At 44.7% G+C, this 142,776-nt stretch overlaps 4 protein-coding genes across 6 annotated transcripts in view; 2 read left to right on the top strand and 2 right to left on the bottom strand.

The window, feature by feature from the left end:
• The window catches only part of NHSL2 (NHS like 2), a 99,707-nt gene extending 86,773 nt beyond the window's left edge, over nucleotides 1-12,934 (top strand). Inside the window, 8 exon segments of the mRNA XM_070951933.1 lie at nucleotides 1,917-2,063; nucleotides 3,532-3,668; nucleotides 3,768-3,963; nucleotides 4,935-5,066; nucleotides 6,205-8,439; nucleotides 9,885-10,017; nucleotides 10,295-10,396; nucleotides 12,631-12,934. Coding sequence (XP_070808034.1) covers nucleotides 1,917-2,063; nucleotides 3,532-3,668; nucleotides 3,768-3,963; nucleotides 4,935-5,066; nucleotides 6,205-8,439; nucleotides 9,885-10,017; nucleotides 10,295-10,396; nucleotides 12,631-12,934 — 3,386 coding nt within the window.
• Nucleotides 12,935-37,479: 24,545 nt separating this feature from the next.
• LOC139322803 (protein eva-1 homolog C-like) lies at nucleotides 37,480-56,569 on the bottom strand. The gene is made up of 8 exons (XM_070952041.1): nucleotides 56,424-56,569; nucleotides 52,245-52,444; nucleotides 48,317-48,440; nucleotides 46,597-46,749; nucleotides 44,802-44,945; nucleotides 43,096-43,170; nucleotides 40,439-40,531; nucleotides 37,480-38,418 (listed from the first exon to the last, which is right to left on the bottom strand). Exons 1-8 carry the CDS (start codon nucleotides 56,521-56,523, stop codon nucleotides 38,036-38,038), a joined length of 1,272 nt encoding a protein of 423 aa, XP_070808142.1. The 5' UTR covers nucleotides 56,524-56,569; the 3' UTR covers nucleotides 37,480-38,035.
• Nucleotides 56,570-62,628: 6,059 nt separating this feature from the next.
• CLIC2 (chloride intracellular channel 2) lies at nucleotides 62,629-85,443 on the top strand. The gene is made up of 6 exons (XM_070952042.1): nucleotides 62,629-62,919; nucleotides 70,139-70,248; nucleotides 75,166-75,291; nucleotides 80,031-80,137; nucleotides 82,454-82,635; nucleotides 83,833-85,443. Exons 1-6 carry the CDS (start codon nucleotides 62,863-62,865, stop codon nucleotides 83,992-83,994), a joined length of 744 nt encoding a protein of 247 aa, XP_070808143.1. The 5' UTR covers nucleotides 62,629-62,862; the 3' UTR covers nucleotides 83,995-85,443.
• A 10,912-nt stretch (nucleotides 85,444-96,355) lies between these two features.
• Nucleotides 96,356-141,133, bottom strand: FAAH2 (fatty acid amide hydrolase 2). 3 transcript variants are annotated; one of them, XR_011600879.1, is made up of 12 exons: nucleotides 140,677-141,133; nucleotides 131,827-131,909; nucleotides 127,424-127,560; nucleotides 124,253-124,462; nucleotides 121,216-121,335; nucleotides 119,211-119,346; nucleotides 116,612-116,729; nucleotides 114,377-114,496; nucleotides 112,011-112,122; nucleotides 111,351-111,545; nucleotides 96,824-97,011; nucleotides 96,356-96,382 (listed from the first exon to the last, which is right to left on the bottom strand). XR_011600879.1 is itself a non-coding variant. In XM_070952114.1 (11 exons), the coding sequence occupies exons 1-11, from the start codon at nucleotides 140,899-140,901 to the stop codon at nucleotides 99,040-99,042; spliced, it is 1,485 nt and encodes a 494-aa protein (XP_070808215.1). In that variant the 5' UTR covers nucleotides 140,902-141,133; the 3' UTR covers nucleotides 98,144-99,039. The 3 variants fall into 3 exon arrangements, 2 of the variants coding, with proteins under 2 accessions (XP_070808215.1, XP_070808214.1); XM_070952114.1 differs by lacking the exons at nucleotides 96,356-96,382; nucleotides 96,824-97,011 and adding an exon at nucleotides 98,144-99,068; XM_070952113.1 differs by lacking the exons at nucleotides 96,356-96,382; nucleotides 96,824-97,011 and adding an exon at nucleotides 106,196-107,377.
• Nucleotides 141,134-142,776: the final 1,643 nt, after the last annotated feature.

The following is a 142,776-nucleotide window of genomic DNA, read 5'->3' as shown; positions in this document are numbered from 1 at the left end:
ACCTGCAGTAATTGCAGGCAGCTGGTCTTAATAACAGGGTGCTTTAGACCACTGTACTACCAAGGCTCTACAAGTACTACATTCACATGGACAGTTCCAATCAAAGATAGATACGGTGTTTTCCAAATAACATTTATTTATTATTTTATTTATTAATTCAATTTATATGCCGCCCCTCTCCGGAGACTCAGGGCGGCTTACAATGCATTTAAAAAAAAAAAACCATTATAAAAACACTTAAAACATTAAAACCCATTCACACCATTCATGGCTGGATCTCACCAGATCGCAAAGCAAGATCAACGGCCCCAGGCCTGCCGGAAAAGCCAGGTCTTCACCGCTTTCCGGAAGGCCAATAGGGTGGGGGCGGTCCGGACCTCAGGAGGTAACTGGTTCCAGAGAGCTGGGGCAGCCACAGAGAAGGCCCTCCCCCACGGGCCCGCCAGCCGACATTGTTTAGCTGACGGGACCCGGAGGAGACCAACTCTGTGGGATCTTACCGGTCTCTGGGAGCTATGCGGTAGAAGGTGGTCTCAAAGATAACCTGGCCCTGAGCCATGTAGGGCTTTAAAGGTAATAACCAACACCTTGAATTGTGACCGGAGACCAATCGGGAGCCAGTGCAGCTCGCGGAGAATTGGTGTAATGTGGATGTACCTAGGTGCACCCACGACAGCTCGCGCGGCTGCATTCTGGACCAACTGTAGTCTCCGAACACTTTTCAAGGGTAGCCCCATGTAGAGCGAATCATCAAATATTACCAAATAACATTTTTTTTAAAAAAAAAACAACATGTTTTATTGGTTTTTTTTATTTTCTTCTCTCCCACCTTCACCCACTTCTTTCTTTCTTTCTTTCTTTCTTTCTTTCTTTCTTTCTTTCTTTCTTTCTTTCTTTCTTTCTTTCTTTCTTTCTTTCTTTGAACAGAGTCTTGGTCGTTTCTTATCTTATACAATTAGTCAAATTCAAATACATTTTTCTCAATTACAATTTTTGTCAATATCGTCTTCCCCCCTTTCCTTTTTTTTTTTTGAATATACCTCAGTATTTCCATACTTGCATATATAAACACCTTTTTCATTTATCCCTAAATTCTAACTTTGCTAGTTGTACATATTTGTCCTCTTTTATTCTTTAACAATTCATTCTTTTTCCTAATATAGTTATATTTGTTTGTTCAGAGCTGCCTTTCTTCTACTTCTTCTTCTTCTTCTTTTTTTTTATTGTACAGCAATCTTTCTCCTCAAATAACATTTGATGGATAGCGAATCAGATTCATCGAATCGGTTTGAATGGTTAAGTTCCAAGCCAGATCAATGGTTTCAATTTCCAGGGTTTAATCAGCTTGGATTTTGCTGGATTAGGCTTAATATTTCACTCTCCTGCTAAACAAATATTGCAAATGACAAGAGCGAAGTACAGAAAGTCCTCATCTTTTGAAATTCTGATCCGTTGGGATCAGAATTTCCATTGCTAAGTAAGGGGGTTATTAAGTGAGTGATGTCTGATTTTACAAACCTTTTTTGACATGGTTATTAACCAGATCAGTGCAGTTGTTACATGAATCACTTGTCATTAAGTGAATCCAGCTTCCCCATTGACTTTGCTTGTGGGAAACCAGCTAGGAAAGTCACAGATGGCGATCGCATGACCCTGCAACCATTGTACATACATGCTGGTTGCCAAATGACTATGGGGATATTGCGATGGTCATTAGCGCGAGGATCAGTCACTTTTTCCAGTACCAACTTTGAACAGCCGATAAATGCATGATTGCAAATCGAGACTTTCCTGTAGTTCGAAAGTAGATTTCGAGTTTGGTTGTGCAATCATATCCGGAAATATTTCTCTGTGTCTCTTGAATCCTAATGCGAACTTTGTTCTCTTTTCTTCCTCTCTGTTTTTTTCCTCTCCAGCTACTTCCAACTTAGACCTAGATGTGAAGAAGCCTACCCCACCAAAGCTGTTATGGCATCAACCTGTCAACATATTTTTGGCTCGACCGGTTGGTGTGGAGGATTTACACCATGAAGCTGAGCTCAATCTCCAAAGTTTGCTGCAAGGTACTGAATGTCTGTCTGTCTGTCTCACTCTCTCTCTTGCGGTATCTATCATCTATCTATTTATCATCTATCCATCATCATCTATCTATCTATCTATCTATCTATCTATCTATCTATCTATCTATCTATATATCTATATCTATATATCTATATATCTATCTATATATATATATCTTATTTATCATCTATTTTTCATCTGTCTGTGTCGGTCTGTCTATCATCCATGCATCCATTCATCAATCCATCCATCCATCCATCCATCCATCCATCCATCATCTATCATTTATCATCTATCTATTTTTGTCTGTCTGTCTTCTATTTATCTATCATCTATCTATCATCATTTATCATCTACCAATTTTTCATCTGTCTGTCTGTGTCTGTCTACTATCCATCTATCTATCTATCATCTATCTATCTATCTATCATTTATCATCTATTTTTGTCTGTCTTCTATGTATATATCTATCTATCATCTATTTATCTATCATCATTTATCATCTACTATTTTTCATCAGTCTCTCTGTGTCTGTCTGTCTGTCTATCTATCTATCTATCTATCTATCTATCTATCATCTATCTATCTATCTATCTATCTATCTATCTATCTATTATCTATCCTCTATTTAATATATATGTTGGGGTGTGGTTTTTTTCCCCCATTCCTTTCTTCATCAAGCAAATTCCACTCTTCCATGAACCAGTGTTTTGGGAAGGAGGTTTTTTTTAAAAAAAAGCTAGTCACCCCTTTACAAAACCCAAACAAAATAACATGAAGAATTCCAGCTTCCAAATTTTTTCAGAGCTCCTCAACAGATAAGCAGTTATTGCTTTGAAAGAGAAGACGTGGGGAAGAAGGCAAGGCCATTTTGACTCAACATTGCAGGTTGAAAAACATTTAAAGAGGAAATGAAAGTGACCTTGCCCAGGGATAGGTGAAGAATGGATTGTGTACAAATTATCCTAAATTCTGTTCTTCCTTCCTTCCTTCCTTCCTTCCTCCCTCCCTCCCTCCCTCCCTTTCTTTTCTCCTTCCACTTCCCTCCTCCCTCCCTCCCTCCCTTCCCTCCCATCTTCCTACCTCCCTTTTCCTTCCTCCCTGCTCTTCCCTCCCTCCCTCCCTCCTTCCTTTCTTCCCTCCCTCCCTCCCTTCTATCTCCTTCCTCTCCCTCCCTCCCTCCCTTCCATCTCCCTTCCTTCCTTCCTTCCTCCCTCCCTCCCTTCCTTTCTTTTCTTTCCTCCTTCCACTTCCCTCCTCCCTCCCTCCCTTCACTCCCATCTTCCTACCTCCCTTTTCCTTCCTCCCTGCTCTTCCTTCCCTCCCTCCCTTCCTCCTTCCTTTCTTCCCTCCCTCCCTCCCTTCTATCTCCTTCCTTTCCCTCCCTCCCTCCCTTCCATCTCCCTCCCTCCTTCCTTCCTTCCTTCCTTCCTTCCTTCCTTCCTTCCTTCCTTCCTTCCTTCCTTCCAGAAGAGTACGAGGAGCCATATTCGGACGCCAAGATCAGTGGCCAAACTTTCCGCTATGCCAGCTCCCCTTCGGTGGACAGGCATCTGGAGTGCAGTCCTCGCCCTGCCCCCAACAAACGCATGGAGTTCATCTACATGGTGAGTCTGGTGCTTTGTAGCTTCTTAAGGGAAATATTGGGGGACCAACCCCCGTGGACCTGGCTGATTCTTTTCCCCATCAATGCCACTTTCCGACAGCCTGCAAGCCAGCAAGTGAAGGAGCATGAAACCACATCCTTGGGGGTAAGAGTGCTGGAGCCTTCGCTTAGCTTGCCTGCTACCCCAGACAAACACACAGTCTGGACCCAGGGATCCCCACTGCCCGCTCTGGAGGAAAAGAGATTACAACAGCCCTGTTCCACCCAAGCCAACATCGTCCCCATCAACGTCTCAGGTAGAGTAGATCGTGGGTGTGTACGTGAGTGTTTGTTTGTTTGTTTGTTTTATTAGATTTATATACCGCCCTACTCCCGAAGGACTCAGGGCAGTGAACCGGCACAAAATAAAATACATAGATACAAAAGTTAAGAACATAATTAAAACCAGATTAAATAATTTAGCCCGAGACAATTAAAACTCCCAATAATTTAAAACAAATTAAAATTTCGATTTAAAAGAATTTTAAAACAGGGGAGAAAATTAGGCCAGGCCGGCTTGCTGGAATAGGAGAGTCTTAAGAGCACAGCGGAAAGTGCGCAGATCCGGGATCCTCCGTATCTCTGGGGGGAGCTTGTTCCAGATAGTAGGTGCCCCCACAGACCCCCTGGGGGCCGCCAGTCAACATTGTTTAGCTGACATCACCCGGAGGAGCCCCTCTCTATGGGAGCATACTGGTCGGTGGGAGGCTATTGGTGGTAGCAGGCGGTCCCGTAAATAACCAGGTCCTAACCCATGGAGCGCTCTAAAGGTGATAACCAAAACCTTGAAGTGCACCCAGAAGACCACCGGGAGCCAATGCAGCTCGCACAGGAGAGGTGTTACATGGGAACGCCACGTCGCTCCCATAACCACCCGCGCGGCCGCACTCTGCACCAGTTGGAGCCTCCAAGTGCTCCTCAAGGGGAGTCCCATGTAGAGAGCATTACAATAGTCCAGATGGGAGGTGACGAGGGCATGAGTTCGGAGAACCCCCCAAATCCCACTCCTGGCTGGCCCCAGTCTCTATGTGTACTTCAGGTTTTTCTTGCCTAAGTGTAAGACTTTACTTTTCTCTACATTGAATTTCATTTTGTTAAATAGGGCCCATCTGTCAAGCTGAGATTGAGAAACATTGAGTTAAGGTCATCTGCCTTCCTTGTCTGCTGTCATCTTCTGGGCTTCCTTGTCTCCTCTTGGACCATTGAATCTCTTTTGTCTCGGCTATAGGGCAGCCATTCGCTCGACACGCCAGTGCACGACACTCCCTGTTCAATACCGAGACGGCCATGAATCCCAAGTCTTTGCTACGCCGAAGACGGACCGTGATTGGTTTTCCCCACCTCTCTCTCCGTGATCCAGGTGACCAACTGGTGGGGCAGCTGCTCCATTGCTCTTTTAAATTATATATATAATTTGTGGATTTAAAATGTATGTTTTAGGCTACGTTACATCCATGGCTGAATAGAAGGGTCTTGCTTTTTTTTTTTTTAAGTGAATGCTATTTATTTATTTATTGGTTCGATTTATATGCCGCCCTTTTCCGGAGACTCAGGCGGCTTACAATGCGTTAAGCAATAGCCTTCATACTTTTGTATATACCTGCTTAGTAGGGCTTTTGCCCCCCCCCCAGCGGTGTTCTTTTCTATAAAAAGTCAGCTTATTGCCCCCACAAACCAGGTCCTCACTTTACCTACCTCGAAAGGATGGAAGGCTGAGTCAACCTATGTTGTGTTCTTGTGGCCCGCCAGCGGCTCTGCAGTGGGTTGGGGAGGAACATGGACCAGTCCTGGAGTCTGAGGAAGGCTCTGATGAGGGCTCTGTGTCGGAGGCAGAGAGGGGGCCAGGGCCGCATGACAGTTATCAGCTACCTTCGGAGTCAGATATCAGTGAGGCAGACAAACAGCTGGAGCCTGTTCCCAGTTGCCAGATGAAGGGAACAGCTAAAGAACAAGGGTCGACTCAGGAGTAAAGCCACAGGTGGACGATCAATGGCCCCTCCCTGGGGGAATAAAAGAGGAACGAAAGGGGAGGGGAGATTGCAGGAGACAATTAGTTCGCTTAATTGGTTCGTGACTCTCAGAGACTTCTTGCCAAGTTTTGAAAATATCGGCCTGGCAGCTCTCCAAGCCAGATAAGGTCTGTGACTGTAAATACACACTTGAAAGACTTTGCTGGATGTGAATGAGAGGAATTCACAGTAACTTAATAAGAAGGGGTTTTTGTTGGGACAAGGAGTTCTGCTACATGGTCTTGGGAAGCTGAGGTCAGAACATGTGCATCTAAATAAGAAGTATCCAACCTTGGCAACTTTAAGGCCTGTGGACTTCAATTCCCAGAATTCCCCAGCTGGCTTGAACAGACAGAATTCTGGGAGTTGAAGTCCACCACAGGTCTTAAAGTCGTCCAGGTTGGACACCCCTGATCTAAGTCAGGAGACGTACAAGAGGCAGAGCTTCTCTACTCTGTTTTCATCCTTGCCTTTCTAACTCTTCTCTAGGAAGTAGCAATGGGCCCATCCTCAACCCACCGGCCACCATAGCTGAGTCCATCTCTTGCAATTTTGTCCCTGACGTGGTCAATGGGAGGAGCTCCACTCGCCAAGCCCGTTCTCCTCATTCCCGGCCACAGCTGAGAAAGACCTTCAGTGATCTTGGGGGGGTCCTACAGGGACGTGGTTGTCAAATCCAAGCAGGCCGTGCTGAGAACTCCAAGGTGATGTATGCCAGTCCATTGTGCAACGGCCCCAAAGAAGACTCCATCTTCTCCCCTGGTTGCGGCACATCCTCCTTCTGCTACTCCAACTCTTCTGTGAGCCAAAACGAGGTGGCAGCAGAGAGCCCATCTCAGATGTCTCCTTGCACACCCAGGGACACGCCAGAGGCAGATCAACCCTCTTCCTTCTTCATTAGCCAAGACAATATGGCTGGGACCAATGAGTGTGGGACGTTTTGCGCTTCTCCAGAGTCCCCCTTAGAGGCTGAAGGAAGCTTGCGGTGCGGAAGAAGAGACCTCAAAGTCCCCACAGCCCTTGTCCACTCAAGCGAAGAGGAATCTTCCCAACTGGAGAGGGAGCGAATCATGTGCAGATTCCGTGAGAGGTCGCTCTCCGTCCCTACGGACACTGCCTCCCTATGCTCAGTGGACATTGGGGGCAGTGAGACCTGTGGCCTTAGCTATCCCAGCGCTAGCTCGGAAGGGAGCACGAGCACAGATAACATCTCCCTGGCTGTGGAGCAGGAGGCCCGAAAACAGCGCCGGCAACGAACCAAGAGCATCTCCCTCAAGAAGGCCAAGAAGAAGCCTTGTCCACCCACCCGCAGCGTCTCTTTGATCAAGGAAGGCGAAGCAGAAGAGAGCGGTGAGGCGCTTTCCCAGGACCAGAGGCCCAAAAGTCTTTATTTGCTGCCTGATGCACAAGTCCACAACAAAGTCCAAGGTGATCCAGCGAGAGAATTGGAGAGCAGGTCGTATGTCCAGCAGGGTTTTGTTCCTGAATGGAATTCCGGTGATCCTTATTGCTCTTTGTCTGGATCCAGCACTGCTACTGGGACTACTGTAATTGAACTGTCAAAGGTACGGGGTAGTTCTGAGTCCCTCCCTTCTCCTTCGGTCTCTCGGGCCACCACCCCGTCTCACCTCTGTGCCGACATGAGTTTGAAAACCTCTTCCCCGGGGAGGTTGACAGGGGTAATGTCTCCTTCCAGCGGCTACTCCAGTCAATCCGAAACACCAACCCCAACGGTTCCAACCTCCATGGTTCTGGGTCATGTTCCTCACCAGAGCGGGCGGCCGAGGCCCCTTGTGCCAGAGAGGAAGTCCTCCTTACCCCCAGTTTCTCCAATGGAACGAAGCCCCAGGTCTCGCCTCTCATTCGACCTGCCGTTTGCCCCGCCGACACATCTGGACCTCTCGGGCTTGAAGATCTCGCACAAGAGCAAAGCCAAAGTAAGCCGACACCACTCGGAGTCGACCTTTGGAGCCAAGTTGGGCCCCAAACTGAGCCCGGTACAGCCAGTTATGCCGATGGTGACCCAGTTAGACCTGCGTTCGGTCCGTTTGCGGTCTATCAGCCGATCGGAGACCGAGGATAACCTGGACAGTCCTGAGCTACTTGAGGAACCTGGCAAGAAGATCCGGCCCCCGGTGGCGGAAAAGCCACCCCTGTCCCGAAGGCCACCAATGCTGTTGCATAAAACACCACCGGTCCAGGAGGAGTCCCCGGTGAGCTCTCCGACTTCTCCAGCGACACCCCAGGAGTTGGTCCCTGCAGAGAACATTTATATGATGGCCAGGAGGCCAGACCACTTGTGGGATGCCAGCACATGGAGCCCCACACAATCCCCTTCTGCTGAGGGGGCAGCGTCTCCTACACAAGGCACCCCAGGGACGTTCTTCTCCGCTTCACGGAGGCTCTCGGAGGATAGCCTGGAGGAGGATGAGCAGACGAAGGCCAAGGTTTTCGATGAGGCGTTGCTTGGTGGAGAGAGCCGTAAAACGAAAGTCCCGCCTCCTGTCCCAAAGAAGCCTAGTGTGCTTTACTTGCCATTGGTGACTTCCCCACTCCATCCAGGGCCTTGCCCTGGGGATCAGAGGTTACCTCCTAGCCCAGTCATCATGCTAGATGAGGATTCTGCCTACTCAGAACTGACCACTTACAAAGTGCCGTCCCCAGTTGCCAATGAGGTGAATGTAAGTCCAATTCCTGCAGACCTATCATGGGGAGACATTCCAGGTAAGTCTTCTTGTTTTTTGTACTTCAGGGCAGAGGTGGGATTCACTTACCTTCCCTACCAGTTCGCAGACGTGAGTGCATGCACGCATACGCAGTAGTCGCACATTGCATCCAGGCAGGTGGGCGGAGCCTCCCTCAGTCGCCACTACCGGTTCGCACGAACTGGACAGAACCGGCTGAATCGCACCACTGCTTCAGGGTGATTGAAGGAAGGCCTTAGCTCCAGTTAAGGTGTAAATGCAAACTAAGGAAAAATTTCCTGACTATGAGAACACCTTGCCTCTAGAAGTTGTGGGTACTCCATATGGGAGTTTTTCAAGAAGAGTTTGGATGGTCATTTGTCCAGAATGGTATAGGGCAGTGATGGATAACCTTTTTGCCATCTGTACCAGGGGGGGGCGGGGGCAGGTCGCACGTGCATGTGCCCACTCCCATAATTTTATGCACCCTGCCCTGTGCATGCACATGCAATCCCCCCTCACTCCCGCTCCTGGCACATGATGGCCCAGTAGGCCCGTTTCTCACCTGGCTCCAGATCCTCTCTATGCATCTGGGGAGGGCAAAAACAGCCTTTCCCACCCACCCCCAGGCACTCCGGAGGAAGGAAACAGCCTGTTTCCCTACTTCTGGTGGGCCCAGAAGGCCCGAAAATCAGCTGGCCGGCGCGCGCATGTGTGCCAGAGCTGTGCTGGCATGCCCACTGATATGGCTACGTGTGCCATAGGTTCACCATCACGGGTATAGTGCCTCATGCTTGAGGAGGCGTTGGATTAGAAGGCCTTCAATGTCCCTTCCAACCTGATTATTCTATGTCTGATGATTGTCCTTCCTTGGGACTTCATAGAAGTTCAATATCTGGAACCACGTGTGCTCTCCACAGATGACAATGCATCTTACAGGATTTGGCAGGCTACACTTGCGAGGCTCTCGCAATACTTTAAGGCGAAACAAAACACCCAACAACTAAACACAGCCTTCCCCAACGTGCCTTACATATGGGCTTCAACTCCCAGGATTCTCCGCAGTGGTCTTGTTGCTGTGGAATTCCAGGCACTGGTCAAAAATATCTGCAGAATGCGTAGGATGGGACACTCGGTTAATGAATGGGATTGTGGACTAATCTGATATGTATGGTGCAGGTCTTGCAGATTAGGGATGCAAAAATCCAGCCAACCACTAGATAGCAGCAGAGAGAGAAGGAACACTGTTTTAGCCATTCTGTGGCCAACTGGATGGGTTTCCTGAAGAGGGTGGGAAAACTCAAACCAATATCTTTCAAACAAAGTACTCTACCTTATTTTATTGCCCTTCCTTCATGAGCAGATGCTGCCTGTCGCTGTTTGAGGGATGCCCTGTTTCTTTTTTGTGTCCTACTTGCTGTCTGAATCCCACTTGTAGGAAGCAACCTATTTTTTCCCCCAAGGTTCTCGTTTTCTTTTCCGTAGGGAATTCTGTGGGTTTGAGGACCAAGGAGAAACGCTTCGTAAATGACAAAACAGCCGAGTCCATAACCGAGGAAGATGACGATGTCTTTGTAACAACCCGAACCACAGAAGATTTATTCACCGTCATTCACAGGTGAGAGTTTATCCAGGGGACGATTCTTGAAGGACCATTCTGGGCTGCTTGCCCAACCCCGCATCCCTGGGGCTACCTCCCCTCCCACCACTCTGTCTGCTTTGAGTGAGAAAAAGACCTAAGTTTAGTTTAGGGGTCAGCAATCTGCGGCTCTGGAGCCGTATGTGGCTCTTTCACCCCTCTGCTGCGGCTCCCTGTCACTCAAAATATAAGTCACAACTGCCAATGTGTGACACCTGCCGGCACGTAATTTATTGAGCTTTTCAACCCCCGGTAGGCCAACCATGGATAAATCCAAGAAAAGAAAAGCTTCAGAAGAGAACAGAACGTTTAATTCAACTACATATGCTAGTTTTGTGGCCGCTCAAGAAAGAGTCAGGTACGGGAAGGGTTTTGTGGCTCCCGGTGTTTTCTTTTCTGTGGGAAACGGGTCCAAATGGAATGTTTAAGGTTGCAGACCCCTGGTTTAGTTCATCTTTCTTTGTCGTGTCCCTGTTGCTCCTTGAGTTTACCCGGCATAGGTGCAGAAGATTCCTTTGGCAGATCTTCTAAACCAGGAGTATCAAACTCAATTTCATTGAGGGCCATATCAAGGTTGTGTTTGACCTCGGGAGGGGGGCGTGGCCAGGGGGGGCATGGCCAACTTGACATCACTCGTGTCAGGAGCACTTGTGGTGGCCTGAGCACTCGGTCAGTGAAAACAGGCTCCTGAGTTCCGTTTCAGCTGCGACGGCCTCCTGCAACCCTCTGCTAGTGAAAACGGAGCTCGGGAGGCCCGTACACAGCTCTCCCAAGCTCTGTTTTCACTGGCAGAAGCACCGTCGGCCAGTCCTTTGCTGTTCCTAGGGCGGCCCCATGGGCCAGATCTAAGCACCCCACAGGCTGGATCCGGCCCGCAGGCCTTGAGTTTGACACCGCTGTTCTAAACATTCTCAATCAACAGCCTTTGAGCCACATGCCCCAGCCTTCCTCCTGTTTATTTTCTTACAAAACCCTCCCCCTCAACCCCACGTGTGAAAATTGATGACAAACTGCCAGATTAGAACAATTTTCCTCTTAGCAAAGTAGAGAAGTTACATAAACGTGGCAGGCCTCCTACGTTACTTTTTTGAAAGCTTACCCAAAGTGGCTTACCCAAAGTTGGGGGGGGAAGGAATTGACCACTCCAGCCCCACCAGTTTAATTACCCAACCTCAAATAGTGATGATGTTACCTAGTCAGGTAACATGAAATGTCTGCAAGAAAACAGCCAAGCTCAGAGAGCAGCAAGGACCCCACAGTTCAACCCCGAGCTACAAATGTTCTTTTCTACTTAGAGTTCTTGCAGATGATGGATGGATGGATGGATGGATGGATGGATGGATGGATGGATGATGGATGATGGACGGATGGGTGGGTGGGTGGATGGATGGATGGATGGATGGATGGATGGATGGATGATGGATGATGGACGGATGGGTGGGTGGGTGGGTGGGTGGATGGATGGACGGATGGATGAGTGGATGGATGGATGAGTGGGTGGGTGGGTGGGTGGATGGATGGATGGATGGATGATGGATGGATGGATGAGTGGGTTGGTGAGTGGGTGGGTGGGTGGAGGATGGATGGATGGATGGATGGATGGATGGATGGACGGACGGGTGGCTGGCTGGGTGGATGGATGGATAGAGGATGGATGAGTGGGTGGATGGGTGGATGGATGGATGGATGGAGGATGGATGGATGGGTGGGTGGGTGGGTGGGTGGATGGATGGATGGACGGATGGATGAGTGGATGGATGGATGGATGAGTGGGTGGGTGGGTGGGTGGATGGATGATGGATGGATAGATGGATGGATGAGTGGGTTGGTGAGTGGGTGGGTGGGTGGAGGATGGATGGATGGGTGGCTGGCTGGCTGGGTGGATGGAGGATGGATGAGTGGGTGGGTGAGTGGATGGATGGGTGGAGGATGGATGGATGGATGGATGGGTGAGTGGGTGGATGGATGGATGGATGGATGGGTGAGTGGGTGGATGGATGGAGGATGGATGGATGGATGGATGGATGAGTGGGTGGGTGAGTGGATGGATGGAGGATGGATGGATGGATGAGTGGGTGGGTGGTGAGTGGATGGATGGAGGATGGATGGATGGATGGATGGGTGGATGGATGGATGGATGGATGAGTGGGTGGGTGAATGGGTGGGTGGGTGGGTGGAGGATGGATGGATGGGTGGATGGATGGATGGATGAGTGGTTGGGTGGATGGATGGGTGGGGGGTGGGTGGAGGATGGATGGATGGGTGGGTGAGTGGGTGGGTGGATGGGTGGATAAATGGATGAGTGGGTGGATGGATGGATGGATGGATGGATGAGTGGGTGGGTGGATGGATGGATGGATGGATGGATAGATGGATGAGTGGGTGGGTGGGTGGATAGATGGATGGATGGATGGATAGATGGGGTGGATGGGTGGAGGATGGATGGATGGACAGACGATTTGTAGCTTGTGTACCATTAGAAATATTTCCCTAGCTTCTAGATGGCTCCCAATCTATCAAGTATTGGTTGTGATAGTGGCCATCGCTCCATTTCTCCCTCATAGTTCTTCTCATCATCCCTTTTGTTCACAGATCCAAGCGGAAGTTACTGGGCTGGAAGGAACCCAGCGACTCCTTTGCCAACCGACCAAATTCCCAGATGCCCACCAAGAACATCGCAGGGCTGGTGATCCACGAATGCCCTTCCAGCACAAGCAGAACCTCGAGCAAAAATGAGGATTTCAAGGCTCTCCTTCAGAAGAAAGGTGGCAAAGGGGCCTCGGGCATCCGAACATCTGCAGCTGAACTTCTCAAGACCACCAATCCCTTGGCTCGGAGGGTCATGACTGAGTTTGCCGTGGATGGGACAATCCCAAGCTCCAAAATTCAGCCCTGAGTTTCTTTCAAGAACTCCTCTTTGCAGTATATGCCCCTTTATCCTTCTGATCCTCTTCCAAGTTGACCTTAGGAGTGAGTCTGTTTCCCCCTTGAAGCTTCAGCATCTGGGTTGAATTGTTTCCCTGCAGCCAAAACTTTTTCCAGGTTTTTACTGGGTGGAATGGGACTTTTAGTCTCCTACCCTTGGCTGCGCCTCCTTCTCCCCCAGCGTTACTACTCAGGTGATTCTCCTTGGATGTTTCTCCTAGACATGACCCTAGCTGTTTGCCCTGGCCAATGGGCCATGGCCCCTCCATCGCACACACTTCAATGCAGCCAATTTGTAGAAGAAGGGTTCATCCTGGTTTTTCACTGTCTGGGACAGTTAGCCGCTGGCAGCTATAAGCCAAACTTGTATAACCTTGTTAGGAGAAGGAACGGGAGGGGGTGTAAAGTAACAAAGAGCAGGTTCTTGTTTCCCTTCCCTTTGGATGAAGCTGGGTACTTACCATCCCTCCCCTCGATCTTCCCTTCCTGTACTTTGTTACTTTCTACCCCTTCCCGTTCCTTCTCCTAATGGCAGCTAACTGTCCCGGGCGGCGAAAAACCCATGATGAACCCTCCTTCTGCGAATTGGCCACGCTGAAGCATGTGGGACGAAGGGGCCGTGGCCCATTGGCTAGGGCGAACTGCTAGGGGTGTGTCAGCCGAGGAGAAACGTCAGAGGAGAATCAGTGGTGGGTTCCTCCCAGTTCGGCCCGGTTCCGCTGAGCTGGTAGCGGTGGCGAAATGACGTCACCAAACCAGTTCTGCCTCACCCCCACCCACCCCCGCATTATTCTTACCTTTTATTTGGCCCCACCCCCAATCTATTGCTGCCTCCTGAGTCCCAGCTGATGGGCTATAAGGAAAAACTGTTTAAACTCTTGCCGCAGGCTTCAAAGGGCCGCCGTACAGCTGATCAGTGGTAAAAGGCAGTTTGGTGGTAGACTGGTGCCTCCAAAAACAAATGAGTAGACCGGTGCCTGCAAAAATAAATGAGTAGACCAGTGCCTGCAAAAATACATGAGCAGACCAGTGCCTGCAAAAATAAATGGGTAGACCAGTGCCTGCAAAAATATATGAGTAGACCAGTGCCTGCAAAAATAAATGGATAGACCAGTGCCTGCAAAAATATATGAGTAGACCAGTACAGCTCTGCAAGCAGTTAAAAGCCTGGTAGACCAGTACCTCTGCTAAATCCTAAAGAATTGTCACATGACCATCAAACCACGCCCACAAAATAAGCCATGCCCACAGAACCGGTAGTAAAAAAATTTAGAACCCACCCCTGAGGAGAATCGCCCGAGGAATAACGCTGGGGGAGAAGGAGGCATGGCCAAGGGTAGGAAACTAAAAGTCCTAGACCCTTACTGGGAGGGAGGGTGGTTAGGTGAGTGAGTGAGTGAGGAAGAGGATGAGGAGATGACTCTGTAGATTCAAGAAAAGTGTCTTAAATGAAGAGCACACCCATCATCCCTTGTGGAATTTGCCCCACACTTTTCCTCTTTAAGAGACAGAAATTTTCTTTTTCTTTCCTGGGTTAGACAAAGAGACTTGCACAAATGGATGTTCCTAGAAAAGGGCTATCACAGGTGGGTGTCAAGAGAGTTATACTTAACACTTTCCTCCCTGATTGCATGAGGAACAAAATCTCTCTCTCTCTCTCTCCTTCTCCTTCTCTCCTTCTCTCTTCCCTTCTTTCTCTCGTCCCTTCTTTCTCACTGTCCTCCTTTCCCTCTCTTTCTCTTTTTCTTTTCCAGGTGTACAAATTTGGGAGCTCCTCATTTTGATTTCTTCTCCGCAACAAAGCTAACTTGGAACTGTCCAGTTTCTTTGGCATGTGGTACTTTTAAGTGCTTGTAGGATTATAATATGCAGCTGTTGTGGCTTTTCTTCTTCTTTTTAAACACACACACAAACACACAAACACACATACAGACACACAAACTCTGATCTTCTATTTTTTTTTTTTTTTAACTTTAGGTTGCAAAAACTTTTTAGGAGTTTTGACCAACGAGTCACTTTAGAGAGATGAGGCTGAAAACAGAGTTGTCTTTTGGGTACAAATGGCTTTTGTCCAGTTGATGAAATGCTGTCAAACACAGGTACAGATGGGGTTAGAGCCTGCGTCACAACGATACAACACTGCTGTTGTCGCTTGCTCCCCCCTTGTTGGCCCCACACAGAGGATGAAAAGTGCTTAACAGGATATCCCTAGTGAGATCAATCTAATTTGAAGAGAAGAATGGAAAAAGAAAAGATGGAGATAAATATTGGTAGGATTCCCCCCCCCCCTCGGCAAAGCAACATTGGAAGAATTTCCAGATTTTCTTAAAAGTGAGTTAGTGGCATTTTTGTATTTCTGGTCATGCAGAGGCTGTCATTTTTCCATACTTTTGTCTTAGTTCATGGTTTCTCCATGAGAAAACACCTTGTATTTTGGAGAAACTGCATCGATCAATACTGGCAAAGAATTCATTTCCTCATTCCCCTCCCCAACTGTCTTAAAAGAATACTCCCTGCCAACAGATTGGTGCACTTTGCATATATCAATATATGGATTTATGAAAAACGGACCTGCCCAGAGGTGGGCTGCTGGGGGTTCGCAGGGGTTCGGTAGAACCTCTAGCTAAGATTCTGTGCAGTTTGGAGAACCCCCAAATCTCACTCCTGGCTGGCCCTACCTGCCCCGCCCCTCCCAGGAGTCCCCCACGTGGCCCGTTTTGGATGCAGGTAAATGCAGGGCACGCACGGAGTCTCGGGGAGGGCGAAAATGCCTACCGGAAGTTTGAGAAGGCCATAAATGGGCCTGTTTCCAGCCTCCAGAGGGCCTCTGGAGCCTGGGGAGGCTGTTTTCGCCCTCCCAGATGCTCGAGGAAAGCCTCCGGAGCCCGGGGAGGGCAAAAACGCCCCCCCATGGTGCAGGAGGCTGACTAGGCCATGCCCACCATGGCCACGCCCACCCAGCAACTGGGCAGAGAACCCCTTGCTAAAATTTTTGAAGGCCACCCCAGGACCTGCCCTATTTTCAAGGTTCATTTGTTGCAAACACAAAGCTTTGAAATACAAAATGAATCTCTCTGTTTGGAGGCATTAAACTCTTTTTTAAAAAAATGGCCAGCTGTGTTTCAAAAACCACTTTGTCACCGCATTAGAATAGCCTACACTCATCCCCCCCAAACTTGTCTGGGCTGTACAACCTTTCTTTTATTAGATTTATATACCGCCGTACTCCCGAAGGACTCAGGGCGGTGAACAGGCACAAAATAAAATACATAAATACCAAAAGTTAAAAGATATAATTAAAACCAGATTAAATAATTTAGCCCAAGACAATTAAAAAATCCCAATAATTTAAAACAAATTAAAATTTCGATGTAAAAGAATTTTAAAACAGGGGAGAAAATTAGGCCAGGCCAGCTTGCTGGAATAGAAGTATCTTAAGAGCACGGCGGAAAGTGCGTAGATCCAGGATCCTCCGTATCTCTGGGGGGAGCTCGTTCCAGATAGTGGGTGCCCCCACAGAGAAGGCCCTCCCCCTGGGGGCCGCCAGTCGACATTGTTTAGCTGACAGCACCCGGAGGAGCCCCTCTCTATGAGAGCATACCGGCCGGTGGGAGGCTGCTTGTGGTAGTAGGCGGTCCCGTAAATAACCAGGTCCTAAGCCATGGAGCGCTGTAAAGGTGGTAACCAAAACCTTGAAGCGCACCCGGAAGACCACCGGGAGCCAGTGCAGCTCGCGCAGGAGAGGTGTCACACGGGAGCGCCATGTTGCTGCCATAACCACCCGCACGGCCACACTCTGCGCCAGTTGGAGCTTCCGGGTGCTCCTCAAGGGGAGCCCCATGTAGAGAGAATCATACCTAGAATCTAGAACCTAGAATCATAGGACAAGGAAAGGACCACAGAGATCTTCTAGTCCAGGCAGGGGCCTTGTATAACAGTTGTCAGCGTCTTTTTTTGAAAACCTCCAGTGATGGAGCAACCAGAACTCACAATATAATGGTTGTTGAAAAACAAAACCTCTCAAGCCGTTAGTAGTTGCATCCAACCTAGTTGGATGAAGTAGATTGGTTGAACATTCATTGAACTTGTTCCCTTGTTTTCTGTGGGTGTGCCCCAACCAATTTTGGATTCTAGCCAGTTTCCCACAGCTCCTTCGAAATAACAAGGAGGTTAATTAAGCATCAGCTGCCCTTAACTAGTCCATTGAATCTGATGCCTACAAAAACAAGTAGGTTAACTCAAACCCCTCAGCCTACCTGTTCAGCTATGATCTCCTCTGTGGTGCCCTGACTTGCATGTCTTATTTTTTATTTATTTTCTTGCTTATGGCCTCATTTTCTACTCCCTCGGCGAATGCGTTAGACAGAAACCAAGCTGAGGATGATAGGTTTAGATGCAAAGACAATCATTAGAATTACCCAGCATGCTTGCTATTCAATGACGTAGCCTTTCCTGCTTTCTGAGCTGCCCTCCGGTGAACAGCGCTGTTAGCCTCTAGCAGCGTTTCTCAACCTTGAAAAAATATTGGACTTCAACTCCCAGAATTCCACCAGAGTTGGCTGTGGAATTCTGGGAGTTGGAAGTCCACACCTCTTCAAGAGGCCAAGGTTGAAGAACAATGCTACACACACAAACATATATATACATACAAACAGCAATCCGTGCATTAATGCCTTTCTATGGTCCTATTTCTTCATAGCTTCTATGCGTGTAGCATAACCTGGAGGATTAGGGCAAAACATACAACATTTCCAATGTGTGTTTTGAACAAACCCAGCATCCGATGTTCTGAACCAATTGACAGATATATATATATATATATGTAGGTCTTTGGTTATTCGGGTCTTCTCCCACGTAAAATTGGAAGTGTCTTGGCGACATTTCGACGAAGTCTCATCGCCAACGTCGCCAAGACACTTCCAATTTTACGTAGGAGAAGACCCAAATAACCAAAGACCTACATACAAACACCCGCGAAAACCTGAGAAAACAAATATATATATATATATATGGTTACTAATGCCAAGTTATTTCTCCCGGATGCTATTTTGTGTAACAAATACCAAAACGGGTTCAGTAGTTTAAAAACAATAGCTTAAAAAAATTGGGCGGAAGGATATTGTTTCGATCGTTTCCCCAACAGTTAAATTTAAAGGGGTTTTGTAGCATCACACAAAGATCATTGAGTGATTATAAAACCTGTCCTAATTACTGTTATTTTGGCACAACCATGACTGAATGACTCTCGAAGAAATTGAAAATCAAGAGTAGGGACATGGCTATCGTCAGAGGCATCCAACTGTTCTATCTTTCTCATTTTAACACAAGATGACTCTTCCGCATTTGAAGAAATCATAGTCCCATTGCCCCCAGCAGAAAAAACAAAAATTAGAACAAAATTCAGGACTCTTGAATTTTGTACGGTCATACTGGACAAAAATGATTTGCCAAAGGATTTTATTTTATTTCATTTTTTTTATTCTGGGGAGTGGCAAGTTTCAGAATGGCAAATTTGAGACGACTTGAAATGAATGTTAAATTCCTGATACAACCCTAGAAACTGTCGTTGCGGGAGACTGCAGGTGATCCTTGACCCACAACTGAAATATTTCCGCTGCTCAGCAAGACAGTTGTGAAGTGAGCCACGCCCCAATCGTATTGCCTTTTTGCCACAGTCGTTCAATCAATCAACGCTGTGGCTAAGTGGTCCTTAAGCGAAGCGCGATTTCCCCCATTGACTTTGCTGGTTGGGAAGTGATCACATGACCCCCAGGATAGGGCAACTGTCATAAGTCCATGCCAGTTGTCGAGCGCCCAAATTTTAATCATCACATGACCAAGAGGATGCTGCTGCATTGGTCGCAAGTGAGAAAACCTATCATAAATCAACTTTTTTTTCCCGTTGTCGGCGTAACTTTGGAACTAAACGAAGGGTTGTAAGTCAAGGATGGCCTACCGCAACAAAACGCACCATTTCTCCTCCCTTAATCCTGAACATTGTTTACAAAATGTCATTTCTAAAGTTCTTTGATTCTTTGGTTTGGAGCCATGATAGTGAAATGAACATGACACTCGTTTTAGTTCGAGATAACGTTGATGTATAGCTTGCAGGCTTTAGCATTCGTTCCGCCTAAAAATAATCATCTTTCTAAATGCGTTGCTCTTTATAAGAGTTGTTCTACAAATTGCAGATGTAGAGTTAGACAACAGCTGGTACCTAACGCTATCCTCACTGCAAACATTAATTTTATTAATGCTTTATCACAGCTTTCCCCCAAGAACTTGAAGTGTTGCTTGCTGAGATCCTCCGTTCATTTGATTCCCAAAACTCCAGTCGACTTTCCTGCTTGGGTTCAATACGACCACGATTGAACCCAACATTTCCATTGCTAAGCCAGACAGCAATTAAGTGAGTCTCACCCCATTTTACGACCTTCCTTGCCAGAGTCGTTAAATGGATCACTGCAGTTGTTAAATTAGTAACCCAGTTGTTCAGTGAATCTGGCTTCCCCATTGCGGTCAGGAGGTCACAAAAGTGGATCATGTGACATCACCACCACCATCCCAGGACACTGGAACCGTCATAAATACGAGCCGGAGTTCCCCAAGTTTCTGAATTTTGATCACAATGCTGCAACGGTCGTAAAGGTGGAACATGGTCATCGCAACTCTCCTTTTTTTCAGCGCCATTGTAACTTCGGAACGGTCGCTAAGCAGACTGTTGTAAGTTGAGGATTACCTGAGCTTTTATCCCGCTGAACAGTGTCAAAAAAAAAAAAAAGTCCTAGTGGCTGCAGTCACCTAACGTGCTGAGCTTGGTTTGTGTTAACCTCGGTTAAGTGTGTGTGGTGGGGGAGGTTGATGTGGCTTTATGTGGTGCGAACCCCGTTTAGTTAACGGTGCCGTGTATTTTGCAGACCCAAAGAATGGGTTATTTCCCGTAACTCAGTTAAGCATGGTTGTGTGGATGCAGCCTCTGACTTCCTTGTTACCAAAAAGTGCCCCTAACAATACAGGGTAGGAGCCTTAGCAATTTGCTACCAGGAGCCAACAGCAATTTGTCACATATGCAGACTGAAACAGGGTGACTTTGTTTAATAGAGATGTATATAAAAATATATGTATTCAAAGCTTAGTTTTCTATGAATCCTGCTGTATCTTACCTGCCTGTATGAAATTCAACATATCCTGCCTGAGCATATTCAATTTATTGCTGGATTGTATCAGGATTTAATTTTCTCTGTCTGGATTGTGGTTTCTTTTTTTTTCTTTTTTTTGGCGGCGAAGGGGGGAGTTTGGGGGAACGGGAGGAAGCGGTTATCTGCATAAAAAGCGAGCCAAGGTTTAAATTCTTCCCCAGTGGAATAGACTTCCAAGCCTCTGCTATGCATCAATAGACTTGCTGTCCCTACAGAACTGCCCCAGTGAGGTTCCGCTATTAAGGGATGGAGAGAAAGAGATAGAATATATATTATGATTTATTATTATTATTTAGAAGCTGATGGCTAACGCTGAACAAAGACCTCTCATCTTCAGGGTCTTGGAAGAATTGGGATGGAAATGTGGTTCCTGCAGGTTTTCCGAGATGTGCATTAGAAAAAGAAACAATGAGATGATAAGACTGAGACGCGTTGAATTTTTCGGATGAATTCAGAAAAGAACGTACTGTAAATCTACGCACAGATACCTGCATTTTGTTATTAGTTGCAAAGTTGTGTCCAACCCATCGCGACCCCATGGACAATGTTCCTCCAGGCCTTCCTGTTCCCTACCATCCTCTCACGCCGACTGATTCAGTGACTGTTGTGACCCAGGCCCAAGTAGGTAGTGATCGATGCAAACAGTTCCAAAACAAACAGACTTTATTAGAACAGCTGAGAATTAACTCATTCTCAGCGTAGTCCAAACTAAATTAAAACAAACTCTTCATAACACAAATTCTTCAGTCTAATCACCAACCTTGGTATAATTAGGCAAACTGCCAAAGGCTTCTCTTGGCAAAAGTTCAAAAGCAGAAGACGCCAACAAGAGATAAGTGCAGCAATACTATCAGTGTTGTTTTCCGACAAAGAGCCCAAGAGCCGTTGCTGGTCTTTTAAACCTTATGGGAGGGGCCAATCATCTCTTGGCCCTACTCCCGAGATGTCCTCTTTGCTTTAGCTGCTCTTGCCTTCTGGCAGCTCTTCTCATACGTGCACTAGGAACAGGCTCCTCCTGTTCCTCTGCCTCTCTACTGTCAGCCTCTGGAGGCTCCGGAGTCCGCACATCACTCCCAGATGGCCCTGGCCCCATCTCTGCCTCCAACGCAGAGCCCTCATCGGGGCCTTCCCCTGCCTCCAGGACTGGCCCATGTTCTTCCTCAGCCTCATCACTGCCAGCTCCGCAGGCTGCTGGCAAACCACAACAGTGACTCCATCCAGCCGCCTCGTTCTCTGTCGTCCCTTTCTTCTTTTGCCCTCAACCTTTCCCAGCATTAGGCTCTTTTCCAGTGAGTCCTTCCTTCTCCCGTATAGAAAACCCAGGAATATCCTCAAGTGCTATAATTCAAGAATGGAAAAAATCATAATTGGGCTTAAGGAGTAATCCATATTGAAAGTAAAGTACAGTATATAACACAGTGATTCAGCCAGTTCACACCACTTCAGGAGAACCAGTTGTTAACTTTCTGAGCAGTTTGGCAAACTGGTTATTGGAATAAATCATTAGGGCAGAGAACCGGTTGTTAAATTACTTGAATCCCATCACTGATATAACATATATACTCCTATGTAAAAAACCCAAGTTTAGTCTACTGACGACTGCAAAGATGGGGTTGCTTATCTACTTCAAAGAAAATTTAGTTTTTATCAAAGAAAGAATTGGGGCTCAACATTTTTCTCTTGGGCTAGCTTGGTCAGGAAGCTGGATTTTAGAAATAATTTGAGCAGGGAGAATAACACGCAAAATCTATCATCTCTGGCTTGAAGTGTGCCGAGATTCTCTCGTTTCCTTTGCTCGGATTAATTTACATCCATAAGATTAGTGTTAGATTCATTGTACAGTTGGAGAGCTGGGAGCAGTTGAGAGGGCTCCCGTTTGGCATTGGGAATATCTGAGCTGCCGATTTTGGCCGTTTCTGTTGAAGTCTTTCCTTGGGTTGCCCCACGGTGGGAGATGTGTTGAGCGCGAGAAGGAAGAGCAGTTTTCTGAAGTTCTGCTATAGTCACATGGAGCCCCAAATCATCAAGCAGAGAGAAATGGGGTTCAGATTAATAGCACACACGTGGTCTCAAAATAAGAGACCAATGTGAGAACACCAAGGCCTGTTGCATCCAACTGATCCTGCTACTCCGTTATTCTTCCTTCTATTTAGTTCTCTCACGAATAACTGGGTGATCCATTTATCAGGGCCGTTCAAAGGAGGCTCAAATTGTTCAAGAGGTTGAGTACTTTTTTTAAAAAAATATTTTTTATTAAACATTTTTTTAATACGAACAAACTAACAAACCTACAAACAACAACAAAACAAACAAACAAACAAACAATCACTGTTCATCACTGTTCTTTTGTTAATAAAAGTAGGATGAGGGAATGGGGTGTGTGTGGAGAGAGAGAGAGAGAGAGAGAGAGAGAGAGAGAGAGAGAGAGAGAGATCAGTGGTGAAATCCAATTTTTTTTCTACCGGTTCTGTGGGCATGGTGTGGCTTGGTGGGTATGGTAGGGGAAGGATACTGCAAAATCTCCATTCCCACCCTACTCCAGGGGAAGGATACTGCAAAATCCCCATTCCCTCCCCACTCCTGCGGGAAGGATATTACAAAATCTTCATTCCTACCCTACTCTGGGGCCAGCCAGAGGTGGTATTTGCCAGTTCTCCGAACTGTTCAAAATTTCCACCACCAGTTCTCCAGAACCTGCTGGATTTCACCCCTGAAATAGATAGATAGATAGATAGATAGATAGATAGATAGATAGATAGATAGATAGATAGATGATACACAGAGATGATACAGGTAGACAGATGATGGATAAAAGATAGATAGATGTAGATAGATACCGTAGATAGATGGATAGATAGATAAATAGATAGACAGACAGATGATACAGATAGACAGATGATGGATAAAAGATAGATGTAGATAGATAGATGATAGGTAGATAGATGATAGATAGATAGATAGATAGATAGATAGATAGATAGATAGATAGATAGATAGATAGATAGATACCGTGGATGGATGGATGGATGGATGGATGGATGGATGGATGGATGGATGGATGGATACCATAGGTAGGTAGGTAGGTAAGTAGATTGAAAGGAAAGGAAAGGAACAGAAGGAAGGAAGAAAGAATGCTTATGTTTGACCAGTTGTATGAGAGAAAAGAAATAACAGCTCCTTTTGCTCTGAAGATCTCGTCAGTAAATAAAAATCTATTGCTCTCAGTTTGGCTATACCTGGTTTGAAATGTACCATTAGGAAGAAGAAAATTGGAGCAAAAGAGCCGTGAAAAAGGAAGTGATGGCTAAGCGATTTAATGCGCAAAGTGTCTCAGGAATGCCTCCTGTAGACTTGAGTAGGCTTTGAATGCCAGCGTAGAGCAGAAGTTGAAGCTGTCATCCAATATTGATAACAAACAAGAGAAGCCTTATTTTCACAAGGTCCATTTTGGGTTTTTCGTGGCAGATCAGTTGCTGTAACAACATGTGTTAAGCACTTCGCTCCCTTCAGTACAAGTTGTCTTCGTTGGGCAGTACGGAGTACAAGTTGTTCTTCAGTAATCTGCTTATCTCTCATTGTGGTCATTCCTTCTGTACCCAAACCATCCCCACAAAGTTTCTTTCTTGTTAAGGATGTTTTGCAATTTTTCTCTGAAAAGGCAAAGGGAGCAAGTACACCACAATTAGCTCTTCTGTCTCTTTGTAGGTTAAACAGATTATTTTATCAAGGAGCGCATTAGATTGCTTCAGCCCTGTGATGCCGGTAAGTTGTGCCTTTTGCTGGGCAACGTCAATTAAATACACACGCACCTTTTTTTAGATATGGAAGTTACATCAAATCATCTATAATATGACCTTGGATGGTCTTTTATTTGTCCTTCCTATTAAAGAGAATAATTGTAATTCCTTTTTGGATCTTCTCAGTCCACTATTTCATCTTCTAGAACCATGAGCCTTGGTGGCACAGCAGACTAAAGTGCTGTTAAGTAGCACCAGCTGCCTGCAATTACTGCAAGTTCAAATCTCACCAGGCTCAAGGTTGACTCAGCCTTCCATCCTTTCGAGGTAGGTAAAATGAGGACTCTGATTGTGGGGGCAATAAGATGACTTTGTATAAAATAGAACACCACTGGGGGGGTGGCAAAAGCCCTACTAAACAGGTATATACAAAAGTATGAAGCTATTGCTTAAAAGCATTGTAAACCGCCCTGAGTCTCCGGAGAAGGGTGGCATATAAATCAAACCAATTAATAAATAAATGATGGGGAACCTATGGCACGTGTGCCACAGGTGGCACGCATAGCCATATCAGTGGGCATGCGAGCTCAGCTCCGGCACACATGCATGCGCCGGCCAGCTGATTTTTGGGCCTTCTGGGCCCACTGGAAGTTGGCAAACAGGCCAGTTCTGGCCTCTGGAGGGCCTCCGGGGGGGTGGGGAAGGCCGTTTTCGTCCTCCCCAGACTCCTAGAAAGGCTCTGGAGGCTGGGGAGAGCAAAAAACAGGCTAACCGTGCCATCATGTGCCAGTAGCGGGGGAAGGGGGGGTCGCACACACATGCGCGGGGCAGGGTGCATAGAATTATGGGTATGGGCACACGCATGCGCCTCCCCCCACTCCTGGCACACGATGGCAAAAAGGTTAGCCATCACTGTTCTAGAAGTTCTCCCTTGCATTATAACGCATGAATGAATCGATGAAGGAATACATTGCAAGAAGATTGTGTTCGGTCCTTGGATTGACTGTTTTCATCCAGGATATAGAAGGAACGCAAGGGAGTCTTGTGTTCCTTCTATATCCAGGGGAAGGATACTGCAAAATCTCCATTCCCACCCCACTCTGGGGCCAGCCAGAGGTAGTATTTGCCGGTTCTCCGAACTACTCAAAATTTCCGCTACCAGTTCTCCAGAACCTGTCAGAACCTGCTGGATTTCACCCCTGGTTCATCTCAGACTCAGTCTGATACTAGAAGTCACATTCCCGTGACTTCACGCTCCGGGATGAAAGTTTCTTGTGATACCTATTAATGAAATGAATCTATTCTGCAGTGCCAAACAACATTACGGTATAAGATTTTTTTTTTCCTTTTATTTTTCTTAATCTCCTACTTCATTCTTTGTGGAGGTACTTCCTCCTCCTTCTACTCTCTGTTAATACGTTTCTAAAAAGGTCTTCGTGAGCTTCACTCACACCAAGGCCGATATAGGGAGATGTTGGTTCTTCTGCATAGCCTCTCGCCTTCTCCTGTGGAACAGTTCTGCACCATTATCATCCTTCAGAAAAAAACACCCTCCTTTCTATTAATACTCCTTTGTATGCAGGACAGAATCATCACCTATCCCTTCTGCTTAGATGAAGCAAAATCTGCTCCGAAAGGCACTTAGCTCTCTGCTTGTTGGGCTTTAATTACACATTCCACAATCCGTTGCCATGGATTTGCACAATCAGAGTTGTAATTAACGTCCCTGGCTCAGAAGTTGAGGGGAAAAAAAAATACATATCATAAAAATGTTGTGCTTTGGAGATCGTGACAAGTTCTCTCAACACTCCCCCTTCTCCTTTGTTTTCTCCTCTCTCTCTCTCTTTTTTTTCTTTTTTGCTACTGTTCTACTCAGGATGGAAAGTGTGGTCCTGATGGAAGAAACTCAACTTTTCATGTATCACATCAGCATGGCTGGCTTTTTTTTTTTTTTTTTACATTCTTTGCTGCAGAGCAGCTGAGCATCAGTATGGAATTTGGTTGAGTAGGTAACAAACTTTTATTAATTATTCCAACTTAGGTGAATTGTCCTTATTGATGTTGTGAAGATAGAATCCCACCATCAAACATTTCTGGTCCAAATGTAATGGTAGAACACCAAGTGGAGCTGAAGCTACTTACTTCTCCAACATGGCCATAGATACAGATTAACAGAATTGGAAGGTACCTTGTAGGTCATCTAGTCCAACCCCCTGCCCAACAGACCCTACACCCGTGATGGTGAACCTATGGCACGCGGAGCCATATCGGTGGGCACACGAGCTCAGCTCTGGCGTGCATGCACGCACTGGCCAGCTGATTTTTGGGCCTTCTGGGTCCACCGGAAGTAGGGAAACAGACTGTTTCCTGCCTCCGGAGGGCCTGGGGTGTGTGTGTGAGGAAGGCCTGTTTTTTGCTCTCCCCAGGCTCCAGAGCCTTTCTAAGACGAAAACGGCCTTCCTCACACACACACACACACACACACACACACACACACACACACACACGAGGCCCTCAGGAGGCTGGAAAAGGCCCATTTGGGGCAGAGCGCATAGAATTATGGGTGTGGGCACACACATGCGCGGCACCCCCCCTCACTCCCCCCGCTTTTGGCACGCAATGGCAAAAAGGTTAGCCATCACTGACCTACACCATTTCTGACAGATGGCCAGTCCAGTCTCTTCTTGAAACCTTCCAGTGATGAAACTCCCACAACATCCGAAAATAAGCTGTTCCATGGGTTGATTGTTCTCACTGTCAGAAAATTTCTCCTGATTTCCAGATTGAATCTCTCCTTGTACAGTTTCCATCCATTATTCCTTGTCTGGCCTTCGGGTGCTTTGGAAAATAACTTGCCCCCCTCCTCTCTGTGGCAGCCCCTAAGAGAACTAGTGAAGGGGGTTTGGGATAGGGCAAGGATCTCCAAACCTGGCAACTTCAAGTCTTGTGGATTTCAACAGGAGACATTGCACGTCTTCATTTCACTGCTTTGTGGATCATACCCCTTTGTTTAGTTTGGAGAATCTCGGCTTTTTGGAAAAGCTACAAGCGTTACAAGGGGAAAAAACATTTACATAATCAGCTCCATCGATCCCACTCAGAATTTTCTGGCTATTGTTTGTGGCTTTGTATTCCCACCTACTCCTAGACAGAATGTAGGAATGGAACAAGTAGGAACCAAGATGCAGATTGTCAACACTTTCCTATTACATCTCAGGGTATTTAGCCACTTTTTATGAAGATGATCCTTCCAACACAATATGTTTGGATTGTGATTGTTGGAGAGAGAAGGCTGGAGAAGAGAAAGGGACTCTTAATTAACCGTACACCAGGGTTCCTGTGATCCAAATGGCATATATCTGGGGGGGGGGGGGGGAGAATCAAATTGAAAATTATTAATTTTATCCTTTCTCATAAGCCAGTGATGTTGAACCAGAGGTGGGTTTCAGCAGGTTCTGACCAGTTCTGGAGAACCAGTAGTGGAAATTTTGAGTAGTTCGGAGAACCGGTAGTAAAAATTCTGACTGGCCCTACTTCCATGTATTCTCTGCCTCCTAAGTCCCAGCTGATTGGGAGGAAATGGGGATTTTGCAGTAACCTTCCCCTGGAGTGGGGTGGGAATGGAGATTTTACAGTATCCTTCCCCTGGAGTGGGGTGGGAATGGAGATTTTACAGTATCCTTCCCCTGGAGTGGGGTGGGAATGGAGATTTTACAGTATCCTTCCCCTGGAGTGGGGTGGGAATGGAGATTTTACAGTATCTTTCCCCTGCCACACCCACCAAGCCATACCCATAGAACCGTAAAAAATTTTGAAACCCACCACTGTTGAACCTTTTCAGCACCGAGTGCCCAAATTAGAACATGCATGCATGCGTGTGCACCAGAGTACTGGAAACCAGAAAACTGGCTGGCGCGTGCATGCCTGGTTTTTTTGGCCATTTTTCGGGTTGTTTTCAGGCTGTTTTTCGGGCTGTTTTCAGGCCTTTTTCCAGCGCTCCGGCAGCCACAAAGACCAGGTGGCCAGCGCACATGTGCGCTCTGGAAACCAGAAAAGCAGCTGATGACGACGTACGTGCCCATGGAGAGGATTCTGTGTGCCACCTCTGGCACACATGCCACAGGTTCACCAACACAGTCAAAAGAGGGCAGAGGGGACAACTAACCAACTGCAAAGGTGATTGTGTTTTTCTTCCTCTTCATTCAGGTATGAGGTAGAAGGAGGGACAAGTGAATTTGGGGATGGGGGGTGTAGTTCAGAAAGTCTACTCCTAGGAGAATTCAGGAACTTGATGGACCAGTGGATTGCAATTTTAAATCTCCCGAATTCTTTCTAGAGCAAATGTATTAGTAAGAGGCTGGTGTAGAAGACTGCAAACACTTCTACGCTCATCATACCTCAGGGGCCAAATTCATTGCCATTCTGTGGCTCTAGATAGATGCCAAAAGGGATGAGCCCAATTGTCAGGTAGAAGCCCAAAGACAACAATGAAATCCGATCGAGTCCAGTTAATTTGCTTACTCCTAATGGACAGAATCTTGCCAGACTAAAGCTATAACCTTCTAACCTACTTGACATATCCTGAGAGGTTCTAGGGTGAGCCTAATTGTCAGGTAGAAGCCCAAAGACAACAATAAAATCCAATTGGATCTAGTTTATTTGCTTACTCTTAATGGACAGAAAAGGACGCATTGGCTCAGTGGCTAAGATGCTGAGCTTGTCAATCGAAAGGTCGGCAGTTCAGCGGTTCGAATCCCTAGTGCTGCGTAAGAGGGTGAGCTCCCGTTACTTGTCCCAGCTTCTGCCAACCTAGCAGTTCAAAAGCAGGTAAAAAATGCAAGGAGAAAAATAGGGACCACCGCCTCTGTGGCAGCCCCTCAAATATTGGAAGACGGCTATCATGTCTCCCCTGGTCCTTCTCTTCACTAGACTAGCCATGCCCAGTTCCTGCAACTGTTCATTGTATGTTTTAGTCTCCAGTCCCCTAATCATCCTGGTTGCTCTTCTCTGCACTTTTTCTAGAGTCTCAGCATCTTTTTTATAGTGTGATGACCAAAACCGGATGCAGTATTTTAGGTGTGGTCTTACTAAGGCTTTATAGAGTGGTATTAGTACCTCCCTTGATCTTCACTGTGTCCCTCTTTTAAACATCTTTTCTCTGAGAAACTTGTGTGCAGCCAAGGTAACCTAAGTCATCTGCCTATATTAAAATCCAACTAGTACTGTCTTTATACTAGTTTGGTCTTGCCATAAGCCAGTTGCAAGATAGACAGAAATTCTATTTTGTTTCATTTTTAAAAAATCCTTGATGCATGGGTGATGAGAAATTGAAATGCAGGGTATACATCATACTTTTGACTTCTAATTCTTTGCCTTGTACAGTATCCAGAAATGCCTAAGAGAGATTTTTTATATTTCTGAATGTTGTACTTTTTACTCCTTGCAAGCTTGGTAAATACACTATCTAAATGTCTTAAAATGGTTGACTAAGTGTGATGAAATCTCCTGGAAACCAGCTGGACATAAAGTGGGAGGGAGAATTGGCAGCCAGCAGTCCCAAGTGTCAAATGGTATTCATAGAAAAGAATAAATAGGAGACGGGGCTGAGGTTTTCAAGCAGACAGAATATTTTGAGATTCGGGCTCGTTCGGATTCATTCCCCTGCAATTGCTTGCAAATGTCTATATTTTGTATAGACATACATTTTGTATGTTGCTCAGTGGTTAAGACACTGAGCTTGTCGATTGAAAGGTTGGCAGTTCAGCGGTTCGAATCCCTAGTGCCGCGTAACGGGACGAGCTCCTGTTACTTGTCCCAGCTTCTGCCAACCTAGCAGTTTGAATGCACATAAAAAATGCAAGTAGAAAAATAGGGATCACCTTTGGTGGGAAGGTAACAGCGTTCCGTGTGCCTTTGGCATTTAGTCATGCCGGCCACATGACCATGGAGACGTGTTCGGAAAGCGCTGGCTTTTCGGCTTTGAAACGGAGATAAGCACCGCCCCCTAGAGTCAGGAACGACTAGCACTTATGTGCAAGGGGAACCTTAAACCTGGAAGTCCCACTCAGTTGGGGAAAGTTGTATTCACTGAACAATTTGTTCAAAAAGGAGAAACCAGTGATTGTCTGATGGCCTCATCAGCGTGTCTTCATGTCAGGAATGCTGGAAGGTACAGGACAGAATAAGGCTAGATGTTCTCCTTGAGGGGGTCCTTGGTGCCCTCTGAGCTGGCTTGTTTCCTTGCAGATGTTTCATTACCCAAACTAGGTAACATCCATGCCAGTGGTGGGTTGCCCCCGGTTTGCAAGAACCGGTAGTAAAACCAGTGGGAGGCCCTGCCCACCGCCCTGGATGTCGTCATCGATCCCGCTGCAAACTGGTAGTAAAGGTAAGTAGAACCCACCCCTGATCCATGCAGCACCATTAATAGCAGTTCAGGTTCGATGGATTATTCCTGTTGTCCACGTTGGCACAGGTGAGGCAGGATGGGGTGGGAAGGGGCATGTAAGGTGATTAATGCTGACCTGCAGTGCAGGAGGGTCAGTCTGGCCTTGAAGGAGACTTTGAGGACAAACCAGGAGACAATTTGAATGCTGAATTGCAGCTCAGTAACCAGTCAGCTGGGCCTTTGATGAAGAGTTCTCTGCATGGTGAGGACAGCAACAACAAAGACATAGGCAGTTCAAGACTGCTTCAGAGTTTTGGGGGTAAAAGCAGTGTCCACCTGCCACATCTCTTTAGGGGCAACAACATTTTAACCATTTGTCTACATATGACACCCCTTCATTTGAAAAAATCACATATGAGTGAACGAGCCGAGGTGGCGCAGTGGTTAGAGTGCAGTACTGCAGCTACTTCAGCTGACTGCTAGTTCGGCAGATCAGCGGATCAAATCTCACCGGCTCAAGGTTGACTCAGCTTTCCATCCTTCCGAGGTGGGTAAAATGAGGACCCAGATTGTTGGGGGGCAACAATCTATTGCTATTTAGTGTACTGTCTTTGGTGTAAGCCGCCCAGAGTCCTCGGAGAGCGGGCGGCATAGAAATATGACAAATAAATAAATAAATAAATAAATAAATAAATAAATAAATAAATAAATATACGCAGACATCCCTAGCGATCTCTTGCTGTACATTGACACTACAAGAGTATACAAATGTAGGGTATACAACTGTATCCTAATCCAGTGTTCTCCAATCTTTGCATCTTGGCAGCTTGCTTGGAGGGGGGGAAGAGGGAACTGGGCCATGTGAGTGGCGGGCCAGCACGGCGCGCAGCTCCACTCACACGCATCGCCCTGTCACTTGTGCGAGTGGAGCTGTGTGCACATGCATACACCAGCCCACCGCTCGCACAAATGGAGCTGCGTGCACAAATGCATGCCAGCCAGCGGTGGGTTTTGGATTATGTTACTACCGGTTCGCTCCATGCATGCGAGCTCGCTTCATGCGTGTGCGTGCCCGGTTCACGCACATGCCTGCCTTCCACACATGCGCCCAGCCTTCTGTGCATGTGCTTTGGTCTCTCATGCGCCTTCAGCGCATGCAACCAGCCTCAAAAACATGCCTAAATAGGATGGCATAGAGCCAGGGCAGGTGGGCGGACCCACCCACGATTTCCGCTACCAGGTTCAGGCAAACTGGTCCAAACCAGCTGAATAACACCTCTGGTGCCGGCCCATCTCTCATGCAGCCTGGTTCTGAATAGGCCACAGCCCACTGGTTGGGGACCCCTGTCCTAGTCAACTGCCCCGAGTCACCCGATAGCGAGATGGGTGGTACATAAATTTAACAAATAGATAAGAGACCTAGGATGGGTTGTTCAAGCAAACCCAGGGGTAAAATGCTCCCGGTTCAGACCGGATCGCCCGATCCGGTAGCGATGGCGGCGGGTGGTTCAGAGAACCGGTAGCAAAAATCCCTGCCCCCTCCCCATGCCCAGCTGAGCCTCACGATCATCAGAGGCTTTTTTTTTTTACTTTTCAAAGCATTTTTTCTACAACCTCTTCCGACGAAAAAATGCTTTTAAAATTTAAAAAAAAAAGCCTCTGATGATCGCGTGGCTCAGCTGGGATCATCAGAGGTTTTTCAAAACATTTTTTGCTGCAACTTCTTGGCTGAAGAGGTGGTTAAAAAAAGATGCTTTGAAAAGTCTCTGACGATCCCAGCTGAGTTGCCTGATCGTCAGAGAGGCTTTTCAAAGCATTAGAAAAAAATGCTTTGAAAAGTTAAAAAAAAAATTGGCCACGCCCACCCAGTCACGTTACCCCCCCCCCCCAAAGCCATGCCCACAGAACGGGTAGTAACAAATTTTTCATTTCACCCCTGAGTAAACCATTCATAGTCATAAGAAGCAAAACCAGGTGGTGAGAAAAGATGCACGTTGATTTTAAGACACACACACACACACACACACACACACACACACCGCTTTCAGCAGATGCAAGAGACCGAATTTCCATCCGAATGTCTCTTCGCGGAAGTGTCAGGCAAGCCCGTTCATTTACATGAATTTTCACATCAATTGCCGCGATTTTTCATTTGCATAATGGCATTAGATGAATGACACCAATAGATCCAAATGACATAAATCACCACCAACACTTTGTAATGTAATAAACATTTGGCAGTAATGGACTCTTCTCTCTTCCCCCCCACCCCCACCCCCAAACTGGTCCATTAAGTAGATTTCACTCCACTGAAATTGAAATGGAAGAGAAACAGTGTGAACGTTATTATATCCTTTGGAAATATTCCTTGGTGTGTGTGTGTGTTTTTTTTTTTAAAGAGATGGGGAAATGTGCTAAACCCTATCAGGATGGTTTTTCTCAAATCATGTCTGGCCCTCCAAATGTCTTTGGATTGAACCTCATCAATCTAAATCACAGGCTATATAAAGCTACGAAGACAGCACCATCTGCTGCTACCCGTTCAGATGTTTTCCTTCTCCATGTTCAAAGGAACAGCAGCGTAGCAATGTTCATCTAGCGACTGAGATATTTTGACAGCTGGTTTTTCTACCTGCTTCTACCGCGACAGTCGGTGACCCAAAAGAAGAGAAAACCAGAAGGAGCCGTCATCTGAGATACTTGGAGAAGACTCAAGATTTGTCTTTGCCTGGTTTTTTTTACATTGCCAATGTCACAAACTGAGGTTAGGTAAAGGAAAAAGTTCCTCTCTGGGATGAAATCCAGCACATTCTGACAGGTTCTGGAGAACCAGTAGTGGAAATTTTGAGCAGTTCGGAGAACCGGCAAAAACCACCTCTGGCTGGCCCCAGAGTGGGATGGGAATGGAGATTTTGCAATATCCTTCTGTCAAGTATTTGCAAGCCATTGGCACATGTGTCATATAGACACCAGTGGAGGCAGAGAGTGTCTCCACCCCTATGTGGAAAGGAGGGGCTTACCCTGAGTATAAAACCCCCTCCAACCTTTTCCACCTTGTGCTCTCTCCATCTCTCTCTTTTCATGTTTGTTCCTCATGAGACTTGATCTCTGTTGTACATAGTTAATATGATTTATCATATGAATAAATACGTTTAAGACATTTATTTATGCATCTGCCTCTGAACTCTTCTATGCTCCTGGGTGTTTCTACGATCCCAATTCCACACCTTCCCCCAGGAGTGGGGTGGAAATGGAGATTTTGCAGTATCCTTCCCCTGGAGTGGGGTGGAAATGGAGATTTTGCAGTATCCTTCCCCTACCATGCCCACCAAGCCACGCTCACCAAGCTACACCACGCCCACCAAGCCACACCCACAGAACTGGTAGTAAAAAAAATTGGATTTCACCACTGTTCCCCTCACACATATGTGCTAGTCGTTCCCGACTCTAGGGGGTGATGCTCATCTCCGTTTCAAAACCAAACAGCCAGCGCTGTCCGAAGATGTCTCCGTGGTCATGTGGACAGCATGACTCAATGCCAAAGGCGCATGGAACTCTGTTACCTTCCCACCAAAGGTGGTCCCTATTTTTCTCCTTGCATTTTTTATGTGCATTCAAACTGCTAGGTTGGCAGAAGCTGGGACAAGTAACGGGAGCTCACCCCGTTATGCGGCACTAGGGATTCGAACCGCTGAACTGCCGACCGTTTGATCGACAAGCTCAGCATCTTAGCCACTGAGCCACCGCTTCCCTTTCTATCCATTAGGAGTAAGCAAATATACTAGATCCAATTGGATTTCATTGTTGTCTTTGAGCTTCTACCTGGCAGTTGGGCTCACCCTAGAACCTCTCAGGATATGTCAAGTAGGTTAGAAGGTTATAGCTTTAATCTGGCAAGATTCTGTCCATTAGGAGTAAGCAAATTAACTGGACTCAATCGGAGTCCACCGCATCCTCTATAATTTGAGGTTACCCAGTTTAATAACCCTGCACACTAAAATCCATATGCAGAATGATGTACCACAAACAACAATGCCTCTTTTTTTAAAACAACAACAACAACAACATGGTGAAAGAATATGATTTTCACACAGCTTAAACATCGATTTGTTATTTTTATGTGAATGCACACATTTAAGGTTTTAGGTCAGGTTATGAATGCGAGAAATGTAATACACACAAACGGCACTAATGGAATATGCAGGGAAAAAGAACCAAGTACTAAAAGATATGCTCAACTCAGCTATCCCTGGGGATATCAGGATAAAGGTTTGAGGCAGACATCCCCTGTTCAGTACATAAAATAAGCAAGAGAAACTGAAAGGATCAGTCTAGATTTCTCCCAACCTTGGTGTCTCCTGATGGATGATAGATCAACTTCCAAGTTGTTTTCATCAGAAGAATTTCAGGCTTTAAATGTTTTTTATCAGGGCAACCTGGTTTACCCAAATATGGGACGGAGCATAAAGGTAAAGGTAAAGGTTCCCCTCAAACATATGTGCTAGTCATTCCCGACTCTAGGGGGCAGTGCTCATCTCCATTTCAAAGCCGAACAGCCAACGCTGTCCGAAGACATCTCCCTGGTCATGTGGCCAGCATGACTAAATGCCGAAGGCGCATGGAACGCTGTTACCTTCCCACCAAAGATGGTCCCTATTTTTCTACTTGCATTTTGTACGTGCTTTCGAATTGCTAGGTTGGCAGAAGCTGGGACAAGTAACGGGAGCTCACCCCATTACGCGGCACCGGGGATTCGAACTGCTGAACTGCCAACCTTTTGATCGACAAGCTCAGCATCTTAGCCACTGAGCCACTGCGTCCCACTGCGTCTGTTTTCGCCTTTCAGCCCCAATCCAAGAACTTTCGCAGGCAGTTGCTTTCGCAACAAACTTGTCGCTAAATATAAATTTAACACAAAAATAGTTTGTCGTGAAAGCAACTGCCTGCGAAGGCTCCTGGATTGGGGCTGAAAAGCGAAAACGGAAGCAGTATGCTCCCTCCCCTATTTGGGTAGACCAGGTTGCCTTGATAAAAAACACTTTAAATCTCTCCCATAGTATAGCCAACAAAGCTAGGAGAGCCTGTGGCTTAGAGGTTAATACATCTACCTAATATGTAAGTAGCCAGGGGTTTGAATCCCAGAAGAGCATGGCTAGCTGATGAGAGCTAAATAGCTTGAAATAGATCCATACTAGTCTCCCTTTATTTCTTTGTCAGTAAATATAAATTCAAGCTTTAAAGACACCCCCAGGTCTGGAAGTTAAGGTTTCCTTACATGGTTGACAACATTTGGAAGGGGAGAATTTACATATTTTCCCCTCCCGACTCCTAGCAACCTAATAACATTGAAAATATGATGATGTTGTTATCCATTCAGTCGTGTCCGACTCTTGATGATTCTCTGGGCCACGTTTCTCCATGTCTTCCAACTTTGCACAACTTCTTTTGAGTTGTTCTATGCTCTGGATGGTGTCCGCTTTGATGATGTCCAACCACCATGTTCTTTGACAGCCTGGTTTCTTTTTATGTCTAATTTTTCCAAACATAATTTCTTTCTCCGGTGAATTTCCCCCGTACGACATTATATTGAAAATTACGTTGAAAATATAACGTTACATGATTAGTGTCATTTCCTGACTCTGCAGGAAATCTTCCAGATACAGCAGGTACCTGTGCCCACTGTATCTCCCCCACCACACACACCCACAATCTTTTTAAGGTGGCTGTTGTAACAAACTGGCCTCCATCCTCACAAACTCTGAAGTTGACGTACAGGTAGTCCTCCACTTAAAACTATTTGTACAGCGATCATTCAAAGTTGCAACCGCATTGGAAAAAAGGGACATACCACAGGTATGAGCCCTGGTGGCGCAGTGGTTAGAGTGCAGTACTGTAGGCTACTTCTGCTGACTGCCGGCTGTCTGCAATTTGGCAGTTCGAATCTCACCAGGCTCAAGGTTGACTCAGCCTTCCATCCTTCCGAGGTCGGTAAAATGAGGACCCAGATTGTTGGGGGCAAGAGGCTGACTCTGTAAACCACTTGGAGAGGGCGGTAAAGCACTGTGAAGCGGTATATAAGTCTAAGAGCTGAAAAAGCTTCTTGGATGAGAAGCGAAACGTCTTCAAAGAAAAACCAGAAAGTTCAGTTGTCTCTTGAAAAAGCACCTTTGGGACAACCATGACCGGGATGACCAAGAGTCTCTGTAGACATCGAAGTGCTATTGCTATTCCTCCTTCCCTCTTACTCCATTTCTCATTTTCCTTCCTGATGGTGCAGTGGTTAGAAGGCAGTATTGCAGGCTAACTCTGCTCACAGCCAGGATGTGACCGGCTCAAGGTTGACTCAGCCTTCCATCCTTCTGAGGTCGGTAAAATGAGGACCCAGATGATTGTGAGGCTTACTCTGTAAACTGCTTAGAGAAGGCTGTAAAGCACTATGAAGTGATATATAAGTAAGTGCTATTGCTAATTTCCTTCCTTCCTTCCTTCCTTCCTCCCTCCCTCCCTCCCTCCCTCCCTCCCAATTAGAAGGCAGTATTGCAGGCTAACTCTGCCCACAGCCAGCAGTTCAATCCTGAGTGGCTCAAGGTTGACTCAGCCTTCCATCCTTCTGAGGTCGGTAAAATGAGGACCCAGATGATTGTGAGGCTTACTCTGTAGACTGCTTAGAGAAGGCTGTAAAGCACTATGAAGTGATATATAAGTAAGTGCTATTGCTATTTTCCTTCCTTCCTTCCTTCCTTCCTTCCTTCCTTCCTTCCTTCCTTCCTTCCTTCCTTCTCTCCCTCCCTCCCTTCTCATTAAGACCCTTCCTTACTTCTCTCCCTCCCTCCCTCCCTCCCAATTAGAAGGCAGTATTGCAGGCTAACTCTGCCCACAGCCAGCAGTTCAATCCTGAGTGGCTCAAGGTTGACTCAGCCTTCCATCCTTCTGAGGTCGGTAAAATGAGGACCCAGATGATTGTGAGGCTTACTCTGTAGACTGCTTAGAGAAGGCTGTAAAGCACTATGAAGTGATATATAAGTAAGTGCTATTGCTATTTTCCTTCCTTCCTTCCTTCCTTCCTTCCTTCCTTCCTTCCTTCCTTCCTTCCCTCCCTCCCTCCCTTCTCATTAAGACCCTTCCTTACTTCTCTCCCTCCCTCCCTCCCTCCCAATTAGAAGGCAGTATTGCAGGCTAACTCTGCCCACAGCCAGCAGTTCAATCCTGAGTGGCTCAAGTTTGACTCAGCCTTCCATCCTTCTGAGGTCGGTAAAATGAGGACCCAGATTGTTGGGGTTTGCAATAGGCTGACTTTGTTAAACGGCTTAGAGAGGGCTGTAAAGCACTGCAAAGCAGTATATAAGTCTTAAGGGCTATTGCAATTGCTACTCATAACCATTGCAGCATCCCTACAGTCACAAGGTCAAAATTCAGGTGCTTGGCAGTTGGCATGATGGATGATGGTTGCAGCATCTCGGGAGGGTCATGTGGTCACCACTTGCCACTTTCCCAGCTTGCCAGTTTCCGACAAAACAAAAGTCAATGAAGGAAGCCGGATTTTGCTTTTAATGACTGCGATTCCCTTAAATGAAGCGCTTTTCCTAACAGCCATGTCGAAAAGCTCGTAAAATCGGGTAGGACACACTTAACAACTGCTTTGCTTAACAACAGAAATGCTGGTCCCAATTGTGATCAATAAATGAAGGACTACCTATATTCACCCAGCGCTGCTCACTCTGCCCAACTACTTCCAATGTTGGTCCTTCTCATTTGGTGGCCGCCTTAATTTTGTGGATGGCGTATGGGCTGGATTCCTTGGGGATCCAAATTTCATTGCCTTCGTGGCTTCTTTGATCAGCTGCCCCTTCCAAGGCCGCGGTCAGTTCCGGCCCAAAGATGTTGGTGTTCCGGTAATTGGAGGTAAGGTGGCTGAAAGAAGATTCTGAAGAGCTTCCCTCCCGGTTTTCTTCATCTTGATCGTTGTGTAGCTTGGTTGTCTCCAGCTGCAAGGAGTCAGTCACGTCTGCCTTTTTGAAGGCCCCTTTGAGGTCTTGCAAGAAGGTTGTTTTGGGGGCAAAGAAGAGGAGGAGAAACAGCAGCCCTCCGGATACCCCGCAGAGGAAATAAAAGCCCACCTTCTCGGGAACACCTGCAAAGAGAGAGAAGACGATGTTCAATACATATAGTCTGAATTCACAAACCTCAACAAGCCATGGCTTGTTCAACCCTTGTTTATTGAACCCATCACAGTTCCCCTGGAATGTGCAGTGTTTGTCCAGGTAGAGGACTGTACTTGGCTTCGTAGTAGCCTCATGGGTCCTACAATCCAAAAATTAACTGGTGAGGCCAGGAGAAAAAATAAATTTAATTTCTCTTACGTTTAATGAAAAAAATAAGTACAATTAGCTTGTTTCTTCTCTACCAATGTTCAACCAACATATAACGTGGCTTTGCATGTGATGTGAACCACATCCTCTATTTCCTCAGTCCTAAAGATGAAAAGTTAAAATAGCTTTCTGGTCTCGAGGCTGGATATAAACTTGCCCTAAATTCTCAGTGAAATGAAAGAGTCACAGGGCTAGCTGAATCCCAAAGGATTGTGAAAAATCTATCTATATACTATTAAAATTCTTGTGTCTGTAACCTTTAACTAGGCAAAATGGTCCATAAAAAGCTAAAGATAAAGGTTCCCCTCGCACATATGTGCTAGTCATTCCTGACTCTAGGGGGTGGTTCTCATCTCCATTTCAAAGCCGAAGAGCCAGCACTGTCTGAAGACGTCTCCGTGGTCATGTGGCCGGCATGACTCAACGCCAAAGGCACACGGAACACTGTTACCTTCCCACCAAAGCTGGTCCCTATTTTTCTACTTGCATTTTTTACGTGCTTTTGAACTGCTAGGTAGGCAGAAGCTGGGACAAGTAACGGGAAGTCCATTACGCGGCACTAGGGATTCGAACCGCTGAACTGTCGACCTTTCGATCGACAAGCTCAGCATTTTAGCCACTGAGCCACCGCGTCCCAATAAAATGGTGCATATGGTAGGGCAAAATCTTTTTCAGTTAAGGTACTTTAAATTGGCTAACTTAGAGAATCCATCCAAAATCTGGGAAGCATGACTCCCGCGGAGTTAGAATTTGAGAAATTTTATAAAACACTTTGCAACATAAAATGATCATAAAACATGTTATAACAGAATGCAAAACACCATGGAACAATTCCTATGGTCAACGGTTGATGTTTGACTGTGCTGTACAGTTCAACATGTGATGCTTTCAACATGTGATAGAACCTTTGAATAAATGGAGCATTTTGAAAATCTTCTCAAGTACCGTATTTTTTGGAGTATAAGACGCACCTTTTTACCCCAAAAAAGAGGGTGAAAATCTGGGTGCTTCTTATAGTCTGAAGGTAGCCCTGCCCATTCTCTGAAATGGAGGTTTCAGAGGCTGAAAAAAGCTTCTGAAACCTCCATTTGAGAGGCTGAAAAAAAGCCTCTGAAACTGAGGTTTGAGAAGCTGAAAAAAAGCCTCTGAAACTGAGGTTTGAGAGGCTGAAAAAAGCCTCTGAAACCTCCTTTTGGGAGGCTGAAAAAAAGCCTCTGAAACCTCTGTTTGAGAGGCTGGAAAAAAAGCCTCTGAAACTGAGGTTTGAGAGGCTGGAAAAAGCCTCTGAAACTGAGGTTTGAGAGGCTGAAAAAAACCTCTCAAACCTCCTTTTGGGAGGCTGAAAAAAAGCCTCTGAAACTGAGGATTGAGAGGCTGAAAAAAGCCTCTGAAACCTCTGTTTGAGAGGCTGGAAAAAAAGCCTCTGAAACAGAGGTTTCAGAGGCTGAAAAAAAAGCAAGGCGCAGAGCTCACAACCAACAAACCTGTTGCTAAAGTTCACCTCTGGGAACAGCTGATTGGGGGTATTCTGGAAGGCCAATCCACCCCCAATCAGCTTTTTTCTTATTTTCCTCCCCAAAAACTAAGGTGCGTCTTATACTCCGGTGCATCTTATAGTCCGAAAAAAATGGGTACATTAAAAGCTGTGCCATGGTTGAAGGCATGGAGGAATCTGGTAAGGAAACGATGACCTTTGAGAAGGTCAAAGATTGTGTCTCTTGTAGGATGAAAATCCCGTGTCACGCCATGCACTCCTTGACAGCCAAGAAGGATCGCACGTACCCCAAATATGGGCTATTGTTTCCAGAGAGTTAGTAAATATCATCAGATTTTCTTGGAACCGCTTGGACAGCCTCGGCCCGGTGTACCAGCCACCTGTAGCAAATAAGGGGACAGGATGGTCTTACTAAGGATGCCTCCAGTAGCAAGAGAACAAAGTTCCTCTTCTTAGTCTAGATCACTTAAGGGACAAACACAAACTCACTGTCATATTTTGAAGGCCACACCTTCCAGATAGGGGATGGATGACTTTTTGACAACATAAACCTATGGCTTCCTCTGTGCCACCAGTTTTGGTGCTCAGGAGCTCCAGAAGGAGCAGGAATGACATCAGACGAGGAAGTGGGAGTGACTCACTGATGACATCATCAAGCAAAATGGCACCGGTGATGCAGTTTTCATGATGATGTTCTCTTGATATGATCTCACAGGAGGTTTTCAACATCCATGTGGCCAAGAATACGTAACGTTGGCCGGTTGAAGCTATGAGAAGGACCATGCTTCAAAAAGTGGGGCTTGGAGAACCGGTAGCAAAAATCCCTGCCCCCTCCCCCCCCACATGCCCAGCTGATCCACGCAATCATCAGAGGCTTTTTTTTTTTTAATTTTTAAAAATATTTTTCTACAACCTCTCCGGCTGAAAAAATGCTTTTAAAAGAAAAAAAAAGCCTCTGATGATTGCGCGGATCAGCTGGGATCGTCAGAGGCTTTTAAAAGCATTTTTTTACAACCTTTTTTGACCGAGGTTTTAAAAGTAAAAAAAAAAAAAAAAGTTGGCCACACCCACTCAGTCACATTATCCCCCCACCAAGCTACGCCCACAGAACCGGTAGTAACAAATTTTACATTTCACCACTGAATCAGTTCCTATTGAGGGAGCAAGAAAAGTTTAAGGCAGCCATTTTGTTCCTTTACCCATCCATCTCAATGTTCTAAATCAGGGGTGTCAAACTCGATTTCATTGAGGGCTGCATCAAGGTTGTGTTTCACTTTGGTGTGTGGCCAGGGTGGGAGTGGCCAGCTCGATGTCACTCATTGAGGCTCCGTTTTCGGCCAAAACAACCCTTCCGGGTTCCGTATTTGGCCACGATGGCCTCCTGCAGCCCTCTGCCAACATAAATGGAGCTCGGGGAGGCCGCCTCGAGCTCCCTTTTTACTGGCAGATGCACCGCCTGCCTCACTGGCAGAGGCACCGTGGTCCTTCGCTGTTCCTAGGGTGGTCCTGCAAGCCAGATCTAAGCACCCTGTGGGCCAGATCCCTGAGTCTTGAGTTTGATACCCCTGTTCTAAACTGTGCAAAAATGGAAGAGGTATTTATGACTATTTCCACAGATTGACTGCAGGCGAGCTCAGGCAAGACACTCTGCTAGGTCTGTTCGCGGTTCTAACAGCTCCGTTGGCACAATGTGGTTACCAGATTAAGGCATTTCTGGCTTGCCACACGGCGGAGAACCTAATAGTCTGTTATGTACAACATGCTATGCTATCAACAACAAAAGCGCCAAACAACCCTTTAACCAAGCTTATTATGCGGTGGGAATTCACAATCGTTTCATTTCTCATCAGAAGCCAGCAGGAAATCATCCTTGCTATTATTTGGCAACGTGCTCCCATGTTCCAGTAGCAAGATCCCGGGAAGGGATTATGTTCTAATAGAAGGGAATTATGTCAGTCCTACAGGCTGCTACAAGTTTATCATCTCTAGAAATACAACAGGGCTCTTGAGGGAATGCAGTTTTCCCGTGGAGAGCCCAACTGAAATCCGGTACCGTGGGGAAATGAGAAAAGAGCCACCGAGAGGGGAGCAGAGTCCCATTGGGAATTCTGTTCTCTTCAGGGCAGAGGTACCCAGCGCAACTGAGGCGAAAGAGATGCCGGATTCAAAAGCTGGAGAATGGATTTGAGTGAGGGAGAACACAATACATTGCTTGCATTTCTCAGGCAGTTCCTACTGCCATGGAGGAAAGTCTCCCCTCCAGGGGTGGGCTTCAAAATTTTTAGCAAGGGGTTCTCTGCCCGGTTGCTGGGTGGGTGTGGCCATGGTGGGCGTGGCCTAGTCAGCCTCCTGAACCACAGCGGGAGTGGGGGGGCTTTTTGCCCTCCCTGGGCTCCGAAGGCTTTTCTCAAGCCTCCGGGAGGGTGAAAATGGCCTCCCCAGGCTCTGGAGGCCCTCTGGAGGCCGGAAATGGGCCCATTTCCAGCCTTCCTGAACTTCCAGTAGGCCTGCTTTTCACCCTCCCTGAGCCTATGTGCATGCCCTGCACTTACCTGCATCCAAAACAGGCTGCGTGGGGACTCCTGGGAGGGGCGGGGTGGGCAGGGCGGGGCCAGCCAGGAATGGGATTTGGGGGTTCTCTGAACTGCACAGAATCTTAGCTAGAGCTTCCCCTGAATCCCTGCGAACCCCCAGCATCCCAACGCTGCTCCCCTCCATCTTGCAGACTGAGGGTGGAGATCGTTCAGACCCAGGATGTCTCACACCGGGTTCAAGCCAACTGGTGTTGAGGGATGTATCACGGCAACATCTGGAGGATGTCACGGGTTCTTTATATAGGATGTGACAATAGAAAAGAAGCCCGTGGAAGAGGCACAAGGAAGCATCCCCCTTCCTTTCCTTGGGTTGACCTCTCCAGGTTTTTCCTCTAAGGCGGAATAATTACCATGGGTGTAATCCGAGATTGAGAAGGGATCTTCTCGGGATTCACGTGTCACCTCTTCTAGCAACTGCCTTGGCACTGAAAGACACACAGGAGTGCAGGTGATGGAAAAAAAGCAAACAAAAAGCTTGTATAGTAGTTATCATTTCCAGGGGCAATCTTAACATACATGAAAAATAGAATTGCTAACATGAGGTCATCAATTATACTAGCACTAAGAAATGGCTGGATGTCACTGGGGATGATTATGCTTCATCTGTTTTGGGGGAGATGCCAGGCCATGTAAACTGTGGCTTTGATCTGACAAGGATTTTTTTTTTCCATATATGGGTAGTCCTCGACTTACGATCACAACCGAGTCCAAATTTTTCATCGCTAAACAAGGCAGTTGTTGTGAGTTTTGCCCCACTCTACGACTTTTCTTGCCATGGTTGAATCACTGCAGGGGTTAAGTTAGCCACACGGCTGTTAAGCAAATCTGGCTTTGTTGTGGCCCGTCAGCGGCTTGTGCAGCTGGCACTTGAGTCAGACAATGAGGAGGCTGGAGAAGATGTGGTGCCAGAGGCGGGGATTCAGCCAGGGCCTTCAGAACCTCTCATAAGTGAAGAGGAAGAAGAGGAGGAGCCTCTTCTCGATGCACAGGTGCACAGAGCTGCCAAAAGGCAGGTGTGGCTCCTTGGGAGGAGGTCTCCTTGAGAGTAAGGCTTGGGGCTAATTGGCCACTCCCTTAGCTTATTTAAGGAAGGATGACAACTGAGGCAATTTGCAGGGAACAACTTCATTCACTCTCCTTCGTGTCTTGATCTTAGTTCTCTACAAATTGCTTCTGGGCTTTCTGCCAACCATAGTAAGATTACGATTATTTATTCTTTGGATTCTTGTAGGCTGTTAAGAAAGTTAATTAACAGCCTTTGTTTGAAAAAGACTGATTTGATTTAGTAAACTAAGGTTTGTACAGACTTTGTGTGTGCTGCGTTCTTTGGGGTCCATAGCTGGGGCAGAACAGGCTTCCCCATGGACGATGCTTGTTTGCAGGTTGCAAAAGGGGATCGCATGACCCCCGGGACACTGGAGCCATCATAAATATGAGGCAGTTGCCAAGCATCCAGACTTTGATCACAGGACCAAGGGAATGCTGCAACAGTCATAAGCAGGGGTGGGATTCAAATAATTTAACAACTGGTTCTCTACCCTAATGACCAGCGGGGTGGGCGTGGCCATGGTGGGCGTGGCCAGGGGTGTGTGACATGTAGCACTCGGCCTCCTGCACCCCTCTGGGAGCAAAAAGGGGCCACAAGGGGGCCACACCGCCCCCCTCGTGCCTTATTTTAGGAGCAAAATGGGCTGGGGGGGCTGCGCCGCACACACCGTTTTAGGCCTTGCACTTATCTAGAAGCCAAAAAGGGGCACGTGGGGACTCCTGGAAGGGGTGGGGCCAGCCAGCAATTTAACAACCGGTTCTCCCAAACCAGCCTGAACCGGCTGGATTCCACCACTGGTCGTAAGCGTGAAAAACAGTTGTAAGTGACTTTTTTTAGTGCTGTTGTAATTTTGAATGGTTGCTTGTAAGTCCAGGACTATCTCTATGCCCAAAGCCCTAAACATGTCTAACTTGGAATGGAGAACTGGACCAACTGACTCCCTTAGCTTGTCAGTTGCTTGTCCTTCCCACCTCAAATATCAGCAGGTTAATTTGCTGTCCTGCTTACCGCAAGTATAGGACACTCTCAATTGTTTCTTCACCCCCGGGAAGCAAGGGTCTCCAAATGTAGCCGAGTTAGCAACAAGGGTACAATTCCTCTTCTTGTGGCACCTCTGGGACACTCTTCTCAAGGCATCAGGAGCTATGCATTCTATAAAATCACACACACACACACACACAAAATGCGGTCAGCCTCAGTTCAGAACTAGCTGCATCCATCAGTTGGTTGATTTGTTGGTTATTTATTTGTTTGTTTGTTTGTTTATTACATTTATTTTCTGCCTATCTTACTGTGGGGCTACTTTAGGTGGCTTACAATAATAAAAAGGAAGAAAAATGAAAGGCGTATAAGCAGAACAGAAGTACAATAACAAAATAATAAAAAAACTATGACAAAGGAACACAATTAGAATAAATACATCAATATGATAATCAAGAAGGTGGATGGGTGGAGAGTAGAAAGCAAAGGGGAGGATAGGTGGAATCTGCCATCAATCTATGCTAGAAATTCTGTTTATATATAGCAGCACAGATCAAATAAAGTGTACAGTCACCATGTTCTTTACTGCTTAACTGTTTTTCTCTAACTTAGAACAAAAAAACATAGAATATATACCATAGATCCGAACTTGTACACACTGCCATCTACTGGCTGAGTACTGCAGAGCCAGAGTGCATGTCTGAAAGTGGCAATACTTAAAGGGCTCTCTTTCCCTTATAACACCTGTACACCACCACTTCCCCTCTCCAAGCTTCAGAAGACCTCCTCAACATTTCAAAAGGCTGAAATCCATCACAACTGGTTCAACGACAACAAAGGTTCCCTCATCTCCACTTCAATTCAAAGGGGGAGGGGGAATGAAAAGAAGGAGGGAAAACAGTAGTGTGGCATTTTACACACCACCCTATGATCAATGATAGAACTCTGGTCAATTTCAGCTTTGTTTGCTTGGACTGGGCTGCTTAAAGGAAGCTACAAAGCCAACCAGCTACCCTTCCCATTTCAGGACCTGGGATCAGGGGTGAACCACCAGGGGTGAACCAGTAGTGAAAATGCTAATGTTTCGCCCGAACCGATAGTAAAAAGAAATGCTTTAAACAGTAAAAAAAAGTTCCGACGATCGCGTGGCACAGCTGATCGTTGGAACATTTTTAAAACTTTTTAAAAGAATTTTTTTACTACCGATTGGGGCGAATAGGTAGTAAAAAAATGCTTTAAAAACCTTTAAAAAGAGGATCTGAGGATCAGCTGTGATAATCAGCTGTGCCTTGCGATTGTCCGACCTTTTTTTTTTTTTTTTTACTTTTTAAAGCATTTTTTTACTACTTATTGCCCAAACCGGTATTTTTGTGTAAAGTGTGATAGTTCGTTTTTGAGCTCTCTGTGAGGTTCCTGCTTGTTGCAGGGGCCATTTTGTGTGAAGTCCAGCTGCTTTTGCATTATGTGTGAGTCAGCTGTGTAGCTTTTGTGTTATTTTTGTGTAAAGTGTGATAGTTGGTTTTCCCGGTCACATGACCACCAAGCCATGCCCACCCAGTCACATGACCACCAAGCCATGCCCACCAAGCCACACCCACAGAACCAGTAGGGAAAATTTTTGAATTTCACCACTGCCTCGGATGTTGTCAGAGGATTTGGTGCAGTGGGGGGAAAGTTCTCCAACCATGTTGCCATGATGGAAATACAGAGATCCAGAGCAACCTTCAAGCTGGCACCAAATCCTGATGTGGAAGGGCCCGTAGACTCACCAAGTGCAGTAAATGCTTAGGATTGTCTTATCAGAAGCTGAGTTCTCGTATACCTATTTCAGGCTCCGTCCCATTCATTGAATTACACTCCAACTTCCCTCGCAAAGGTCGCCCATAAATCGAAGAATAAATTGCTAGAACTGAGCTGCTCCGACATTGTAGCCTCATCTTGTCATTTTCACATACGGTCTTGAGACGGTAATTGGCTGAAAATGAGACACAGACATTCCTCATCAGTCTCTACCCCCTGTTGTGGCTCCATCCTCCGAGCCCATCTTATCGGAGGAAGAAGGCTCCGAACATGAAGGAGAGGAGATGGCCAGGCCTCCCTCTCCAGGACCCTCCTCTCTGGCAATGCCTCAGGTATCTCCTGAAGGAGAAGAGATTGGCCAGGAGCCAGGTGTTTCTGAGCCGTCGGATAGTGACGAAGAAACGTTGTGGTTGGATCCACGCCAGCGTCGGCGAGACAAGCGTGCGCAGCAGAAAAGGAGGCATGCCAGAGATTAAGCTGAGTCACTGGACCACGCCCCACAGGCTATAAAAGGGAGTGTGGTGGCCATTCGGACTCTGTGACAGACAAAGCTAAATCTCTGGCGAGTCACTTTGCACCTTTGGACACAACGCCTATTTGCTGTGGATTTAATTACAAACTGGACTACTCAAACTGTGTGTATTTTTGTCTGTGTTATCGGAGTAAAAGTTCTTGGCAGGCAGCTATGGAGTTGCTGCCAAGTTTCTTATCACTGACGTTGGGTGTTTGAAGAGTTTATTTAACCCTCGGCTAGCTGTTTGGGTGCGTGTGTGAGACGGGGACAGAACACCCCCCTCCTTGCTCCGTCATAGTTTTAAAAAAACCCTCTCTTCCTTTTATTAAGGCCATATTTGAGATAAGGAAGGGACTATCGGTACAAGTTTGACAAGTACAAAACAACAGGCTAAATCTGAAAATGAATTCTTTTGAGCTGATATCAACCGTTCACGGTTATAAGTGCTGGATAATGTATTGCATAGACCTGGACAACAGCGCTTTATGCAATAATTCAATGACTACAGTTAGTCAAACAAACTACAATGTAATATGATTTAGCCCCAAGATTTTAATCAACTGGTTTTGTTTTCAGTTATAGGTGTTTCCAGATAAAGCTTCAAAATCACCCCTCCTAATTTTAAATGTCATATTTTCATATTGTCACTGCTACCGGCTCGGTGGAACCGGTCCGAACCGGGAGGAACCCACCACTGGAGCCGACTAAAGAAACTTGTTAGTCAGAAGCGACCCAGCAATAAAACCCAGTTAATAGAAGCCATCATTCAATCTTGATTTCACATTAGAACAGCTGCAGAACTAAAAGACTTGGTTCACTCCATGGGAAGACGTTGTAAGGCCATAATTCATGCCAAAGGTTACCCAATGAAGTATTAACTGACATGGTGATCATTTTTGTCTATCTCGTTTTTTCTAAGTTTCACTTTTCTTCTTTATACTGTAACTGCTATTCTAATAGCAAATCCTTCATAAAAGTTATTGCATTACATTCTTGATTAAATTATCTTTCCATTGATATATCATTTTATGGTACTACTCCCCCCCCCCAAAAAAGTGGTGTTATTAGCTAGTTTTAGAAAATATACTTTTCCCCAAAAGGTTTCCACAATGTTGGCCACTACTGTATAGCAGCTTTGGATGACCTTCTGCAACTCTCTGGAAGCCCCCTAAGGTAGAACTACATATCTTCTCCTTTCCCACACGAATGCCTTGCCGAAATTACTCACCCGGTCTGCATTTGTAGGAAACCACCAAGTATTTGTGTGTTCCTGGGCATGGATCGGGCCCAAACACTCGACTGTGGACAAGAAAATGGCACCATCGGTGATCCTGGCATTCGTCCATCATTTTCTGGTGGAAAAAGACAAGCATTAAGCATAGCCGTTATCTATTTAGAATGGCCCTAAATAATCCTTTTTGTTGTTGTTAGTTGCGAAGTCATGTCCGACCCATCGCAACCCCATGGACAACATTCCTCCAGGCCTTCCTGTCCTCTACCATCCTCTGGAGTCCATTTAAGCTCATGCCGACTGCTTCAGGGCCTCCATCCAGCCACCTCATTCTCTGCCATCCCCTTCTTCTTTTGCCCTCAATCGTTCCCAGCATTAGGCTCTTCTCCAGTGAGTCCTTCCTTCTCATTAGGTGGCCAAAGTATTTGAGTTTCATCTTCGGGATCTGGCCTTCTAAGGAGGAGTCAGGATTGATTTCCTCCAGGACTGACCGGTTTGATCTCCTTGCAGTCCAAGGGACTCGCAGGAGTCTTATCCAGCACCAGAGTTCAAAGGCCTCAATTCTTTGGCGTTCAGCCTTCCTTATGGTCCAACTTTCACAGGGGAACTGGGAAAACCATAGCCTTGACTATACGCATTTTTGTTGGCAGGGTGATGTCTCTGCTTAGGGCAGGGGTCAGCAACCTGTGTCTCTGGAGCTGCATGTGGCTCTTTCATCCCTCTGCTGCGGCTCCCTGTCACCAGTCAGCTCCACAATTGATAGAGCTTTCAGTTAGGATAGGTAGAGGAAAAAGGAAGCCGCGCTAGGAGGAGACTCTATGGTGGGGGGAACCGTACTTCCGGTTGGCTCCAGAATTGAATGGGGGGCTTCCGGTTAGGGCCTTTGTGGCTCTTTGAGTGTTTAAGGTTGCCGACCCCGGCTTAGGGCATAGGTTCTCCACATCCCAACATTCTCTAGAATGTTGAGGTTGTAAGCTTTCTCTTTCCCAGTTAATTGATGGTGGTTGATGGGAAATTCTGGTGATAGGCAGGATAGAAAAAGCAGGCTTGGTACTTCCTCTTCGCTTCTTCCCAGCTTGTTTTGTTCCTGTCTTGAAACTCCTAATAGGTTTTAAGTGAAGTAGAAAAAGCTGGCTTGCAAATACAGGGCACCAAGTGACTGAAAATCTTGAATTTCTCTACAGACTAAGTTAACTGCTTCAGATGAGAACGGTGTTTCCAGGGAGGTAGAAACGCTTGCTCCAGGGGCAGGTTCCAAATCCCATCGCTGTCGGTTCGCTCGTTTGTGCGTGCGCTTGCTCGCACGGGGCACTTCTGCGCATGCGCAGGAGCATCCGGGTGGGTGGGCGGAGTCTCCCACCACCGCTACTACCAGTTCGCCCAATCCGGTGCAGACCAATAGCAACTCACCACTGTCTTCCTCATGTCCTCATATGGTGTCCTTTTTATACTATCCCAAGACATGCCCTGATCTCTCCAATCACATTTTCGGTGCGCGGCAAACTGGTGGTAAAATGATGTGGAAACCCACCTCTGAGGTACTCATTAGCATGGTCATATGGTCAAAATTCAGCTGCTTGTTCTTTGGTGGCCTGGTTTCCTTTTGGGCCCTAAGTCTAATTTGGCTCTTTGTGTGAAAATGCAGGAAAACACGTTTCCAGCCCATTCTTTCCCAGGTCTTTTAAGCAGTGGTGGAATTCAAATTTTTTTTACTACCGGTTCTGTGGGCGTGGCTTGGTGGGTGTGGTGTGGCTTGGTGGGCATGGCTTGGTGGGTGTGACAGGGGAAGGATACAGCAAAATCCCCATTCCCATCCCACCCCGCTCCAGGGGAAGGATACTGCAAAATCCCCATTCCCTCCCCATGCCTGAGGGAAGGATACTACAAAATCTCCATTCCCACCCACTCCAGGGAAGGATACTGCAAAATCACCATTCCCTCCCCACTCCTGGGGGAAGGATACTACAAAATCACCATTCCCTCCCCACTCCTGGGGGAAGGATACTACAAAATCCCCATTCCCACCGCACTCCAGGGGGAAGGATACTGCAAAATCCCCATTCCCTCCCCTCTCCAGGGGAAGGATATTGCAAAATCCCCATTCCCACCTCACTCTGGGGCCAGCCAGAGCTGGTATTTGCTGGTTTTCCGAACTACTCAAAATTTCCGCTACCGGTTCTCTGAACTGCTGAAAATTTCCGCTACCGGTTCTCCAGAACCTGTCAGGACTTGCTGGGTTTCGCCCCTGCTTTCAAGCCGTCTACCGGAGAAATCTCCACACCAGCCAAGCCTTTTGGGCAGCTCCCAAGTGCATCGCTGTGCTAGACCACTAGATGGCAATCTGCCTTTCCCCAAACCTCCTCACTGGGATCTTCTCTCCTTGGCTCACGCAACTCAACAATCAAAGCAGGGAATATGCAGTTTGTCACACTTAGAGATACAGTAGGTAGCCGAAAAGGGATGTCTAGCTGTGGCTGGCAGGGGGTTTCATTTAGCTGTTGAGAAGGCTGACACCAGAATAGCCCTTTCTCCTTCTCTGTCGCTCTTCCTTTGCCCTCAAAGAAAGCGTTGGTCCTGCAGCGTAGAAGACTTTATTTTTGGGATGCTCCCTTCGTTTCTGTTGATTGCTTTATTTGCTTAATGATTCCATACTTAAAAGAGGAAAATGGCTTAAAAAAAAAAAAAGGTAGGGAGATGAGGTTTTTTTCTCTCTCTTCCTAGCTTTTTTCCAAGGGACATGGTGGCTCAGTGGCTAAGATTCTGAGCTTGTCAATCGAAAGGTCGGCAGTTCAGCGGTTCGAATCCCTGGTGCCGCATAACGGGGTGAGCTCCCGTGACTTGTCCCAGCTTCTGCCAACCGAGCAGTTCGAAAGCACGTAAAAAATGCAAGTAGAAAAACAGGGACCACCTTTGTGGGAAGGGAACAGCGTTCCATGCACCTTTGGCATTTAGTCATGCTGGCCACATGACCACGGAGACGTCTTTGGACAGCGCTGGCTCTTCGGCTTTGAAACGGAGATGAGCACTGCCCCCTAGAGTCAGGAACGACTAGCATATATGTGCGAGGGGAACCTTTAGCTGTAGCTTTTTTCACTTAATGTATTTGTCAGGCCTGGAAGCCATCTTTTGCATTGGATCTTCAGGCCTGCCACATTTAATGTTGTGGGAAACTGGGAGGGGGGACTGTATGGAGCAGGGGAGATATGTAGTCATAATAACATTCCTTTCTCTGAGAGTCAAGGACATCCTGCACTGCACCTGGAGGGGTGTGACTGGGAGGCATTTCCAGTTGGGACAGTGCTTTGATTGGGCCATGTGATGGACATGTGGTGCTGGGGCAGGGTCTTGGACTTTCCTATGGGTGGGGGGAAACCTGGAAGCTTTCAGATTTGGGTTTTCCCAGATGTGCCAATATAACATCTCTAATAAAATGGAACTTTGAGGAACTTCAAGCCTCGGAGTCTTCTTTCATTGGGGGTGTTGCTTGGAACCCTGACAGTATTTGAATATAAGTAGCTGGGGTTGGAAGTTGGGCTGTTGGTCCGAGTTTGACGATTTGGCTACAAACATTTTGTCACTATTCGAAGAGACATAGTCAGTGCATTTTGGATTGGGCTCCTCAGACGTGCACAACCCAAAGTACACTGACGGTATCTCCTCGAATGGTGACAAAACGTTTGCAGCCAAACTGCCAAGCTCGGAGCTCAGAACCAACAGCACAATTTTCACTTAATGCTAGGAAGGAGAAATGGTTCAGTGGTTCTCTTAACAACCGTGACCCAAAAAGGTCATAAAAAGGGGCACAACTCAGTCAACAATTGTCTGGCTTAGCAATGGAAACGTTGAGCTCCATTGTAGTCATAAGTCGAGAACTGCCTGTACAAAAAAAAAAAAAATACTCTTCTCCATTGTTAAAACGTCTTACCTGATGGGCTGTTGCAGATGAGCAATCAATGTCTTCCAAAGAGAGTTCTCCTGAGGCTGGACAGAGGTTTGGGCTGGGTACCCTTCGCCCATAGAAAGCAGAAAGGACGGCAATGGAGGTCTTGTGGGGGCAAAGTATTGTTAGTTGCTCCCCATCACAGGCATGGATAGTGTGGTTCTTCAAAACCTTCCTCAAATAACCTTGTGAAAGAGGAAAGTTAGAGACATCAGAAACCATGAAAATCTTACTTGCACTGGACTTTAGACCAGGAGTCTCCAAGCTTGGCAACTTTAAGATTTGTGGATTTCAGGTCCCAGAATTCCATAGCTAGCCATGCTGAGTGGGAAATTCTGGGAATTGAAACCCAGAAATACTTAAATGTCTATGGAGACTCTCAGTCATCCAGGTCATGGTTGTCCTAAAGGTGCTTTTTCAAGAGGCAACTGGACTTTCTGTTTTTCTTTCTTTGAAGATGTTTTGTTTCTCATCCAAGAAGCTTCTTCAGCTCTGACTGGATGAAAGGATAGTCCTTTCCACAGTTCCAAGAAGGCTCCACACCTGTTTGCACCACTCAGGTGACCCTGAGGACACAGACAAGTGGCCTCAACGACTCTCTAAAACCTTCCTCAAATAACCTTGTGAAAGAGGAAAGTTAGAGACATCAGAAACCATGAAAATCTTACTTGCACTGGACTTTAGACCAGGAGTCTCCAAGCTTGGCAACTTTAAGATTTGTGGATTTCAGCTCCCAGAATTCCATAGCTAGCCATGCTATGGAATGGGAAATTCTTCAGCTCTGACTGGATGAAAGGATATGAAAGTGGCCTCAATGACTCTCTAAAAGGATGCAAATGACCAGCTGTCTGCAAGGAGCATAAATCCTTCCATTCCTCACCATCCAGTCAGAGCGGAAGAAGCTTCTTGGATGAGAAGTGAAACGTCTTCAGAGAAAGAAAAAAAACCCAGAAAGTTCAGTTGCCTCTTGAAAAAGCACCTTTGGGACAGAAGTCTTAAAGTTGCCAAGTTTTATTTTATTTTAGTTTATTGAAATTTTTTTAAAATTTATTTTAGACATAAAACATAAAACATATATTTTTAGAGCAAAAGTTTGATCCGGTATAAAGTAAGCATAAGTTCCAAATTTCATCCATTACCATCTTAAAGAAGAAAAAAAGAAGAAAAAGTAAAAAGAAAAAGAAAAAAAGTTCTAAACCCAATTTTCCATTCAATCTAATATTTTGTTCTAACATTTAACATTCTATTAAGTATCACCCTTAATCTTAAATTCCAAATCTGGACAGCTTTTTATAATATTCATTTATCATTTTAACAATCAGTATTTCATATATTTCCCTTACTTCAAAGACCCAAATTCAATCAGCATTTCTTCAAAATTACATCTAAAAACCAACACAAAGTATTTTATTCCTCTCTTACAAACATTTCAAAATCAATTCACTTTAAAATTTACTTCTACAATATCTCCTTCACTCTTCCTAGGTTTATTTTTAACTGGATTACAGCTTGGTTAGCTGATTTCCAGGGATGCTTCTCTCCACTCCTAACCTTATTTAATGACTGGATCACAGTTTGGTTTTAACTGCTCTCCAACAAAATTGCCAAGTTCTAGCGACCCCTGCATTAGATATCAGACATAGCCCTAGGACTGTGTAGTCTAGAACTCAAGTCCCAAAACATTCAGGAGGACTGATATTGAGACAGTCTAGCCAAACGCTCTCTAGAGCATTGGGTGCTATCTAACAAAATGGAATTCAATGGTGAAAAAAGTGAGGTTCTACATTTAGGCAAGAAAAACGAAATGCACAGGTACAGTATATATGGTATCAATAGTAGTAACTGTGAAAGGGATCTTGGAGTCCTAGTGAGCAACCATTTAGATACGAGCCAGCAGTGTGCAGCAGCTGCCAAAAAAAGCCAACACAGTTCTAGGCTGCATAAAGAGAGGGATAGAGAATCAAGATCACGTGAAGTGTTAATACCACTTTATAATGCCTTGGGAAGGCCACACTTGGAATACTGCATCCAGTTTTGGTCGCCACGATGTAAAAAAGATGTGGAGACTCTAGAAAGAGTGCAGAGAAGAGCGACAAAGATGATTAGGGGACTGGAGGCTAAAACATATGAAGAATGGTTGCAGGAACTGGGTATGTCTAGTTTAATGAAAAGAAGGTCTGGGGGAGACATGATAGCAGTCTTCCAATATCTCAGGGGCTGCCCCAAAGAAGAGGGAGTCAAGCTATTCTCCAAAGCCCCTGAGGGCAGGACAAGAAGCAATGGGTGGAAATTAATCAAGGAGAGAAGCAACTTAGAACTAAGGAAAAATTTCCTGACAATGAGAACAATTAATCAGTGGAACAACTTGCTTCCAGAAGTCGTGAATGCCCCAATGCTGGAAGTTTTTAAGAAGATGTTGGATAATCATTTGTCTGAAGTGGTATAGGGTTTCCTGCCTAAGCAGGGGGTTGGACTAGAAGACCTCTAAGGTTCCCTTCCAACTCTGTTATTCTATTCTATTCCCATCTTTCTTAATTCTAGAAGGTTCTGAAGGCTTCAGTCACACTTTTCAAGCCACTCTACCGAAACAGGCAGCGCTAGGTGGGAATTAATTAGGATTCTAGTCTGTTCCAGCACAGATTTACTATTAAATATGGCAGGATTGGCATTAAGTCACTGAGTAAAAAAACAAAAACAAAAAGAAACAGATGGACAGCATTGAACATTGGTGGTGAAGCTATCACTTGCTGCTTGACAGACCCTCGTGTAGCTTTGCATTTTTAATTGCAGGAAGTTCTTTTTTTAAGCTGCTGATTTTTTTTTAATTTTTTTTTTTACTGTTTCAGTAACACAGCCTTAGTTGTGAGCACGGTTCAAAGCCCTACAAATGCTATTTCCAATTGATAGCGAAGCACCCTAGATCTGACAACATAACACATAGAAAGATAAACAAATAGAAGCAATGCAAGCAAGGTTGGCTAGCGACTGTAAAATAGGAAATAAATATTTCTATTAGGAAGTCAAGGGACAACCAAAAGCAGAACAGAAAACCAATTAAGGAGAGAAGCAATCAAGAACTAAGACATTTCCCGACAGTGAAAACAATTAGAATTTAGAACGTATCTTTTATTTTATGTACACTGAGAGCGTATGAACCAAGACAAATTCCTTGTGTGTCCAGTCATACTTGGCCAATAAAGAATTCTGTTCTATTCTATTCTGTTCTGTTCTGTTCTGTTCTGTTCTGTTCTGTTCTGTTCTGTTCTGTTCTGTTCTGTTCTATTCTATTCTATTCTATTCTATTCTATTCTATTCCATTCCATTCCATTCCATTCCATTCCATTCCACTACACTACACTCCTAATTCTATTCCCTCTTCTCTTCTACTCTACTCTACTCTACTCTACTCTACTCTACTCTACTCTACTCTACTCTACTCTACTCTCTACTCTATTCTTCTATCCCATTTCTACATTCTATCCTATCCTATCCTATCCTATCCTATCCTATCCTATCCTATCCTATCCTATCCTATCCTATCCTATTCTAAAAATTAGTGCAATGACTCGCCTTCAGAAGCTGTGGGGGCAACTTCAAAAGAGACTGGACAACCGTTTGTGTGAAATGGTTTAGGGTTTCCTGTTTGAGCAGGGCGTTGGACTAAAAGACCTCCAGAGTCCCTTCCACCTCTGTTATTCTGATAACCAAAGTTTTCCTTGATTTTTTTTTAAGTTTGGAGTCATTGTTCAAAAAAAAAAAAGAAACACAGAGAGAGAGAGAGAGAGTCATCCCAAAGGAGCTTTTTCAGGAGGCAACTGGACTTTCTTGTGTGTGTGTTTTTTCTTTTGAAGATCTTTTGCTTCTCATCCAAGAAGCGTCTTCAGCTCTGATAGGATAGTGGGGAATGGGAATGGACACACACACACACAGAGAGAGAGAGAGAGAGTCCTTTATTTGTCATTGCCACTATTCCTCTAAAAAGGACCTTGCTTTGTTTTGATCTCCTGCAGTTTTCCCTGCAGGAACAAGAGACGTTTAAGGAAAATGAGTTAGAACTTGTCATCTCTCATCTTCAGCCACAGTCAGCCAGAAAAATCGCAACTGCCAATCTTAAACCCGAATTCTCCTTCCTCCCAGTTTTAGCAAGTCGGCACAGAAACTTACCTGAAAACTCAGGAGCTGCCTCCAGGAATGCTGGAAAACAGGAGAAGCTCACCACGGTTGCAACCAGCCGAAGCCAACCCATCAGCCAAGATCCAGGCATTGCATTGCATAGCCAGCCTTGGGGTAGCCCAGGCTCCAGTGTAATCTCTTGGTCTCTCTCATCTCCTTCTGCGGCTGGAACTAAACACTCCTATTGTCCATTAACAATGAGCTGCTTCTGTACGTGGCTGGCAGCATGTGTTTTGTGTGTGTGTGTGTGTGTGTATTTTGTGTGTGTGTGTGTGTGTGTGTGTGTGTGCATGGTTGTGTTTGGCTAGCTAACTAAAAGAGATCCAATAAACCTGTGCTGGCTTTAGACATCAGCAGGCCCCAAATGAAAAACCAAAATAATGCTTCTCGTTCCACTGATACGTACAACTTTTCTTCCTCTGGGTTCATGATTTTATTTCACTTTTATTTTTGTGCGTAGCCCCTAAGCCAGGGGTGTCAAACTTGATTTCATTGAGGGCTGCATTAAGGTTGTGTTTGACCTTGGGAGGGTCGGGGGCAATGGTGGGTTGCTACAGGTTCGCACTGAATCTGACGAACTGGTAGCTGCGGTGGCGGGAGGCTCCGCCCATCTGCCCGGACGCTTCTGTGCATGAGCGAACCAGTAGCAAACTAACTGGAAACGCACTATTGGCTGGGGGATGTGGCTGGGGGGAGGGGCATGGCCAGGAGACGTGGCCAGCTTCATGTCACTTGTCGAGGCTCTGTTTCCAGTTGCGACAGCCTCCTGCAACCTTATTCCAGTGAAAACGGAGTTGCGTGTGGTGTCCCTGAGCTCCATTTTCGCTGGCAGAGGGCTGCAGGAGGCCGTTGCAGCCAAAACAGAGCCTGGATGGGCCACATGCGGCCCACCCAAGCTCCATTTTCACTGGCAGAGGCACCGCGGGTTGATCTTTTGCTGTTTCCAGGGTGACCCCACAGGCCAGATCTAAGCACCCCATGGGCCAGATCTGTCTTGCGGGCTTTGAGTTTGATACCCCTGCTCTAAGCCATTCAATTCCCAAAGTAGCACCGAAGCAATAATATGGGTTTTTAGTGTCAATATCAATTGACCGTGCTACCAACAGCAGTAGAGTGATGGTTCCAAACACTTTTCTGGACAGCTGTCTTTCCCAACTCTTTGGAAACCCAGCTGAAAAGAGTCAATCGAGATATCAAGGGGGAAACTATTCCACCTAAGAGAGACCATCACTGAGAAAACACATTTGTGTGGTCTCTGTAGATAGTGTTCTTTTAGCGTGGAGACCTTTAACAAGACCCTCTTCCAGTTCATGCCACAAATGCAGATTCAATCCAGAGAAGGCATCTCAAGGACCTCCAAAACCTGAAACAGGAAGGGTTTTCTGGCAGTAAAGAGCAGCTTTAGAGTAGAGTAGAGTAGAGTAGAGTAGAGTAGAGTAGAGTAGAGTAGAGTAGAGTAGAGTGGAATAGAATAGTTGTAGAATAGAATAGAATAGAATAGAGTAGAGTAGAGTAGAGTAGAGTAGAGTAGAGTAGAGTAGAGTAGAGTAGAGTAGAATAGAATAGAATAGCTGTAGAATAGAATAGAGTAGAGTAGAGTAGAGTAGAGTAGAGTAGAGTAGAATAGAATAGAATAGAATAGAATAGAATAGAATAGAATAGAATAGAACAGGGAATAGAATAGAATAGAATAGAATAGAATAGAATAGAATAGAATAGAATAGAATAGAATAGAATAGAATAGAATAGAATAGAACAGAACAGAACAGAACAGAACAGAACAGAATAGGGAATAGAATAGAATAGAATAGAATAGAATAGAATAGAATAGAATAGAATAGAATAGAATAGAATAGAATAGAATAGAATAGAATAGAATATTGGGAATGGAATGGAATGGAACAGAATAGAATAGAATAGAATAACAGAGTTGGAAAGGACCTTGGAGGTCTTTTAGTCCAATCCCCTGCTTAGGCAGAAAACCCTACACCACTTCAGAAAAATGGTTATCCAACATCTTCTTAAAAACTTCCAGTGTTGGAGCATTCACAACTTCTGGAGGCAAGTTGTCCCACTGATTAATTGTTCTAACTCTCAGGAAATTTCTCCTTAGTTCTAAGTTGCTTCTCTCCTTGCTTAGTTTCTACCCATTGCTTCTTGTCCTGCCCTCAGGTGCTTTGGAGAATAGCTTGACTCCCTCTTCTTTGGGGCAGCCCCTGAGAGATCAGTGGAACAACTTGCCTCCAGAAGTTGTGAATGCTCCAACACTGGAAGTTTTTAAGATGTTGGATAACCATTTCTCTGAAGTAGTGCAGGGTTTCCTGCTTAGGCAGGGGGTTGGACTAGAAGACCTCCAAGGTTCCTTCCAACTCTGTTATTCTATTCTATTCTAACTGTGCCCAATGCCTCCTGATACAAGAGAGCCATAACAAGGTACACAAAATATGACCGTCATCCTGGCCCTTTTCTGAAGATGAAGCTGTCCAGGTGTTTCTTTCTATTGATTCTATATTAAAATGATTTGGAGCTCTTGAGGCATGGCCTTCCTGCAACAGCGAGAATCTGAATGTTTACGGGGGCTCCACACAGCTCTTAAAATGGCAAAGCTCTTTCCATAAAATAAATCCAGAAATACTCATCCCCACCAACAAAATCCTATTTCATTCTTGCTTAGTCGCAAAAGCTCATTTAGCTGAAACCCAATTTCTTCCGGCAACTGTTATTTTAATTAACTGTTTACCCTTCTTTTCAGCAGCAACATTTAGCCAATTAATTAGATTATTTCTGTTCACATTATGGTAGCATCGCGCTTTGGATTTTCCTTAGTTAAACTGTTTCTACTTCCACGACGGTGGCACCTTTCTCTTTCTAACTGAGCAGAGAAAAGCACATCGTGGCCTTCCAGATGTTGCTGAAATATAATTCCCAAGATCCCTCACCATTGCTCATCCTGCCAAGAAAGAACTGCAAGTTAAAAAAAATTCAGCAACACCTGAAAGCTAGAGATGCCTCTAGTAGAGCATTCATTAATTCAATATTTACATTGTTATTTAAATGACTGCATTGTGCCATGAGCCTCCAAGACATCCAGTTAAACGTAACGATTCCTGCCAAAAAAAAAGGAGAATGGTTTAAAAGAGAAGAATTCCATTAGAGCAAAACACACGCGCGTTCTTTAACAATGTGTAAAAGCGATGCAGAATTTGAAAGCTCAGATTTGGTAGCAGGGAATTTATGCCCATGTTAAAAAGGCATTTTTCTAGATGCTTCGGCTAACCAGTGCTTCTGGCTGCGATGCTTTTGAAAATTTGAAGTTTTCAGCAGCAAATGCACTTTTGAAAAAGGTGAAGTTTTCAGCAGCAAATGCGCTTTTAAAAAGGTGAAGTTTTCAGCAGCAAATGCAATTTTTAAAAGGTGATGTTTTCAGCAGCAAATACCCTTTTAAAAAGGTGAAGTTTTCAGCTGCAAATGCACTTTTTAAAAAGGTGATGTTTTCAGCAGCAAATACCCTTTTAAAAAGGCGAAGTTTTCAGCAGCAAATATGCTTTTAAAAAGGTGAAGCAGCAAATACCCTTTTAAGTACCCTTTTAAAAAGGTGATGTTTTCAGCAGCAAATACCCTTTTAAAAAGGCGAAGTTTTCAGCTGCAAATGCACTTTTTAAAAAGGTGAAGTTTTCAGCAGCAAATACCCTTTTAAGTACCCTTTTAAAAAGGTGAAGTTTTCAGCAGCAAATATACTTTTAAATACCCTTTTAGAAAGGTGATTTTTTTCAGCAGCAAATACCCTTTTAAAAAGGTGAAGTTTTCAGCAGCAAATACCCTTTTAAAAAGGCGAAGTTTTCAGCAGCAAATACCCTTTTAAAAAGGTGAAGTTTTCAGCAGCAAATACCCTTTTAAATACCCTTTTAAAAAGGTGACGTTTTCAGCAGCAAATATACTTTTTAAAACTTGGAAGTTTTCAGCAGCAATTATGCTTCTAAGCGGTGAAGTTTTCAGCAGCAAATAAATACATAGCATCAACGCATTAGAGTTGAAGAAGCTGTCTTATCTCCCCCTTTCCACAGTGAGTGAAGAAACTGAGGTCAACAAGGACAAAACAACAAGAGGCAAATGTTTCTCGCAGAGGCTGCTTCTTAAGCAAAGCTTTGAAAGAAGGGTATTGTGTACATATGCAAAGTCAACAGACAAATATCACCAGCTTTTTCTCGTGGTTTGCTTTGGAAAAGAAAAACAACAGCAGCAGCAGCATAATCTCCTCCAATGTGTGGGCTTTTATTAAACTGTTTTGGAAGGAAAGCCCTCCCTTTTCAAAGGGAAAGAGAAAGATTCTGCGTTTGAATTTTAAAGTACACTGGCAAACACACACACAAGCACAAATAGTACAGTAAATTGATTTAGCAGACAGACAAGTGGTCTAGAGAAGGGAGTGGTGCAGTGGCCTAGAGATGGGGCTTTCACAGGAGGCTGTGAGTTCGATCCTAGGTAGAGGCAGATATTTCTCTCTCTGGGCACAATGAGAATATATCTGCAGAACAAAACTCCGCATTGGTGACAGGAAGGGCATCCGGCCAGTAAACACTCTGCTAGTTCCATTCAGTTGCCCAGACTCCACATCACAAGGGATTATAGGGTCGTTAAAAGAAGATGATGATAAGTGGTCTAGAGAAGGTCCGAGAACCAGTTTGGTGTCATTCTTCAAGGCTTCAGGCCAGAAACTGGGCGACTGGGAGTTCTAGTCTCATCTTAGGTACAAAGCCAGCTGGGTGATTTTGGGCCAGTCACTTTCTGTCAGTGACTGAAGGAGGCAGTGACAAACCAATTCAGAAAAACCTCTGCAAGAAAACTGCTCAGGCAGTCTCCAAGAATCAGACATGATTGAATAAAGGGGGAGAGAGAGAGACAGAGACAGAGACACAGAGACAGAGAGAGAGACAGAGAGAGAGAGAGACAGAGACAGAGAGAGACAAAGAGACAGAGAGAGAGAGAGAGAGAGAGAGACAGAGACAGAGAGACAGAGAGACAGAGAGACAGAGACAGAGAGAGAGAGACGGAGACAGAGAGACAGAGACAGAGACAGAGACAGAGACAGAGACAGAGACAGAGACAGAGACAGAGAGACAGAGAGACAGAGAGAGACAGAGAGACAGAGACAGAGAGACACACAGAGAGAGAGAGAGACAGAGAGAGACAGAGAGACAGAGACAGAGGCACACACACAGAGAGAATGAATGAACGAATTTCAGCAAGCTATGCTCTCTTTTAGGATCCATTCTATCCTCCATTCTCAAATCTATCTATCTATCTGTCTGTCTTTCTGTCTATCTGTCTCCATCCACTCATTCACCTACTTACCCAGCCAGCTATCCACCCACCCATTCATCCAGGCATCCACCCAATTGTAATTCATGATAAAATGCTCTATCAAACAGGGTATTTTTATTCAGAAAGACCATCCACTCATGTTCTTCTTCTCCTTGGGAAGAACACCCCACCTCTTCTAGCTCAACGGTCCGTGGTTCTCTCTTTCTAGAGAGCTTTCTGGAGTGTGACTAGAACTGGTTGGGAAGTGGGATCATTTCTCTGCTCGCCTCCACAGAGGCCTCTATGATCCCGAAATTATATTTTCATTCCTGTAAAGTTTGGAATCGCTCCAAATAGTTAACAGTAGCAGAGTTGGAAGGGACCTTGGAGGTCATCCAGTCCAACCCACTGCTCACACAGGAGACCTGTACTAGGGATTCGAGCCGCCGAACTGCCGACCTTTCTGATCCACAAGCTCGGTGTGTCTTAGCCACTGAGCCACTGAGCCACCTCGTCAGGCTATTTTGTTACACCATTCCTTTGATTCATGGACAGGGGGCCATTTAGCTAGGTAAAAAGTTCATCATATGGGAAATGAGTTTGTAAATAAAATGTAGGATGTCCTTGAGTGCAGGAATTCTCGTGCGGCAGAAATACATGAAGTGATTGACCTCTCTATCTACTGAGGTACGAGATGCTTCCCGGCTCACTTCCTGTTATAGAAATTCTGGCAGCTGCGGAGTGGCACTCCAGCGAAGGACTTATTCTGGGTCGCTTCTCTGAGAAATAGACATCTGGTTCTTTTGATATCCCAGAGAAGAACGTGGTATGTGGCTTTCTGATAAAGCGTGTTGCTGAGTCATGGCTGGGGAGGTCTTTACGGAGATCCCCGTCCGGCTAGTAGCAGGTTGCTCAGCACACCGTCCTCGTCACGACTTCTGGCTGAGACAGGACGAGCGAAGCCGCTTCCAATCAAGGGGGATTTCACTGCCATGAAAGGCCACTGTCTTCCCTAGAGAGTACCCTGCCCTGAAAAATTACCCAGCGCATCAGTGGGGAAGACTTGTGGCAAACCATCCGTGGTGGAAGGAAGTTCTCAGCAACAGTTGGTGGCCAGTTTAAAGACAGGATGGCGAGTTGGCTTCGTAATCCCCTAAAGGAACCAGAGATTGAGCTGTTTGTAAAGGTCAGTTCCTATTTGTTGCAAAGATAGGCTTTGGGGCAGGTGTCAAAGACTTGTTAAAAAATAATAATAATAAGCAAGCTGTGGGGCAGAATACCAGAGGACTGGCAAACCAGAACAGGAAATCATAAACGTAATGGGCATAATAGTGGGTGGCTGAGACCTTTAAGTCTAGAAGAGTCTACAGTTATGAAACTATGCTACTACATTGATTAAATTAAGGTTTCCGGACATTTGATACTTCATGAGCTCCAACTTACTAACTGTTTGGTTAAGAGCTTGGGTGTGGCCATTAAGAAATCTTGTCCAGGAACTTGACTTGGAGTTGATCAAATGTTTCAAGAGCTCATTTTTTTGCTGATCAAAAGACTTTTTTTGGCCATTGACCGATGTCACGGGATCTCGTTGCAATCCATTCTTACTACTGGAGAAAGATAAATGTAGCATGGATGAGAGGACAGAGGTAGGATGGAAAAAACTCCTGTGAGATCTATCCAGAAATGACACTTTATACTTAGGCGTCCCTGCACTGTTGTGTAACTCATGGTGGGAATCTGAACTCTGATACAAGAACTTGAACTGAGTTAGAATTCACAAGTAAACTTAACCCTGTCCTCTTAGGGAAGCAAAAAACAGAGGCGCAATTTCCTTTCTCCATGTGTTAACCAACTTATGGGACAAGTGTGCCTAATGATTTACCAGAAGTCATTCTCTTTCTAATCCTTTTTTAAAAATTATTATTCCTTTTCTCTTCTCCCTTCTCCTTCCAAAACAATTGTGTGCAAATACCATACTCCATGCACTAATACGGTTCTGACGAAATGAATTCCTATCCATAAAAACTGATGCCACAATAAATTGGGTGGCCTTTTAATAACATCAATTGGCTGCACTTTGAAAAGATTCCATCCTTATACTGGATGGAATCCTATACAAAGAATGATGATGCAAAGACATCTTCATTCTTTGTATAGTTGTGACTCATATAATTCACCTTTCACAACTGCCTTCAGTCTTCCACCCCCCCCTTTTTTTTTTTTTTTGGGTCAGAGTTTTGGCCAGGGAGTTACCATGTTTGTAAGTAGCAAATTGCTCTTACTCAAAATCTGCACCAAAATACAGAAGGAGTTTTCGTTTTTCTTAACGGCTCGAGGCAGATCTTCCTAGCTTGGGCCCAATAAATCTACAGAGCAACTGAATTTAAAAAAAATTGATACAGCTCATCCTTCTGTGGATTTCTGTGGAAACCACCGTCTGTGGTAAGAGCCGTGGTGGCGCAGTGGTTAGAATGCAGCACTGCAGGCTGTGTTCGAATCTCACCGGCTCAAGGTTGACTCAGCCTTCCATCCTTCCAAGGTCGGTAAAATGAGGAGCCAGATTGTGGGGGGCAAGAGGCTGACTCTGTAAACCACTTAGAGAGGCCTGTAGAAGAACTGTGAAGTGGTATATAAGTCTAAGTGCTATTGCTATTGCTGTTGCTATATTTAACTCTGCCCATTGCCAGCAGTTCGATCCTGACCGGCTCAAGGTTGACTCAGCCTTCCATCCTTCCGAGATCAGTAAAATGAGGAGCCAGATTGTTGGGGGGTAAGAGGCTGACTCTGTAAACCACTTAGAAAGGGCTGTAAAAGCACTGTGAAGTGGTATATAAGTCTAAGTGCGATTGCTATCTCTATAGCACACTAGACCAGTATTTCTCAATATTTCTCTTGGGAACTTTAACGTGTGTGGACTTCCCCAGCCTGCTGGCTGGGAAATTCCAAGAACTGATGTCCACACATCTTGAAGTTTCTCAAGATTGAGATGCACTGTAGCAGAACGTGCTGTTTTGCCGTGGCATTTTGGGTGAACCCAAATTATTTTATTTATTTATTTATTTATTGGTTTGATTTATATGCCGCCCTTCTCCAGAGACTCAGGGCAGCTTACAATGCATTAAGCAATAGCCTTCATACTTTTGCATATACCTGCTTAGTAGGGCTTTGCCCCCCCCCCAAGCGGTGTTCTTTTTTATACAAAGTCAGCTTATTGCCCCCACAAATCGGGTCCTCATTTTACCTACCTCGAAAGGATGGAAGGCTGAGTCAACCTTGAGCCTGGTGAGATTTGAACTTGCGGTAATTGCAGGCAGGTCGCAGCTAAATGCTACTTAACAGCACTTTAGTCCGCTGCGCCACCAAAGCTCCTCCTAAACCAGGCTTTTAAGCCTTTACCATGTTTGAGCATTGAGCTGAAGTGTTTAAAAAAAAGATCCTTCAACAAATAAAGACCTCACGCAACGTGTAAACTAACTATGGTTCCTCAGGTGTGCGATAGACAAGTCACTCTGCTCTCAGTGTCTTGATTCTGCCATTTGCCACAATTTGGTACTCAGTTCTAGCTGGTGGACCAATTTTTGGTTCTGCAATAAAAAAACTTTGGTTCTAATTTACATGAAAGCTGGGACATGACCACGGAAGTGAAGACAAGGCTAGAGAAAGCTCGAACAGCCTTCTTCAAAATGAAAGAGGTCTTCTGCAGTCACGACATAAGCCTAAGACTGAAAATCAGGCTTGTCAGATGTTATATCTTTTCTCTCCTGATCTACGGAGTGGAGAGTTGGTCTCTGACAGAAAGCCACTTGAAGAGACTAGAAGCATTTGAAATGTAGATTTACAGACTGCTGTAACATATAAGCTGGGTGGACAAAATCAGAAAGGAGGAGGTGATAAGCCGCCTCGGGAAGCCAAAGGAAATCATCAAAACCGTTAAAAAGCGAAAATTAGAATATTTCGGACATGGGATGCGACACCCGGAAAAATACAGCATACTTCACCTTAATCCTCCAAGGAAAGATTGAAGGCAAATGAGGTCCAGGCAAAAGAACATCATGGCTTCAAAATCTAAGGGACCAGTTTGGATAAAACTCATCAGCACTTTTTCGTGAAGCTGTTGATAAAAATAGGATCACCAACATGATCGCCAACGTCCAATGACAGCTATGGCACAAGTAGAAGAGAATAAAAACTGACTTGTAAATTTTCCTATAGCCTTCTATATACAGTAGTGGCCAAATTTTGGGAAAAGTGTATTTTTGAGGTTTGATGGCTAATAACACCACTTTTTTTGGTTGGAGTTTCAAGATAATCCTATTCCACTGCTGGAATGGCCTGAGAATAGCCCAGACCTTCACCCAATGGAAAATCGATGGAGCCGGCTAAAGAAACTTGTTAGTCAGAAACAACCCAGCAATAAAACCCAGTTAATAGAAGCCATCATTCAATCTTGGTTTCACATTAAAACAGCTGCAGAACTCAAAGACTTGGTTCACTCCATGGGAAGACGTTGTAAGGCTCTAATTCATGCTAAAGGTTACCCAACTAAGTATTAACTAACACGGTGATCATTTTTGTATATCTCGTTTCTTTTAGGGTGATAATTTTTGTCTATCTCATTTTTTCTACATGATTCACTTTTCTTCTTTATGCTGTAACTGCTATTCTAATAGCAAATCCTCTATAAAAGTTATTGCATTACATTCTTGATTAAATTATCTTTCCATTGATATATAATTGTATGGTACTACTCAGTGGTGGGTTTCAAATATTTTTACTACTGGTTCTGTGGGTGTGGCTTGGTGGGCGTGGCTTGGTGGGCATGGCAGGGGAAGGATACGGTAAAATCTCCATTCCCACCCCACTCCAGGGGAAGGATACTGTAAAATCCCCATTTCCTTCCGATCAACTGGGACTTGGGAGGCAGAGAATAGATGTGGGCATGGCCAGTCAGAATTTTTACTACTGGTTCTCTGAACTACTCAAAATTTCCTCTGTCAGTTCTCCAGAACTGGTCAGAATCTGCTGAAACACACCTCTGGTACTAATCAAAAAAAAAAAAGTGGTGTTATTAGCTAGTTTTAGAAAATACACTTTTCTCCAAAGGTTTCCACAATTCTAGCCACTGCTGTAGTATTCCTATAATACTATAAACTGGGACTGTATTTGGGGAGAGAATCCCGCTTTTTTCTTAAAACCAGGAATCTACCTCTTAGGATTGTGTGCAGGGAAGAGAAGCGGAAAGAAGCAAGCTCGTGAGAAGTCCTTCCCACACTGTATGTTCAGAATTTAAAAGAACATGCATGGAAAATTCCGATTAGTTCAGCTACCGCTTCCTTATAAGATCTAATCAAAAGGAATAAGAAAGGGGGAAAGAATGGAGAAAATCTCCGATGACTCTTAGACGAAAACATTTGTTGTTTTCCTTCCACACCTTTCCTTCTGGGGTTTTCCTCCCTCCTCAACACTTTGTGTTATATCCAACATTCCCCGTTGGGAAGGACTGCCTGTGCTCAGCAATCCTTTATCTCATTTCCTGAACAACTCACAATCGCGGACCCCGAAGATGAAGAGGGCTACAATAGGTTGGCAAAGCCACATTGGGAGTTTTCGGTATTGCTTTCACCCCTGATCCAAGCCCGCACCTAAGGAAGCGGAAATCATGTGGCTATTTGCTTTGAAAACAGAACAAAACAATCGTACTGGCTTCCAGTTAGGAAAGCTCTTTTCGAGCAGCAGGGATTGGCTTTAAATAGGATTGGGTCAACTTTATGAAGGAACCCAAAGGTCGTTTTCAAAAGGCAACTGGGCCTTTCTTGGTTTTTATCCTTGAAAACCTTTCGCTTCTCATCTCGTTCTGAAGAGGTTTCTTAGATGATAAGCAAAAGGTTTTCAAGAAAAACAAAACCCAAGAAAATCGAGCTGCCTTTTGAAAAGCACCTTGGGACAACGAGGATCTGGGTGGTTGAGAATCTCCATTGACTTCTGAAGAAGGCAAGAGAAAGCTGCTAAAATCAGAATAACAGAGAGTTGGAAGGAACCTTGGAGGTCCTCTTAGTCCAACCCCTTGCTCAGGTTGGAAAGTCTATACCCGTGATGGTGAACCTATGGCACGCATGCCACAGGTGGCACACAGACCCCTCTCTGCGGGCACACCAGCCGTCACCCCAGCCCAGTTCCACTGTGCACGTGTGTGCGCCTCCCACTGGCCAGAGGGTTTCTTCCCTCTGAGCCACCCTGAGTCTTCAGAGAGGGGCGGCATATAAATTGAATTAATAAAATAAAATAAAATAAATTAATTCTGCTGCGCATGCGCCAGGGGTGGGGCACATGCGTAGGGGGGGAGCAGGTTGGTGCAGGAGGTTTTCCAGGCCCAAAATGTGCCCCATCTATATGTTTTATTCTATGGCTGTTCACCGCCCTGAGTCCTTCGGGTGTAGGACGGTATATAAATTCAGTAAAACTAAAACTAAACTAAAACTAAACCTGGAAGCTAAAACAGCCCCAGGCACATGCATGGGGGGCCATGCATGGGGGGGCGCATGCATGGGGGAATGCTCACATTGTATTTTGGGGGTTCGGGCACACATGTATGCTTTGGGCCCTCGGCACCAAAAAGTTTACCCATCCCTGGCCTATACCATTTCAGACAAATAGTTGTGCCGTCTCTTCTTAAAAACTTCCAGTGTTGGAGCATTCACAACTTCCGGAGGCAAGTTGTTCCACAAGTCCAGTGAAATAGGAAGCCCCACAGATGTCTTAACTCCCATCCAAGATTTGTTTGACGGTTATGGAGAAAATGTATAACTCGGGGTTGAATTGTTGGGTGCCTGATGTTCTTTCTCTTTCTCTATTGCTAGGCTAGGTAACTTTATCACCACAATGGACCATTGAGGTTTTGCTGTCTGTTTATATATGACCATTTGCTCAATCGGCCTTCTAAAACTGAACCCAGCATGAGATGGGGACATGTTCTTTAAGGCCCAGAGGGGAATGAAGATGTGTCTGTTTGTTTTTTCTGCCCTTTTGTTGCTGTAAAAACTCCACTTCTCCATCAAGTTTCGATCACTTAAACATGAGTTAGTAGCGGACAGCAGCAGCCAAAAAAGCTAATACAATCCTTGGTTGTATAAACAGAGGCATAGAATCAAAATCACATGAAGTATTAGTTCCGCTTTATAAATCCTTAGTAAGGCCACACCTGGAATCCTGCATCCAGTTTTGGTCACCGCATTACAAAAAAGATGTTGAGGCTTTGGGGAGGATGAGGGAAGTGCAAAGAAGAGCAACTAAGACGATTAAAGCAGTGGTGAAATCCAATTATTATTATTTTTTTTAATTTGATTTATATGCCGCCCTTCTCCGGAGACTCAGGGCGGTTTACAATGCGCTCAGCAATAGCCTTCATCCTTTTTGTATATTTATACAAAGTCAGCTTATTGCCCCCACAAACTGGGTCCTCATTTTACCTACCTTAGAAAGGATGGAAGGCTGAGTCAACCTTGAGCCTTGGCGAGATTCGAACCTGCAGTAATTGCAGGCAGCTGGTCTTAATAACCAGCTTAATAACAGGGTGCCTTAGACCACTGTACTACCAAGGCTCTTTTTACTACCGGTTCTGTGGGCGTGGCTTGGTGGGCATGAAGTGGCTTGGTGGGTGTGGCTTGGTAGATGTGGCAAGGGAAGGATACTGCAAAATCTCCATTCCCAACCCACTCTGGGGCCAGCCAGAGGTGATATTTGCCAGTTCTCCAAACTGCTCAAAATTTCCGCTACCGTTTCTCCAGAACCTGTCAGAACCTGCTGGATTTCACCCCTGGATTAAAGACCTTGAGACAAAACCATATGAAGAATGGTTGCAGGAATTGACTATGGCCAGTCAAGAGAAAAGAAGGACTAGGGGTGACAAGATAGCAGTATTCCAGTATTTGAGGGGACCCACAAAGAAGAGGAGGTCAAGTTATTCTCCAAAGCACCAGAGGGCAGGACAAGAAGCAATGGATGGAAACTAATCAAGGAAAGAAGCAATTTGGAATTAAGGAAAAACTTTCTCTTCGCCGAAGAGGTTGTAGAAAAAATGGTTTTAAAAGTTTAAAAAAAATTGGCCACACCCACCCAGTCACATTACCCACCCCCACCCCTAAGACAAATCCACAGAACCGGTAGTAACAAATTTTAGATTTCACCACTGCATCAAGGTATTGTTTCTCGACTGAGTTGATTCAGACAGAAAAGAAATGATATAGCATGAAACTCTGGGGATTTAACCTCTTTGAGGAGAGCAGACAGCCAGCATCTAGAAAGCTAGACAATTCGGGCTCAATCTAATTGCTTGTCGCGGGGAAAGTGTCACTCAGAACAAATATATCGCTGTTTTGTTTTGTTTTGTTGTTTTGTTCCTATGACAGGCTGGCTTGGATGGACAGAACATCGGAAACTGCCCCTTTTGTCAAAGCCTCTTTATGGTGTTATGGCTCAAAGGTGTAAGATTTAATGTCACCACCGTGGATATGACAAGGTAAGAGGAGAGATGTCCTGCATTCGGACGTTCGTTTGTGAACACAACTGAAGCCTTGTGTTCAAACCAAGCTAGAATCTTGAAAATGATTGATTGAAGAGAATTCTTTATTGGCCAAGTGTTTATTGGACACACAAGGAATTTGTCTCCGGTGCAGAAGCTCTCAGTGAACGTAAAAACAACAACGTGATAATTCCCAGATCGTAAATCATAAGCTACGATCATAAATCGTAAGATACGAACGATGATATATCAGAAGTTAATTATTATTATTATTATTATTATTATTATTATTATTATTATTATTATTTATTGGTTAATCTTTAGTGAGATTCACAGCCTTTGAGGCTGGTTAATAGCTCAGCAGCTCGAGTCCTAACCAAGGACCTAGGAACTGTTAAGGTATCATCAGAGGATGTAAGCTGTTCCGAGTAAGGTGGTTTTTTGTAGAGTCAAAATGTTCAAGTCCGGCAAATTTAGAATTTCTAAATAGCGGGGTAGCCCTTTGGGTATTGCTCCGAGGGCTCCAATTACAATCGGGACAACACACGATTTCTTTTTCCACAGTCGCTCAACTTCAATTTGTAAGTCCCGGTACTTTGTGATTTTTTCTTGCTGCTTATCTTCAATTCGTGCATCACCAGGTATTGCAATGTCAATGAACCATAATTTTTTCTTTTCAACTATTGTTATGTCAGGTGTGTTGTGGACCAAGTGCCTGTCAGTCTGAATCCTAAAGTCCCACAAGATCTTGAGTTTCTCATTCTCTAAAACTTTCTCAACCTGATGTTCCCAGTGGTTTTTGCTGTACTCAAATCCAAACTTCTGGCACAATTTCCAGTAAATGATTTTAGCAACACGGTCATGGCGTTGTAGGTAGTCAGTTTGTGAAATTTTGCTGCACCCACTGATCAGGTGGTCGACTGTCTCATCTTTCTCATTGCAGAGGCGGCATTTGCTGTTGGTGGTAACATGTTGAATTTTTGCCTTCATACAGTTTGTGGCTAGGGCTTGTTCTTGAGCTGCCAAAATAAAGCTTTCTGTTTCTTTTTTCAGTACTCCTGATCTTAACCAGTTCCAAGTTAGTTTCTGGTCAGCTTTGCCTTCAATACTTTTCAAGTATTGGCCATGCAGAGCTTTGTGTTTCCAATTTTCAGCTCGCTGCTCAATTACTTCTTTCTTATATTCTGCTTTTGTTTTAGTTGTCTTTAAAAGGCCTCCTTTATTTACTTCCTTAATCATTGGTTCTTCACTTTTCTGGATGTAATCATTCAAGCTGCATTTTTCTTCTTCCACAGTCTGCTTTACTTGTAGGAGTCCTCGACCACCCTCTGCTCTTGGTAAATATAATCGGTCAACATCACTTTTAGGGTGCAAGGCATGATTCATTGTCATAAGCTTCCTTGTTTTTCTGTCCAAATTGTCTAACTCCATCTGGGTCCAGTCAATTATTCCTGCAGAGTATCTAATCACAGGTATAGCCCAGGTATTTATGGCTTTTATGATGTTTCCTCCACTCAATTTGGACATTAATATCTTACGAATTCGCCGAATGTACTTGGCTGAAGTTAATTCCTTGACTTTATTATGCATTAAGTCAGAGGCTTCTAAAATCCCCAAGTACTTGTAGCCTTCTTCTGATTTTACTGCCTTTATCATTTCTTCATTCTCTAGTTCTATTCCATCCTCTTTTATGATCTTGCCTGCTTTGGTTGCTATTGTTGCACATTTGTCAATTCCAAACTGCATACCAATGTCTTGGCTGAATTCTTTTGTGTTTTCAATTAATAAATTCAGTTCAGCTTTTGTTTTACCAAACAGCTTCAAATCATCCATGTACATCAAGTGCGAGATTTTCAGTCCTTTCTTTGCAAGTTCATATCCACAGTTCATCTTCTTCAAAATGATTGTCAGTGGTAGCATTGAGAGTATAAAAAGTAGGGGTGAAAGGGAATCGTCCTGGAAAATGCCTCGTTTAATTTCAACTTCACCCAGTTCTTCTTCATTAGCCATAAGTTTTGTTTTCCAGAGGTTCATTGAAGATTCCATGAATTTTTGTATGTTGCTGCTGATGCCTAATATTTCCAGGCATTTCTTGATCCAGCTATGGGGAACTGAATCAAATGCTTTCTTATAGTCTATCCAAGCCATGAACAGGTTGGTTCGTCTTTTCTTTGAGTTCTTTAGGATTAGCTTGTCGATCAGCAATTGATCTTTTGTTCCTCTTGAGTTTTTGCAGCATCCTTTCTGTTCTACAGGAAGCAAGTTATTTCTTTCCAGGTATCCATAGATTTGGTTTGCAATGATACCAGTAAGAAGCTTGTATGTTGTTGGCAAGCAGGTGATTGGCCTATAGTTTCCAGGGCCCTTTCCTTTTTCTTTATCTTTTTGGATCAAAAATGTCCTTCCAGTTGTCATCCATCCATCATTTTCAGGTGTTTTTAGGATCTGGTTCATCTGGGTTGCCAATCTTTTGTGCAGACTTGTAAGTGCCTTTAACCAGAAGCCATGCAGCTCATCCGGTCCAGGTGCACTCCAGTTCTTCACTTTTCTTGACTGTCTTTGCACCATTGCTTTTGTTATTTTCACGTCTTCCATTTTATGCACTTTAATAGAGTCCTCAGCCTGTTTGATCCATTTTGCATTTCTGTTGTGCTTCTTGTTGTTTTCCCACAAATTCTTCCAGAATTTCAGAGCTTTCTCTTTATCAGGCTTTTCATTTGTTGTTACTCCGTTTCCATTTTCTAAATTCTTACAAAACTGGTGCTGATTTGCTCTGAACTGTGAGTTTTCCTTGAACTGAGTTACTCGGTTTTCATACCTTTTAATCTTTTCAGTGATGGCAACAACCCTCTGCTTCAGCTCTTCAATTACTACTGCAATCTCCTTATTCCTTAGATCATATCTTGCTTCCAGGCTGCTTTTGACCTGCTTGTTCTTTAGCTGACCTTGCCTTAGGTTCTTCAAGTTGCTCAAATCTCCACGTACTTTTTTGATCTTCAATTCTAACCGAATTTTCCACTTAGGCTTCCCCTTCTTGCCTCTTTGGTTCTTTTGTATTTTCAACCCCAGTTCTTTGGTGGTTATGACAGCTGCTGCATACATCAGTTGGTTTGTTTCGGCTAATGTAGTGGTTCGAATAGTTTGCACAGCCTCATTGACCTTTTTTAGTACATTTCTCAATTCTTTCCGGTTCACTTGGTTCAGCTTTGGCAAACATGTTCTTTCATCATCTTCCATTTGGTGCTTTATTTTTCCAGCTAATTGAGCACTATCTGTTGGTGTTTATTCTTTAGTGCTTCCTTGTTCTTTATCTTCATCCATTTCAGTATCCTCTTCTTCCCTTTCTTCCTCAATTTGCTTTTGAGTCTGGAAATCATTCTTGATGTTACTCTTCTTTGTTGTTGTACTCAGACCATTAATTGCTTTCTCTTCTATTGCTATTAATTCTTCTGTAGTGAAAAATTTGTCATTTAGGATTACACGTCGTTGGTCCATTAACCTTTGTTCACTGGTGTCACAGTCCGTATGGTTCATCTTCCAAATCTGATACATTCTTTTTTGAAATCCATGTTTTGCTGGCTCAGACTGATAGTAAGCTTCCATAATAGAGGTGTTTTCTTCCCTGGTCCAGATTTTTCGCTTTTTGGGTTTTTCTTCCAGTAGCTTGTCAGCTCCATGCCCTGGTTGCCTAGCAGAGGGAGTTGAGCCCTGTAACTCATTTTGCGTAGAATGCCCAGGAGCCATAGCATCCAACGGAACCCTTGTTAATCCGGGCGACAGTTCAGCCGGCATAAATTTCATTTTTTCTGTATTCACCATGTTTGAATGGATTGTGGAGCAGATTTTGTCTGGCCCTTCACCTAAGGTCTGTCTGATATGGTTGCACCTGTTCAGCATAGCCCTTAGGATCACTAGAGCACGCAAGCCCCTCCACCACGACAAGGTAGAGCTCCTCGGAGGGGTTATTATTATTATTATTATTATTATTATTATTATTATTATTATTATTATTATTATTATTATTCCTATGCTGCCCACTCTCCGAGGACTCTGGGCGGCTTACACCAATTGACAATATACTAAATAGCATATTGCCCCCAACAATCTGGGTCCTCATTTTACCCACCTCGGAAGGATGGAAGGCTGAGTCAACCTTGAGCCGGTGAGATTTGATCCGCTGATCTGCTGAACTAGCAGTCAGCTGAAATAGCTGCAGTATTGCACTCTAACCACTGTGCCACCTCGGCTCTACAATAGTAGTAGATGAGAGAGGAGAAGATGAGAAAGATGAGAAGATGACAGGGGGTCAGGGTTCAAGTAACATCCCCAACGAAAGAAAACTCCGAGGCTTGGATTTCCTCAAAGTTACTTTTTATTAGAGATGTCATATTGGCACATCTGGGAAAACCCGAATCTGAAAATTTCCAGGTTTTCCCCACCCAAGTGAAAGTTCAAGTCCCTGCCCAGTACCCTCATGTCCATCACATGGTCCAATCATCCACCGTCCAAACTGAAGACACTCCCCAGTCATCCGACTCCAGGTGCCAGGGCAAGGTGTCCTTGACTCTCTGAGAAAGGAATGTTATTTTGACTACCTATCACCCATACTCTATGCAATCCCCCCTCCCATTTTCCCACAGAAGAAGATGTGGCAGGCCTGACGGTCCAAACATAAAAGATGGCTTCCAGGCCTTCCCAACCTTTGCTGGATGGAAATGAGAGGAATTCACAGTAACTTAATAAAAAGGGGGTTTTTTTGTCGGGACAAGGAGTCTGTTTCATGCTCTGGGGAAGCAACAGATCTAAGGGGGGGGGGGGGAAAGAAGGTAGGTAGATAAGGTGGGGAGAGAAAATCAAAGTTAGGAGCATCTTTATTTATTTATTTTCTTCCTCTCTGTTGTGATTTCCGTTTAGGAAACCTGATGAGCTGAAGGATTTGGCCCCCGGTACCAACCCTCCATTTTTAGTCTTCAACAAGGAGCTGAAAACAGATTTTCTGAAGATTGAAGATTTTCTGGAGCAGACCCTCTCACCACCTAAGTATCTTCATTCCCTATTTCAAATGTCCATTCCATTTCTTACTCAAATTTCTTTCCCAATTTTAGTGTAGTGTATATTGGACGTGGAGACCCTTTGAAAGCTCTACATGCAAGGAAATTTCATTTTAAGGCATGCCGGTTAGGTACCTTCAAAGTGACAATAAAGTTATTCTAAGTCTAAAAAATTTAAAGAATGCCACTTCTCTGAAGGGGTGGGCTTCAAAAAATTTTAGCAAGGGGTTCTCTGCCCTGTTGCTGGGTGGGCGTGGCCATGGTGGGCATGGCCTAGTCAATCTCCTGCACCATGGGGGGGGGTGATTTTGCCCTCCCCAGGCTCCAGAGGCTTTCCTTGAGACTCCGGGAGGGTGAAATGGCCTCCCCAGGCTCCGGAGGTCCTCTGGAGGCTGGATATGGACCCGTTTCCGGCATTCTCGAACTTCCAGTAGGCCTGTTTTTCACCCTCCCCAAGCCTCCGCGTGCATCCTGCACTTACCTGCATCCAAAACCGGCCGCATGGGTACTCCTGGGAGGGGCGGGGTGGGCGGGGCCAGCCAGGAGTGGGATTTGGGGGTTCTCCGAACTGCACAAAATCTTAGATAGAGGTTCTCCCGAACCCCTGCGAATCTCCAGCAGCCCACCCCTGCTTCTCTGTCTCTATCACCCTACTTCAGCCGTGCATTCTTGGCAGACTCTGTTGTGGGTGGGTGGGGAAGGCATTTTGGGGGTTTTGTTCCAAGCGAGGCTAAATCTAAATACAGAATAATAGAGTTGGAAGGGATCTTGGAGGTCTTGTCCAATCTCTTCTTTAAAAACCTCCAGTGTTGGAGCACCCACAATTTCTGGAGGCAAGCTGTTCCACTGGTTAATTGTTCTCACTGTTAGGGAGTTTTTCTTTAATTCTAGGTCGCTTCTCTCCTTGACTAGTTTCCATCCATTGTTTCTTGCCTTGTCTTCTGGTTCTTCGGAGAATAGGTTGACTCCCTCTTCTTTGTGGCAGCCCCTCAAATATTGGAAGACTGCTATCAGGTTACCCCTAGTCCTTCTTTTCTCTTGTAGGAAGTTAAAACCCACCCCTCTCCTAGAAAAATGAAATATTTTAGGAAATATTAAAAGGGCAGAGTATTTCCCCTAAAAGGGAGGCAGAAACCCTGCCCCCCCCACACACACACACACACCTTTGTCAATGGGCCATTAAGGCCTGAATCAGTCTATTCTACATAACAAAGATCTACCTCCTTCAGGCAGAACCATTTAATTGCCCTTCATTGCATCACCCAACAAGATTCGACCAAACTTAGCACACAGACAACCTACAAAGCTAGCCATGACCTCTGCCAGCAACCAATCAGGATGCTCTTCCTGTGCCCCAGGAAGTTCAAAGCCAGAAAGGGTATAAAACCGAAGGACTCTCAGCATCTCTTCCCTTTTTTTCCCCACCCAAGATCTCCAAGGCATGTGATCCTGTTCATCAATAGACCTTCTTTCCAAGCAACTTCCAGGAATCCAGTGTGACTTTTCCCCCACTTGGAACTGAACCCAGAAGGATATTTCTTCCAACAATTTATACTAGCCATAGCCAATTCCTACAACCGTTCTTCATCTGTTTTAGCCTCCAATCTCCTTAATTATCCTAGTTGCTCTTCCCTGCACTCTTTCCAAAGCCTCAGCATGTTCCCAGGCCAGGGATGGAATTCAATTTTTTTTTTTACTACCAGTTCTGTGAGCATGGCTTGGTGGGCATGGTGTGGCTTAGTGAGCGTGGCCACCAAGTATCCACCCCACTCCAGGCGAAGGATATTGCAAAATCCCCATTCCCACCCCACTCTTGGAAGAAGGACCCTGCAAAATCCCCATTACCTCCCCACTCCTAGGGGAAGGATACTGCAAAATCTCCATTCCCACCCCACTCCTGGGGAAGGATACTGCAAAATCCCCATTCCCACCCACTCCTGGGGAAAGATATTGCAAAATCTCCATTCCCATCCCATTCCAGGGGAAGGATACTGCAAAATCCCCATTCCGTTCCCACTCCTGCAGGAAGGGTATTGCAAAATCACCATTCCCACACCACTCCAGGGGAAGGATACTGCAAAATCACCATTCCCTCCCCACTCCTGGGGGAAGGATATTGCAAAATCTCCATTCCCTCCCCACTCCAGGGGAAGGATACTTCAAAATCCCCATTCCCTCCCCACTCTGGGGCCAGCCAGAGGTGGTATTTGCCGGTTCTCCGAACTACTCAAAATTTCCACTACCGGTTCTCCCGAACCTGTCAGAACCTGCTGGATTTCACCCCTGAACCAGGCGCGTTCAAAGGTCTGCTTTGCTCAACGTCATTTAACCTCTGCTTGGCAATTCGGCCATTCTGAACCCTGTTTACACGGAAGGACCGAAGGGACAAAGAGGCATGTTGCAGAGATGACTTCTGGCAGAGAGGCTGCGGTCCGATGGTCCTCGATGAGAGAGGGACAGCTTGCAAGAGCCATCTGTTTCCCACCAGGACCAGGGAGGAAACCTGGTGGCCAGAGAGATTAAAAAACAATGAAGGGAAGGGAAGCATCGGACAGAGGACAAATGGAAAGGCTAGGGGGAAAGAGAAAGAGGGGAGAGCTTTCTTGCAAAGAGACACAAATGCCGCAAGAAAGGTCCCATTTGTGGTTAGGAGAAGGGGGGGTAGTTTTGTGCCTCTTTGCAGAGCTGCCGAGGCAGGGTTGTCTAAGAAAGTCCCCTCCTCCCTCCCTCTCTCTCTTTTTTTAAAGGATTGAAAAGTAGCCACTGGAGCCAAAAGAAACGCTCAGCTCCAAAGTTTGGAAGGGAGGCCAAGATGCGCTCATTGTTGGCAGCCACTGTCTGAATTGTCTGATTGCAGCTGCAGTAAACAGGGAGGCTCTTTAAAGGACAAGAGCCCCAAAGGAGAGCATTCCTTGCAGTGCGTCATACGTGTATGTGTGTGTGAGAGAGAGAGAGGAGAGAGAGGGAGGGAGAGAGAGAGGGCAGGACCTTCCTTTTTACCATATAGGAACAGGCAGATCTCTATTTTATAATCTCTCTCTCCTCTCCTTCCCTCTCTCTTTTTTCCTCTTTTTCTCCCTCTCCTTTCTCTCCTCTCTTTCTCTCACGCTCTCCCTTTTTTTCCTCTCCCCTCTCCCCCTCCCTCTCCCCCTCTCTTTCTGTCTCTGTCTCTGTCTCTTCTTTCTTTCCCTCTCTCCTTTTTTCCTCTTTCTCTCCCTCCCCCTCTCTCTTTTCTCTCTTTTCCTCTTTCTCTCCCTCTCTCCCTTTTTTTCCTTTCCCCTCTCTCCCCCTCTCCCTCTCCCCCTCTCCTTCTATCTCTGTCTCTCTCTCCTCTTTCTTTCCCTCTCTCCCCTTTTTTCCTCTCCCCTCTCTCCCTCTCCCCTTCTATCTCTGTCTGTCTCTCTCTCCTTTCTTTCCCTCTCCCCCTTTTTCCTCTTTCTCTCCCTCCCCCCTCTCCTTTCTCTCCTTCTCTCTCCCTTTCTTTCTCTCCCTCTCTTCTCTTTCTCTCCCTCTCTCTTTTTCCTCTCCTCTCTCTCTCCCCCTCTCCTTCTGTCTCTGTCTCTCTCTCTCTCTCTCTCTCACACACACACACACACACACACACACACACACACAAACTGCAGTCAATGAAGTGGGCTTGCAATAATGAGTGCCCTTCTGATGTCTCAGACTACAATATAATCTTCAATATTGGCACGATGATATTTAGCTGGGGGAAATAATAAACCCACCCAGAATTGCTTTGGATCGCGAGATGGGCCACGTATAAATTTTAATCAATCAATCAGTAAGTAATGGTGGGAACCGTAACCCATCCCATCCAAAAGGGACCAGGCTTGGGGAAAATTGCCCTAGATTATACCAGGAGAATCGTGTTCTTTTTAATGCTCTCGGTTTCTCAGTTACATTGTGGAAACTCACCAGAAAAGGCACTAAAATGTCCAGAGGCAAATGGAAGGATAAGAAAATAGAGATGGCATGGCAATGTTGCTCTCTAGTGGCCAAAACTTTTAATTGCTTGTATTTACCTATCTGTCTCCTTTTTGCTTAGCCTGAATACCACCACACCTCCTCCTCCCCTCCACCCTCCTCCTCCCTCTCCCCCTCTCCTCTTCCTCCCTCTCCCTCTCCCCCTCCCACTTTCATCCTCCCTCTCCTATTGCTCTCCCTCTCCTCCTCCTCCCTCTCCCCTCTCCTCTTCCCTCTCCTCCTCCTCCCTGTCCTCTCGCTCTCACTCTCCTCCTCCTCCCTCTCCTCCTCCTCCTTCTCCCTCTCCCCCTCCCGCTTGTTGGGAATGACTTCCACCAACAAAACCTGGAGACTTTATTAAAAGAAAATAATAATAGCCATTTGCAATGCAATGGGTATCCCAGCAGAGACATGAACAAGGATCTTTGAGCCAGGAAGCCACACCTGGAAATTTCAAAAGCATTACATTTTATAGTTTTCTATCCCGACGCTGCCGATGCCCCTTCTACATCGGATCAAGTGACCCATCAAACCTCAAAAATACACTTTTCCCAAAAGGTTTCCACAATTTTGGCCGCTACTGTAAGGCTCTGCTTATTCAAGCTTTTGATCTCAGGTGTATCATCGTAACTTTCTCTGCTTTAAAAATCTTGTCTCATTGCTCTTCCGAGATTGATTTCTAAAACAGTGATTTTGAAGCAAATGTGTTGTGTTATTCATTGGCGTGGAAGAAAATTAACTTCGCATTTTCTTGTTAAGGTACCCACAGCTCACTCCCCAAAACAAGGAGTCCATGGATGTGGGCAGAAACATTTTTGCCAAATTCTCCACGTACATCAAGAACCCCCACAAGGAAGCAAATAAAAGTAAGGAAGGGGGAAAAACACAGGCGTGTTTTTCTCACGCTGGGATTTTTTTCTTTTAAAAAAAAATACCTCTTACAAATGTTTTTGTCCGATATGCAAAATTAGTCCTTGGCTTACAACCATTCATTTAGTGACTATTCGAAATTACGAGAGCACTGAAAAAAAGTGACTTATGACCAATCCTCACACTTACAACCTGTTCTGTCCCCCGTCCTCACACAGACAAATGCAATATCCAACACAATAATATATTGTATAAACAGACCAGAATTCCTGGCAGACGAGAGTTCTGGCAGCTACTTGTAAAACGCCTGCCAAATCCAATTAGTACTCCCAAAAAGCAGGAGAGGCCTTATGTGCAGTCCGTTTCCAGAGCGACAAATTATCCACAAGAGATTAGTCCAAAATATATCTGAGCCGAAGTGCAGGATTCACGATGTGATTCTTTAGAGTTTAAACGTTTGTCCGTCACAAAGCCTGCCGAGCAATCATGCCCCCTTTTATCCCTTGTGGGGCGTGGCTCAGTGACTCAGCTCAATCCATGGTCCTCACATGCCTCTTCCTTTGCTGCGCACGCTTCTCCCTCCGACGCTGCCTGGGATCAAGCCAAGATTCATCAGTATCACTCTCTATCAATGGGTGCTCCGAAATGCCTTCCTCCTGGCACATCCCAGGCTGTTCCTCCTGGCCTTTGGATGGAACCTGAGGCATTGCCAGAGAGGAAGGTCCTGGAGAGGGAGGCCTTGCCAGTTCCTCCCCCTCACCTTCTGAGTCCTCTTCCTCCATGAGGACGGACTCAGGAGTCGGAGTCACAACACTACCATTCCCCATGTTCCCCGATCAAAATTGTAGTGCTTGGCAAACTGGCATGCATTTAGAATGATTCAATGTCCCACGTAATGGGATCACCATTTGAGGCCTTCCCAGATGGCTCCTGAAAAGCCCAAGTCAATAGTACTTACGTACTTTCCGCCGGGCCCTCAAAACTTTTTTATTTCAACAAGCCGGGCTGGCCTAACTCTCCAATTGTTTAATTTTAATTTTAATTTTAAATGGGGTATTTTAATTGTTGGGCCAAATTGTTTAATATATTTTTAAATTGTTTTTAAATTTTGTATTCTATGTTTTTTACTTCTGGCTGTTCACCACCCTGAGTCCTTCGGGAGAAGGGCAATATATAAATTCAAAAATAAATAAATAAATAAATAAATAAATAAATAAATAAATAAATAAATAAATAAATAAATAAATAAATAAGGAAAGCTGGTTTCGCTTAACAACTGCATGATTCACTTAACAACTGTTAAGTGTACAGAAAGATCCTGTTCTGCCCCAGCTACGGATCCCAAAGAACACAGCACACACAAACTCTGAACAAAACTTAGTTTACTCAAATAACGCAGTTTTAGCAAATGCCAGCTGTTAATAAGCGTTCTTAACAGCCTGCCAGAATTCCACAGATAAGATAGTCAGAGTCTTACTGGAGTTGGCAGAAAGCCCAGAAACAAGGTTGCAGAGAAATCCCAACGCGATGATTAGCGAACTCAAGTTGTTTCCTGCAGCTTGTTGCAAGCTGCGTTCTTTCTTAAATAGGCTAAGGGCGTGGCCAATTAGCCCCAAGCCTTACTCTCAAGGAGACCTCCTCCTGAGGAACCACTCCTGCCTTTTGGCAGCTCTGCGTGCCCGTGCATTGAGAAGAGGCTCCACCTCTTCATCCTCTTCAATTAAGGGAGGTTCTGGAGGTTCTAAAAGCCCTGACTGAATCCCTGCCTCTGGCACCACATCTTCTTCAGTCTCCTCGCTGTCTGACTCAAGCGCCGGCTGCACAGGCTGCTAGCGCAGCACCACACCAGCCTCCTCGTCGGGATCAGCAACAATCCGCACAGGCCGCTGGCGGGCTACAACAGATCCGTGGTGGCGCAGTGGTTAGAATGCAGTACTGCAGGCTACTTCTGCCGACTGCCGGCTGACTGTAATTTGGCAGTCCGAATCTCAATCTCAATCCAATCTCACCAGGCTCAAGGTTGACTCAGCCTTCTGTCCTTCTGAGGTTGGTAAAATGAGGACCCAAATTGATGGGATCAATATGCTGACTCTGTAAACCGTTTAGAGAAGGCTGTAAAAGCACCGTGAAGCGGTATATAGGTCTAAATTCTATTGCTATTGCTATCACAAAACCGGGCATGACTAACTTAACAACCACCTTGGTTAGCAATGGAAATCCTGGTCCCCACTGTGGCAAATCAAGGACCATCTATAAGCCATTAGAATTGAAGAATGATGCATTGGTTTCCACATCTTTTTCTTGTGCTTCAGGTTTGGAGAAAGGTTTGCTGAAAGAATTCCAGCGCTTGGATGATTACTTAAGAAATCCCCTGCCTGAAGAAATTGACCAGAACTGTGTTGAAGACCTTCTGGTTTCTGAAAGGAAATTCCTGGATGGAAACCGAATGACATTAGCAGACTGCAACCTTCTCCCCAAACTCAACATCATCAAGGTGAATGTAGTTTGCTCTTTGCTGGACCTTCATTTCTTTTTCTCAGATGAGTTATAGCCCCTTAAGTTTTGTCTTCCTTTCTCATCCAAATTTGTGGTGAAGCAGTTTATTGCTGAATTATAATAGCAACCCTTCGATCTCAGTCTCTCCAGCTCTATTATTTGGAAGTTTAGAAAGGAAGGAAGGAAGGAAGGAAGGAAGGAAGGAAGGAAGGAAGGAAGGAAGGAAGGAAGGAAGGAAGGAAGGAAGGAAGGAAGGAAGGAAGGAAGGAAGGAAAGAAAGAAAGAAAGAAAGAAAGAAAGAAAGAAAGAAAGAAAGAAAGAAAGAAAGAAAGAAGAAAAACATATATCTGAATAACATATATAAATTTAACACTATAGATCCATGATGGCAAACCTATGGCACGCGTGCCACAGGTGGCACACATAGCCATATCGGTGGGCACGTGAGCTCAGCTCTGGTGCACATGCGTGTGCTGGCCAGCTGATTTTTGGGCCTTCTGGGCCCACCGGAAGTTGGCAAACAGGCCATTTCTGGCCTCCGGAGGGCCTCCAAGGGGGTGGGGAAGGCCGTTTTCACCCTCCCCAGACTCCTAGAAAGGCTCTGGAGCATGGAGAGAGCAAAAAACAGGCTAACCATGCCATCGTGTGCCAGTAGCGGGGGAAGGGGGGTCGCACACACATGCGCGGGGCAGGGTACATAGAATTATGGGTGTGGGCACATGCACCCACCCCCCCTGCTCCTGGCACACAATGGCAAAAAGGTTAGCCATCACTGCTATAGATAGATAGATAGATAGATAGATAGATAGATAGATAGATAGATAGATAGCTGAGCTGAGGCAGACTGGAGCCAGGGCGTGTCTTAGTCTACAGCTTCTGAGTCTGTGCAGAGAAACTGAAACCACAGTGTGTGAACTAGTCTGCTCTGCTGAAATGAAACTAACTGTTCTCTCCTGCCTTGTGTTTTGCCTGTAACTTCTACCACATTGAAGAATCAACTATTGGTACTGTAAATACTTCATCTGTTATTATGTATATAAAGAAGTTAATGAATCCAGCTGAATCAGTTACCTGTGTGTGCTTCTGGATCTGATTTTTGCAAGAAACTCTGATACACTAGGCTCTGACCCTTGGTGATCTGCTCATTTTCTCACTGGCATCTTTTTCTTCGTTGGTTCTCTCTCCCACTTTCTAGATTGCCGCCAAGAAGTATCGCAACTTTGAGATCCCTTTGGAGATGACTGCGGTTTGGCGCTATCTCCACCATGCTTATGCCCGGAATGAGTTCAGCCACACTTGTCCAGCTGACGAGGAGATTGAACGCACTTATGCCAGCGTGGCTAAGAAGATGAGCTAAAGACTAAGCTCTGGAAGTTGGGGCCTGCAAAGGTCTACCAGCGAGTTGGATGTGCAATACTGACTGCCCCCCCCCCCCTGAGCTGAATATTCTTCATATACTAGTCTTTAAAAAAATACTTCGTATTTTTAGGAGAAGAATTCATTGTAGTCATCTTTTTCTGCCAAATCTTTTGATCATGAGTTGGTCATATATGAGAGACTAGCTGGATACCCGTGCTCCGCTATGAAACTATGTGATCGGGCTTGATAAATTGACACTTACAGCTTGAAAATTAATGAGTAGTTATGATCGGCCTCTCCTCTCCCCTTCTCTCCCTCAGACTTGCCCCACAGAGGCCTCTCCTATCTTATCCCCTTCTCTCCCCCAGTCTAATTCCTTAGCATCAGCGTAATTTTCAGGTGGGGAGGGGGAGTAGAATGTCTAAACTCCCAGCCCGCAGGCTGAATGAGTCACGCACTGGCCACACCCACGCCCAAGTGGCAGTTGGAACAGAGTTCTTTTCAGGTGGGGAGGGGGAGTAGAATTTCTAGCTCCTTAGCATCAGAGCATGTTAATAATAATATAAGAAATACTAATGATCTGATGGTCATTTCGAAAAATCCTTTCTTAGCGAGCACCAAGAAGCCAAGAGGAACGTATGTGCCAAATTTCAAGTTTGTAGGCTTTACGGTTCTGGAGATTTCGTGATGACGCATGAGTGGTATTTCGCTTTTATATAGAGAGATTATTCTTTTGGCGTTTCTTCACCTGCGTGTACACTTTTCATGGAGCAAAAGGTAGTTAAATCTGACCCTCCATCGTGGTTAGTTCTAAATTCTGTTAAGAGATTCCGGGACATTTTTACAAGACTTCCAAGAATCAACTGGATCAAACACTACCTTGTTGAAGAAGATTATGTGCCTCTGCGCCTAGGAAGGATATATATATATATTTTCATCCAGACTTCTAGGTTGGGGGCCTGAGCGCCTTCCTTGCAGTTTCTTCTCTTGGACACCAAAAGTGCCTTCTGTGGTTTCTAGAGTCTCAATATCTTTTTTTATAGAGTGGTGACCAAAATTGGATGCAAGATTCTAGGCTTTATAGAGTGGTATTAGTACCTCACTTGATTTCCCCAGCCAGCATGTCCACAAGTCCACAAATCTTAAAGTTGTCAAGCTTGGAAACCCTTGCTGTAAATAAATAAGAGCGCTCTTTGCAAAGCAAAGATAACAGATATTCATAAAGTACTGGATTCGTTTAATCTTAAATCGTCCTCTCTGAATTTCTTATGCAAGACACACATTAGGAGTCACAAAACACTAAGCCACAATATCTCTAAGAGCTTTTCAATTTTCTCTGTAGCAACAAGGAAAGGAAAATCCTGGCTTTTTTAAAAAAAAATAAAAAATAGATGTGTCTGTTTACTTTGTATTCCTGTAATGATAATAAACTTTATTTTATATACAACCTCCACTGCTGACTGAGATGATATTGATGGTAGTTACTGATCTGTAAAATAAACGCACTCGAGTTCAAAGGGTTTCTTCCATCAAATTCAGCTAAAATCTTGTAGCCGGATCAAGAGATGTCAAAATCACACATTACATACAAAAATGCAGAGATCCAACAGAAAATACATTCCAGAAATAATGTCCCCAAGGTGCTTTTTCAAAAGGCAACTGGACTTCTTTTTTTTTTCCTCGCTTAGCTCGTGCGTGGTGCTTCTGCGCATGTGCAGAAGGTTCTGGGCATGCGCAGAGTGTCCATGATGACGTCCAGGCTGGTGTTCTGTCCCCGTCCCACACACACACACCAACAGATGTCCAAGAGTTAAAAACCAAACCAGCCGACAAAATCCTTTTCCTTATGATAACGGAAATTGGCAGCAACCTAGTGGCTGCCTGCCAAGAGTTTATTACTCACGAAGGGAAGAGATAACTTCTCTCCGCTTTTGGTACATCAAAGTAAAATGTTCAATAATTACAGAGTAAATTAAGTCCAAATATAATCCAGCAAAGCCTATAGCAAAAGTCCGGCAATGCAGAATGGCGTGGAAGCTTTCAGCTTTGTTCGTCACAAGGCTTGACTGGCCACCACGCTCTCTTTTATACCCTGTGGGGTGTGGTCCAGTGACTCAGCCTAATCTCTGGCATGCCTCCTCTTCTGTTGCGTGCGCTTATCTCTCCGACGCTGGCGTGGATCCAGCCAAGACTCATTCCTGTCACTGTCCAACTGCGCCTGTGCGGGGATACCTGGCTCCTGGCCAATCTCTTCTCCGTCCGGAGACACCTCAGGCATTGCCAGAGAGGAGGGTCCTGGAGACGGAGGCCCGGCCAACTCCTCTCCTTCCCTTTCGGAGCCTTCTTCCTCCGATAAGAGGGGCTCAGGGGTCGGAGCCACAACAGCTGGTGGGCAGAGCCTCCTGCCACCGCCACCACTGCTTCTCATCCAAGAAGCTTCTTCAGTTCTGACTGAATGGTGGAGAATGGAAGCAGTGGTGGGTTGCAACCGGTTCAACCCGGATCGGGAGAACCGGTAGCAGCAGCAGCAGCAGCAGAAGGCTCCGCCCACCCAACCGGATGCTTCTGCGCATGCGCGCATGCACCCACGAGCAAACCGGTAGCGATGGGTTTTGAAACCCGGCCCTGAATGGAAAGATTGATATTCCTTTGCAGTCATCTGGTCATTAGTACTCTCCCTGAGTGATAACGGCAAGGAATGTCAATCCTTCCATTCTCCACCATTCAGTCAGAACTGAAGAAGCTTCTTGGATGAGAAGCAAAATGTCTTCAAGGGGAAAAAAAAAAGTCCAGTTGCCTTTTGAAAGACAACCATGACCTGAAATGACTGAGAATTTCCATAGACTTCGAGAAATAACATAACTCTTTTGAGGCTCACTATTATAGAAATTGCTTAAGATTGGATGCAAATAGGGTTTGAGAAATCTCAAACCAAGATTGTGTAAGGCAGCCTTTCCCCTATAATGCCCTCTTCATTCTGAATAGTTTTCTTCTTAAAAAAAAAACTCAGGATAACCTCACCCCACCCCGATATTTACAAAATGGGTAGAGCAGGAAGGAGAAAAAGAATAGAAATATTCTTCCATAAATCTGTCAGGAAGGTTGTTGAACTTTGCTTTCTTTCTCCTCTTCCAAGAAACAAAATTAAATCTTTTTTTTCTGTATATAACTTTTTATTATTTTTTATAAAAACAAACAAACATTTAGTACATCTGTCGCCCCGTCCCTGTGACATCTCGGTGTTATCTTCAGTCGTTCTTCTTCTTCTTCTTCCAAAAAGGGAACTTTCTTCTATCTTCATCTTTATACAAACCATTTTAATATCTCCTTACTAAAACAAAATTTTGCCTATCAAATTTTTAAATATAACCATAAAGCTTTCATAAAGCTGTGCAGAAATGAATAGATTGACTTTAAGGATTAAAGATAGGGAAGAGATAGAGAATGATAGAATATGGAACTGTTTCTATTATGGGTTGGAAAAGAGATATAAAAGATAAACAAAATTAACTCTTATCTCCCACTGTCTGTGAGAAAGAAGCTTCAGTTTGCAAATTCCAAGTTTGGCTCATTAAAAATGAATACTGTATTTTTCGGAGTATAGGACGCACCGGAGTATAAAATGCAGCTTAGTTTTTGAGGAGGAAAATGGGGGGGGGAGGAAATCTTCCTACCAGGTATTCATCTGGCTAGCGACCTTAGTTTGGTCAGCTTCAGCACATTAGTTTGCTGGATTTTTATCCCCTGCTTGGGGATAAAAAAAACAGCTTCTAAGGCACAGCTGAGAGGAAGCAGCAATGAGAAAAGCAGGCAAAGCACGGGGAGATCACTTCAATCGGCTAGCGCCTAGTTAGGGCTGAAGAAAAGCTTCTAAAGAACAGCTGAGAGTCAGAGCAAAGCATGGAGATCACTTCACTCACTAGCGCCTCCTTACAGAACAACGGAGTGTCGAGGGAGCAGGCAAAGCTGGGAAGATCGCTTCACTCAGCTAGCGCCTAGTTAGGGCTGAAGAAAAGCTTCTAAAGAACAGCTGAGAGTCGGAGCAAAGCATGGAGATCGCTTCACTCACTAGCGCCTCCTTAAAGCACAGCCGGAGAGTTGAGGGAGCAGGCAAAGCTGGGAAGATCGCTGGCTAGTGCCTCATTATCGCCTCGTTAGGGCTGAAAAAAAGCTTCGAAAAAGCTACCTTCGGAGTATAAGACGCATCCAAATTTTCAGCCTCTTTTGGGAGGGGGGGGGGGGGAAAGGTGCGTCTCATACTCCGAAAAATATGGTAGTTAAAGTTCCAGGAGGAGAGCCCTGCTAGGCTTTGGTAGCCACAAATCAGAAGGTCCCTGGCCGCATCTTTTCAGAGAAATAAATTTTGTTGAAAGCATAAACTTTCACCAACTACGACTCTCTTCATCCAATGGGGAGGACCTACATTTTACAAGCATTCATCAGATACATGGAGCCCTGTATTTGACGAAATAAGCTGTAGGATCACAGAAGCTTCTGCTTTTTAATCAAATCCGTATTTCTGAAAATATGCTTATCTTGAGCCAGCCGTGTGCTGCAGCTGCTAAAAAAGCCAACACAGTTCTAGGCTGCATCAACAGAGGGATAGAGAATCAAGATCACCTGAAGTGTTACTACCACTTTATGATGCCTTGATAAGGCCACACTTGGACTCCTGCATCCAGTTTTGGTCACCAAGATGTAAAAAAGATGTGGAGACTCTAGAAAGAGTGCAGAGAAGAGCAACCAAGATGATTAGGGGACTGGAGGCTAAAACATATGAAGAACAGTTTCAGGAACTGGGTATGTCTAGTTTGATGAAAAGAAGGACTAGGGGAGACGTGATAGCAGTGTTCCAATATCTCAAGGGTAGCCACAAAGAAGAGGGAGTCCCCTACCCAGTAAAACTAAAACATCGCTGAAGAAACAGGAAGCAAACTGAAACTCACAGAGATCAGGAAGTGTTTTATTTACAGGGCAATGCAAAATATTGAATCATGACCCACATGACAGATTAGATGGGGAAGTGACGAGTGGCTGCAAAAGTGAAAGCCACTTTCTGGAAGGCTTGATCTGAAGATGTTCTCTTGGGGGTGGGGGGTGGAAATTGCAGTTTGAGCAGACAAGGCACAGCTGTTCCCCAAGTTCAGTTGGTGACACAATACTTCCAGAAACAAGCTGAAAAAAGAAGAAATTAATGAACAGCAAGGAACAGTCTGTGTTTCTCTTCCTTCAGAAGGCTTCTGCTATTATAATTGCAGTATTATAAATTCTTTTTTCCCCCTCTAACTACTTTTCACTCTGGTTGGCTGAGAATTATGGGGATTGGAGTCCACAGATCGGGCGCGGGGGGACATTATGATAGAGGAAACCTTCCTAGGGGGAGATATAAATCAAAGCAACTATTCCTTTTGGGCATTTTTGAACGGAAAATGGAGAAAAAATTACAATATATAACATTACTTATATTAACCGCAAGTAGAATTGTCCTAGCACAAAAATTGGAAACAATCAGATATTCCTCCAGACCAAATTATAATTTAAAAAAAATACGATTGTGCAGAAATGGATAGACTGTCTATGGAAATGAAGGAGAGGGAAGAAACGAGCGCTATCAAATTTGGAACAGATGGTATTCCTGGCTTGAAAGCAAACATAAAATCTAAGAGATAATCTGTTAAATATAATATGTAGAAGGTAAAACTGTTGAAGAAATATAGGATATGGAACTGAATTGTGAATAGATGTTACTATAATTTAAATAAGGATGTAATTTAAGATAGAGATATATAGAATTAGAATCCTTGTAAATATGTTTTGCTATGATAGAGATACCGATATGGAGAAGCTGTCATTAGTGTTAAATTTTTGCTGTGTCTTTGTCTTTGTTTTTCTTTTTGTTGTGTTTTTTGTATTGTGTGTTTTATATGTTGGAAATTTAATAAATATTATTTAAAAAAAAAACAAGGAATAAAAGCAGGCTAATTTAGCAATCAAACACAGAAATAAAGGAGACAAGATGAAATGACTCCTGTGATTAGACTGTATCGATCAAAAGATGTAATTCATTCAAAAGAAGACAAACAATAAACGTGAAGGAGAAAATAAATCAAAGCAATCAAATCCCCCTGAATTCTCCCCCCAATCTTATCCTCATTCGTGTCGGATGTGTTTCCATCCATGAAGTCACCTCCCCTGCACCAAAATTGTTAACTGTGGGTAAAAAGTGAAACCACTCAATTGTGTCCGTGTCAATCTGCAATGACATCAGAGTGACAATGCATGAGTCACAATCTCATTGAGCAGATGGCGCAATGAACGTAAGGCAGTCATGACGTCTGATCCAATACGTCAGTCCCATCACTTACGTGATTTAATTTAATTTAATTTATCGCATTTCTATGTCGCCCAACTCCCAAGGGACTCTGGGCGGCTTACAGCAAAAAATAATGTGAACAATGAACATAGAAAAAATTATTTAAAAACATTATAAAAACATTTTAAAACATTAAAAGCCCATGCACATCATTCATGGCCAGATCTCGCAAGATTGCAACAGCGAGATCAACGCTGATGAAGGCATGATATACGCATCACCCTATGTCCCTCTAGCAATCAAGTGTAGGTTCTACTACAGGAGTAATAAATAGTTGGCAGCTCTATGTGCTTGTTTGGGGCATTTTTTTTTTTTAAAGGAAACATGCGTCGTTTCACTTCAGGGGCGTAGAACTTCCTTTCCACTCTTATTTTTAAGAATTGATTTAAAAAAAAATCTCCCCAATGCAAATGTTTTGCTTGTGCTACAATAGCAAGATTCTTTGGGGGGTCTGCAAGTAAGCTCCCGTTAGGTGAGGTTTCAGCAGGTTCTGACCAGTTCTGGAAAACCGGTAGCGGAAATTTTGAGAAAGTTCGGAGAACCGGTAAATACCACCTCTGACTGGCCCCATCCCCATCTATTCTCTGCCTCCTGAGTCCCAGCTGATCAGGAGGAAATGGGGATTTTGCAGTAACCTTCCCCTGGATTGGGGAGGGAATGGAGATTTTACAGTATCCTTCCCCTGCCACGCCCACCAAGCCATGCCATGCCCACCAAGCCACACCCACAGAACCGGTAGTAAAAAAATTTGAAACCTACCACATGTCCCAGCTTCTGCCAACCTATCAGTTCAAAAGCTCATAAAAAATGTGAGTAGAAAAATAGGGAAGGTAACAGCACGATAATGGCAGCTATATTAGTGATGGCTAAATACTGGGGACGAAATTGGGATATTCAAAGAAATGAATGGTATAATGAAATTTGGAACATGGCAACAAACGATAAACTAACAACAGAAATTAAATTTTAAAAAGGGATGATTAAAACGAACAATTATAATGAAATATGGGGGGATTTTATAAAATCAGTCTTGGTGGAAGGCAAAGGGGATAAATCTACTCAAGAATATATGCTGTTTTGGAGGGGATAAAGGCACAGTTAGAATATATTGTATATTTTTTAGCTGTTATAGAAGAAGAAATATACGGGGGGGGGGGGAATAGCCTCCGGGGTGGGGGTGCACTGTATTATTTGTAATATTTTTCTTTTTTTTTCTTTTGTATTTAGATGTGTATGTATATGTTCGTATTGTTTTCATTACTTGTATTTAAAATAAATTAAATAAAAATGAATTTTTTTAAAAAAAATGCAAGGAGAAAAATAGGGACCACCTTTGGTGGGAAGGTAACAGTGTTCCGTGCATCTTTGGCATTTAGTCATGCAGGCCACATGACCACGGAGATGTCTTCGGACAGCGCTGGCTCTTCGGCTTTGAAACGGAGATGAGCACCGCCCCCTAGAATCAGGAACGACTAGTACGTACGTGCGAGGGGAACCTTTACCTAAGTAAGCTTCAGGGTGGGTAATCTATGGATTGCCCATCGTTGTTCTATATGGGCCACAGAGTTCTTCAACTGGGGTAAGAACCAAGCTAATTTTGGCTGATCTCAAAAAACTAAGCAAGATCAGCATTTGTTAGTGTCTGGATGGGAGACCGCCAGGAAGTCCAAGAGCTGAAGACTAATTTAGGGAGCTGGAAGAGAGGGAAAAAAACCCATCCTGCAAGAAAGCAATGACAAACCATCTCAGGGAGTTGTCCATGAAGTCGTCAGCGATTGAACTCAGCTCCGTTGGAGAAGGAGATTGAGGCCCAAAGATAGCTCACCTCTTTTGTTTGGTTTCTGAGGAGACTGATCCGCTTTGACAAAAGCTTGAGTCCGGAGCTTATCTGCAGCTTCCAATTTCCATAGTATTGTCTTGACATCTTCAATCTAAATAATAATAATAATAATAATAATAATAATAATAATAATAATAATAATAATAATAATAATAATAATAATAATAACATTGCTACGATGACCAATGGCTTATTGGGGGAAATGAGCCTGCTAAACCTGAAGAATAGAATAGAATAGAATAGAATAGAATAGAATAGAATAGAATAGAATAGAATAGAATAGAATAGAATAGAATAGAATAGAATAGAATAGAATAGAATAGAAGGAGAGGAGAGGAGAGGAGAGGAGAGGAGAGGAGAGGAGAGGAGAGGAGAGGAGAGGAGAGGACAGAACAGAACAGACCTCGGAGGTCTTCTAATCCAACCCCCTCCTTAGGCAGGATACCCTACACTACTTCAGACAAATGGTTATCCAGTCTCTTCTTTAAAACTTCTTTAAAACTAAAGTGTTGGAGCATTCACAACTTCTGAAGGCAGGTTGTTCCACTCTAACCTCTTATTATAACCTCTTGGTTACAGGAGAAACATTCTTCAGAATTTGCACTACTCTGAATTTTGCAATGTGTTCCATCAACAAATGGTGCATCTTTGGTGAAAATATGTTTTGCAGACATGAAGGGGGGGTTTGAGTTGAATTATCTGTCAAACTCATGAACTGCTGGCTAATCTTGCAAGTGAGGAAACACCAACTTGGAGAAATATGCACAGAATTTTATACAGATGATCATGCTTTTTTTTTTTTTCAGTTTTAAAAAGCCTTCAGATCCAAAGGAGACCGAAGGAAATAAACTTTGTGATCGGAAAGAATGAGAAAATGAAGAAAAATGAATTGGACAAGTTCAGCCTTATTCAGTAGCCTCGGGCAATAACTTGGTCTGTGCATACAGCAGATGTGTACGTTCTGTAAATTAGTCCTTTTTACACACAAGAAATTGGACAGACTGCCTAGAATGCTCACCAGATTTGAAGGGGCATCATCCTGGCTTGGTTCCTTTCCTCCTACAAAGAGATAAAAAGATCTAGAAATAGTTATCTCCCAAAACAGGGAAGAAGAAAGAGAGAAAAATGAAAATTTACACCATTGAAATGTTGCGTGGTAATTTGGAAGAACAAAGGAGGGCGAAGAAAAGGAGGGCAATATTAGTGGAACATCTTATGATCTATGCATCAGATTTGAATAGATTTGAATGTGAATGCCTGCTGTCTCCTTTCTCTTTCTCCTTTAAGCCTCTGGATTCCTGATTGCATTCTGATTTTTTTTTCTCAAACATTTTTTGATTGCTGTGTTGTGGCCTGCCAGCGGCCAACAGAGCTGGCAGCAGATTCGGACAGTGAGGAGGTTGGGGAGGAACATGCACCAGTCCTGGAGTCTGGGGAAGGCTATGATGGGTGCTCTGCATCAGAGGCAGAGAGGGGTCCAGGGCCGTCTGACAGTTGTCAGCTGCCTTCAGAGTCGGATATCAGTGGGGCAGAAGAACAGCTGGAGCCTGTTCCCAGTGTGTGCATGCACAGAACTGCCAGGAGAAGGGAACAGCTAAGGAACAAGGGTCGACTCAGGAGTAAAGCCACAGGTGGACGGTGAATGGTCCCTCCCATAGGGAATAAAAAAGAGCGAAAGGGGAGGGGAGTTTGCAGGAGACAATTAGTTCGCTTAATTGGTTCGTGACTCATTGCCAAGTTTTGAAGATATCAGCCTGGCAGCTCTCCAAGCCAGATAAGGTCTGTGACTGTAAATTCTCCCTTGAAAGACTTTGCTGGATGTGAATGAGAGGAATTCACAGTAACTTAATAAAAAAGGGGGGGGGGGGTTGTCAGGACAAGGAGTCTGCTTCATGCTCTTGGGAAGCCTGGGTCAGCATCTGATTTTTTGAAGTTGCTCCATACAGTGATGAAGAGCTCCTGGAAATTGGTACAATTAGATGACATTTGAGTTAGCCCACTACTGTTACATTAATGCAAATTTCAAGAAATCCATGGCTCTATTCATCTTGGTTATGACTGCATCCGAATGCGTACTGTTTATCGAGAAGGTTTCATAAAATTATGTTCTTATTAGTAAATAAAGTCTTGGAAAACCAAGATGAATTGATTGAACAATTCTGCTCTGTATCATTAGGAACGGCTCCATCCAAACACAATTAAAGACATATATATTTTAAATGGATGGACTGACTACTATGAACACAAACAAGCTGAATTGAGTTCCTTGTTAATAATCATGCAGTTATCGTATCTAAGATCAACATTGTGCGTAAGAACATAGCAGAGTAGATTGGGAGGACGGACATTCTCAGATTTATTATTGACTTTAAAAAATGGCATACAGATTAGCAGAGTTGGAAGAGAACACAATCTCAGGCATCAGTTCAGATCTCCCTGGATAAATTAAATCAAACTCCATTCCTTTCATATATTGATTCATTTTTTAGTTGTAAGAGTAACTGTAAGAACCTGAAAAACGTAAGAGCAGAAGCGAAAGTACTTCATAAGTGGTTTTTATGCTGTAGTGTAGAAAGACATGTACAAATAAATAGCTAATTATATCCGGTATGGAAACGCTTCCTGGTTTTCCTCCAGTAAAGAGAAAACGAATTATGCATTAAGGATGTCCTTAGAAAAAAAAAACTGAATACTGAAGATAGAAATGCAATGAGGACCGAGGTTAAGATGCAATCCTGCTCAACACATTACGTGCATTGTCACGATGAAGGGGAGTAGGAAAGGAAAAGATGAGGATGGTAAACCATTCATCTTCACTAACCATTCCACCATCCACCTTTCTGGATCTGATGAGTTTCTTCTTCCAGAACAGAGTGATCAGAATTCATGTTCCGAGGTTGACGAAGCCCAATAGAAGGTACATCATCAGGTACGAAGCTCATTGTATTGTCTACCAAGTTAAAATCTGTAGGCACAAAATCTGAGCAGAAGTGATGGGGTGGGATGGTTTCCAACTCTACACACAATCTTAAGGAGAAGTAGACAGACCAGTACACAAATGAGCCTTGGTAGTACAGTGGTCTAAAGCACCCTGTTATTAAGAGCAGCTGCCTGCAATTACTGCAGGTTCGAATCTCGCCAGGCTCAAGATTGACTCAGCCTTCCATCCTTTCTAAGGTAGGTAAATTGAGGACCCAGTTTGTGGGGGCAATAAGATGACTTTGTATAAATATACAAAAGTATGAAGGCTATTGCTTAGCGCATTGTAAGCCGCCCTGAGTCTCCGGAGAAGGACGGCATATAAATAATTTTTTTTAAAAAAAAAATGGACAATACTAAAAACAGAAACTAAGGACTCTATTTTGGGCTGATGGTATTATCAGGAAATAATGTCTTGGTAACAATACCAAGCAGAGGTGGGTTTCAGCAGGTTCTGACCAGTTCTGGAGAACCGGTAGTGGAAATTTTGAGTAGTTCGGAGTAGTGCCCCCATCTATTCTCTGCCTCCCAAGTCCCAGCTGATTGGGAGGAAATGGGGATTTTGCAGTAACCTTCTCCTGGATTGGAGAGGGAATGGAGATTTTGCAGTATCCTTCTCCTGCCATGCCCACCAAGCCACGCCACGCCACACCCACCAAGCCACACCCACAGAACCGGTAGTAAAATTTTTTGAAACCCACCACTGATATCAACCCAAGTCAGAAATCAGCTCCATGAAGGACCAAAGGCTGGGATAAATTTAAGCTAATTTTCTTCATCTGGAAGAATCCAAAGAAAATTTCACACGGAGTCCAGAACCACTATAAAACCCCTCAGATTTTTCTGGCTCAGGTCATCTTGTTATGTTTTACAATGCAAGAACTTTGGGTAGACAACCACAAGGTATTTTCCCATGAAGCTATTATTCATCCATATATTTTAATAATAGATCATTGAATTAGATAACTTTATAGCTGAAGTAGACAAAGCCTGGAGCCTGGCTTTAGTTCTCCTACGTGGGACTTGGTTGTACAATACCGAAGTTATAATCTAATTTATAAGGTAAAGGTAAAGGTTCCCCTCGCACATATGTGCTAGTTGTTCCCGACTCTAGGGGGCAGTGCTCATCTCCGTTTCAAAGCCGAAGACCCAGCGCTGTCCGAAGACGTCTCCGTGGTCATGTGACCGGCATGACTAAATGCCAAAGGCATACAGAACACTGTTACCTTCCCACCAAAGGTAGTCTCTATTTTTCTACTTGCATTTTTTACATGCTTTCGAACTGCTAGGTTGGCAGAAGCTGGGACAATTAACGGGAGCTCACCCCGTTACGCAGCACTAGGGATTCGAACTGCTGAACTGCCGACCTTTCGATCGACAAGCTCAGCGGTCTTAGCCACTGTGTCCCTTAATCTAATTTATAGACCCCCCAAATTCATGGACACTTTCACAAACCAGAGAGCGCCCAAGGCCCATCTTCCCCTACCTATCATCCTCCAGAATGTCTTGGAAGAACAAATCCCCAGATGGAGGGCAGCCAATGGGGGAAGACCTTGATCCAACAGGTTCTTGTTACAGCTTCTGCACTTGAAAGCTAATACGAAATTCGGATTCATGATAAGCAAAGCTCCTTACCTTGCATGCCATCGATATCTGGATAAACTGGGTAAGCATTCATACAGCAGCCTGCTGAAAGCATCAACAGGACATACAATATCTGGGGATGCATCTCTGTTTCTTTCTGATGCCTTTGCAGCTTGGATCAGTCGCGAGAATCACGAGCAGAAGGGACCTCCTTTTATACTTTCTCGGTCCATCTATCTCTGCAGGATCAATACGTTATCATCAACTTGCAAATGACTCTCGTTGTCCAAGCCATCCATCCACTTCAGTGACAAACCAACAAGCCCTTATTGCACATTTTGTCATCCTCCTGGTGCATCGTTTTCACCCTCCCCCTTTTGTTGCTTCAATTGTATCATCGCTTGAACAGGTAGCCCTTAATAAATATTGGAAATAAACTTGGAAATAGAAAGAGTCCATTGACGTCAAATGTTTGTGAAAATGGATGGTTTTGGCCTGGGCTGAATGGGAACTGAAAGTGAAATGGATATAAGCTTCTTTTAGGTATGAGTAACTAATCAGCATTTCCTTTTTACATTGTTATTATCTTATTGATTTATTTATTTAGTTTGTCATACGTACGAGATAATAGACATAAGTATAAACATGAATATGAACACAGGAAATGGATACGAATAAATGGGGGACGGTAGGACAGGGACGGTAGGCACGCTGGTGCGCTTATGCACGCCTCCTTTTACGGACCTCTTAGGAATGGGGGTGAGGTCAGTGGTGGGATTCAGCCAGTTCGCACCAATTCGGGAGAACCGGTTGTTAACTTTCTGAGCAGTTTGGCAAACTGGTTGTGGGAAGAAATCATTAGGGCAGAGAACCGGTTGTTAAATTACTTGAATCCCACTACTGGGTGAGGTCAACAGTAGACAGTCTAAGGTTAAAGTTTTGGGGGGTTTGGGGATGTAACCACCGAGTCAGGTAGTGCATTCCAGGCACTGACCACTCTGTTGCTGAAGTCGTATTTCCTGCCATCGAGTTTGGAGCCGTTTACCTTAAATTTGTATCTATTGTGTGCTCGAGTATTGTTGTGGTTGAAGCTGAAGTAGTCATTGACAGGTAGGATGTTGTAGCAGATAATTTTGTGAACTACGCTTAGGTCAGTCCGAAGGCGGCGTAGTTCTAAATTGTTTAAGCCCAAAATTTACCTCTACCTGATCCTGTTGTTAGTTTCTCTAACCCCCATACCTTTTACCTTAAACTGTCTACCATGGACCTTTCATGTTTCTTAAGAGGTCCGTAAAGGGGGCGTGCATAAGCGCACCAGCGTGCCTACCATCCCTGTCCTATTGCCCCCATTTATAGGTAATCATTCTATATGGCTATGTTTTGCCTATTTATATCCTTTTATTTGTGCCAATTTTTTTTCATGTGTCCATGTCTATGTCTATACAGTTACTTGTTTCCCTGTACTTGTTGATAAATGAATGAATGAATGAATGAATGAACGAACAAACAAACAAACAAACAAACAAACAAACAAACAAACAAACAAACAAACAAATTTCATGCCTGGTGGCATAACGTATTCTGTTGTGAGCAGAGGAGTGGAGGACTCTTCACGTGAAATACCTCTGGACTCGCTCAATTTCACATACTACTTCTGTGCAAAAATCATCTTCCCTTTCCTAAAAACAAAAGGAGGAACATCCTTCTAATATCTCTTCCTTAGTGATCTATTTAAGTCCCACTTCTTAATAAAGCTTCGCTGGAACCAATAATCCTTCAACTGATCCCACAACAGGTAGAGGTGTGAAATGACGCCTAAGGAGGTATAAGGAGGGTTTGTTAGAAGAGTGTAGGCTCCAGATATCACCACTGTTGTAACTGAGATGTGATTCTATAGAAGGGCTTAGCCTTGATCACTTCCGGAAGACATTAATTGACTGCCTTTGTTGGCTTCCGTTGATGGATTGATTGCGTTACTGTTCGTGATCATTCTTCGGATATTTCTCCAGAATGATCTGTCTTCAATATGGCCTTTTAGGTCTGCTAATGGTGATGTCTTTGCTGCTCTTTTGTTTCTTCCTCTTTTTTCCATTGACTTTTCCAACAATGATTAATTGGAAAGTGTGTCTCCGCATGAGACATCCAAAATATTATATTGCCTTCATCATTAGTGTTTCCTGTGAGAATTATAGAGGATTTGCTCTGTGTTTGTTTTCCAGGCTGCTTCTCTAGCATCAAAGTTGAATTGCTCGTTCTATCTTGTTTCTTCAAAGTGCAGCTTTCGCATCCACACAATCTAACGGTAAAAAAAAACACGTTGCCCGAACAATTCTGAACTTCACTGGTATCGACGTATCATAGCAGTTAAGTATCATCCCCAGAATCTTCATTGCATTACAAAATGCGGACCTCTTTGCTGTTGATTGATTTAAACAAATGTTGTCTTTAGTTTAACTTTATTTATATTCTAGTTTTGTTTTGTTTGTTTTTTTAAAAAAAACTAGAAACTATGCGTCTCTAAGAGTTGTAGAATTCCTAATCCATATTCCTTTCTGAAAGGCATGGCTCTACCCTGGAATATCTTTTTCCAACCCTGAACTTTGATCCGAAGCCAAATTTTTTGCCTAGTTCCAGGATTCGAGGGAGGTGGCAAAATAATGTTCAGATCTATGCATTAGAACAGGAGTCAGCAACCTGCGGCTCTGGAGCCACATGTGGCTCTTTGGGCCCTCTGCTGTGGCTCCCTGTCAGGTGATCCCACCACTGGCTGGCCTCCTTCTCCCAGACCCTCCCAGTCACTCCTCACCTGGCCTGAGGGTGACAGCGGGGGATGGGAGAAGTGGCCAGGGCAGAGACAGAGAGATACAGAGAGAGGGGGAGAGAGAGAGAGAAAGATATAGAGAGATACAGAGAGAGAGAGAGGGGCAGAGGGACGGAGGGGAGAGAGAGATATGTCAAAAGGATTTTGTCGTTCCTGGTGTTTTTTAACAACTGGTTCTTTGCCCTAATGACCGGCTAGGTAGGCGTGGCTTGGGGGGGTCATGTGACGGGTGGAAGTGAGTGACATCGAGTTGGCCACGTCCACCCAGGTTTTGTGGCTCCCGGTGTTTTCTTTTCTGTGGGATCGGGTCCAAATGGCTTTTTGAATATTTAAGATCGCAGACCCCTACACTAGAAAGTACCCAATTGCAGCACAATCTTTCAACAATAACGCAAAGAATAGAATAGAATAACAGAGTTGGAAGGGAGCTTGGAGGTCTTCTAATCCAGGGGTCTGCAACGTTAAACACTCATAGAGCCATTTGGATCTGTCTCCCACAGAAAAGAAAACACCGGGAGCCACAAAACCCTTCCCGTGCCTGACTATTTCTTGAGTGGTAGCATATGTAGTTGAAGTAAACATTCTGTTTTCTTCTGAAACTTTTCTTTGCTTGGATTTATCCATGGTTGGCCAACCAGGGGTTGGAAAGCTCAATAAATCGTGTGCCGGCGGGGGTCGCACATTGGCGGTTGTGACGCATATTTTGAGTGACAGGGAGCTGCAGCAGAGGGGTGAAAGAGTCACATGCGGCTCCAGAGCTGCAGGTTGCTGTCCCCCGTTCTAGTCTAACCCCCTGCTTAGGCAGGAAACCCTACACCACTTCAGACAAATGGTTATCCCACATCTCACTAATCCTTCTCCCATTCCAAGTTGTGACATTTACAGGCCCACTTTCTCCAAACATGAAACCTCCATTTTGTTATACAGCATCATTTTTTTTAGAAAACAAAACCTTCACCAAGTTGTATGAAATGCTTGAATTGGGATTCTGGGTTTCACAGATTGCCATCTTGAAATTTTTTTCCTCCTGAACAAATGCTGATTGGTTGGCATTGAGTTCCACCTGCTCAAGAATCATATCCTTCTTACTACTATCAGAAAAGCAAAGATAACCATCTTATCTTACCACTGCCACAAAAGATCCAAGTCCCTCTCCTCTTGAATTCCATTGACCCTTATCTAGCACTAACTTAGTGCTGTTCCTTGCCTAGATTCTTATAACAATAGCACTTAGACTTATATACCGCTTTACAGTGCTTTATAGTCCTCTCTAAGCGGTTTACAGAATCAGCCTATTGGGTCCTCATTTTACTCACCTCGGAAGCAGGGGTGGGTTCTAAATTTTTTTACTACCAGTTCTGTGGGTGTGGCTTATTTTGTGGGCGTGGCTTGATGGTCATGTGACAATTCTTTAGGATTTAGCAGAGGCACTGGTCTACCAGGCTTTTAACTGCTTGCAGAGCTGTACCGGTCTACTCATTTGTTTTTGGAGGCACCGGTCTACTCATCTGTTTTTGCAGGCATTGGTCTACCCATTTATTTTTGCAGGCGCTGATCTACTCATTTGTTTTTGCAGGCACCGGTCAACCGCCACACTGCCTTTTACCACTGATCAGCTGTAGGGCGGCCCTTTGAAGCCCCATGGCAAGAGTTTAAACAGCCTTTTTTCCTTCTAGCAGATCAACTGGGACTCAGGAGGCAGCAATAGATTGGGGGTGGGGCCAAATAAAAGGTAAGAATAACGTGGGGGAGGGGCAGGGGGGAGGGGCAGAACCAGTTCGGTGACGTCATATTGTCACCAGCTCAGTGGAACCAGTTCGGTAGACGTCATCTACCGGCTCGGTGGAACCGGGCCAAACCGGGAGGAACCCACCACTGCTCGGAAGGATGAAAGGCTGAGTCAACCTTGAACCTGATGAGATTTGAACTGCTAAATTGCAGGCAGCTGGCAGTCAACAGAAACAGCCTGCAGCATTGCACTCTAACCACTGCGCCACTGCGGCTCGTATAGGCTTGACTAATAAATCTTTCTGAATTGCAACTTAGCCTGTGGTACTGATCTTTTGCGCCTGACACCCTATGTCTAATTAGCGTGTCTGTGTCTGTCTGTGTGTGAGTGTGTGGGTGTTCCCAAAATGTGTTATTAAAAAATGAACAAACAATATTGGAAGATCCGTATTGTGGTTGGATTAGTGGTGATATTCCCCCTCCCCTCCCACGGTTCTATCCGACTCGCCTAACCGGTAATTCCTGCAGCGGGAGACTCCATCCACCCACCAGGACGTCATTACGTCCTGTTTTTTAACCATCTATGCATGTGCAGAAGATACATAGCATGTGTGTGCTCCCGCACGGGAGCATGCCTGAACTGGTAGCGAAGGTAAGTAGATTTCACCTCTGGCTTGGATGACCCAAAATTAGCATCTGCCATCTCTTGTTTCTCTCCATCCCACACTTCTGGCTACAGTGGGATTTGATCATTAGATCTTGGATCTAATGATTTAACGGGGTGGGGGCTCTTTAGGAGACCACACATCTCTATTTCTTCATATGGGAATCCAACTCTGCTTCATTTGGTAGCTGAACTCCAAACATCTGCCTCAAAGTTCAGCTGTGGTAGCTTTCTCCTTCTCCTCTTCTCCTTCTCCTTCTTCGTCTCGTCCTCCTTCTCCTCCTCCTCCTTCTCTTCTTCTTTTCTTCTCCTTCTTCTTCTCCTTCATTTCCTTCTCCTCCTCTTCTTCTTCTCCTTTTCTTCTTCTTCTCCGTCTCCTCCTCCTCCTTCTCGTCCTCCTCTTTTCTCCTTCTTCTTCTCCTTCATTTCCTTTTCCTTCTCCTTTGTCTCCTCCTCCTCCTCCTTCTTCTTCTCCTTCTTCTCTTCTTTTTCTCCTTCTCCTCCTCCTCCTCCCACCTATGGCAGGGTTTGCTTTTCTGTAATGTTTCTGATTGCAGGAAATTAGACAAAAGCTTCCCTGAACTTGTTCAGAAAAGTTATGGAAGTTCTTTTGAAACTCATTTGTCATCCTCTAATGTCAAAAGACTCATTTTCTCTCTAGACATGCATCTGTGGCTCGTCTGCGAGAAGTGGAGAATGACAGATGATCTCAAATCCTCATCCATCTTGACCTGGTGTGTTCGAGTACCTTATGATGCTTGAGTTCCCTTGCCCATAATCACATCCATCTCTGTCCTGTCTTCAATTTGATCCTTTTTTACTGGATGTCAGGCATCTTCAGATTAAAAGTATTTAATCACGTTTTACTGCTGTGGCTAGTTCAAGGAAAAATGGGGCATCAAAGAAAGCTGTCCAAGGGCAGGGATGTGGAAGTATGGTTTTCCATGTTCCTCCTCAACAAAAAAACACCTGTTAAACACGTGATACGTTTGTTTAGATTTCACTTTATCAGAAGCAATCCTAATGCAGCTTTGAAGACACAAGCACAATCAATCTATAAAGGGGGAAAAATCCCCAACACTTATACCGTGTTTCCCCACAAATAAAACCCTGTCTTATATTTTTTTGGACCCTGAAATAAGCCCTTGGCCTTATTGCCATGCGCTCAAAAGCCCTATTGGACTTATTATCAGGGGATGTCTTATTTTGGGGGAAACAGGGTAGTTATAGGGTGGGTGGGGAAATCATCAGAGTTCTCTATTGCACAAATTTCTGAACATATGACACTTTTTTCAGCATCCTTTCAAAACAAGAAGAGGTTGATTTGATTAACCCTGCAAGGGGAATAATTCAGGGGTGAAATGCTCCCGGTTCAGACTGGATCGCCCAATCCGGTAGCGATGATGGCGGGTGGTTCGGAGAAACGGTAGCAAAAATCCCTGTCCACCCTCCATGCCCAGCTGAGCCGCACGATCATCAGAGGCTTTTTTTAAAAACTTTTAAAAGCATTTTTTCTTCGGCCAAAAAAAGGCTTTTAAAAGTAAAAGGCTCTGATGATTGCGCGGCTCAGCTGGGATCATCAGAGCCTTTTAAAAGGATTTTTTCTACAACCTCTTTGGCTGAAGAGGTTCGAAGAACCGGCAAATGCCACCTCTGGCTGGCCCCCGAGTGGGGTGGGAATGGAGATTTTCCAATATCCTTCCCTCAGGAGTGGGGAGGGAATGGGGATTTTTGCAGTATCCTTCCCCTGGAGTGGGGTGGGAATGGAGAATTTGTAGTATCTTTCCCCTGGAGTGGGGAGGGAATGGAGATTTCGCAATATCCTTCCCCTGGAGTGAGGTGGGAATGGAGATTTTGCAGTATCCTTCTCCTGCCACACCCACCAAGCCACATCACTCCACGCCTACCAAGCCATGCCCATAGAACCAGTAGTAAAAAATGGGGCTCCTCTTGCCATTTTACCTGATTTCCAGCTCTGCTTTTAAATATTTTTGGGGAGGGCTTATTTTTTGGGGGGAAGTTAGCGCATGCGCTCAAAGGGTTTTTTTCAGCAGATATATTCATTGACTCTTATCTAGCACCAATTTAATGCTGACTGCAAGTTGACTAGATTCTTTGTCTGGGCATGGCCAATAAATCACCTTATCTAGAATTTTTAACATGTGGCCCCTGATACGTCGTGCTTGACAAGGGGGTCAGTGTTGTGGCTCCATTACCTGAGCCTGTGTCATCGGCAGGAGAGGACTCCGAGAGTGAAGGAGAGGAGTTGGCAAGGCCTCTCTCTCCAGGACCCTCCTCTTTGGCAATGCCTTCGTCCGCCGAAGGGCAAGAGATAGGGCCGGGGCCAAGCACGTCCACGCAGCCACAGGTGGACAGTGATGACAGTAATGAGTCTTGGCTGGATCCATGCCAGCGTCGCATAGATAAGCGCGCGCAACAGAAGAAAAGGCGTGCCCAAGATTAGGCTGAGTCACTGGACCACACCCCACAGGGTATAAAAGGGAGCGTGGTGGCCAGTCAAACCTTGTGATGAACAAAGCTGAAAGCTTCCACGCCATTCTGCATTGCCGGACTTTTGCTATAGACTTTGCTGGATTATCTCTGAACTTGATTAACACCGTAATTATTGAGCTGTTTCCTTTGATGTACCAGAAGCGGGGAGAAGTTATCTCTCCTCTTCGTAAGTAATAAACTCTTGGCAGGCAGCCACTAGGTTGTTGCCAAGTTCCGTTATCATAAGGAAAAGGATTTTGCCGGCTGGTTTGGTCTTTAAGTCTTGAACGTCTGTTGGTGTGTGTGCATGTGGAACGGGGACAGAACAGTCAGTTACGAGTTGCTGGCAAAATGACCCAACCTCAACAGCTTGACTTCTGGAAAGCAAGTGGTTTACAGCTGGCGGTGCCCACCCTGGAAGTCATTTTGTGAGAACACCCTCAAAATCCCCAACGAAAGTTGACTTCCCCAGTGTAAAATGCTGAAAGGTCTCTTCGGACAGCACTTCCATTTGGGTGACCAGATCTTGGAAACGCATCTTGACACACTTACAGAGGCCTAGAGTTGAGAACAGGCCTCCCCAACACCTTCAACCACGAGCAGGTTTCAGCCACTTGACTCATGACAGGTATCATAGCATTAGATCCGTGATGGCAAACCTATGCATGCGTGCCAAAGGTGGCATGTAGTGTCCTTTCTGTGGGCATGTGCGCTGTCACCAGCTGTTCTTCTGGTTTCCAACTGGTCTTCGCGGGAGCCGGAGCACCAGAAAATGGCCCAAAAATGGCCCACAAAAACGGCCCTGAAAATGGCCAAAAATGGCCAAAAAAAAGGCATGTGCGTGCCAGCCAGCTGGTCTTCAGGTTTCCGGTGCTCCAGCATGCGAGAGGACCAGCTGGCTGGCATGCACGTGCATGCCGGAAACCCAAAGTCCAGCTGGCCAGCGCACACATGCACATACATACTGTTGTGGTTCGCCAGCAGCCTGCGGAGCTGGCAGCGGAGTCGGAAAGCGATGAGGCTGAGGAAGAACATGGGCCAGTCCTGGAGTCTGGGGAAGGCCCGGATGAGGGCTCTGCGTCGGAGACAGAGATGGGGCCAGGGCCCTGTGGGAGTGATGTGCGGACTCCGGAGCCTCCAGAGGCTGACAGTAGAGAGGCAGAGGAACAGGAGGAGCCTGTTCCTAGTGCACGTATGAGAAGAGCTGCCAGAAGGCAAGAGCAGCTAAAGCAAAGAGGACGACTCAGGAGTAAGGCCAAGAGATGATTGGCCCTTCCCATAAGGCTTAAAAGACCAGCAACGGCTCTTGGGCTCTTTGTCGGAAAACAACGTTGATAGACTTGTTCTTGTCTTGCTGCACTTATCTCTGGTCGGCATCTTCTGCTTCTGAACTTTTGCCAAGAGAAGCCTTTGGCAGTTTGCCTAATTATACCAAGGTTGGTGATTAGACTGAAGAATTTGTGTTATGAAGAATTTGTTTTGATTTAGTTTGGACTACGCTGAGAATAAATTAATTCTCAGCTGTTCTAATAAAGTCTGTTTGTTTTGGAACTGTTTGCGTCTAACACTACTTACTTGCACCTGGGTCACAACACATACACACGCGTTCCAGTTTGGGCACATGGTGCCGAAAAGGTTCGCCATCACTGCCTTAGATGGTGTTCAAAGATAACAATGGTTCAAAGCGAATTTTAAAAAATCAACAAGACTACAGATCTCCAGGGTCAGGTAATAATACATTCATTACATTATATTGATTTGTCAGGACAGCAGTACATATTTCATCCTAGTGGGCCCACGAGAATCAAGGGACGGGACCACCGTGTCCCACTGCAGGCACCCCAATCCATAAAGTGGTGCGTGCAACACAGTTAAGGATCAACCATCAAACAGGATAAAGTCCTTTTGCCGACATAAAGCATGACTTGGACTCCTGGTTCTATGAACCCATGTCTGATTGCTACAGAAGAAGAAGAAGAAGAAAGTGCCTAAGGCAGAAACACTGAGCCACATCAGACTCTTAACCAGAAGTTTTCTGAGCCCATCAACACATCTTTCAGGGGGCTTGGTTCCTGCTCTGCGCTTCTCCCTTGGGAGTTGGGCGGCATAGAAATATGATTAATTAAATTAAATTAAATTCTCCCACTGACGTCGTCAACATCAACCTCCACTTGAGTAGAAGTCCACGAAGAGGTGAAGCAAAGACAAGGTCGCAGGGCTTTTTCTCGGTGCAAATCGAGTAAGGGAACCTTGGTTCCTCCCGTTCTTTCTATCAGAGGGATGCAATTCCATCAAGATCTCTCTTGGTCTAATATTATTTTCTAAGCAGCCCCACAAAAAAGAAGAAGAAGAAGAAGAAGTAACAGCAGCAGAGGACACCCAAATCCTACTTCTACCAACGAAGGGCAAAAAGGGTCCACCTCACAACACCCGTCATTTTCTCTCAGCCTTGCTTTTCCCTGAGACAGCATCCTCCCCCCTCAAAAAATCTAGCAAGGAAGTCAAAGAGAAGACCCAGTGGACTCCTTCATCACTTTGGCTTTGCCGGCAAACGATCTAACCTAGCTAACACGTTCATGGCCCGATGTCTATCCCCTTGGGTTGCGTTAGGAAAGGTGACACAGCCCTTCAAAAACCTCAAGCCCAGACACCTAGCTCTAGATTTCACAGATGAGGATAGCGTTCTTCTCCGTTTGGTCTTCAGATCCCGGGGGAAACTCGTGTTAGGATTGGCCGGGGGGAACCCAGCCGCCAAAGGCCTTCTCCAAGTATTGTGCCACGGCCAAGGTCAAGTGGTCATTATTGGGTCCGGCCACCACCTGGATGCCTAAAGGGAGTCCGTCCTTGCTCAAGCCAAGAGGACACTGTGTCACGGGTAAGCCCAGAATGTTGAAGATGGCTAAAAGGAAGAAAGGAAAAAAAAAAAAGACAACAGAGAGGTCAAAGGTTGGGAGCGCTTTTTCTGTAAAACCAGAATAAAGCATTTGAAGAGGAATCTTTCAGGGCAATCGAAACTTCCAAAGGGATTCCAAGGAGATTCTCTGGGATTATGAGATCAGAGTGGGCCTTAAAGGGGAGAGAAGCATATGGTCATTGTTTAGACGTGATGTTGTGATACAGTTAGTTAGTTGGAAAATTCCAGCCTTCATTGTTGGATTTATCTATAACAATGTTCTGACCTAGGCTCCCTTAACAAGCAGGAGGCAGGGATTACTGGCAAAACCTCTTTTTATTTCCTATGGGAGGGGCCAATCACCTCCAAGGTGTGGCTTTACTCTAGAGTCGCCCCTGCTTTCTGAGTTGTTCTTGTCTTCTGGCAGCTCTGCACACACTGGGAACGGGCTCCAGCTGTTCCTCTGCCTCACTGCCGCCTAACTCCCTCTCTGCCTCCGACGCAGAGACCTTGTCCGAGCTTTCCCCAGCCCCCAGGACTGGCCCATGTTCCTCCCCAACCTCCTCACTGTCCGACTCTGCTGCCAGCTGGCGAGCCACAACAAGCAAGAATGCAAGGAATAAACCAGCATCCAACACAAAAGACCCAACGACTGCTAGAGATCAGAGGAAATCTACGTCCGCTTCTAAAAGGGCAACCCTGCTAGAGAGGGTCGAATTCTGCCCTGGTGTAAATAATAATAACGCAACGGTACCTTTAACATGTCCACATCTGCCTATCCCACCCAGGCCCTTGGGAAGGACTTGATAGCTTGGATAAAAATGTCAAATCCAATCCATCTGGAGCAGGGGTCTCCAATCTTGCAATTTTAAGACTTCTGGGAGTTGAAGTCCACAAGTCTTAAAGTTGCCAAGGTTGGAAGCCTCTGATCTGGAGGATTATGCGACTAACCATTTTATATGCTGCCCGACTCCTAGCAACCCTGGGCAATTTACAAATTGTTCAAAACATTGAAACGAGAAAGCCACAGACACACACACACAGAAAGAGAGAAAGAGACAGACAGACAGAGAGAGTGAGTCAGAGAGAGAGAGACGGACAGGGAGAGTCAGAGAGAGAGAGGGGGGATAGAGGGAGAGGGGGAGAGGGAGGGAGGGAGAGAGAGAGTCAGAGAGAGAGATGGGGATAGAGCAGGAGGGGGAGGGGGAGAGGGAGGGAGGGAGAGAGAGAGATGGGGAGAGAGGGAGAGAGAGGGGGAGAGGGAGAGACAGACAGAGAGAGTGAGTGAGTGAGAGAGACGGAGAGCGAGAGTCAGAGAGAGAGAGGGGGGATAGAGGGAGAGGGGGAGAGGGAGGGAGGGAGAGCAAGAGTCAGAGAGAGAGAGATGGGGATAGAGGGGGAGGGGGAGAGGGAGGGAGGGAGAGAGAGAGATGGGGATAGAGGGAGAGAGAGGGAAAGGGAGAGAGATAGACAGAGAGAGTGAGTCAGAGGAAGAGGAAGAGAGAGTCAGAGAGAGAGAGATGGGGAGAGAGGGAGAGAGAGAGAGAGAGAGAGAGAGAGAGAAGATGACAGAGCTAACAAACCAGATGGGAACAAAGAAAAAGAAAAAAATGGCTTCAGGCATGATTACCAAAGACCTGGCTGAAGATTCTGATCAATTTTAAAATAGGTTCTGAACCACCCTTCCTCTCACTCAGAATACTGTCAATACTCTTCTAGGATCAGTACTGAAACTACAATTTCTAGCTAGGTTGCCTCACTTCTCCATGGAACCCCAAGGAAACAGCAGAAGAACTGTGGGACTGCCATCTATATTATGCTGCATTTGCTCTTGCGGGGTGTGGAAGCACAGGGGAAGTGCACCCACGCAAGTCTACACTTGCAAAGAAATCAGGTTTCATGTTACACGTGTGGTAAATCCTAGGCGACTCCAGCTATTTCGGACCAGCTCCCAGCTGCAATAGCCCAAGGCTGAAGGGAACCTACTGCTTTGCTATCAGAAAACCTCATCACGGAGTCTTGCACAGATTAGAGATGGGGTTTTAGATACAGATAAAGATAGATACAGATTAACAGAGTTGGAAGGGACCTTGTAGGTCATCTAGTCCAACCCCCTGCCCAAGCAGGAAACCCTACACCATTTCTGACAGATGGCAGTCCAGTCTCTTCTTGAAAGCTTCCAGTGATGAAGCTCCCACAACTTCTGAAGGCAACTTCTGTTCCATGGGTTGATTGCTCTCACTGTCAGAAAATTCCTCCTTATTTCCAGGTTGAATCTCTCCTTGGTCAGTTTCCATCCATTATTCCTTGTCTGGCCTTCGGGTGATTTGGAAAATAGCTTGAGCCCCTCCTCTCTGTGGCACCCCCTCAAATACTGGAAGACGGCTAGCATGTCTCCCCTGGTCCTTCTCTTCACTAGACTAACCATGCCCAGTTCCTGCAACCGTTCATCGTATGTTTTAGCCTCCAGTCCCCTCATCATCTCGGTTGCTCTTCTCTGCACTTTTTCTAGAGTCTCAACATCTTTTTCATAGTGTGGTGACCGAAACTGGATGCAGGATTCTAGGTGTGGTCTTACTAGGGCTTTATAGAGTGGTATTAATATTTATTTATTTATTTATTTATTTATTTATTTATTTATTTATTTATTCATTCATTCATTCATTCATTCATTCATTCATTCATTCATTCATTCATTCATTCAGATTTATATGCCGCCTTTCTCCCTAGGGACTCAAGGTGGCTTACAAAATGACAACTTCAATACAAATCATAATACAATACCAAATTAAAATCAGTAACCCAATTAAAAAACAATTTAAAATTATACCAGTGTACCCCCAAACGGATCAGTTTAATTGGCGGAAGATACCTCACTTGATCTTGATTGCATCCCTCTGTTAATGCAATTTAGGATTGCATTGGCTTTTTTGGCTTCCACCGCACACTGTTGGCTTATATTTAATTGGTTGTCCACTAAGACTCCAAGATCCTTTTCATAGTTCCTGCTATTAAGCCTGGTTTCACCCAATCTATATGTGTACTTTGGTTTTTCTTGCCTAAGTGTAAGACTTTATTTTTCTCTACGTTGAATTTCATTTTGTTAGCTAGGGCCCAGTGTTTAAGTCTGTCGAGATCCATCTGGATCGTGAGCCTATCATCTAGGGTGTTGGCTATTCCTGCCAGCTTAGTATCATCCGCAAATTTTTAAGTTCCCCTTCTATTCCCTCATTGAAGTCATTTATGAAGATATTGAATAAATCTTGTTTATAGAAGGCTGTGTTAAAAGAGCCTGGATAGCTCTGCAGACAAAGGCATTGTAATTTAACATCAGTTGTCTGCAATTAAAGTAAGTTCAAATCTTGCCAGGCTCAAGGTTGACTCAGCCTTCCATCCTTACCTCAAAGGTAGGTAAATTGAGGACCCAGTTTGTGGGGGCAATAAACTGACTTTGTATAAAATATACAAAAGTATGAAGGCTATTGCTTAATGCACTGTAAGCCGCCCTGAGTCTCCGGAGAAGGGCGACATATAAATCAAATTAAAAAAAAAAAATCCCCTTATAGCCCTAGCAGTTGCTATATTCTGACTAGGAAGATAGTTAATCATTAAAGCAGCCACATCTTTTCCCAGGATTCTGCACAGCCTTAAAAAAAAAAAGGAGCTGCTTTAATGAGCCAACTTCTCAAACCAGCATCTTTTAAGCTCAGCAGAAGCTCGAAGCAGGACATGGCTGCTTTTATGAGCAGCAGAGAGATGCTTAGGAAAGCACTCCTTCCACATGTCTGGAGCAACCACAATTTCCACACTCTTGCCAATCAAAATTAAAATTAAATTAAAATGCCTGCTGTAGCAACATTCCTTGCTTTTGCCAACCATTCCCACTCAATTTTCTAATCTATCAACTGCAGCATCCAGAAAGAGTGTTACATCAATCGCAGCAATTCACACAAGGTTTGAATTGCTGCGAGTTTCTTACCTGTGTAGGCAAAATTGAAGGGCATGCCCAAAGGCGCGTGATGCTTGGGAGCTAGTACAGGGTGTGAAGGGTATAAGAAGATACCATTCTCTCCTAGTAATTCTACCATCTCTGCTCGAAGGCTCTGTGCCATGCTGGCTACCTTGGCGTTCGCCTTCGAATTGTATTTCGTCAACTTCTCCGTTAATCCTAGTACTGGAGAGAAAAACATATTGAGACAGACCAATTCACGGCAAAAACGGTTTGTTCCACCTGTTTAAATACAGTAGTACATAGCTGTCTGAGGGATTCTGGGAATTGAAGTTCACAAATCTTAAAAGTTCTTGATGTTAGAGACCCCTGCACCAGACAGATGAGTACCGTGTTTCCCCGAAAATAAGACCCTGTCTTATATTTTTTTGAACCCTGAAATAAGCACTTGGCCTTATTGCCATGTGTTCAAAAGCCCGATTGGACTTATTATCAGGTGATGTCTTATTTTTGGGGAAAACAGGGTAGAGTCCCATGATGTAGAATCATAGAATTCTAGACTTAGAAGGGATGATGGAAGTCTTCTGGTCCAATCAACATCCTGCCTAAGGCAAAACCATAAGATTTTTTAAAAAAATAGAAGCGGCAAAGTACAAACATAAAGAACTGCCCCAGGTCTTGAGTTCTTACCAATGGCTGGAAACGTGTGAGAAGAGAGTCTCATCATCCATTTTACCAGTTCCCATGATGGCCATACTGGTTTTCCATGGTCTCCAAGCAAATCGATGAAGGTTTGGTTTTCCTACAGATGACATGGACAAAGAAAAACAGATGGAGATGGAGAGAAGAAACATTTCCCCCTTTTGACCCATCTCTTCATTCTTAGTATCATTTTTTTAAGAAATTTCAAAACTTTATATTATTTATTTATTTATTTATTTATTTAATTTGTATACCGCCCTTCTCCCAGAAGGGACTCAGGGCGGTGAACAGCCAAAATTAAAAAACATACAAATGCAAAAGTTATGGTCAGTGCACAACATATGTACAATGAGATTGGTTGAGCTCCTTCAGTGCACGCCCTTCAACACAATACAACTCACAGTGAAGACAGAAAATCCCTAACCCAATAAATCATATTAAAAGAACACCCAGTTCTATTGTGAAGAAGGCACAGAAGAGGCTGTACTTCCTGAGAATGTTCAGGAAGATAAATCTATCTCAGCATCTACTTCTGTCCTACTATCGCAGCACCATTGAGAGTGTCCTGACATACGGCATTCTTGCATGGTATGGGAGCAGCTCTGTAGCAGACAAAAAAGCTCTGCAGAGAATCATTAAAACTGCCCAGAATATCATCAGGCTCCAACTACCAGCCCTGGACGACATCTTCGAATCTCGCTGTTTGAGGAAGTTGCATAACATTCTCAGAGACTCTTCCCATCCTGCTTCCAATCTTTTTGGATTGTTGCTTTCTGGCAGAAGATACAGAACAATTCAAACTCGGACCACACTGTCTTCTGAATAGTTTTAATCCCAGAGCTATAATTGCACTCAACAATGAACTAAAGGGCCACCATCGGTGAGCTGTTGGACAGCATTACTTGGTCTGTTGTGTGGATGTTTGGGTGGTTTGGGGGGGGGGGATTTGTGGTGGGTGGGGGGCAATGGTGGGTTTCAATTTTTTTTACTACTGGTTCTGTGGGCATGGTTTGGTGGGCGTGGTGTGGCTTGGTCGGCATGGCAGGGGAAGGATACTGCAAAATCTCCATTCTCTTCCCACTCCAGGGGAAGGATACTGCAAAATCCCCATTTCCTCAGCTGGGACTCAGGAGGCAGAGAATAGATGGGGGCAGAGCCAGTCAGAATTTTTACTACCAGTTCTCTGAACTACTCAAAATTTCCGCTGCTCAAAACCAGCGAGCGAACTAATGCGCTGAAACTGACCAGGCTAAGGACGCTAGCCAGATGAATACCTGGTAGCAGTGATGAAATCCATTTTTTTTTTACTACCGGTTCTGTGGGCGTGGCTTGGTGGGCATGGTGTAGCTTGGTGGGCGTGGCAGGGGAAGGATATTGCAAAATCTCCATTCCCATCCCACTCCTGGGGCCAGCCAGAGATGGTATTTGCCAGTTCTCCGAATTGCTCAAAATTTCCGCTACCGGTTCTCCAAAACCTGTCAGAACCTGCTGGATTTCACCCCTGCCTGATAGGCAGAATTTCCCCCCACCCCTCCTTCCCAAAAACTAAGGTGCATCTTATACTCCAAGAAATACAGTAACAAGCGCTTAAAAAGGACGACAGGCCAAGTTCCATTTTGAAGCATATTCCAGTAAACCTCAGAAAAGTTACAAAATCTACTCAGCAGACTGTGCGGAAGCTGCAGTCGTGATCCTACACAACAGCTTCCATGATGACAGGTATGAGCTGCTCTGTAGAAATAATAGTTTTGTTAGAACCTACACATTGTTTAAGCCAAGTGTCAGCAACCTGCGGCTCCAGAGCCGCATGTGGCTCTTTGGGCCCTCTGCTGTGGCTCCCTGTCGGGTGATCCCACCACTGGCTGGCCCCTCGCCCTCCCCTCCCAATCACTCCTCACCTGGCCTGAGAAGGTAAGAGCAATGGTGGGAGACGGAGAAGCAGCCAGGGCAGAACCAGAGAGATACAGAGAGAGGGGAAGACAGAGAGATACAGAGAGGGGGGGAAAGAAGGAGAGAGAGGGAGGAGGGAGGGAGGGAGGGGAGAAACAGATGTCAAAAGGGTTTTGTGGTTTCTGGTGTTTTTTAACAACCGGTTCTCTGCCCTAATGACCAGCTGGGTAGGCTTGACTAGGGGGTCATGTGACTGGTGGAAGTGAGTGACATTGAATTGGCCACTCCCACCCAGCTTTTGTGGCTCCCGGTGTTTTCTTTTCTGTGGGAAACAGGTCCAAATGGCTCTTCGAGTGTTTAAGGTTGCAGACCCCTGGTTTAAGCAAAAGCTTTTCAGCTGTCTCCAGTAGATTTCCCATCCTTGGGTGGGGGAAAAAAAGGGGAAAGATTTGCCTTTGACATACCTGATTATTACTGCTCTTGGAAGACATCATAACTGACCAGATCTGGAAGGAATATTTCATTTTGCGGATGGCCACGTTCTCCACCTGAATCCCCAGGTCCGTCTCTAAGTGTGCCACCATCTTTAGGACAGCAAAGAGGAGGAGAAAGAGAAAAGAGCCGTCAGCTTCTCTCTCAACCTTTTACGTGAAATATTAATTAATTAATTAATTAAGTTTGCCAAACATGTACAAGATAACAGGTGTTAAGTATAAACATGGACACGAGTACAAATAAACAGGGACAGTAGGACCGGGACGGTAGGCACTCTGGTGCGCTTATGCACGCCCCCCTTTACGGACCTCTTAGGAACGGGGTGAGGTCCACGGTAGACAGTTTAAGGTTGAAGCTAAGGTTTCAACCTTAGCTAAGCTTAAGGTTTGAGGAAGTAACCATGGAGTCAGGTAGAGCATTCCAGGCATTGACCACTCTGTTGCTGAAGTCGTATTTTCTGCAGTCGAGTTTGGACCCGTTTACCTTGAGTTTGTATCGATTGTTTGCCCGTGTATTATTGAGGTTGAAGCAGAAGCAGTCATTGACAAGTATGACGTTGTAGCAGATAATTTTGTATACTAAGCTTAGGTCAGACCGTAGGAGGTGTAGTTCCAGGTTGTCCAAGCCCAAAATTTCGAGCCTGGTGGCATAAGGGATTCTATTGTGAGCAGAGGAGTGGAGGACTCTTCTTGTGAAATACGTCTGGACCCATTCAATGTCCGATATACAGTGTGGATTCCAGGCAGACGAGCTGTATTCAAGAATTGGTCTGGCAAAGGTTTTGTATGCCCTAGTTTGTAGTACAATGTTACCGGAGAGGAAGCTTCGCAAAATTAGGTTAACAACTCTTAATGCCTGTTTTTGGCAATGCTGTTACAGTGAGCTCTGGGGCTTAGATCGTTTGAGATGAGTACTCCTAGGTCCTTGACAGAGTGAGGGTCGTCTACGAGGTCGTATCCACCCAACTTGTATTTGGTGTCCTGATTTTTGTTGCCAATGTGTAAGACAGAATAAGGGTTAGTTAATATTAGTTAATATTAATTGAAGGAGGAGGAACTCTGACAATCAAAGGGCTACCCTGCAATCTGAAAGAAGAAAGGTTTTTGAGCAAAAGAAAAAAAACCACACATACAAATACACTGATTCGCTGAAGGACCAGTATTCACTTAACGACGGCTGCAAAAAAAGAATTCCATAAAATTGAGACCGGTCACTTGAGTGCTTCGATTTACAACTGTCGTGGCTTACAACGGGAATTCTGACCTCTATTATGGTCATACGTCGAGGACTTCCTGTACAGTGATTTCCAGGTCTCAACTCAGCTGTCTTTCTACTCCTTCTTTGGGAGATGCCTGGATTTGAACCCAGGATGTTCTGCGTACAAAAATTCTAAATTTTTTTACTACCGGTTCTGTGGGCATGGCTTATTTTGTGGGCATGGCTTGATGGTCATGTGACAATTCTTAAGGATTTAGCAGAGGTACTGGTCTACCATGTTTTTAACTGCTTGCAGAGCTGTACCAGTATACCCATTTATTTTTGCAGGCACTGGTCTACTCATGTATTTTTGCAGGCACTGGTCTACCCATTTATTTTTGCAGGCACTGGTCTACCCATTTATTTTTGCAGGCACCGGTCTACTCATGTATTTTTGCAGGCATTGGTCTACCCATTTATTTTTGCAGGCACTGGTCTACCCATTTATTTTTGCAGGCACTGGTCTACTCATGTTTTTTTGCAGGCATTGGTCTACCCATTTATTTTTGCAGGCACTGGTCTACCCATTTATTTTTGCAGGCACCGGTTTACTCATGTATTTTTGCAGGCACAGTCTGGAGTTTGATCCTGATGGGGCTTAAGGCTGACTCAGTCTTCCATCCTTCCATGGTGGGTAAAATGAGGACCCAGATTCTTTGGGGGCAATAGGCTGACTCTGTAAACCGCTCAGAGAGGGCTGTAAAGCACTATAAAGCGGTATATAAGTCTAAGAAGTGCTGTTGCTATCTGAAGTTTGATCACATGATCATGGGGATGCTGCAAAGGTCGTAGGTATGAAAAAATGGTCACTTTCTCCAGCACCATTGTAATTTTGAATGGCCACTAAATGAACTGTTGTAAGTCGAGGACCACCTATATCTAAGCTGCTCTCCGATTTCTGCAACAGCGCTCAAGCTTTGAACCAACCAAAACCAACTTCGTCTTACTTTCCGATGAGCTTGGAGAATCTCTTTATCGACCGGTAAGAGGAAAATGGAGCCTCCATCGTGTTCCATGGAATAAAACTTTATATTCTGCAAAGATACCGGGTCATCCAGCTTCAGTCTGAAAAAGAAGGATGGAATAAGATGGAAAAGGCAGCCATGAAGAACAATGGAACCTATCCAACTTAGAAGATCCTCCAACTGACATGAGTACACTGGATCTGGTTTAGTCCAGCTCCTTGACAATATAATCTACTAGATCAGGGGTGTCAAACTCGATCTCATTGAGGGGCGAATCAGGGTTGTGTTTGACCTCGGAGGGCCAGGGATGGGCGTGGGCATGACACAGGACTCGTGTCGGTGGGGGGGGGGGCAACTGTGGTGGCCAAATGCTAAGGAAGAACTTCCCTGAGACCCTCCCTCACTCTCATTATAATCTTCCTTCCTTCCTTCCTTCCTTCCTTCCTTCCTTTCCTTCCCTCTTCATTCTTATTTCTTCTTCCTTCCTCTCTTTCCTTCTTTTCCCTTCCTTGCTCTCTTCCCATCTTTCCTTCTTTTTCTTTGTCTTTCATCTTTTCCCTTTCTCCTTTCCTGTCCCTTCTTGCATGCTCAAATGCAGAAGGGGAAACATCTCTCCTTTTGTTTTTAGTTTGTTTTGCTAGCCCTCTACCCACGCATGTGCCCACACACCCCCTTTTCGCTAGCAGAGGCATCCTGGGCTGGTCCTTTGCTAATTCCAGGCCGGCTCCGCGGGCCAGATCTAAGCATCCCACGGGTCAGATGTGGTCCATGGACCTTGAGTTTGATACCCCTGTACTAGATGCTCTGAGACCTGTTGAGTCATCCTTTGAGAAGAAAGTAGTACCGATTGAGGTACTACTAGATGCTAGATATTAATGCTAGATACTAATGCTAAAAAAAAAATAAGCATTAAATTTTAGGCTGACCATGTGTACAAACAGCCCCACGATCCTCTAAGAAGAGTACGTATCATAAATAAAAAACGGTATCGGCAAATGAACTTTAATAATAAGTCAATACTTAGTTACGTAAATAGAGGAACAGAATGACTAGGCAAAGGAGGCAGTGGAGGTGGTAGTGTGGTCCACCAGCAGCCTGCGCAGCTGGCAGCAGAGTCGGACAGCGAGGAGGCTGGGGAGAACAATGGGCCAGTCCTGGAGTCTGGGGAAGGCTTGGATGAGGGCTCTGCGTCGGAGGCAGAGATGGGGCCAGGTCATCTGGGAGTTATGTGCGGACTCCGCAGCCTCCAGAGTCGGACATCAGAGAGGCAGAGGAACAGGGGGAGCCTGTTCCTAGTGCATGCATGCACAGAGCTGCCAGAAGGCAAGAACAGTTAAAACAAAAGGGGCGACTCAGGAGTAAGGCTTGGAGATGATTGGCCCCTCCCATAAGACATAAAGGAAGAGCAAAGGCACGTGGGCCTTTGTAGGAGGCAACATTGTGGATGGTGTCGGTTTGTACTTTGAAGCTCCGTTTTTGACTCTGTGTTTCTGTGTGGCCTTGCCAAGCTAATTGCCAATTAGGTCTTTGGCAGCGTGTCAAAGAAGATAAAGGTGGGTGTTTACCAGCCTTATCCTGAAGGACTGTGGCAGACTTCTGTTGGACTATTTATAAACTCTTGGTGATTCAGCACGTGCTGTGAATGAAAGGAATTCACAGCCGTTAAAATTAAAAAAACCGGAGGTTTGGGGACTAATTGCATGCTTTTTACTATATCAGGAAGCCTCGGTCAGAACAGGTGGGGATGATTTTTGACTTCCAGCTGGCTTCCCCATTGACACTGGGAAACTGGCAGGGAGCGTCACATGTCCCAGGGACGCTGCAACCATCAGGAATCCATGCCTGTGACCAAACTCCTGAATGTTGATCACATGACCCGTGTGTTCTGCCCCAGCTATGGTCCCCAAAGAACGCAGCACACACAAAGTCTGTTCAAACCTTAGTTTACTAAATAAACCAGTTTTTTACAACAATGACTGTTAATTAACTGCATTAATAGCCACCAAGAATTCAAAGAATAATACTGAAAGCTTACTGTGGTTGGCAGAATGCCCAGAAGCAATTTGCAGGAAGCTGATAAGATAAGCAAGACAAGACACGAAGGAATGTGAACAAAGTTGTTCCCTGCAAATTGTTTCAGTCGGCATTCCTCCTTAAATAGGCTAAGGGAGTGGCCAATTAGCCCCAAGCCTTACTCTCGAGGAGACCTCCTCATGAGGAGCCACTCCTGCCTTTTGGCAGCTCTGAGCGCCCGTGCATCGAGAAGAGGCTCCTCCTCTTCATCCTCTTCACTTAAGGGAGCTTCGGGAGGTTCTGAAGGCCCTGGCTGAATCCCCGCCTCTGGCACCACATCTTCTCCAGCCTCCTCATTGTCTGACTCGAGCGCCAGCTGCACAGGCTGCTGGCACAGCATCACACCAGCTTCCTCGCTGTTGGAATCAGCTACTAGCTGCACAGGCCGCTGACGGGCCACAACACCGTGGTGGTAGGCTACTTTTCCTGTTGTAACTTCGAACAGTTGCTAAACAAATGGTGCTAAGCCAAGGACTACCTCTACTACAAATCAACCAAAGCCGCTTACTTGGAAATGTTTGGTCCAGCCATGACTCTCAACAGGAGTTCCATGTCTTCCGCATAACGACACATAGGTCCCGTGCACAGGAAGTTTGTACGATTGCCAACCGCATCAGGAAACTGGCCGTCGTTGGGCACCACCCCTACAGAAACCCACAGAAGCAGAGTTCAGTCCTGCACGACAAGCCACATTTCTTCTAGCCTGGCATTTAAAGCTGCTTCCTTTCGTAAGTTGCCCTCCACTAACGACTTGTTTAGTAACAAGTCCGGCTCAAGGTTGACTCAGCCTTCCATCCCTCCAAAGTTGGTAAAATGAGGACCCAAATTGTTGGGGGCTCATTGGCTAAGATTTGTTTTTGTTTTTTTAATCAAGTTTTATTGATTCCCCCCCCCCCTCTTTATCTGCATATTTTATGAACAGCGTATTGGCCATATCGTATCTTATACAACTGATCGTCTCCAAATACATTTTGCTTAGTTACAATTTCTGCCAAAATCTTCTTTTTCCATGTTTTTTAATCGTATCTTAATATTTCTATGTTTATTTATATAATCAACATCTTCATTCGCCCTCAAATTCTAATTTCTCTATTTTTACTCATATTTATTCTCTTTTATTTTTTAATAATTCATTCTTTATCCTAGGACATTTACACGTGTTCGGGGTTGCCTTTCTTCCATTTCATCTTTTTTATTGTACAGCAATCTTTCTTCTCATTCTCTTCCATCTCCTTCCCTTCCTTTTATCCTTCCTACTTTCTTCTTCCCTCCACTCCTTCACTCCTTCCCCTTCCTTCTCCCCCTCCTCCTCTCTTTCTCCCTATCTAACCTTCTCTCCTACTCTTATTTCCCCTCCCTTCCTTCCTCCCCTCTTTCTTTTCTTCCCATTCCTCTCTCTCCTTCTCAGGCTAAGATTTGTAAACCGGCTCAGAGAATGCAGTAAAGCACTATTTATTTATTTATTTGTTTGTTTGTTTGTTTATTTATTTATTTAAATTTGATTTATATGCCGCCCTTCTCCGGAGACTCGGGGTGGCTTACAATGCGTTAAGCAATAGCCTTCATACTTTTGTATATTTATACAAAGTCAGCTTATTGCCCCCACAAACTGGGTCCTCATTTCACCTACCTTAGAAAGGATGGAAGGCTGAGTCAACCTTGAGCCTGGTAAGATTCGAACCTGCAGTAATTGCAGGCAGCAGTGTTAATAACAGGGTGCTTTAAACCACTGTACTACCAAGGCTCTTTATTTATTTATTTAAATTTTTATACCGCCCTTCTCCCGGAGGACTCAGGGTGGTGTACAGCCAGAGATAAAACCCACAACAATATAAAAGTTAAAAGACGAATTAAAAATATTAAATAATTTGGCCGAAAAAGCTAAAATAAAGACAATCCATTAAAATAGCATTTAGGCCAGCCCTGCTTGGTGAAACAATAGCGTTTTGAGGGCGCGGCGAAAGATGCGAAGGTTGGGAATCCTACGAATCTCCGGGAGCAGCTCATTCCAGAGGGCAGGTGCCCACACAGAGAAGGCTCTCCCCCTGGGGGTCGCCAGTCGACATTGTTTGACCGACGGCACCCCGAGGAGTCCCTCTCTGTGGGAGCGTACTGGTCGATGGGAGGCTATCGGTGGCAGAAGGCGATCTCGTAAGTACCCGGGTCCTAAGCCACTATGGAGTGGTACACCCGTGTTTCCCTGAAAATAAGACCCTGTCTTATATTTTTTAGAACCCCGAAATAAGCACTTGGCCTTATTTTCGGGGAGGTCTTATTATTTTGAGGAAACCAGAGGAAATGGTGGGGACCGGTTGCACATGTGTTTAAATATTTTTGGGGAGGGCTTATTTTTGGGAGTGGGGCTTATTTTACTACATGCGCTCAAAAGCCCGATTGGGCTTATTATCAGGGGATGTCTTATTTTTGGGCAAACAGGGTCTAAATCTAAGTGCTATTGCTAATCACCAACTTGTAATTAGAACTGTTTCTAGGGAGGAATCACCAGGCGATACCTGTGCTGGGTTTGTGTCCAAAGATCCCATTGAAGAAGGCGGGCATACGGATGCTGCCCCCGATGTCTGAGCCGATACCAACCACAGAACCAGCAGCTGCTAAAATGCAACCTTCACCTCCTGCGTGAAAACAAAACGCCAGATTGACCACTCAGATTATCGTACAAGCCTGGAAAACCTGTTCTGGAAAGAGCAGTTATACTACTCTGGCATTGACAACTTCAGAGCTTATGTTAAATTTTTTTGTTTGATTTATCTGCAAAAATATGCATATCCAGGGCCACAGCTGAGTTATAAGCAGGTTTTATGTGCACTTGGCTGATAAAGTTAATTAGGTCAGTGTTTCTGACCTAATTAACACACACACATAATTTCATTGAAGAAATTTCTAAAAGAATAAAAATTATTTATTGGAAAAAAAGGTCACTAAAAAAATAAGTGAAAAAAGGAGGGGAAGGGAAGGGAAGATGGAAGGGAAGGAACAGGGGAAGGGAAGGGAAGGGAAGGGAAGGGAAGGGAAGGGAAGGGAAGGGAAGGGAAGGAAGATGGAAGGGAAGGACCGGTGGAAGGGAAGGACCGGTGGAAGGGAAGGGAAGGGAAGGGAAGGGAAGGGAAGGGAAGGGAAGGGAAGGGAAGGGAAGGGAAGGGAAGGGAAGGGAAGGGAAGGGAGGAAAGATGGAAGGGAAGGACCGGTGGAAGGGAAGGGAAGGGAAGGGAAGGGAAGGGAAGGGAAGGGAAGGGAAGGGAAGGGAAGGGAAGGGAAGGGAAGGGAAGGGAAGGGAAGGGAAGGGAGGAAAGATGGAAGGGAAAGACCGGTGGAAGGGAAAGGAAGGGAGGAAAGATGGAAGGGAAAGACCAGTGGAAGGGAAAGGAAGGGAAGGGACAGTGGAAGGAAAGGGGAAGGGAAGGGAAGGGAAGGGAAGGGAAGGGAAGGGAAGGGAAGGGAAGGGACGGTGGAAGGGAAGGGAAGGGAAGGGAAGGGAAGGGAAGGGAAGGGAAGGGAAGGGAAGGGAAGGGAAGGGAAGGGAAGGGAAGGGAGGAAAGATGGAAGGGAAAGACCGGTGGAAGGGAAGGGAAGGGAAGGGAAGGGAAGGGAAGGGAAGGGAAGGGAAGGGAAGGGAAGGGAAGGGAAGGGAAGGGAAGGGAAGGGAAGGGAGGAAAGATGGAAGGGAAAGACCGGTGGAAGGGAAAGGAAGGGAGGAAAGATGGAAGGGAAAGACCGGTGGAAGGGAAAGGAAGGGAAGGGACAGTGGAAGGGAAGGGAAGGGAAGGGAAGGGAAGGGAAGGGAAGGGAAGGGAAGGGAAGGGAAGGGAAGGGAAGGGAAGGGATGGTGGAAGGGAAGGGAAGGGAAATATCTTCTTAAAAGCAGTGACAAGTATATTTATGTTACCCTCTCTGTAAGGTTACCACATAATTTTCTACTTTCCATTCTTTACTCTTTCTAATCATCAAACCCATCGGCAAAAAGTCCATAAAGGGTTTCCCGATTTAATAAATGTAGTTAATTGTCCTTCCCTTAATCAAACAAATCATTTAGGCCAATGTCTCTCAAACGTGGCAACTTTCAAGACGCGTGGACTTCCGTTCTCAGAATCCATGGCCGGCTGGGGAATTCTAGAAGCTGAAGTCCAGCATCTTCAAAGCTGCCAAAGATGGAGAAACCCTGATTTAGATGGGGGCCAGCTCCCTAGCCCAATCCACTTAACGGAGTGGGCCCCTGCGTTATATTGAGCCATGCCTTGTTTTTAGCAGTGCAGTTTACCGAATAAACTCCAATGGTGGGTTTGCACAACTCACGCCGACAAAACCAAGCAAATCTGATGATAGTTTAGCACGCTGTGTGAACCAGGACTCTCTCAAAATCAGCTCAAGAAGAAACCTTGGGTTTTCTAGCAACTTCAAACTTAGTGTTTTTTCCAGTGAGACCGGTCTGTCAGGGCAACCTGGTCTATCCAATAGTGGTGGGATTCAAAAAATTTTACTATCGGTTCTGTGTCCGTGTTTTGGTGGGCGTGGCATGGCTTGGTGGGCATGGCATGGTGGGCGTGGCAGAGGAAGGCTACTGTAAAATCTCAATTTCCTCCCCACTCCAGGGGAAGGATACTGCAAAATCCCCATTCCCGCCCGACTCCAGGGAAAGGATACTGTAAAATCTCCATTCCCACCCCACTCCAGGGGAAGGATACTGCAAAATTCATGAATGGTATGAATGAGTTTTAATGTTTTAATGTTTTGAATTTTTAAATGTTTTTTATTAGGATTTTAAATGTATTGTGAGCCGCCCTGAGTCTTCGGAGAGGGGCGGCATATAAATTGAATTAAATTGAAATTGAATTGAATTGAAAATCTCCATTCCCTTCCCACTCCAGGAGAAGGCTACTGTAAAATCTCCATTCCCACCCCACTCCAGGGGAAGGCTACTGTAAAATCTCCATTCCCACCCCACTCCAGGGGAAGGATACTGTAAAATCTCCATTCCCACCCCACTCCAGGGGAAGGATACTGTAAAATCTCCATTCCCTCCCCACTCCAGGGGAAGGATACTGTAAAATCTCCATTCCCACCCCACTCCAGGGGAAGGATTCTGCAAAATCCCCATTCCCTCTCCATTTCCCTCCCCGAGAAAACCCAATTTCCTCCTGATCAGCTGGGACTCGGGAGGCAGAGAATAGATGGGAGTGGGGCCATTCAGAGGTGGTATTTACCGGTTCTCCGAACTACTCAAAATTTCCGCCACCGGTTCTCCAGAACTGGTCAGAACCTGCTGAAACCCACTCTGCTACCCAAATATGGGACGGAGCCTACTGCTTCCGCTTTCGCCCTTTCAGCCCCAATTCAGGAGCCTTGGCAGGCAGTCGCTTCTGCGACAAACTATTTTTGCGTTAAATTTCTATTTCTTTTGTCGGTGAATTTAAATTTAACACTTCCAACTTAATAGCAATTTCTGCTCGGGAGTTCTCGCCTTCACTTGGTGGTGAAGAATTCCAGTGTCCATCCAAGTTCAATCCAGAATGGGGTGATCCACGCTCTACTAACCTGAGCTGCCTCCTACAATGCAGTCGAGGTTATAGGGATTGTTAGATCGGCCGTAGACACGGTTGCTTGATTCGAACCACATACACAGCTCGCTGCAGTTGGTCACCCCCAGGGGAATTGCGCCTGCTTGCTTCAACCGGGATACCACAATAGCGTCCGTGGTGGAGATCAGGTTACGTCGGTTAACCAGCCCAGAGGAATTGGGCATCCCTACCAAGGTGCAGAAATAAAGACATGAAAGAGGTCAGAGTTTCACCTTGTCCAAGAATCCAGAGAGAAGGAAAAGTGGGAAAAGGACTAGCAAAATATGGTACTTTTTTAAAGGGTAACAAGTGTTCTACTCCAGCTACGGACCCCAAAGAACGCAGCACACACAAAATCTATACAAAGCTTATTTTACTGAGGTAACAACCAAAGGCTGTTAATAAACTTCCTTAAAAGCCTACCAGAATTCTAAGATAAGGTAATCACAGTCTTACTAGGGTTGGCAGAAAGCCCAGAAGCAATTTTGCAGAGAATCCAGACGCGAAGGAGAGTGAACTAAAGTTGTTCCCTACAGCGTGCTGCAATCGGTGTTCCTCCTTAAATAGGCTAAGGGAGTGTCCAATTAGCCCCAAGCCTTACTCTCGAGGAGCCCTCCCTGAGGAGCCACTCTTGCCTTTTGGCAGCTCTGTGCACCCATGCATTGAAAAGAGGCTCCTCCTCTTCGTCCTTTTCACTTAAAGGAGCTTCTGGAGGTTCTGAAGGCCTTGGCTGAATCCCTGCCTCTGGCACCACATCTTCTCCAGCCTCCTCACTGTCCGACTCGAGCGCCAGCTGCACAGGTTGCTGGTGCAGCACCACACCAGCCTCCTCGTTGTCAGAATCAGCTACAATCTGCACAAGCTGCTGACGGGCCACAACAACATGGCTCTTGAAACTGCACAGTGGCATTGCAATGAAGGACAACTACATACACAAGGGAATTGTGCAGCTGTTGTTGTTTTTTTAATTGTCGCTTTCCTATAGACAAAAATCTTGCAGACTAGAGCATTTAACAGCAAATTTATGTCATGGGCCGCAAGCAGAGCTGGCAGCAGATTCGGCCAGTGAGGAGATTGGGAAGGAACATGGGCCAGTCCTGGAGTCTGCGGAAGGCTCTGATGAGGGCTCTGCGTCAGAGGCAGAGATGGGGCCAGGGCCGCAGCTGCCTTTTGAGTCAGACATCAGTGGGGCAGACAAACAGCTGGAGCCTGTTCCCAGTATGCGCATGCCCAGAGTTGCCATACAAAGGGGACAGCTAAAGAACAAGGGTCAACTCGGGAGTAAGGCCACAGGTGGACGGTGAATGGCCCCTCCCAGAGGGAATAAAAGAGGAGCGAAAGGGTAGTAGAGTTTGCAGGAGACAATTAGTTTGCTTAATTGGTTCGTGACTCTCAGAGACTCCTTGCCAAGTTTTGAAGATATTGGCCTGGCAGCTCTCCAAGCAAGATAAGGTCTGTGACTGTAAATTCTCCCTTGAAAGACTTTGCTGAATGTGAATGAGAGGAATTCACAGTAACTTAATAAAAAGGGGTTTTTGTCGGGACAAGGAGTCTGCTTCATGCAGATATATCTATTAGATTTATCTAATTTATTAGATAAATCTTTTGCCCTTTTTCTCCTTGCCCTTTTTCTGCATACCCAAAATCCCAAACTTACAGATGATATTATAATAAATAAAAAAAAAATTGACAGATGCTGAGGTTAGAGAAGTGGATTTATGTGAAATATGGACTACCTGAGAAAGACAAACTGATGAGTAAATATTTTAATGGTTACATAAACGATACTATAATGGAAGATAGTATACTCTTCAATGATTGATATTATTGCGTATATGTGTGTGTATATATATATATATATATATATATATATATATATATAGTGTTTTTCTATCGAGACACCTGGTCTACCCCAACATGTGGGAGGGGGCATTCTGCTCCCTTTCGCCTTTCAGCTCCAATCCAGGAGCCCTCAAGCAGTTGCATTCACGACAAACCATTTTATACGAAAGTTATATTTTGCTGATAAAGAAATAAAGGGAGACTAGTATAGATCTATTTCAAGCTTTTTAGCTTTCATCAGCTAGCCATACCCTTACTCGGATTCGAACTTGGGCTTCCTGCATGTTGTCGTGAATGTGACTGCTTGAGGACTCCTGGATTGGAGCTGAAAGGCGAAAGGGAGCAGAATGCCCCCTCCCACATGTTGGGGTAAAACCAGGTGTCTCGATAGAAAAACACTTAAATCTTTCCCCTGGCTCAAGCTGATGAAGGGAGGAGAACTTGTGGCTCAGAAGGTTAATTCAACTGCCTAACATGCAGGAAGCCCAAGTTCGAATCCGAGTAAGGGTATGGCTAGCTGTTGAAAGCTAAAAGGCTTGAAATAGATCTATACTAGTCTCCCTTTATTTCTTTATCAGCAAAATATAAATTATATATATATATATATATTATAATATATGTTTATGTAAGTTTTCACGGGTATGTATGTGTGTATAGTTAATATTTCGGGTTTCTTCCCGTGTAATTGTGGATATATCCCTAAAAGGGTTATAATATATATATATATATTTATATTTATAATATATATATATATATATATTATATATATATATAAAATTATATATATATATATATATATATATATATATATATATATATATATATATATACAATTTATATTATTATAAATAAATAAATGTTTATGTTAACACTTTGGACACCTAGAAAACACACTGTTCAACATAGAAATGGAATATGTGATATAAAACAATTAAAAAAACTATTTTTAAAAAAATTCCAAACTTTGCTGTCTCTTTGCTCCAGTGGTGGTTTTCTAACCGGTTCATCCCGGTTCAGGCGAATCGGTAGTGGCGGTGGTGGGAGGCTCCACCCATCCACCCGGACTTCATCACAGACGCTCTGTGCATGCGAAGGTTCTGTGCATATGCAGAAGCGCTGTGCGCGCACACACTCACAGTTCCAAACTGGTAGCAACGGTAAGTGGAACCCATTACTGCTTTGCTCCCTGGAAAAGATCCCCCCCACCCCCACCCTTGCAATTCTGGACTGCATTCCACCATACCTTAAGCTGAAGACTGAAGTCGAAAAACAGTGGAAAGAAACAACCCAAAATCCAGCTACTCACCATATAACGCAAAGGCTTCTTTGACAGTGACAGGAACGCCCAGCAAGGGGAATTTTTTCTGGAGTGATTCTTCATCTTCTTGTCCGTCAGACAGCAGCTGATCAACAACCTGTGCCTCCTGCAGGGCAGCCTCAAACCTGAGCAGATGGGGTAAGGAAAGAGCAGGGAGGTAAAAAAACCGGAGATTTCTAGCTGATGTTTTAGGGGTAAAGGTAAAGGTTCCCCTTGTACATATGTGCTAGTCGTTCCCGACTCTAGGGGGCAGTGCCCCAAGAGCCAGCGCTGTCCAAAGACGTCTCCGTGGTCATGTGGCCGGCATAACTAAACACAAAAGGCTCACATAATGCTGTTACCTTCCCATCAAAGGGGGGTCCATATTTTTTCCTTGCATTTTTTACGTGCTTTCGAACTGCTAGGTTGGCAGAAGCTGGGACAAGGAACGGGAGCTCACCCCATTACACGGCACTAGGGATTCGAACCGCTGAACTGCCGACCTTTCGATCAACAAGCTCAGCGCCTTAGCCACTGAGCTAAAACATATAAAGAACGGTTGATGAAATTCGATACATCTAGTTTAATGAAAAGAAGGTCACACTTGGAATATGGCATCCAGTTTTGGTCGCCACGATGTAAAAAAGATGTGGAGACTCTAGAAAGAGTGCAGAGAAGAGCAACAAAGATGATTACGGAACTGGAGGATAAAACATATAAAGAACGGTTGCTGGAATTGGGTATGTCTAGTTAATAAAAAGAAAAACTAGGAGTGAGGTGATAGCAGTGTTCTGATATCTCAGGGGTTGCCCCAAAGAAGAGGAAGTCAAGCTGTTAGGAATAAGACTATTACTTAACTTGTTGGGTTGAGGTGAGCATGCAACTGGTTGCAAGTGGGTTTACAAACTGAAAACTGGTGTGGATGGGACTGTTACCCATAAGGCAAGATTAGTTGCTCAAGGATTTGCTCAGTCAGATAAGGACTATGATGAAGTGTTTGCACCGAGTCTGAGGGCAACCACGTTGCAAGCAGCATTAGTATGGGCAACTAAGAATAGATACAGGATAAACCATATAGATGTTGAAACTGCATATCTGCATGCACCATTACAACATACGATCTATATGAAGAAGCCCCTAGGTTTGAAAACTGATGGGAAGACTGATTGCTGGAGACTGAAGAAAAGTCTTTATGGCTTAAAGTAGTCAGGTTATGAGTGGAATAAATGCATTGTCAACGAGTTAGTAGCTATGGGTTTTGTAGCTGACATAGCTGATCCAGGTTTGTTTAAGAGAAAAAAGGATGGTTTAGATTCTCTGTTATTGCTATTCACTGATGATATAGCAATTATTGCCAAACCCGAACATGAAGCAACTGAAACTGTTTCTGTGTTACAAAAGAAGTTCAAAATTAGGAATTTGGGAGAAATTAAACATTATCTGGGTCTTGACATAGTGAAAACTAGGAAAGGTTATAAAATTTCACAAGCTAAGAAAGTTAATCAATTGCTGAAACATTACAACATGGAGCTCGGTAAGGCTGCTAAGACACCAGTGAGTCAGGAATTTAAGCAGAGTAATATTCAAAGTCCTGTATTCGATGAGGAAATATATCAACCCTTAATTGGTAGTCTGTCATATCTGAGTAATTGGTCTAGGCCAGATATATCTTACATTGTAAATCAACTGGCTAGATATAACGCTGAACCTACTGAAAGGCACTGGCAAGCCGCTCAGCAAATACTTAGGTATCTGAAGCAAACGATTCATTATTCGTTATATTTGGAGTCTAGTAGTGACTTAGTTTTAACAGCATACACTGATGCAAGTTTTGCAATTGATTTACCTACTCGTAAGTCAACATTAGGTATAGCGGTAATGTTGGGTAATGCTTTGATAGGATGGAAATCTATTAGGCAAAAGCACATTAGTTTGTCAACTATGGAAACCAAGTTTTCATGTTTATCCTTAACGTGTACTGAACTGGTATGTTATAAACAATTGTTAATGGATATGGAATTAACTGTGAATGATCGTTTATTGTCGTTTATTTATTTATTTATTATTTATTTTTATATGCCGCCCTTCTCCGGAGACTCAGGGCGGCTTACAATGCGTTAAGCAATAGCCTTCATACTTTTGTATATTTTATACAAAGTCAGCTTATTGCCCCCACAAACCGGGTCCTCATTTTACCCACTTTAGAAAGGATGGAAGGCTGAGTCGACCTTGAGCCTGGTGAGAATTGAACTCGCAGTAATTGCAGGCAGCTGGATGTTAAATGCTGCCTTAGTAGGAGGCATTAGCCTCTTACGCCACTCAGTTTATGAGGACAATCAATCTGCAATAAATATGGCTACTAATATAGCTGTAAGAACACGGTCTAAGTATACTGATTTGCAATACTTAAATGTTAGACAATGTATACAAAGGAAATTGATTCAGTTGAAGTACTGTATGACTGAACACAATATTGCAGATCATTTCACAAAGGCTCAGGGTGCAATTAAGGACAAAGCGTGTTGTGAGTACTGAGTAAGGTGTTGTATATTGACCTACCAAAAGGGGAGGATGTTAGGAATAAGATTATTAACTAACTTGTTGGGTTGGCAATATATAAACCATCAATGTATGTTTGCCGTGTACTGCAATTGTATTGTATAGTTTTAAGACTGCTGTATTGCATCATACCATGTCCTCATTGGTTAACTGTGTTGCCAATGTCCTTAAGAGGGAGCTAGAAACATGGCTTGTTCTCTTTGTTGTTCTTGCTCTCTGATATCTCTATCTGACTTACTGTATTTATTTATTTATTTATTGGTTCAATTTATATGCCGCCCTTCTCCGGAGACTCAGGGCGGCTTACAATGCGTTAAGCAATAGCCTTCATACTTTTTTGTATATACCTGCTTAGTAGGGCTTTCGGCCGCCCCTAAGTGGTGTTCTTTTTTATACAAAGTCAGCTTATTGCCCCCACAATCCAGGTCCTCATTTCACCTACCTTGAAAGGATGGAAGGCTGAGTCAACCTTGAGCCTGGTGAGATTTAAACTTGCAGTAATTGCAGGCAGCTGGTGCTACTTAACAGCACTTTAGTCTGCTGCGCCACCAAGGCTCTTGCAATTGTATTATTGTTTGCACCTCCAGAAGAACTGTTTACTGTGTATGACTACTACGACTGGTATGAAGACTTTGTTTATTGGACTGTGCTTTATTTTTCCTGAATGTAAACTGTAAAACGACTCAGTGTATCAGTGTGGTGACTGTGCTTATTCATAACTACTCTCAACCGCTTTCATCTCCACACCCTTGCTACTCAAGGGTTATTCCTTAACACAAGCTATTCTCCAAAGCACTTGAGGGTAGGACAAGAAGCAATGGGGGGAAACTAATCAAGGAGAGAAGCAGCTTGGAACTAAGGAGAAATTTCCTGACAGTGAGAACAATTAACAAGTGAAAAAACTTGCCTCCAGAAGTTGTGAATGCTCCAACACTGGAAGTTTTTAAGAAGATGTTGGATAACCATTTGTCTGAAGTGGTGTAGGGTTTCCTGCCTAAGCAGGGGGTTGGACTAGAAGACCTCCAAGGTCCCTTCCAACTCTGTTATTCTATTCTATTCTATTCTATTCTATTCTATTCTATTCTATTCTATTCTATTCTATTCTATTCTATTCTATTCTATTCTATTCTAAAGCCTTCCCATTTTAACAGAATTCAGAAGCCCCAGGAGAAGAAATCATTGTAATCTGAAGCAAGGAGCACCAAAATCATCCTTTGTTCCTTTTTTAGGCTTTCTCACAACCCAACCAGCTTTTTAATCACTGTTTTCCTACCAAATCAGGCTTGGGAAAAAAAAATCTGAATGACCCCAAGATGCCAGCTAATAGCTAAACCCTTCCCTTCCTCCCTAATCAACTGTGGAATTCTGCAACCCAGATCTACAGACAAGGCTGCAGAAAAAATGGGTCAAGGCAGTGAGAAATTGAAATAAATATAGCCTTCTTTAAAAGGACGGCTGTTTCGATTTCTGAGATGCTTCAGATCAAAATTGCTGAGCAGGATGTTCTTATCTTGGAGACGCCCAACCGAGCCGTCCTCCTCCCTTTGTCCCGTAAGCAGCTCCTTATCTTGAATTCAGGGAGTACAAGGTCAGTGAAATGGTGAGAAAGGGCTTGGAAGGAGAAAAGGTTGCCAAACAAAAATTACTTTTGCTAAGCCTGCGTAGCAAATCCCTAGAAGGGGATGTTTGGAAGGAGAATTCTCAAGGCACAGCCCCGATAGAAGGGGAAAAAAAAACAGCAAGAATTTGAAACAGGAAAGAGCTTCCTCCAGCAAGCCATACCTGTTTTTTTCCTCCCCAGATAATAACCCAGAACCTGTTGGACAGAAAGTCAAATGTTTTTTACACCTTACCTGTCTCTAACAATTGCATTGATGAGTGGGTTCACTTGCTTGATCCGCTCAATGTAGGTTTCAAGGAGATCGATGCACTTCAACTGTCAGGGATGAAAACAAATTTTAACTACATAAATTATTTCCTGGCTGGGTTTTACAGCAAGCGTCTGTCATTAGCACCAGGATGCTAATTTTCGATCTCTAAAGACGACACTTTCGGGTTTTCCCAATCTACATCTAGAAGCCTGGAAGAAGATGGAATACAAAGTTAGGAAGGCTGTAGACCTGGTTGAAGGACACTTCGTAGCTTATATTCAGCCGTAAAAGGGTTGCCAGGTATATGATAATGCTCTGGCAATCCATGTTCAACCGAAGCTTAGTTCACCTCCAGTTTGGACTGATGCAATTTGTTCTCCAAGGAGCTTCCTTTGAAGACCTCAAGGAAACTGCAGTGGGTCAGCCTGCAGCTGTTCACATAGCTACGGGAATGTTGATGCCTGTTCATGAGACATTGCTACTTCGACAGCTAAGATGGCCTACCAGTTGGCTTTTTGGTTAGTATTTAAGGTCCACTTGTCCCTTTCAAAGTTCTTCATGGCTTTATAGACTTAAAACCAGAAATATTTTTGTTAGGTATAATACCAGAAAGTTATGACAAAGGGACTATATATTTAAGAAAAATTCCTTGTGTGTCCATTCACACTTGGCCAATAAAAAATTCTATTCTATTCTATTCTATTCTATTCTATTCTATTCTATTCTATTCTATTCTATTCTATTCTATTCTATTCTATTCTATTCTATTCTATTCTATTCTATTCTATTCTATTCCATTCCATTCCATTCCATTCCATTCCATTCCATTCCATTCCATTCTAATGTTACATGTATTGACAGCAGCGAGAATTGTATTTGCACAATATTGGAAAAATGAGAATACCCCCACCAGATGAAAATAGAATCCGGAAAACATTGGATTGTGCAGAGATGGATAGATTGACATTGAAAATAAAAAGATAAAGGAGACACAGAATATTATTTAATGTGGAGTAGGTTTTTTTTTTTTTATTGCAAAAGTTTTACAATTACATTTTCACCCCTTTTTTCACCCGCCCCACCTCCCTCCCCAAACCCTCCCTAACCCTCCCTAACCCCCCCCCCAGACTTCCCTATTATGTACTCATAACTAGTAACACTAATATATAAGCTTGAACCCATCCCTCCCCCTGTATAATTTTTCCTCTTTGTCTCTTTACATTAAAATATTTCTAATACATTATTTTCAAATAAAATAAAATAAAATGTGGAGTAGGTTTTATCAATAGTTAAAGAGGTAGAAATTAGAACAAAAGAGCATTGTTATGTTTAAATAAAATACGAATGTTATTTATAATTATAAATAATTATATTTATAATTATAGATACTTAATTATTATATTTATAATTATAGATACTTATCTATAATTATAAGTACGCTAATATAATTAATAGGAACATAAACAAGCGAATATAATTATAAATATGGTTAGAATGATGCTGTTGTATTATTATGATTACTATCAGTATACAGTACTGGCCAAAATTGTGGAAACCTTTTGGGAAAAGTGTATTTGATGGCTAATAACACCAATTTTTTTTGGGGGGGGGGGGTTTCAAGTTAATCACATGCGCATGCAGGCAGGGAAACATGGGGGCGCGTATGCATGCGTAGGGGGGCAGGGCACGAGGAAAAAGAGCCTTGATAGTACAGGGGTTTAGTGCACCCTGTTATTAACACAGCTGCCTGCAATTTCTGCTGGTTCGAATCTCTCCAAGGCTCAAGGTTGACTCAGCCTTCCATCCTTTCTAAGGTAGGTGAAATGAGGACCCAGTTTGTGGGGGCAATAAACTGACTTTGTATAAAATATACAAAAGAATGAAGGCTATTGCTTAGCGCATTGTAAGCCGCCCTGAGTCTCTGGAGAAGGGCGGGATATAAATCAAATTAAAAAAAAAAAAAAGGGCTAGCCATCACTGGTCTACTCCAAGGTGAATCTGCCCATCCAATAAGATAAGGAAGAAAGAGTTTGCTGAGGGGGTCTTTCCTTCAGAGAATGCCACCTACAGGGACCAGGAGACAGGCTTTCTCAGTGATGGCCTCCTTCTGTGGTAGAACCTACTTTACCGTCCTCCCTATTTTCCTCACAACAACAACCCTGTAAGGTGGGCAGAGCTGAGAGATTGACTAGCCTAGGATTAGGGATGGCATTCTCCTGCTCCTTGGAGCGAGATAGGAAGCTGCTGGAAAGATTGGTAAATAAATCAGTGCAATACAGCTCGTCCCTGACTTACGACCACAATGGATCTCAAACTTCCTGTTGTTAAGTGAGGCATTTAAGGGAGCTTTGTCCCATTTTACGACCTTTCATGCCACCGTTGATAAGCGAATCGCGGACGCTTTTGAATTAGCAACACGGTTGTTAAGTGAATCGGGTTCCCCTATTGACTCGGCTGGTCAGGAGGCCGCAAAAGGGGATCACGTGACTTTGGCATACAGCAACGGTCGTAAGTATGAGCCCGTTGCCAAGCATCTGAATTCTGATCACATGATCATGGGGATGCTGTAAAGGCTGTAACCGTGGAAAACAGTCCTAAGTCACATTTTTCAGTGCCATCGTAACTTCGAACGGTCCCTAAATGAACTGTTGTAAGTCAAGGACTACTTGTATTGATGTAGGGGCAAAGGCTTGGACCTTCCAGCATGTTTAAAGAGGAGAAAAGGCCACAACTCCATTTAAAATCCAGTTTCATTCTTTTTCATGCAGCTGATGTATAACGCTCTCAAACAGAAAACTCTCCAAGTAAATTAGTAAGAACTCAAATTTATTTGAGGTAGCGTCAGAGGTGAAATGCTCCTGGTTCGGACCGGATCACCCGATCCGGGTAGCGATGGAGGCGGGTAGTTCAGAGAACTGGTAGCAAAAATCCCTGCCCCACCCGCATTGCCCAGCTGAGCCGCGCAATCATCAGAGCCTTTTTTTTTTAATTTTTCAAAGCATTTTTTCTACAACCTCTTTGGCCGAAAAAATGCTTTTAAAAGTTAAAAAAAAAAAGCCTCTGATGATCGCTCCGCTCAGCTGGAATCATCAGAGGCTTAAAAAAAAAAAAAAAGAAAGCCTCTGCCGATCAGGCAAGTCAGCTGGGATCGTCAGAGGCTTTTAAAAGCATTTTTTTACAACCTCTTCAGCCAAAGAGGTTGTAGAAAAAATGGTTTTAAAAGTAAAAAAAAAAAAAAGTTGGCCACGCCTACTCAGTCATATTATCCCCCCAAGCCACGCCCACAGAAGGAGAAGTAGTATTTTACATTTCAGCGCCGGGTAGCGTGAACGTTGCACACATCTCCCTGAAAATCAGGCCAGTCTTAGCCAAATTGTTGTTTATAGTTTTCCAGGCTTCCATAAATAAACAAATGATAACCTGTTTGATTAAAAAAAGAAACAAACACGGAACTGGATATGCAGGGATGGGAGGCGACAGGAAGCGCACCCATGAAAACAACTTAGGAATCCTGACTCAGTCATTTCAGAAGATTTCCGTCTGGTGTTTACAAACCTACACATGTAAATTAGGTAGGTCAAAGCCTTTGTTCTTGGTTTATGGCGGAATAAGGTGAGCTAAACCTGAGAGGGTTCTTTGTCGACGCTTGGTCTGAATTTTGGCTTCTTTCAAAAAGCACGAAGCAGAATCCTGGTCCCGACAAAACCCCTTTTATTAAACAAACAGTGAATTCCTCTCATTCACCTTCAGCAAAGTCTTTCAAGGGAGAATTTACAGTCACAGACTTTATCTGGCTTGGAGAGCTGCCAGGCCAATCTTCAAAACTTGGCAAGGAGTCTCCGAGAGTCAGGAAACCAATTAAGCGAACTAATTGTCTCCTGCAAACTCTACTCTCCTTTTGCTCCTCTTTTATTCCCTCTTGGAGGGGCCATTCACCGTCCACCTGTGGCCTTACTCCCGAGTCGGCCCTTGTTCTTTAGCGGTTCCCTTCATCTGGCAACTCTGTGCATGCGCACACTGGGAACAGGCTCCAGCTGTTCATCTGCCTCACTGATGTCTGACTCCGAAGGCAGCTGATAACTGGCATCTGGCCCTGGCCCCCTCTCTGCCTCTGACGCAGAGCCCTCATCAGAGCCTTCCCCAGACTCCAGGACTGGCCCATGTTCTTCCACAACCTCCTCACTGTCCGAATCCGCTGCCAAATCCGCTGGCGGGCCACAACAGGCTGTTCTCGGCTTACAACAGTTTGTTCAGTGACCATTCCAAGTTACAACGGCACAGGAAAAAAGTGACTTATGACTGTTTTTCACACTTATGGCCCCATCCATGATCATGTGATCAAAATTAAGACGCTCGGCAAGTGGTTCATATCTATGACCGTTGCTATGACCGTCCCGAGGTCACGTGATCCCCTTTTGCGACCTCCTGGCAAGCCAAGTCAACGGGGAAGCCGGATTCGCTTAACAACCGTGTCAGTAACTTGCCAAACGCAGTGATTCACTTAACAACTGCGGCAAGAAAGCTGGCACAATGGGGCAAAGCTCACGTAGCAAATGTCTCACTTAACAAGCAGAAATGTTGAGCTCCATTGGGGTCGTATGTCGAGGACTACCTGCATAAGGTAAAATAAAACCTGTGAGGGATAATATTTATTTTAAAGTGTCTGTGTGTGTGAAAAGGGGGTGGAGGAGGAATAGAAGATTTAAGTCCCACGTCTTGATCACTAGTTAAGTATTTATAAATTCTGTCTCAACAGTAATGAGTTTTGCCACCAGGACAACTTCTTGCAAACTATAATCTTCCTTATAAACTTGCATGCTAAAACGCCTCCTGAATTTTAAGATGCTACTGACACGAATACCTCCTTCCTTACCTTCCTTGTAATGCTTCACAGATTACAAAAAGTGATCATTTTAAATTCCTTGATCCCCCACGATTCAATTTCCAGAAACCAAACCTCAGCAGGATTAGAATAGCGCTATCTTATTTTTAGAATGCAGGATACTTTTTTCCCTCCCCAGCTCAGATATTTTCTGTAAAGGAAGCTAAGCTTTTTGAGCTTGGCATTCTTATCAGCGGGGGAGACTTACAATAGGAGCCCTTTGTAAGACATCTGAAATTCCCAACTTCCCCCATGCAGAAATGAAAAAAATCAAGTTAGACTAGGACAGTGTTATTCGTAGTTGCAACTTCACCACTGCCTTTCTCCTCTGACAGTAATGCAAAATCAGATTTCTTTTTTCCAGCCCAACGCTGGAAACTAAAGTTTTAGAGGGAAAGGTTTGTGGGGTTAAAGGATTAACTCAGGGGTGAAATGCTACCAGTTCGGGCTAACCAGTAGTAAAAAATGCTACCAGTTCGCCCAAACCGGTAGTAAAAAAAGTAAAAAAAAAAAAAAAGTTCCGAAGATCAGCTGAGCGACACGATCGTCGGAACTTCTTCTTCTTCTTCTTCTTCTTCTTCTTCTTCTTCTTCTTCTTCTTCTTCTTCTTCTTCTTCTTCTTCTTCTTCTTCTTCTTCTTCTTCTTCTTCTTCTTCTTTTTTTTTTTTTTTACTTTTTAAAGCATTTTTAACTACTGATCCCGGAGAACCGGTAGTAAAAATATGCTTAAAAAGTAAAAAAACCACCCAGTTCTGACGACTACATGTCGCTCAGCTGATCTTTGGAATTGTTTTTTTTTTTACTTTTTAAAAGCATTTTTTTTGGGGGGGGGGGGAAATTTCAGATGTCTTATATGGACTTTTTGCTAAAACAGGGGGGGATTAATTGAAGTTTTATGTATTGGAAGGCTAAGAAAGACAAGGACTAAAGAAAATAAAGGGCAAAGAGACTTCTAAAACATGTCAGAGGGAGAAGGGAGAATAAGAATGTTCTGTTGAAAAGAAGGTCAGAAGTCATAAATATTTTCCTTGTTTTTTTTTTTCCTGTTTTCCTGTTTTTTTTGTTTTTTTTTTTAATTTTAGTTTGTTAGAGTATTGTAAGACAGAGATGAATCAAAAGTTGGAATTAAGATTGCCGGGAGAAATATCAACAACCTCAAATATGCAGAGGATACCACGCTAATGGCAGAAAGTAGAGAGGAACTAAAGAGTCTCTTGAAGGAGAGTGCAAAAGTTGGCTTGAAACTCAACATTAAGAAGACTAAGATGATGGCATCCGGCCCTCTCAATTCCTGGCAAATAGATGGGGAAGAAATGGAGGTAGAGACAGATTTTATTTTCCTGGGCTCCAAGATCACCGCAGATGGGGACTGCAGCCAAGAAATGAAAAGACGTTGCTCCTGGGGTGGAAAGCTATGGCAAATCTAGACAGCGTAGTAAAAAGCAGAGACATCACCTGCCAATATAAGTGCATATAGTCAAGGTGATGGTTTTCCCAGTTGCAATGTCTGGCTGTGAAAGTTGGACCATAAGAAAGGCTGAGTGCCAAAGAATTGAGGCCTTTGAACTCTGGTGCTGGAGAAGACTCCTGCGAGTCCCTTGGATGGCAAGGAGATCAAACCGGTCAATCCTAGAGGAGATCAACCCTGACTGCTCTTTAGAAGGCCAGATCCTGAAAAGAAAACTCAAATACTTTGGCCAGTATTCCTTCCTTTGGAGAAGGAAGGACTCCCTGGAGAAGAGCCTAATGCTGGGAACGATTGAGGGCAAAAGAAGAAGGGGATGTCAGAGAACGAGGTGGCTGGATGGAGTCACTGAAGCAGTCGGCATGAGCTTAAATGGACTCCAGAGGATGGTAGATGACAGGAAGGCCTGGAGGAACGTTGTCCATGGGGTCACGATGGGTCGGACACGACTTTGCAACTAACAACAACAAGACAGAGATAAAGGAGAATATTTGTAGCTCAGGGCTGAAATGAAGAGTCCTTGGTGTTCTCTCTTGTTTGTTTTCCTGCAGAGTTTAATCACTCAGCTAATGTCATCTGTTTTAGCACTGATAACATTATCTACTTTGGTAACGAAACGTCTGCCAGACAACAACCAAGCTCAGAGAGCACCAAAAACTCCCCAGTACTTCATGTCAATTTTCAATTAATATTTTTAAAAAAGGGAGAACATTTCAGGGGAGAGAATGTTATCGCAGATAGGAGGATCGATATATAAAAAAATAAGACTTCCATAAACATGTGACACCATCCTTCTGGATTGTGATAGGATTCAAACTTTATAAAAAAGAATCTCCGAGCCCAGATTTGGGCTCTATTGGTGAGGTAGCCAGCATATAAATTTAATAAACAAACAAACAAACAAACAAACATGCAAACTTCAGTGGAAAAAGGAACCAATGCAAATACGCCACCATCTAAACATTTTATGGCAGGATTTCCTGCAATAAACCTTCCAGAACGCAGTAAACCAGTCAGATAAAAAACAAAAAGGGCAGCATATAAATAAATAAAATAAGCACACCCTCTTTTCCTCTTTCCAACCGAGATGGGGCATAGGGAAGCAGGAGAGAATGCGACCTCCAAGTTCAAATCCATGGAGGATCACTTGGGTGGGGAGGGCTATTCTCTCCGAGCCCCAACCTACCTCCCATGGATCAAATAGGAATGGAGGGGGGCTCTTGAAAGACCTTCCAAGGGGATGAATAAAGGCACTACTACTACTACTACTACTACTACTACTACTACTACTACTACTATTATTATTATTATTATTATTATTATTATTATTTATTAATTATTCTCCTTCTTCCCTTCTCCTCCTCTTCCTCTTCCTCCTCCTCTCTACCTTTCCCTTTTGATTGGAGTTTTCCCGTTTGCAAAACTCTTAGCAAACCTAAACGAAGTCTTTTTTTTCTTTCTTTCTGCTTTTCTCCTTTCTCCTATCTTTCCCCTTCATGTTGACTTTCCTTTTTGCAAAATCCCAGCAAGCATAAAGACGCCCGTCTTCCTTCCTTCCTCCTTCCTTCCTTCCTTCCTTCTTCCTTCTCTTTCTTTCTTTCTCTCTCTCCCTCCTTCTCTTTCTTCCTTCCTTCCTTCCTTTTTTCCTTCCTTTTCTTTCTTTCTTTCTTTCCCTCCCTCCCTTTCTCTCTCTCTCTTTCTTTTCTTTCCTCCCTTCCTTCCTTTTCTTTCTCTTTCTTTCTCTCCCTTCTTTCTTCCTTTCTTCCTTCCTTTTCTTTCTTTCTTTCTTTCTCTCCCTCCCTCCTTTTCTTTCTCTTTCTTTCTTTCTTCCTTTTCTTTCTTTCTTTCTCTCCCTCCTTCTTTCTTCCTTTCTTCCTTCCTTTTCTTTCTTTCTCTCCCTCCCTCCTTTTCTTTCGTTCTTTCTTTCTTCCTTCCTTTTCTTTCTCTTTCTTTCTCTCCCTCCCTCCCTCCTTCTCTTTCTTTCTCTCCCTCCTTCCTTTTCTTTCGTTCTTTCTTTCTTCCTTCCTTTTCTTTCTCTTTCTTTCTCTCCCTCCCTCCCTCCTTCTCTTTCTCTCTCTCTCTCTCTCTCTCTCTTTCTTTCCTTTCTCTCTCTCTCTCTCCCTCCCTCCCTCTTTCTCTCTCTCTCTTTCTTTCCTTGTCCTTCTTTTTTTCCAACTGTCCCTCTCGATGGAGCTTTGCAAAACTCTTTAGCAAACCTAAATTTAAAAAAAAAAAAAAAAAAAAAAACCAAAACCGCGCACGTTCTTTTTCTTCCTTTGAACTTTGTTCCAATTCTTCTTTTTCCTGGTTCTCGCACGCGTTCACCTTCCCCGCTTGCAAAACGCTTAGCAAATCAATCAATCAATCAATCAATCAAGAAACCACCCCACGCCCGGTGTCTCCCCCTCCCCTTCCCCGAGACCCTCGAGGAGGGGGAGTGGCGGGTGGGGGAGTGGGTGGGGGTCTCCTGCTGCCCTTCTCTTACCTCCCTGCGGCGGATGCGCCTGGCCAGCTCCCCGGCGGAAAGGAGCAGCAGCGGCTGGCCGGGCGGCGGGACGGTGCGCCGGGCAGGGCGAGATCCTGGGGCGCCCTTGGCTTTCCAGCGCAGCAGGCTGGAGACGCGCAGCGCCAGGCTGAGCAACGCCAGGAAGAGGCGCGAGAAGCCGCGCAGCACCTGCACCAGGCAGCGCTCGGCGCGGGTCAAAGCCATAGAGGAGCCCTTGCAAAAACGCCGCGGGAAGGAAAGCAAGCCAAAGCAGCAGCCCGGCGGGCAGGGCGGCTGAGAAGGAGGGCGGGGATGAGCCTCCGCGGAAGGCTGGGACCCGGTTAACCCTTTGCAAGGCAGGCGCCGGCCGGGAGATGGAGATACAGCCGGGATGGCTGCTCTAAAGCAGCTAAAGTCAAGCGGAGTGGCTGCCCCTTTAAGAGGGGGTGGGACTTCAACTGGGAATAATAGGGCATTCTGGGAGTTGAAGTCCCACCCACCCACCCCTCTTAAAGGGGCCACGGTTGGGAAAGTAGAATAAGAGAATACCCCAAAGCAAAGGCAGGGACGGACTCCAGCATTAGCATCGAAGTCAAGCTCTGGGGATTCTGAGCGGATGCCCCTTTAAGAGGGGGGGGTGGGACTTCAACTCCCAGGATTCCACTGGGAATAATGGGGCATTCTGGGAGTTGAAGTCCGCCCTTCTTAAAAGGGCCACGGTTGGGAAAGGAGAACACGGGAATGCACCAACAACAAATCCCCAAAATGTGTTTTGTTTTTCCCAAGAAGCAACTGGATTTTCTGGGATTTCTATGAAGACCGTTTGCGTGGATGACTGAGAATCTCCATAGACACACTAACACAAAGGCAGGGGCATTCTGGGAATTGAAGTCCGCCCTTCTTAAAGGGCCCACGGTTGAGAAAGTAGGATAAGAGAATAAATACACCAACACAAAGGCACCTTTGAAGAGCACCCGGAGGCTCCAACTGGTCCAGAATGTAGCCGTGTGGGTGATTATGGGCACAGCTCATTGCGCCCATGTAACACCTCTCCTACGCGAGCTGCACTGGCTCCCGGTGGTCTTCCGGGTGCGATTCAAGGTGTTAGTTATCACCTTTAAAGCGCTCCATGGCTTAGGACCTGGGTACCTACGAGACCGTCTTTTGCCACCAATAGCCTCCCACCGACCAGTTCGTTCTCACAGGGAGGGACTACTCAGGGTACCGTCAGTCAAATTATGCCGACTGGCAATTCCCAGGGGGAAGGCCTTCTCTGTGAGGGCTCCAACTCTTTGGAATGAACTGCCCCCTGAGATACGAAATATCCCTGATCTCCGTGCTTTCCGCCATGCCCTCAAAACCCTGATGTTCCAACAGGCGGGGCTAAACATACGAACATGTGAATGTTTTTAAAATGTTATCTAATTTTAGGTTCTCTTTAATTGGGTCAAACGATGTTATAATAATAATTTTAATTAGCAATTTTATGATGTTTGTGTATCTATATTTTTCTTGACTGTACACTGCCTTGAGTCCTACGGGAGAAAGGCGGTATAGAAATATAATAAATAAATAAATAAATAAATAAATAAATAAATAAATAAATAAATAAATAAATAAATAAAAATAGATTCCAGCATCCTTCCGGCATCTCACATCGAGTGTGGATTCTGAGCTGCGGCATCTTGAAGAGGGGTGGGTCTCAACTCCCAGGATTCAACTGATGGAGGGTTGGCTGGGACATTCTGGGAGTTGAAGTCTTCCCTTCTTAAAGGCCACGGTTGAGAAAGCCGAATAACAGAGTTGAAAAGGACTTTGGAGTTCTAGTTTCTAGTTCAACACTTTGCTCAAGGAGGAAGCCCTACAGCATTTCAGACAAATGGTTACTTCTTGTCCTGCCCTCAGGTGCCAAATTTGGAGAATAATTTGACCTCCTCTTCTTTGTGGGCAGCCTTAAGAAATTGGAACACTGATGTCATATCATGTCATGTCCTTTTCATTAAACTAGATATTAAACGGTGGTTTAAGTAGGTTTTTTTTTTTTAATTTGATTTATATGCCGCCCTTCTCCGGAGACTCAGGGTGGCTTACAATGCGTTA

Source organism: Pituophis catenifer, unplaced genomic scaffold (assembly GCF_029215685.1).
Source record: "Pituophis catenifer annectens isolate HBS135680 unplaced genomic scaffold, rPitCat1.0.hap2 SCAF_11, whole genome shotgun sequence".
Classification (NCBI taxonomy): domain Eukaryota; kingdom Metazoa; phylum Chordata; class Lepidosauria; order Squamata; family Colubridae; genus Pituophis; species Pituophis catenifer.
This window is presented reverse-complemented; position numbering and strand designations above follow the sequence as displayed.

Excerpts from the sequence above, each read along its gene's own strand:
- LOC139322803 (XM_070952041.1), bottom strand. The coding sequence starts at position 56,523 with ATGCCTGGATCTTGGCTGATGGGTTGGCTTCGGCTGGTTGCAACCGTG. Across the intron at positions 48,441-52,244 it reads CATCTGCAACAGCCCATCAG|AAAATGATGGACGAATGCCA; the intron begins GTAAGACGTTTT and ends TTTTTCCACCAG. Across the intron at positions 38,419-40,438 it reads AACAATAGCCCATATTTGGG|GTGTTCCCGAGAAGGTGGGC; the intron begins GTACGTGCGATC and ends CTCTCTTTGCAG.
- CLIC2 (XM_070952042.1), top strand. The coding sequence starts at position 62,863 with ATGGCGAGTTGGCTTCGTAATCCCCTAAAGGAACCAGAGATTGAGCTG. Across the intron at positions 75,292-80,030 it reads CAGACCCTCTCACCACCTAA|GTACCCACAGCTCACTCCCC; the intron begins GTATCTTCATTC and ends TTTCTTGTTAAG. Across the intron at positions 82,636-83,832 it reads CCAAACTCAACATCATCAAG|ATTGCCGCCAAGAAGTATCG; the intron begins GTGAATGTAGTT and ends CCCACTTTCTAG.
- FAAH2 (XM_070952113.1), bottom strand. The coding sequence starts at position 140,901 with ATGGCTTTGACCCGCGCCGAGCGCTGCCTGGTGCAGGTGCTGCGCGGC. Across the intron at positions 131,910-140,676 it reads GGCGCATCCGCCGCAGGGAG|TTGAAGTGCATCGATCTCCT; the intron begins GTAAGAGAAGGG and ends CATCCCTGACAG. Across the intron at positions 114,497-116,611 it reads TTCTCCAAGCTCATCGGAAA|ATGGTGGCACACTTAGAGAC; the intron begins GTAAGACGAAGT and ends GCTGTCCTAAAG.